General features: G+C 39.6%; 2 protein-coding genes across 3 annotated transcripts; both read left to right on the forward strand.

Moving 5' to 3' along the window:
• The first annotated feature begins 486 nt into the window (after positions 1-486).
• On the forward strand, positions 487-57400 carry LOC130862385 (E3 SUMO-protein ligase RanBP2). 2 transcript variants are annotated; one of them, XM_057751963.1, is made up of 30 exons: positions 487-651; positions 8589-8656; positions 10185-10296; positions 11991-12143; positions 14872-15102; positions 15426-15571; positions 18092-18284; positions 21093-21180; positions 22531-22740; positions 24371-24552; positions 24637-24812; positions 24961-25084; positions 26554-26715; positions 26908-27045; positions 27118-27264; positions 28522-28701; positions 28794-28877; positions 31280-31415; positions 35960-36054; positions 36850-41638; positions 42343-42420; positions 44276-44443; positions 45137-45229; positions 45482-45660; positions 49237-49438; positions 51332-51433; positions 52773-52918; positions 54914-55187; positions 55311-55645; positions 56005-57400. In XM_057751963.1, the coding sequence occupies exons 1-30, from the start codon at positions 580-582 to the stop codon at positions 56308-56310; spliced, it is 9369 nt and encodes a 3122-aa protein (XP_057607946.1). In that variant the 5' UTR covers positions 487-579; the 3' UTR covers positions 56311-57400. The 2 variants fall into 2 exon arrangements, with proteins under 2 accessions (XP_057607946.1, XP_057607945.1); XM_057751962.1 differs by lacking the exon at positions 42343-42420.
• A 1634-nt stretch (positions 57401-59034) lies between these two features.
• Positions 59035-112067, forward strand: Ccdc138 (coiled-coil domain containing 138). The gene is made up of 16 exons (XM_057751150.1): positions 59035-59146; positions 60760-60804; positions 60965-61022; positions 68336-68456; positions 72155-72282; positions 72852-73033; positions 75199-75357; positions 80805-80924; positions 82063-82140; positions 83155-83262; positions 86125-86286; positions 89611-89727; positions 94801-94993; positions 106071-106247; positions 109377-109515; positions 111403-112067. Exons 1-16 carry the CDS (start codon positions 59054-59056, stop codon positions 111566-111568), a joined length of 2046 nt encoding a protein of 681 aa, XP_057607133.1. The 5' UTR covers positions 59035-59053; the 3' UTR covers positions 111569-112067.
• Positions 112068-114495: the final 2428 nt, after the last annotated feature.

Genomic DNA, 114495 nt, shown 5'->3' on the forward strand with positions numbered 1-114495 from the left:
TCAATTACTCCGGGCACCAGCGCATCTCACCCTGTAAGCTAGTTTTTCAACCCTGGTTTATCCAAGCATAAAATCACGGTCCAGCATTAACCATTATTCTATTGAAACCAGAGTCAATGATGAAGCCTGTCTCTTTAAAAGTTTTTTTTTTTTTTAAAGGAAATTAAAAGAAATCAACTTTTAAACCTTGACTAGATAGAGCACCAAAACGGTCGGATTCTTAGGGCACTGTCAACAGCATCGCCACTTTGGGCCCGCTTTGTGACATAACCACTAATGAGATATATAAAGGTTGTTTTTTTTTTTTTTTTTTTTTTTTCCTGGGGAAGGGAGTTATGCACATTCGTTAGGGGGGGGAAAAAAAAGCAAAAAAACGGTAACGTGGTCCGAAGGCGGGAGGCAGCAAACCAGAGCGTCAGGCCGCTGCGCGGCGCACGGTGATGACGCGCCGCGCGCGCCGCCCCCATCCGCTCGCGACGGAGCTGCGTCACCGGTGTTCGGTGCTCACCTCCTGGAGACAGCGGCGGCGGTAGGCCCCGGCGCTGCTTCCCGCTCGCGGGGAGCTCGTTCGGCGGCGCGATGAGGCGCAGCAAGGCCGAGGTGGAGCGGTACATCGCCTCGGTGCAGGGCTCCGCCCCGTCGTCCCGAGAGGTGAGCGGGTCAGGGCTGGCCGGCGTCATGGCTCCCGGCGGCCTCGGCTCCGACTGGAGCGGAGGCGGCCGCGGGCGGCGTTGGCGTGGCGCTGCTGAGCACCGGAGGCGTGGGGACCGCGGCCGCCCGCCTTTCCTCCTCATGGCGGCCCGCCGCGGGCCCACTCGGGCCTCGTCGCCTCGGTCTCGGCGCGATCGGCCGGCTTGGGGCTCTGTGCGGGGCTCGTCTGGCCGTGCAGGCGCCTTGGGTCCCCCGCAATAGCTGGGTCCTGCGACGCGGGCCGTGGCTCCCCGGGAGGCTGACGCCGCTCGGCCGTGGGCTTTTCCCGCTGTGTGGGTGGCTGCGTGGACGTGGAGCGGACAGACAGCCACATTCGCTAGGGCGCGTCAGCACAAATCACACGGGAGGCCCTTAATTGGGAGTCTTCGCTTGCTGTGCCCCACTCCTTACATCCGCTTCCCAAACCTCTTTTGGAAGCTGCTATTCTTGGCTTCTTTTTAGAAGTTTTTTATTTAAAGGCAGAAGGTCGGGAATTTTAAATTTCTTAGTAGTTTCTATGCCTAACTAAATATTGCCAACGTCGTTTTTCCATACCATGTCTTGTGGGTGTTTTTCTAATTTTGATCATTAATGTGTTACAATTATTTTGCCGGTGGAGAGAGATATTCAGAGGCTCCAGAGTCAATTTTTTCTGGGGTTGAACAATCAAGTCCTGCCATTTGTAAACTGAAATTTGGTACAGTATAGACTCCGTCAATAAAAACGTAGTTTTGTTTCATGTTAAACGTTTGGGGCAGAGCTTGAAATACAGCGAGCTTCAATTTATCTCTTGCAAACGCATAGTTCAGTCAGTTATTTTTTTAAATTCTGAAAAATAGAGTTGTCTCTAAGGATTTTTATGATTGTCCATATATACCACAGTTCATGCATGTACAAGTCCCTTATGTAAATAGCAGGGTTTGGGTTTTTTTTGTTGTTGTTGTTGTTACTTTAAATGTTTTCTTAGTTTGAAAGGGTTAAATAATCCTGTCCAATGACTCTAACTCCAAAAAAAAATCAGGGTCCAAAGTGATCTTTAAAATTTTCAAGTTCAAAGCCGGGCGGTGGTGGCGCACGCCTTTAATCCCAGCACTTGGGAGGCAGAGGCAGGCGGATCTCTGGGAGTTCGAGGCCAGCCTGGTCTACAAGAGCTAGTTCCAGGACATGCTCCAAAGCTACAGAGAAACCCTGCCTCGAAAAACCAAAAAAAAAAAAAAAAAAAAAAAAATTTAAGTTCTTTTAGTGCTGGTCTGCCACAAGTGGGAAATTTACAACCAGTTGCCTCTGATGGGTCAAAATCAAAACTCCAAAGCCGGGCGGTGGTGGCGCATGCCTTTAATCCCAGCACTTGGGAGGCAGAGGCAGGCGGATCTCTGTGAGTTCGAGACCAGCCTGGTCTACAAGAGCTAGTTCCAGGAAAGGCTCCAAAACCACAGAGAAACCCTGTCTCGAAAAACCAAAAAAAAAAAAAAAAAAATCAAAACTCCAGGGCACAAAAATTATCAAGTGAAAGTACCTTCAGGTTTCTGTGAATGAGGTTCACATTAAACACATGTATTTATACTTAGACTTGGGTCTTGTCACCAGGATGTCTCATACGTTTGAAAATATTTTTAAAATCTGAGAACAAAAACCCAAACCCAAAGACCCTGAAATCTAAAAATGCCGAAAATTTCAGATAAGTCATGTTCAGCTAATAGTATGTAATACTCTATAAATAGTTGTTAAATTTTGTTAGGAACGGTAACAAGCAAGTAAAGTCTGTATGTATTCAATTCCTATTATTTTTTCATTTGTTTGGCTTTCTAGACAGGGTCTCATTATGTAGCTTCCAATGTCCTGGAACTCACTTTGTAGATCAGGCTGGCCTTGAACTCACAGAGCCCCTCCTGCCTCTGCCTCCTGAGTGCTGGTGTCCACCCCTGAATGCGCCATGCCAAGCTACCAACATATTTTTTAAAAACAGTTTTTGATGTAGGAGTGGTTGGGTTGGTTGGTCACCAACTCGGAGAGCGACAGCCGTGAGAAAGCTTGTCTCTTAGCGAGCTCCTTCATCGGCCACTCCTGTGCTGCTAACTCCAACCGGAATCCTTACTTCCAAACCTTCTTATTTAAAAAGAAATTATGCCAAACAAGTTCTGTAACTACTAAGAAATAATACCGCAGGCCTTTCTTTCCTGTGCTCCTGGTGACCTGTATTTTACTGTTTTCATTTTATAAGTTTGGTTATTATTGATATTTCATGTTTGTAGGATATTATTTTTGTCCTTTTGTGGCCAGTTCATTTCACTTAGTGTAATTTCAAGGTCATCCATATTGTAGCAGGTGTTAGGAGTCACCCCTTTTTAATGGCTGAATAATAGTATGTATGTATCTTAGGTATGCCACGTTTTGCTTATTCATTTACTGTTGATTGACACTTAGGTTATTTATATCTTTTGTCCAATACATACAATGCAGTGAACAATGATATAAAAATATTTTAGGGCTTACTCTTAATTACCTTCGGTTTACACCAAAAAATAATTGGTGTTTTCTGAGGAGCCCCCAAATTCTTCTCTATAGTGACTGTACTTTTTTATATTCCTGTTCCAATTTATTTTTTTTTAACCAGTGCCTTACATTTATTTTTTATCGCATCTTATTTTGTGAGAATGTGTGTGTAAATAAGTGCACTTGTGGAAGTCAGGGGAAAGTTTGCTAGAGTTGGTTCTCTTCTACCACATGGGGCCTAGGGTTGGAATTTAGGTCTTTGGGCTTGATGGCAAGGTGCACTTACTCACTGAAGCCATATTGCCAGCTCTAACTATACTAAATCTTTAAATAATTTTTAAAAAAATATTTTTATTGTTTATTTCTATGTCTTCATGTATCACATGTGTTCCTGTGCTGGAGGAGGCCAGAAGAAGGCATCAGATCCCCTGACACTAGAGTGAGCTGCCATGTGGGCCTGGGACTCAAACCTAGATCCTTTGAAGGAGCAGCTAGAGAACTCTAACTCTTAACCACTGAGCCATCTCTCCAGCTATCTTAAATATTATGTTCATATAGTTTACAAATTTATATTAGCAACATATCTCCCCCAGTTGTTCTAGTGAACTTGCAAAAGCACTACCAGTCCCACATACACACTGGTTGTATGCCGTATGTTTTTGAATAATTAAAGGTAATATGGAATTATAACTTATTTAGTCTGACCTACTCTTTAAGAATTTAAGGGGCTGGGCAGTGGTGGTGCACGCCTTTAGTCCCAGCAGTCGGTAGGCAGAGGCAGGTGGATCTCTGTGAGTTTGAGGCCAGTCTGGTTTACAAGAGCTAGTTCCAGGGCAACTAGGGCAGTTATACAGAGAAACCTTGTTGGAAACACCCCCCTCTTCCCCCAAAAAGAAGAATTTAGGGACTGGAGAGATGACTTAGAGTTTAAGATCACTTACTGCTCTTGCAGAGGACCCAGGTTTAGTTCAGTTATCCATATGGTATACTCATAATTCTAATTGGAGTTGGAGGGGATACAGCACCCTTTTCTGATCTCCAGCATCAGGCATGCATGTGGTATACATAGCCTATATGCAGAGGAAACAACTCCTACATATAAAATGAATAAATAAATTATAAAAAATAATTTGTAAGTAAAATTTAACTTGCTACTGTCTTTTTTAAAAATATTTATTTAGTATACAATATATACCTTCAGGCCAGAAGAGGGCACCCGACCTCATTACAGATGGTCGTGAGCCACCATGTGGTTGCTGGGAATTGAACTCAGGACCTTTGGAATAGCAGGCAATGCTCTTAACCACTGAGCCATCTCTCCAGCCCCACTACTGTCTTGTGCTCAAATTTCAAATATGATTTTGTAAATCTTTGTAAGTTAGGTAGCAGAAAGAGGTATTAAAATTGAGACTGTGGGAGCTGGAGAGATGGCTCAGTGGTTAAGAGCATTGCCTGCTCTTCCAAAGGTCCTGAGTTCAATTCCCGGCAACTGCATGGTGGCTCACAACCATCTGTAAAGAGGTCTGGTGCCCTCTTCCGGCCTGTAGGCATACACACAGACAGACTATTGTATACCTAATAAATAAGTAAAATAAATATTTAAAAAAAAAATTGAGACTGTGATAGGGGGCTGGAGAGATGGGTCAGCAGTTTAAGGCACCCACTGCTGGGTTCAATTCCCAGCAACCACATGGTGGCTCACAGCCTTCTGTAGTGAAATGTCGTGCCCTCTTCTGGCCCATAGGCATGCATGTAGACAGAACATTGTATAATAAGTAAATCTTTAAAACAAAATTAAAAGACTGTAATATATACCCTTTAAGAAATTATTACTTATGTGTGTGGGCGTTTTGCCTGCGTGTATGTCTGTGTAGCATGTACATTTTCAGTGCCTGCAGAATCCAGAAGAAGGCATCAGATCCCCGAGCTACAGTTGTGAGCTGCCATGTGGGTGCTAGGATTCGAACCAGGGACCTATGGGAGAGCAACTGTTGCTCTTTACCTCTGTCTGAGCCGTCTCTTCAGCCCCAGTGGCTTATACCTTTGATCCCAGTACTCTGGGCTGAGCTAGGAGAATCACTGTTCATTTGCAGCCTGGACTACAGGAGCATTTCTGGTGAGTTTCTGCTAGAGTGAGAACATGGCTTAAAAACACATATGTTACACATAGAAATTGGGTTACTTTCCAGATGGGTGGAGAAAAGGATTGGTTGTTTAATAGGTATTGCTTGAAAAGTAATAATTGGTTAATGACTTTTAAAAACAAAGGATCCAGTGTATACTACTTAGAAAAATAAGTATTAGATTTCAAAGTAATTTTAGAGAGACTGAAAGAATATAGGGATGAAAATTTTATGAATCTCAAGTGAGAATGTCCTTTCTTAGCACATAACCACTAGAGTAAACAGCATAGAAAACATTATTTTCGCTAAAAAGTCAGTCTTGTTTCATAAATACACTGAACACTGAAACAAGTAACAACTAGAAACATTTCAAAATAACCATATAGAGCCGGGCGGTGGTGGCGCACGCCTTTAATCCCAGCACTTGGGAGGCAGAGGCAGGCGGATCTCTGTGAGTTCGAGATCAGCCTGGTCTACAAGAGCTAGTTCCAGGACAGACTCCAAAACCACAGAGAAACTCTGTCTCGAAAAACAAAACAAAACAAAAAAAACAAACAAAAAAACCCATATATATCAGTGAGGTTAAGGAGTCCTTAAGGAGTGGATTTTTGGGGTGTAACTCAGTTCTTTTTTTTAATTATTTTATTTATTATGTATACAATATTCTGTTTGTGTGTATGCCTGCAGGCCAGAAGAGGGCACCAGACCCCCATTACAGATGGTTGTGAGTCACCATGTGGTTGCTGGGAATTGAACTCAGGACCTTTGGAAGACCAGACAAAGCTCTTAACCCCTGAGCCATCTCTCCAGCCCTGTAACTCAGTTCTAAAAGTGCTTGTCTAACATCATGAAGGCCTCCTGGCTTAGTTTGCCAAAACCAAGGATTGGGCGTAGTAGCCCACACTTGATCTCAGCGTTCAGGAGGAAGAGGCGAAAGGATCAGAAGGTTTATGCTCCCCCAAATCCTTAAGGATTAGTTAATATCATTTTCCTACTACAAAATTGATGATGAAATTTTGTTGAGAATGTATACTAAGTATTTGATTATGCTTATAAAAGTGATCTTAAGAGGTGATTCCTCTGCATATTAAATTAGAGAGTAAAGAAATGAAAAAAAAACCCAAGCGAGTTCTTAGATATTTTAATAATGAGTAGAACAAATGGTTACAAACTTTATGGAGAAACGTAGGTAAGGAAAAAAGTAATTTAAAAAATTTTGAAATTAATTCCAAGGAAATTAAGACTGGGCAGATTTGTACTTAAATATATATTGAGTACCTACCTACTCGCGGTTCAGTGGTGGTTGAAATCTAGCAACCAGGATTGTACCTGAGTATAATGTACAGTTGAAGGGATAGATAAACACGGACAAAAACAATAAAAACAGGACTTTGATCACTGCTGTTAACACATAAGCAGAATGTTGTAGGAGTGACAATGTCCTTGAGTTAGAAGACATCAGGAAACTCGCTGTCTTCTAGGTATACTTTGACACCTTCAGCTAGAATGCTCTGATACTGCTATTCTAAGTATCAGAATTTATACCATTGAGTTGATTAGCTCAGACACCAGATAGTTCCCAAAGCCCCCTTTCGACAACTTGTCAGTAGCAGAGTTAAGCTAATAAGTCCCACAAATGTCTGAACCAGTTCTGTTAGCAACATTCCATATAGCAAAATTATCCTTCATAGAAAGAGGAAGATTACCTCTCCCTTCATAAACCAAAAGTCTCTGAATACTGGCGTATCCAAAGCCATTGGCAACGATTCTCTTTTATGGGTATGAGTGTTTTGCCTGCATGTATGTATGTATGTGTGTCACTTGTGTGCTTGATGCCCATGGAGGTCAGAAGAGGGTGTTGGATCCCTGGAACTGTAGTTACAGAGGTGGAGAGCTGCTATGTGGGTGCTCCTCTTAGTTACAGAGGTGGAGAACTGCCATGTGGGTGCTCCTCTTCACCGCTCAGCCTTTTCTCTGCCTGCAGATCATATCTTGTGTGAAGCTGTGTTCTGGACTTGGCAGTTTATAGTAGTAAAGATTCAGGGTATGAAATAGGTTTATTTTAAGAATTCAGATTTTATTTCCTTTTCCTTTTTAAAAAGATGTGTTTATCATCTATACAGTGTTCTGCCTGCAATGTATGCCAGCAGGCCAGAAGAGGGCACCAGATTTCATTATATTGTGTGCCCTCATGTGGTTTCTGGGACTTGAACTCAGGACCTCTGGAAGAGTAGTCAGTGCTCTTAACCACTGAGCCATCTCTCCAATCCCAGATATTATTTCAAAGTCAGGTGTGCTATGTGCCTGTAATCCCATCACTTGGGAGGCTGAAGCAGGTGGATCTTTGAGGCTGTCCTGGTTCTACATCTCGTGTATCAGGCCAGTTAAGGCTAATAACCCTGTTTAAAAAAAAGAAACAAAATACCACATTTTATTTCAATCTTTAAAAATTCGTGTGTAAAATACTGGTTTTTAAAGAGAATAGTACATGGACCAGGGAATGTCCAGAACTTTAATGAGTCTGAAATGCTTTCCCAAGGAGGCTTCTTACAGAGGGTAGGGAAGGAGAGATTTCTGGTAATCATCCCTTTCTCCAGAAAAACTGGTTTTCATGTACTTACTTATCTGTGAAGTAATGCAAGGAAAGCAGTAAAAGATTGCTGGGTAACACATGGCTAAGGTGTCCCTAGCTTCTCTGAGTAAACTTTTTTCATTTTGTGTGTGTGTGTGTGGTAATTCAAGCTGGTTTTGAGGTTAGGATGGCCTTGAACTCAGGATCCTCTTGCTTCTATTTCCAGTTCCGGAGTGTTTGGGACTGCAGGTGTGAACTACTTCACCTGCCTTGAATTGTAACTTCTGATGCCCATTTTAACTATTGAATTTATTTTTTATGAAATTTATAAAATTTGGAACCACTCATTAACTCTTAGGATATATATGTGTGTGTGTGTGTGTGTGTGTGTGTGTGTTCAGGTAACATTTTACTTTTTTTCTTCTTCTTTTTTTTTTGTTTGTTTGTTTTCAAGACAAGGTTTTCCTGTAGCTTTGAAGCCTATCTTGGAACTAGTTCTTGTAGACCAGGCTGGCGTTGAACTCACAGACATCCACCTCCCTCTGCCTCCTGAGTGCTGGGATTAAAGGTGTGCATCACCACTGCTCAGCTCATTTTTTTCTTTTCATATGGAAAAGTTAATATTATACTTGTTAGGGCATTTTTGTCCTTTGAAAAAGTTGTGTAATATTTGAAAATATAAACAGTAAAACCACTCAATTCTTTTTTAGAAGTCAATGAAAGGATTCTATTTTGCAAAACTGTACTATGAAGCTAAAGAATATGATCTTGCTAAAAAGTAAGTACCAACCTGGAAAGAGGTTTCAATTTTCCATTCTTGTAATAGGAAGAACTGCTAAAGAATACATTTTTATTTAAGTGTATCCTGGAATAAGGGATTTATTGCTCTCAGACATTTGTTAGATTGAGCTTCTAAGAGTATTTCTTACTGGCTTTTGTTTATATCTAGTACAGAAATTATTTGTCTTAAAACACTCTTTCTAAAATTGCCCTTATGTAGAATGAAAGAGATCATTCCTGTGTGTGAATTTCTTTCTGGTTAGTTAAGAAGCAGGAAACACTGACTTCATAAAATGCTGGCCAGGGAACAGCCAACCTAACAACCTCAGTAGTTGCTTTCTTACCAACCAGACAAGAAACTGGCTGGTTCTAATTTCCTTACTCAGAGTAGCTTAGAAAAGGAAGTTCAAAGGGAGAAAGATTATCAAAAGCAGTGATGGGACCAGGGGACTGCTACTGAGAAAGGCTGCAACCCAGGTTTTCCTAGGACAGTTCTTTAGAGAGTCAGTTATTTTCCTCTGAATTTTATGTATGAGGGCCTCTGGGTATATCCCTGGCAGCCTCTTCCCAAGAAGGAAAGGGAAGCAGTGATAACTGCTGTTGGCCACATCTGAGTCTGTTAACTGTTGTTCTTGTTAATATGAGAGTTTTTCTTCTTAGTTTTCGTGTTTGGTCTTTTTCACATTGTTAATGAACCTAGAAGATAACTTTATTTTTGTTGTTACTTGATTTAATATTGCTTGATACAAGACATAGAAATTAGGGGCTGCTGAGATAGATGTCTTAGTGCGTAAAGGTGCTCGCCCGCCACCAGCGTGATGGACCTGAGCTACACCCCCGGAACCAGCTTCTGCAGATTGTCCTCTGACTTCCATGTATATACTGCGGTAGACACAGTCCCTCCCAAATTCAGGATGGGAAGAGAAGAGAATTAGTTCTGTTTGGGTCAAAACATTTTTCTGCTGTTCAAATTTAGCTGAGTATAGTACTTAGAGATTGTTTTCTTGTTTAAAAGGTAAATATATTCTTTTGTTTTGTGAAACATTTTTAGTATTTAACATTCTCATTTAAAAATTTTTCATTGCAGTTTGTTGATTATAATCATTGCTTATTATGTGAAACTCTTTAGTGGTTTACTTAATACGATCGGGAAATAAAAAAAAATTATGCATTCATTTCTTGTAGGTAGTAGAAGAAGAATCATTTGGCAAGTGTAGCACTTTGTAGTAAAATGAGGGCCTGGAGAGATGACTAGTGATTAAGAGTACTCAGCTGAGGATGAGTAAATAAATACATCTTGAGTAAAACAGTAAAATGAGGAAATGTGTTGTCTCCGTGTGATTGTTAGCTACTTTGCAGTGGATATTTTGGTACTCCATGTTGAATAAATAGCTGGTAACTGACTTAGAGTAGAAGAATTGGTGGGTGCTTGGTTTACGATGCAGTAGAGTCATAAGTGTAATGATCTGAAGTTTAGTTTTGTATTTTAAAACATGTTTAATTGATGACTCTTGTTTTTAAAACAGATACATTTCTACATATATTAATGTGCAAGAGAGGGACCCTAAAGCCCACAGATTTTTGGGTCTTCTTTATGAAGCTGAAGAAAATACAGACAAAGCTGTTGAATGTTATAAGGTAATTATAGAGTTAAAGTACAGCCTCTGTGAGGCCAGAGCGATGGCTCATCAATGAAGAGTTTGGGCTCATCTTCCAGAGGAACTGGGTTTCAACCCAGCACCCGTGTGGTGGCTTACAGCCATTTGTAATTCTACTTCCAAGGAATCTGATGTCTTCTTCTGGCCTCCTTGGGTACAAGTCACACCCATGGTACACAGACATACATGGAGACTAAAAATCTGTACTTTTTTTTTTTTTAAAGTGTAACCTTTGCATAGCCATACAGGTGATGCCTATGGTATGTAATAAATAATTCATATTAATTTTATCAATGTAGTGAAATAAGCATTAATACTTAGCATTAAGCATTAAGTGGCTTAGTTTGGAACATATTTAAAATTTTGATTTTGGGGGGGGTGGAGACAGGGTTTCTTGCTTGCTTTGAAGCCTGTCCCTCTTTTGGCCAGGGAGGCCTTGAACTCACAGAAATCCACCTGTCTTTGCCTCCCTAGTGTTGGGGTTAAAGACTTGTGCAGCCACCATTGGGCTAAAATTTTGAATATTTAAAACACATAAAATGTAGTGTAGCTGGGGGGGATGGCCCAGCTGGTAAAGGTGCCTGAGCCTGACCAGGTGAGTTTGGTTCCTGCAGTCTGCATGGTGGAAGGAGGGAGCTGTCCTATGACTTCAACTGGTTGACCATGGCACAGGAGCACCTACACCCCTGGAAACAAAATAAGTAAAACCTGAAAATGGTCAGAGACAATAACCTCATGCATTTTTTAAAAATTTACCTAAGCAATGCAAAATTTATTTGATTTATAGTCACAACGATTTGTTTCTGTTTTGGTTAGGTTTGTTTTTTGAGGGCATTTTATCTAGTTCTCGGTGTCCTAGAACTTGCTGGCCTCAAGCTCATAGAGATGCTCTAGCCTTTGTCTCCTGAGTGCTGAGATGAAAGGTATCTGAGACCACATCTACTCCACAAAAAAGTATTGGTGATTTTAACCACTTTAAAATAAAATCATTTAGGAATAGGATTTTAAAAAGCTGTACAGGTTAAGAGTGCTCACTAGACTTGTACTGAGTTTGGTTCCCAGCACCAAATGGAACAGCTCACAGTTGCCTGTAAGTCAGTTTCTAGGGAATCTGACAGCCTCTTTTGGCCTTCTTGAGTATCTACATTCATGTTTTGCATATGTGCACACACAGGAACACATGCATATAATTAAAATAATTTTAAAAATCTTTGAAAAGGCCAGGCGGTGGTGGCACACGCCTTTAGCACTTGGGAGGCAGAGGCAGGCGGATCTCTGTGAGTTCGAGACCAGCCTGGTCTACAAGAACTAGTTCCAGGACAGGCTCCAAAACCACAGAGAAACCCTGTCTCAAACTCCCACTCCCCCCAAAAAAAGTCTTTGAAAAATTGGGACATAAAATTTAATATGGTAGCCGGGTGGTGGTGTAGCACGCCTTTAATCCCAGCACTTGGGAGGCAGAGGCAGGCGGATCTCTGGGAGTTCGAGGCCAGCCTGGTCTACAAGAGCTAGTTCCAGGACATGCTCCAAAGCTACAGAGAAACCCTGCCTCGAAAAACCAAAAAAAAAAAAAAAAAAAAATTTAATATGGTAGTAATTTTTTTTAGGTGATTGTATATACTTACACTTATGTTCACTTTATAATTTCTGTTTTTGGTATTTTTCTGATATCAGCGTTCAGTGGAATTAAACCCAACACAGAAAGATCTTGTGTTAAAGATTGCAGAATTGCTTTGTAAAAATGACGTGACTGATGGAAGAGCAAAATACTGGGTTGAAAGAGCAGCCAAACTTTTCCCAGGAAGTCCTGCCATTTATAAGCTGAAGGTAAAGTCGCGACCCAAGCAACATATGGAAGAAAAAACTCAGATACCATCATTTTTAGTGTTTTTAAGCATAAATCCTTGTCAGTAGCAAACTTATAGTACATTCATATTTTCTTTAAAAATCTTTAAATCTTGTAAAACCTTTCTGAGTGTTGGCTTACTAGGCAGTGTAATACTTTACAAATGATACCTCAGTTATTATTCTAGAATAATATTTTAGTGATTTTATAGTTTCATAGTTCCGTACAATGTAGTTGCTATGGTAGATTGTATCATTTTGTGACCAGTGGAGGTAAGGGGTGTGTGTGTGTGTGTGTGAGTGAGTGAGTGTGTGTGTGAGTGAGTGTCTGTGTACATGTACTTGCGTGCATGTAGCTAAGGTGTAAATGGAACTCTGGCATAAAATTTTCTTTGTTAGATAATTATTTATGGGTTGAAAGCTTAAAACAACTAGAAAGAAGTATGTTCAAGCCTGTCATAGTAGTGCATATATTTAATCTAAGCACTTGGGAAGCAGAGGAATGGAGATCTCTATGATTCCAAGCCCAGTCTGGTATAACATAGCAAGTTTCAAGTCAGTCAAGGCTATGTAATGAGACCCTGTCTCAGAGTGATAGAAATAGATGTGTTCTAAAAAGGCTCTCAAACAGAAAATAAAAACAGTTTATTCAGAATAATTACTAAAAAATGCTTAAAAATTCTTAATGTTACTTTGTATGACTTTGGGTTTTCCCATGTTGTCATATCCAGCTTTGACTGTTACATTTGTTTGTTTTTGACTGTCTTGCTTATATCCTAGACTGGCCCCAAACTTATGGTCCTCCTGACTTAGCCTCTAGAGTACTAGGATTAAAGGTGTACTTCTTGTTATTCTTTACTGAGTAAAATACAAGTCACTAAGTAACTCTTTTGGAGAAAATATTTCATATATAGATAAATGCATACATTGTACAATATTAAATGAACTATAAATGTATATTTATTTTTAACTTGTTCCTTCTAATGCTATTATATATATGTGTGTGTGTGTGTATATGTATAATTTCCCTCACCCCCCACCCTCAAGACAGGATTTCTCTCTTTAGCTCTAGCTGTTCCACTCACATTGTAGACCAGGCTTGCCTCAGATCCATTTGCTCCTGCCTCCTGAGTGCTGAATTAAAAGTGTGTTCCACTATGCCTGGCCTATACATGTTTCTTTAGAAGTTTCAGCAATTAACTTATTTTGAAAGAGGTATAATGTTCCTTTTAAAAAATTTCTGATTTTAATTTAGTATTTCATGTATAATCAAAGCCCAGGCTTTCTTTTTGCATATTAAAAGAAGCCAACCATAAGTTTTTGGAGATGATCCAGAAGGAGAGAGATTGATGGAGGAGGTTAGGAAATGTATAGATTGCTACTGGAGGTGTTTGTAAGGCAAAGGTAGAAGATATGTAGGTAAAGTAAAATAGAATTTATACATCAGGATAGCTTCACTTTTCTTAGTGAAAAATAAGTCAAGGCCAAAGGTTGAACATCAGGGTTGGAGGAATATGTGGTCCTTTTAGGGAGTAGAGAATATGCATTTATTAGAAGTAAAATGGTACTTCATTTTAGGTAATACTAGTTTGAGGTATGAGATCATGAAAATCAAATCAGCCTGAATTTGAAATTTCCTAAATTCCAGTATGCCCTATCTCCAGTTGTTCAGCTGTTGATGGCAGCACAGATAGAATGGTATAGGGTCCTCGTAGGAAAGGTAGAGAAAATTAGGTGAAGGGATTTTTGTAAACAAGCAGTAATGTAGAATATTAAGAATTACTGCATTTTAGCTTGATGGAGAAGAAAGTAAACCCATGTGTTGTGGATAATTAAAGCTTGACAATGTAAGTGTGCTGAAAGAGCTTCTCGTAGTGGAGAAGTACAGATGTGGCGCTGAGGTGTTGAGTGAACTGGCGAACACCTGGTCAGAACGCTATGATCAAATAATAGGTTTGGAAGACTTGTATTAATGACAAATGTCTGAACGTTGTATGAGATGATTAAAGAACTGAGTAACTAAGCTACTACCCTACCTATTTGCTAATTATAAAGGTAATTGTTAGAGTAACTAAGCTACTACCCTACCTATTTGCTAATTATAAAGGTAATTGTTAGGGATGAAGAAGTCACTCCCCCTAGAATTACGAAAGGTGTGGGAGAACATGTGATGTGGAGGTAATAGTAGGGAGTGAAGAAACCATGAGTTCCTCCTGTGTATAGACTATGAGAGGGAGCTGTTGTGAAGAGCTGCTGGGGGCTCTCATGACGTGGTAGTACTGTTCATTTAGTTTCAAGAGCGGAAACTGTAGTGGATGAGGAGGGTGGCAGATGAGTGTGAGACACTGGGCTTGAGTCATTGAGTCACACATTCTGTGAGCTGCAGGGTGTGCAGGTGAGGATCCTGCTGGTAAGAGTTGATTGGTTAGGTTGTAACAGGTATACAGGGATGTGAGGCAATAATAGTCTTACTGAAGTCTCTGAGGTGAAGATGGACAATCACGGGTACTGTGGTAGCTAAGTGCTACTTTCACACGAAGTTGTTGACATCTGGAAGTAACTGTGAAGGAGTTAATAGTTTATGTGGAGTGATAACCTATGCCGTGTACTTTTTTAGAGCTAGATATAGTTGAAGGTTGTGCATGAACCTATGGCTTATCTAAAATTGTATCAGTATTACTCAACATTTAATGACTTTTCTCCCAAATAGGAACAGCTTTTAGATTGTAAAGGTGAAGATGGATGGAATAAACTTTTTGACTTGATTCAGTCAGAACTTTATGCAAGACCTGATGATGTTCATGTGAATATCCGACTAGTAGAGCTGTACCGTTCAAATAAAAGACTGAAGGATGCTGTGGCCCACTGCCATGAGGCAGAGAAGAACATAACTCTACGTTCAAGTTTAGAATGGAATTCCTGTGTTGTACAGACTCTTAGGGTAGGTAAAAGCTATTTGTCTCCATTTCTAGATGGATAGGTACCATACATCCCTTCATATTTAAGTGTTCTTCAACATTTAAATTTCTTTCATCAATATAGCACAACTATAAAATGAAATTTTGGATAGATTGGGATAATAAATGTGTGTGTGTGTCTCTGTGTGTATATTTGGTATTTTTATTTATAAGGCCAGTGTAAAAATTGCCATTTTTATAGTTATAATAATAATGGACCAAAGATTTTGTAGGCATACAGTGGTCAGTTTTTAAAAATCTGTTAAAGATTTATTCTTAAAGATTTATTGTTTTTCTAAAACAATAGGAATATTTGGAGTCTCTGCAGTGTTTGGAGTCCGATAAAAGTACTTGGAGAGCAACCAGTAAAGACTTACTTCTAGCCTATGCTAACCTTATGCTTCTTACACTTTCTGCCAGAGATGTGCAGGAGAGCAGAGAGCTACTGGAAAGGTATGTTGCTGTTGAGAGAGTGTGAGTGTGCGCATGAACACACTTAGCCACATGACAGATTTCCTTTTTTTTTTTTTTGTAGTAATTGGTCTAGGTTTGTTTACATCATTAACATTCCTCTAGTTGACCTATGCTCATACAATAATAGACTTGAGAATATACTTTTGTGGAAATGCTATATAATTCTATACAACTTATTTTTAGGGAACTTTTTTTTGTAATTTTAAAATTATGTTCTCTTATATGTGGTGTCATATGCCATAGTGCAAGCGTGGAGGTTGGGGATAATTTATAGGATTTAGTTCTGCCCCTTTCATTTTTGTGGGTTCCAGGGAATGAACTCACCAGGCTTGGCTATAAATGCCTTTGCCCTTTGACCTGTATTGCCCTCCCTAGAAAATTCTTACAGTACCTCTCTGAAAATTAGCCTTCTAGTTTAATATTTTCTTTTGTCATGATTAATAGTTCGACATTAAAATGAATGTTCTGGAGTATCACGTTTGATTTAATTTAATGTATTTATTTATTTTGATTTATTTATTTATTTTTTTGAGACAGGGTTTCTCTGTTTTGCTTTGGAACCTCTCCTGGAACGTTCTCTGTAAACCAGGCTGGCCTTGAACTCACAGAGATATGCTTGCCTCTGCCTCTCAAGTGCTGGGATTAAAGACAGCACCACCACTGCCCAACCACACTTTATTTTATCTATCTATCTATTTATTTATTTGTTTGTTTGTTTGTTTATTTATTTATTTATTTATTTAATGTGTTCTGCCTGCATGTATGCCTGCACGACAGAAGAGGGCACAAGAGCTCACTATAGATGGTTGTGAGCCACCATGTGGATGCTGGGAATTGAACTCAGAACCTCTAGAAGAACAGCCAGTGCTCTTAACCTCTGAGCCATCTCTGCAGCACCCCCACATTTTATTTTTAATGTGCTAATTTTGAGTAAAAACCACGTAACAAAGTTCTTTTTTGTTCATTGACTAGGTTCAGATTTGCTAGTATAAGCATTTAGCATCACTACTATTTCAGAAAACATTTGGCTTAGAAACAAAGTAATTCAAATATAATGAATAAACTTTTTTTGTTTGTTTGTTTGTTTTGTTTTGTTGGAGACAGTTTTTCTTTGTGTTAACAGCCCTGGCAGTCCTGGAACTCACTCTATAGACCAGGCTGACTTTGAAGTCACAGAGATCTGCCTGCCTCTGTCTCCCAAGTGCTGAAAATAAAGGTGTGTGCCACTGCCACCCGATTCTTTTTATTTTTTTATTTTTATTAACCAAATTTCATATTATAAAAGCATCACTTAGATTTGTATATGGATCACTGCTTGCCTTTGAAAGTAGAGGATTGGCTAGGTGGTGGTGGCGCATGCCTTTAGTCCCAGCATTAGGGATGCAGAGTTAGGCAGGTCTCTTAGTTTGAGGCCAGCCAGTACTACAGACTGAGTTCCAGGACAGCCAGGGCTATGCAGAGAAACCCTTATCTCAAAAAGCAAAAAAACAAAAACCCAAAACGTAAAGGATTGTTGGGTTTTTGTGGATTGGGAGGCAGAAGCAGGCGGATCCCTGAGTTTGAGGCCAGCCTGGTCTACAGAGCAAATTTCAGGACAGGTCAACGCAGAGAAACCCTGTCTTTAAAAAAAAAAAAAAAAAATACAAAAACCAAAAGACTCCCAAAACTCTGAAAGTAAAGGGTTGCTGAAAAATACTAATTCATGAAAACAAATAAGCTTATAACAGTAACAGTGTTTATGAAAAGCAAGAGTGTTTTTAATAAAACTTGAGAAAATGAGACATTATTTTACATTTTTGTAGCATCTGTCTCAATTGAACACAAGTAGATTCTCACCTATGTCATTCTGTATGTTGTTTCATCTGAAGTCTATAAAATTCATTTATATATGTGTGAGAAACTGAGTATGAAGGGTGCAAAGCATTCCCTGTTTCTTAGTATTATTACTACAAAAATAGTTTTAAACTCAGGGATTTCCCTTAAGAGGTCTTTGAGAACTCATAGAAATCCTCAGACCTTATTTGTTAGAAAATCTGTTGCTCTGATTTCTTATGATAAGCCGTAATACTTAGGATAAGAGTAATCCTTCACACAGTGGTAGGCTTCTAAAGATTGATTATTAGATTTCGAAATGTTAAATAGAATATAAAATAAAAATAATTTCTGAACTGTGTTGTCATTTACTATTAAATATTCTCACATTTTATCTGTCATTTTAATTTGATTCATATCTTTTTTGTGATTAATAACTATTTTGCAGTAGGATATCATTGTAGAGTGTGTTTAAGATTGAAGTATTGTAATTGCTGGATGAAAATTCCCACTAATGTTTGATCTGTGACTAGCCTCTAGGGTGCTTCATCTATGAAGGGTCATAGTGTGAATGTGCAAGGTGTGCTTTAAAATAGCCTTAGTAATTTTGTTTTGAATTAAATTATGAAACTGATTAATTATAGTGTGGTAGGTATAGAGTACCTGTTTACTCTTTTAATCTTACAGTTTTGATAGTGCTCTTCTGTCTGTGAAATCTTCTGTGGGTGGAAATGATAAGCTGTCAGCTACTTTCCTAGAAACGAAAGGACATTTCTACATGCATGTTGGCTCTCTACTTTTGAAGATGGGTCAGCACAGTGACATCCAGTGGCGAGCTCTCTCTGAGCTGGCTGCATTGTGCTATCTCATAGCTTTTCAGGTAAGCCTTTTTCAGTTTGAGGTGCAGTGTCATTTCAGAAAGACTTTATCGTTTTTCTCATAGCGGTGTGTCCCAGTGAGTAATAAAAATATGTGAGTAAACATTGTGTTAAAGTTAAAAGTCAGTTTGAGTAACTAAAGCAAGGTGAGCATACTGTTTAGACTGGTGAAACAGGTGTGGATACATTCTTGTGGACAGTATTTAGTAGGCTCATTTATTTGGAGATCATTTTGAAGAGTTTGATCTATAAACTTGGCCATATCTGGGAATATTAAAGATAAATTTTATTTATTATTATTATTATTTTATTTCATGTGCATTGGTGTTTTACTTACATATATATCTGTATGAGGGTGTCAGAGTCCTTGGAACTAGAGTTACAACAGCTGAGAGCTGCCATGTGGATGTTGAAAATTGAATCCAGGTCCTTTGGAATGGCAGCCAGTGGTCTTAACTGTTGATTCATCTCTCCAGCCCCTAAAGATGAAATTTTAAATATGGGTCAAGTTGATTCAAAAAGTTATATATAGGACGGATATCCTTCCCTCCTTTCCTCCCTCACACTTCCTCTTTTTTCCCTTTTCTCCTTTTCTACCTCCCTCTTTTTCACCTCCATCTTTCCCCTCCCATATCTTCCTCTTTCTGCCCCCTCTCCTTCACAAGTCCCCTCCCCCTTTTGCTCCTATCTTTGTTCTCTCTTTCCCCCCCTTTGCCCTCTCTCCCCTCCCCTGCCCTTCCACTCTCCATCTCTGTCTCTTTTTTTTGACAGGATCTTTTTTTCTTTTATAGAAAGTATTTTTCATATAATATATTCATATTACTGTTTCCCCCTTCCTACTCCTCCCAGTTCCTCCCTGTCTTTTTTTCCCATCTTGATCCACACACTTTGTCTTTATTAGAAAACAAGCAGGCATCTCAGGAGTAATAATAAGATAAGCAAAAACAAATTGGAATATGATAAAACCAAATGAGCCGGGCGGTGGTGGCGCACGCCTTTAATCCCAGCACTTGGGAGGCAGAGGCAGGTGGATCTCTGTGAGTTCGAGACCAGCCTGGTCTACAAGAGCTAGTTCCAGGACAGGCTCCAAAGCCACAGAGAAACCCTGTCTCGAAAAACCAAAAAAAAAAAAAAAAAAAAAAACCAAATGAAAAAGAGCCAAAGAAAAAGCACAAGAAGTGTGTATAGATGTGGAGACACATGTTTGCACACTTAGGAATCTCAAAAATTCCAAATGCAAAGGACCTGTAAGGCAGAAAAAAGAAACACAAAACTGCCCTGACTTAATATTGTAAGACAAAGAACCTCCAAAAATGTCCTTGAGTTTATTTTGTGCCTACTGCTGAGCACGGGGTCTATCCTTAGGAGTAGTTTGTTTCGCTGGATGATAGTGACAGTGGTGGCACACACCATTAATCCCAGCACTCAGGAGGAAGAGGCTGGCAGATTTCTTTTTTTTAAATATTTATTTATTATGTATACAATATTCTGTCTGTGTGTATGCCTGAAGGCCAGAAGAGGGCACCAGACCTCATTACAGATGGTTGTGAGCCACCATGTGGTTGCTGAGAATTGAACTCAGGACCTTTGGAAGAGCAGGCAATGCTCTTAACCTCTGAGCCCCTGGCAGATTTCTTGAGTTCGAAACCAGCCTGGTCTATAGACTGAGTTCCAGGTCAGCCAGGGCTACACAGAGAAACCCTATCTGGTATTGAGGGGAAAAGTGGTTTGTTTCTCCATTGAGACTCCCTTTGAGGAAATGAATATTTCATTTGCAAGTAAATGTCAGTCAATTGGAGATAGCTTCTGAGTCAGGAATGGGATGTTTGTCCACTCTGAGGTCTAGCAGCCCATGTGGTACAGACCCATACAGCTCCTGCAAGTATCACAGCCTCTTGAGTTCATATGTGCACCAGCTCTGCTGTGTCTAGAAGACTTTGATTCCTTGGTGTCCTCTATCCCCTCTGGCTCTTAAACTCTTTCTGCCCCCTCTTCTACAGTGTTCCCCGAGTCCTGAGGGGAGGGATTTGATGGAGACATCTCTTTTGTTCCCAGGTTTTTCACTCTCTGCATATTGTCTGGCTGTGGGTCTATGTGTTTGTTCTTGTCTGCTACAGGAGAAAGCTGCTCTGATGTTAGTTAAGCCATGCAAGACGTTAGGAGTCATTTTATTGCAACATTCCTTTAGCAGAACAGTAGTAGTATGTGGTTTTCCCATAGGTCACTGGCCTGTTTAATCTCAGGGTTTTGGTTACCCCAGCAGCTGGTCATGGGCTCCATTTCATGGAGTGGGCCTTAAGTCAAGTCAGTTATTGGCTGGTTGCTCCCACAAGCTTTATACCACCACTCTTGCACCAGTGAATCTTGCAGACAAGTCGGCCATAGTAGATGAAAGGGTGTGGTTGGGTTGGTGTTTATCTTTCTCCTTTTAATGTGAAGAGTATCTTCCCAGTATTGTCAATACTAGTCCTTAGTGGTGAAGGGTCTAGTTGGGTACCAGCTCTCCTTCTCCACATTCACTGGGTTGTAGGTGTTTGACAAGATCTTTTATAGCTCTGATTTGCCTGAAAGACCATGCGTAGCCCAGACAGGCCTTGAACTCACAGCAGATTCTTCTGATATATCTGCTACTCCCGAATATAAGCATAAGTAATCTTTGTACTTTTTATAATAGAGTACATGAATTTCTTGTCAGCTGTTGTCCAATTAAGTTTAATTATTAACTGGTCATTTTTAAAAAGTAGTATGGAAAAGAACATCAGACTGTTGGAAATAGGGATATCATTGAATTTTTATTTTAAAATTGTCAGATTCCAAGACCAAAGGTTAAATTAATAAAAGGAGAAGCTGGACAAAATCTACTGGAAACGATGGCCCATGATCGACTTAGCCAGTCAGGTAACAATACAATTTTAACTGATTAAATCCTAAAATGGTAAAAACTTAAAAATGGTTGTATTTGAGTGTGTTGTTTGAGTTGAGTTGTGCATGTACTCCCTCATTGTACATCACTCAGGAGATGATCTCTCTTTACCGTGTGGGTTCTGGGGTTTGAACTCAGGTCCTTGGTGGCAAGTGCCCTTAATAGCTGAGCCATCTTGCTGTGCAAGATCTGAACTTTTATTAGGCTCCTTAACTTAAAGTCTTTTCTAGTATTCAGAGATAATCTTTCATAATTACTTGTTATTTTTGCCATATTAGTTAAAGGTAGTATGGCAGGGATTAGGAAAAAAACTAAATCGCTACATGGGGAGGTGAGTGAGGACTGAACCTGGGACATGGTACTTGATAGGCAAGCACTCTGTCATGGAGCTAAATCCCCATTGCATTTTAAATTAGAACCTACTTAGGCTGGGCAGTAGTGGCATATGCCTGTAATCCCAGCACTTGGGAGGCAGAGGTCAACCTGGTCTACAAGGAAAGTTCCAGGACAGCCAAGATTGTTGTTACACAGAGAAACCCTGTCTTGAAACAACACAACAGCAAAAAAACCAATTAGAACCTACTTAACTTTGCTTCCTAGTGGTGATAACTTGTTTGTGTAGATGCTAGAGCATCCATCTTTAGTGTGTGAAATCATTTCTGTAGCTAGATATTATTTGCTGCCCATTTAACACCATTGTTTGTAAACACTGGACTTTAGGGATAGTCTTTAATTGCCTAAATGGAATGATATAAAATGGGGGGGAGGTTGTGACTATTTTTCCCATAGTATGTTTTTCAAGGTCCACCCATGGTATAGTATAATATATAGTATTAATAGTTCTTAATTCAATTAGTAGCTTGAAACAAATCCTTTTTTAAAAACTTAATGTATTTATTTTATGTGTATCAGTGCTCTATCTGTATATATGCTTGCATGGCAGAAGAGGGCATCAGATCCCATCTGTAATGAACCACCCTGTGGTTGCTGGGAATTGAACTCAGGACTCCTGGAGCTGTTGTCTGAGGGGCACTTAAATCCTATACTTTCCTAAAATGCAAATTCTTTTAGCACTTTTTAAATAGATTTTGTCTCCCCCCTTTTGTTTTACTTTATTATGTAGACACAAATACTGTGAAATCTATATTTTGTTTGCTTTCTATAAAGTACCATTTTTGTTGACCAGCTGTGATTTGGGACTTGAAAGATGAGGTCTGTGATAATTGTGTTATTTCCTTCTTGGTTGTTTCAATGAAATGATTAAGAAATGTGAGCAAATTAAATTGGTGTTTCATCATAAAATGATGTAAAAAATTGTTTTTTAGGGCACATGTTGTTAAATTTAAGTCGTGGCAAGCAAGACTTTTTAAAGGAAGTTGTGGAATCGTTTGCTAATAAAAGTGGCCAGTCTGCTCTCTGTGATGCCCTGTTTTCCAGTCCATCATCCAAGGATAGATCTTTCCTTGGTAATGATGATATTGGAAACCTTAATGGACAAGTACCATACCCTGATGACTTGGCTAGATATGATACTGGTAAGTTGTACATTTCAAAGGAAATGCTCTTCATTGTAATCCATTTGTACCTGGAAGGCTCATAGTTTTAATATTTTTTGAATTCTTCCCAGGCTTATTTTGACAGGAGGTGGAAGTTAAAGAGTCTGTGTATAGATGACACTTTTTCTTTATATTATATATTTCTTGCTGCTTTGTGAATTTTCTATCCTGTATGTATGTATCTCTATCTATCTATCTATCTATCTATCTATCTATCTATCTATCTATCTATCTATCTATCTATCTATCTATCTACATTTGCTATGTACTTTGAACCATTCAGCATTCAATTTGTTTTTTTGTATTATTAAAATAATATAATAATACTGAGAACTTTTTTATTTAAATAGGATCTTTTTGTTTGGTGTCAAGACAGAGTCTCACTATGTAGCCTTGCTTGGTCTGGCCTAGAATTAGCTATGTAGACAGTGATGGCCTCACACTCATAGAGATCCACCTGCCTCTGCTTCCCAAGTGCTGAGATTAAAGTTATTCACTACCATGCCCGGCGTCATTTAATCATGTTTTAATGAAAGTTGTATGTAACATTTTCTTTTCCTGCGTTTTCCCAATTGTTTTCTTCCCTTGTCTTTTTTTACTTGCCGAAATTTGGCTTATGTTCTAGGATTATTTTTGGTAATCTTTGTCAAGCTTTTAGCCCAGTGACAACCACCTTGCTGGAATGAATGTCCATGTGGACAGTTGTGCTATTAGCCTCTTCTTGTACCAGGTCATCATAGATGGCCTATTTCGCTGACCTTTTACTGAAAAGGTTCTACCTCTTTAGTAAACATTAAAGAACCTGAAGTACTTCATCCTTATAGATATGCAGTTATGATCACAAAGGGAAGCATATGAGAGAACTTCATTAGTAGATAGTATATGAGATAGAATATAGTTTAAAATTAATTCCTTGGAGATTCCTAAAACTGAAATTACTGAGATAGATAAGTACTTACTACCTTTGTCTCTTGCAGATTGCTATAATGCTAGCATTTCTGGAAAACTTGGGCTCTCTTTACTTCCAGAAGCCCATAACTTTTTCAGTATTACATTTCTTGTAGATGAAAAAATGCTTTTTGCTATACTCATAAGTTAATATGGTATTTCGTTGTTACTTAATGACTTCTTAATGAAAGGAACATCTTTCCAAAATTTTTATAAAGTAGGAATTATTTGCTTGTTTTGTCAGGTTTCTTTTATTGTTTTTAAAAATGATTTATTGATTGATTGACTGATGACTCTTATTTTCTCAGATGGCATGGAACTTTCTTATTTACCTTTCCTTATTAAAATTTATAAAGTGTAGCTGGGTGTAGTGGCACACTCATTTAATCCCAGCACTCAGGAGGCAGAGGCAAGTGGATCGAGGAGACCACGGAGTAAGTTCCAGGACAGCTAGGGCTATAACAGAAACCCTTGTCTTAAATCCAAAGCAAATCAAACAAAATTTTATAAAGTGTAATGCATTTAATAAGAATGAAATTTTGCTATATCTAGTTCTCAGTTTTGAAACAGCAGTTTGTAGTTAATGTTGGCTTAATTGTTTATTTTGGCAAACTAAAGACCCAAAGAAAATGTACATGGTCAGTTTTCCCCTTTGTTTCAGGTGCCATTCGCGCACATAATGGTAGTCTCCAGCACCTTACCTGGCTTGGCTTACAATGGAATTCACTTCCTATCTTACCAGCAATTCGAAAATGGCTAAAACAGTTATTTCATCATTTGCCTCAGGAAACTTCAAGGCTTGAAACAAATGCACCTGAATCAATATGTATTTTAGATCTTGAAGTAAGCAATGATTATAATCGATTAAATATTTCGAGTGTTTGTAAATTTGTTTTACTAACTCGCCATTTTTTAAAATCAAAACAGGTATTCTTACTTGGAGTTATATATACCAGCCATTTACAGTTAAAGGAGAAGTGTAATTCTCATCACACTTCGTATCATCCATTGTGTCTGCCACTTCCTGTCTGCAGACAGCTTTGTACAGAAAGACAGAAATCCTGGTGGGATGCAGTTTGTACTCTGATTCACAGAAAGGCAATGTGAGTAGTAAAACAATAGTGATCCTTATGACCTGGGTTTTACTAGGAATTTAATTAATTCATGTGAAGGTTTTATTTGTCATATGACAGCATATTTGGTAAGTATTGAGCTGCATTTCTTTAAAGTAGTTCTATTAAACTTTTATAGACCTGGAACGTCAGCAAAATTGCGACTTCTTGTTCAGCGTGAAATAAACACTCTGAGAGGCCAGGATAAACATGGCCTTCAACCTGCTCTACTTGTGCATTGGGCACAGTGTCTTCAGAAAACAGTGAGTGCAATGAAGTGTGTGTCTTCCTTCCTTCCTTCCTTCCTTCCTTCCTTCCTTCCTTCCTTCCTTCCTTCCTTCCTTCCCTCCCTCCCTCCCTCCCTCCCTCCCTCCCTCCCTCCCTCCCTCCCTCCCTCCCTCCCTCCCTTTTTTCCCTTTCTTTCAGAACATGACTTACCTCCAGTGACAGAGGCAGGCAGATCTCTGTGAGTTCAAGGCCATTCTCGTCTACAAATTGAGTTCTAGAATAGCCAGGGCTATTATACAGAGAAACCCTGTCTCAAAAGACCAACCAACCACCCAGCCAATCAACCAACCCAACAGAAAAAAATCATTGCCTCTAAACAAAAGTCTTTTTCCATAATAAAGTTAATGCACTTACACATAAGTGATGAGTAAAATACTGCCTACTACTTAGTATGTGCTATGTACCAGATTAGAAGTAGATGTTTAGCTTTCTGACTGAAGTGTTACTTCCACGGGCAGATTTGGTTATCTAAAAATGGCAGGTTTTGTTTCAGAGAGGATTGAACAGGATCTCACATAGCCTTGACTGGCCTTATGTGGCCAAGGAAGACCTTGAACTACTAATCCAATTACCTCTGCATCCCAAGTACCAAGATTGCAGTTGTGTATCACCATGTTCACCTTAAAAGATGGCAACTCTCAAAAATAGACTGGGCTGACTCATTAGTAAATGTACTAGACTTTTTCTTTTGTGTCACCAACCAGCTCCCAAATCATGACATGGAGACTTATTCTTAGTTTTGAATGCTTGGCCTAGCTTAGCCTCATTTCTGACTAACTCTTTTATCTTAAAATAACTTCCTCCCTCCCTCCCTCCCTCCCTCCCTCCCTCCCTCCCTCCCTCCCTCCCTCCCTCCCTCCCTCCCTCCCTCCCTCCCTCCCTCCCTCCCTCCCTTCTTTCCTTGTCTACCTTCCTTCCTTGTCTACCTTTTTCCTTGGAGCTTTTTACCTTTTCTTTTCTGTATAACTTTGACTACTTGTTGTGTCTAACTGGCTGGCAACTGCCTGGTTGTTTCTGGCCCTGTGTGTATCCTACGTTCTCTTTCTGAGCCTGGATTTCTCCTATTTATACTCTTTGCTGGCCAGTCTCATCCATCTCATTTCTGCCTAGCTGCTGTCAGTTAAGCTCTTTATTAGATCAATCAAGTGCCTTAGATAGTCAAGGTGAAACAAGTGTAACATATCTGTACATAATTAAACAAGTGTAACATATTTTACGTTGTTAACAAAGGCAGCAAAAACAAATGTAACATATTTTCACATAGTTAAAGTAATATTCTGCAACATAAACAAATATAACATCTTTGTCTAGTTAAAATAACATTCCACAACAAGTAGAGTCAGTTAGTAACTTCTGATGTTCCATTTCATTTTGATTTGATTTTTTTTTTTGTCATTTCTCTAAACTATTTGTGAAGTTTTGGAATTCTAACTGTCTCTTTTAGGGCAGCAGTCTTAATTCTTTTTATGATCAACGGGAATACATAGGCAGAAGTGTTCATTATTGGAAGAAAGTTTTACCATTGTTGAAGATGATCAGAAAGAAGAATAGCATTCCTGAACCTATAGATCCTCTGTTTAAACATTTCCATAGTGTGGATATTCAGGTAATAATGAACTCTTAATAAATAAATTTATTGCATATGTAATTTATACACATATAGATAATAACTACTTCAGCAAATTGCCTTGTTATTTAATGATAGTGGTGCTTCCTAAATCATGTAGCTGACAAAAATTTTAATCTGGAAAGCATGTGGGTTAGAAGCAGTATAAGTAACAGTTCTACATGTTCTTAGGCATCTGAAATTGAAGACTATGAAGAAGATGCACATATAACCTTTGCTATATTGGATGCTGTTAATGGAAATATAGAAGACGCCATGACTGCTTTTGAATCTATTAAAAATGTAGTTTCTTATTGGAATCTTGCACTGGTAAGTGATGTGGGAATCGAATTTTGTTTTGTTTGTTTGTTTGCTTTGAAAATCTAATTGTATCTTGTGTAGATTTTTCACAGGAAAGCTGAAGACATTGAAAATGATGCCCTGTCTCCTGAAGAACAAGAAGAATGCAAAAATTATCTGAGAAAGACAAGGGACTACTTGATAAAGATTTTAGATGACAGTGATTCAAATATTTCTGTGGTTCAGAAAGTAAGTTGTTGATTGTTTTCTGTAATTTAGTATTATTGATGACTGCCCAGGTTTTATATTTTGGTAACTCTTAAATCTCTCAGTATCCCTTGCATTAGATGTACCAGGGGCTTGTATGTAGCGTGAATGTGTGTTGATTCTTAACACTTTTTCTTAGGTTTGGTATCTCTTTAAAAAATAACAACAACAAAAACTTGGCGGTTGGGGTTAGGAAGATAGTTGTACAAATGCAAGGGTCCAAGAATGACTACCCAGCACACAAGCAGATCCCAGGTGGCCGTGACCCACCCTGTTTGTAATTCCAGTACTCAGAGGCCATAATAGGTGAGTAAGCTTGCTAGTTAGACCAGCTGAAGCTCCAGATTCAGCGAGAGACCATCCTTTGGTATACAGGTGGAGATGGTAATCAAAGAAAATGTTTGATATTAACCTCTGACTTCCACATGCACATGTGTGCACAGATTTTTGCACATGCATGTGTGAGTATGAACAACACACATGCACACACACAAAAAACAAACATAAAACTTTGGTATCTAGGTATATACTAGTTTCTAAAATAGGCAGTAATTTTGTCATTTTGACATGTAATTAAAATGAATATAATAACTTGAGGACTAGTTCCTTAAGAATTTTGGTGAAGTGAAATGACATGTAATTAAAATGAATATAATAACTTGAGGACTAGTTCCTTAAGAATTTTGGTGAAGTGAAACCAGAGTATTTTTATTTTTTCTTGTTTCCTTGAACTGTTAGCAGTTCACACTCATACTGGTTTCATGTTTAGCCTTCCTTCTGAGTATTTTGTTTATTAACATTATCGCTGCTCTTAGATTAGGGTTTATATTATCTGGTGCATTTCAGCATCTATATTGCACTCTATTCAAAATATCTTAGAAGAATTGGTAACTTTGTCCATATGGAAAAGCATCCTAAGTTCACTTTTCTTTATCAGTTTTGACTTACAGAGATACTAGAAGCAACTTAGACTTTAGATTCTACAATCTGTTTATATGTATAACTTAACATGTATTAAAATGCTTGTTAAGATGTCCTGCGGTGCCCACATTTTTTACAAAATGTTTTTACAAAATGCTGAGGCAGGACTGAGAATTCAAGTGTACCCTGGGCTACAAGGTGAGATCCTGTCTCAAATAAACTGAGAGGAAAGTGCAAACAGTTTAATAAAATAGAATCTTTTATTTCCTAAGTTCTTATTTTGACATATTTTTGCAAACTAAAACCTTTTGTTTTTAGTTGCCTGTTCCTCTTGAGTCTGTAAAAGAGATGCTGAACTCAGTTATGCAGGAACTTGAAGACTATAGTGAAGGAAGTACTCTTTATAGAAATGGTTGCTTGCGAAATGCAGATTCAGAGATAAAACACTCTACCCCGTCTCCTACCAAATATTCTCTGTCACCAAGTAAAAGTTACAAGGCAAGTAGAAAAGAAAGAAATTATTGTATTGTGATGTTCTTTTCTAAATGTCATAAACACTGTTAACGTTGTGTGCATATTTATATGTTTAGTATTCTCCAAAAACACCACCTCGATGGGCAGAAGATCAAAATTCTTTACTAAAAATGATATGCCAGCAAGTAGAGGCCATTAAGGTAACCACTTAATTTGACTAAATGTAACTCTTACGCTATTATTTTTCCTCTCTGATCATTTCCTAACCCTCTCTCCAACCCCCTTCACCTGTAGGTTTCTCTGTGTAGATCTTGCATTCACTCTGTAGCCCAGTCTGGCCTTGGACTCAGAGATCTGCCTGCTCCTGCCTCCCAAGTACTAGGATCAAAGGTGTGTACCACCTTTGATCCTCAGCCCTTCTTGCCCAGTTTTTTGTTTCCGTCCCTTCCCTTTCCTTTCTCCTTCCCCTTCCTTTTTTTCCCCCTTTCTTTTCCCTTAGCTTTTTTTTTTCTTTTTTTGTTTTGGTTTTTCTTGGTTCATTACTTTCTTACAGTTGATCAAAATGCCCTTACTCTACTCTATAGAGATCAATTATATATCCTGTTTTTTGTCACATCTCTTTTCACTCTTAACCATATTTTCTAAATTACTTACATATCTATTTCCATATGAGATGTGGATAAAACCTTTTATCTAAGACACAGTATGATTCCTGTTAATCTCTACGGTTGACTTGAACTCCTGTGCACTGTCAGACCTCTTGATTCTTTTCTCAGTGTGGCTATATTTAAAGTATGTCAGCTTTAGCACAAGGAATTTAAAAATTGTCTGAACTTAATTATTTTCTGTTTAAATGCTTTTATATGAATGGTTTAATAATTAGAGTGTAGCATTTAAGGGGACTTCATTTTAGAATTACAGATTTTTTTTTCCCAATGCTTTTTGGGTAAGAGCTAAATTATTTCTATACCCAATATTATACTAAGGACATTTTGCTATATGGCGATTATTATGGTATGTATAATCAGCACTGTTCACCTTTGAAAACTGGTTAAGTGACAGAATTTTGAGTTTGTACAGTTATTATGTGTTACACGAACCATGGTAACACATTGAGTTTCAATATACAGGTTTCAGTCATTCCGTATTACATGCTGTGGAAATGTAGTGGAGCACTACTTGGTAAGCCTGTAAGACTGGGCACTGTGCAGAACTCGACTCTAGTTGTTAATTATTGAACAATTAGATTTTTTTTAAAGATTTATTTATTTATTACATATAGTGTTTGTAAACCAGAAGAGGGCACCAAATCTCATTATAGATGGTTGCTAGGAATTCACCTCAAGACCTTTGGAAGAGTTGTTTATGTATTTGAAACATATAGTATAGGAAGGTCTCAAACTTGTAGTTTTCCTGCTCGCTTTCCCTCAAGCTGGGATTATATATGTGAGCTACCACTCCACTTAAGCATTTCTAGAATAAGAGAGCAGATAGTACTAGGATTTTTTTTTTTAAATATGATCTCAATTGTTATAAATTGGTTAGATACCTTGGCAGAGAATTTTGATGCTGTTTTCAAAATTGACCTATCATCTGGATGTTATTTCTTATTTCTTGGAAAAAACAAAGCAAAACAGGTGGTGGTTTTTCTTGCATACTTTTTAATCCCAGCATTTGGGAGCAGAGGCAGGTGGGTTTGAGGTCAGCCTGGTGTTCAGAGTGTGTTCGAGGACAGGCACGGCTACACAGAGAAATCTTGTCTCAAAAAACAAAATAACAAAAGAAAAAAAATTCATTGGTTAGAATTGCAAGAGGAAATTTTGTAATTTCTGGGGTTGGGTTGGGTAAGATAGCTGTGTAGAAGGCAGTGGTGTGTCTGCCATCTTGTCTGGTAGGAGAGAGTATGAAAACATTTTGGAGGATCAGATATCAGTTCTATATTTTTCTGCATCTATCTATCTAATCTATGCCTGTCTATTTAAGGTTTGATATCTGTGTCTGTCTAATTTGAAGTGTATGAGTTCTCTTGTTTACTAACGACATGATATGACTAAGAATGTATACATGATAAATTTTGAGCAGATACTGTTTTCAGTTGCTGTAATTTGTCATTACCTTGGAAGTTTGTTTTCACCCCCACGTGGTTAAGTATTGAGAGGTGACCTTCAGTGCTAATTAGTCCAGATGATGAGAAGAACAGAGCTGTACAGGGAGAAGATCTTAGAGGCTGAGTAGGTAGCTCAAGAGCTTGAGGATAATGGGTATCAGAAAAAGAAATTTATTTATCTTAAGTTTTATGAGTATCTAAGTGTTTTAGCGAGACTAGATTTTATGAAGATTAATGTAAGTTAAGTATGGAATGGAAATTAAATAATATTTAGGGAATTAGTTCTTTGGGATAGAGTTAAAGTGAAACATTATAGTAGACAAATTTTAACACATTAAAGAACCATGTTCTTAGTATCTAGATTCCAGTGGAGAGTATATTCTAAAAGATACCACCAAGTATTTAAATTTAAAATATTTGCTAAGTGTTCGCTGAGACTGTTCCTAGTATTATATAATTAAATGTTTAACTTTTCCTTTTATTTTCTTTAAATAGAAAGAAATGCAGGAATTGAAGTTAAATAGTAATAACTCTGCCTCCCCTCATCGCTGGCCTACAGAACATTATGGACAAGACCCAGCTCCTGATGGGTATCAGGGCTCACAAACTTTTCACGGGGCTCCGCTAACAGGTAAGCTGGCAACCGAACAACCCCCAGATCTAATAAAATATTACTCTTCTTTTAAAAATTTTTCCCTATTTTATAGTACTGAGATTTCAACTTGAAGCTGCATGCTTGCTAGATAGATGTTCTATCTCAGCTGTACCCCCAGCTCAGTTCCCCCTGCCCCCCAAGATTTAAATAGGTAACTTGTGAATTTAACTTGTCTGTGGTTTTTTTTTTTTTTTTAAAGATTTATTTATTATGTATGCAACATTCCTTCCACGTATGCTTGTATGCCAGAAGAGGGCACCAGATCTCATTATAGATGGCTGTGAGCCACCATGTGGTTGCTGGGAATTGAACTCAGGACCTCTGGAAGAACAGTCAGTGTTCTTAACCTCTGAGCCATCTCTCCAGCCCATTGTCTGTGGTTTTTTCATTCAAATATGTTTACTTACATGTTTGTTTAAACTCTATATTTAGTATACTGAAATTTTATAAGTCTAGTCAGAAACAAATCTTAACTAACTCCATATATATTAAATCTCAAGGAATGTTTTAGAATCTTTTTATATACCTCGTAGCTACACTGTGAAATGTTTCATAATTTGAAACATGTTGAGCAATATTATTAGGTACTGAGATGGTGCCTAATAAGAACTTAAACCTCTTGAGTTATTTTGATGGTGTTTAGAGAGACAGGAAGGTAATTAATTAATTTTCATTGTGAGCCTAGCTTTTATGGCCGAGTCATTTCTCCAGCCCTTATTTTGAAATGTAATTATTCACCGGGAAACCCGTATTATCTGCTCTCTTGCTATCTATCTATCTATCTATCTATCTATCTATCTATCTATCTATCTATCTATCATCTATCTATCTATCTAGTCAGTCAATCAACTGCTCAATCTATCTATTGAGATAGAGTTTTATTATTCAACTCTGGATGGCCTGGAACCCACTGTAGACCAGGGTGGCCTCAAAAGTCATTTCATTCATTTGAATTCTTTCACCTGCTTCTTCTACCCAAGTGCTAAGATTATAGACATATACCCCCACTGCTGGCTGCGTAATAAGTTTATTTTAAAGTTTTTTTCTTATATTTTAGCTATATAATTTAACTCCTAAAATATGGAGTTGATATTTGTTTCATATAATTACCTTGAGCATTTGTGTTTGTACAGATAGGTATGGCAATGTTTATTGTGGGTTGGTTATGTACAAAAGTACATTTTGTATAATTTTATCACAGTAACTCTGTAAATACTCTTGGTAATTTTAGTTTTATAGATGAGGAAATGATTTTTGAAGGATTAGTTTATCCATTAGTCCTTACTATACAGCTAGTTATTGATAGATTGGTATTTTTATCCCTAACTCGGAAGTACTTGCCAGTATGGTATAGCGCCCCCAGGTGGTCAGCAATAATAAAAATAAATCTCTTACCTGACAGATTACTCAAATGGTATTCCTATTCTGAAATCTAAAATTCTGTAAAACCTGGAACTTAATAGTATGGTAGGTCTTTCTTTGTTTTTTGTTTTTTCGAGACACAAGGTTTCTTGTAAAAGCTCTGGCTGTCCTGGAACTTGCTTTGTAGACCAGACTGGCCTCAAACTCACAGAGATCCGCCTGCTTCTGCCTCCCAAGTGCTGGGATAATAGGCATGAGCCACTGTGCCCAGCTCTTTTTTTTTTCTCTTGTGGTAGCTTTTGAGTGACAAGGTGTCCTAAGTGGAAAAATTCTACACAATACACTCATATGAGAGGATGTTGTCAGAATATAGATTCAGTGAAAATATAGGCAGGGTATGATGGCAAACATGGTTATACTCTCGTACTGAAGATGCTAAAGCAGGAAGATCACAAGTCTAAGGCCAGTCTTGCCTGCTTAGTGAGGCCCTGTCTCAGAAACAAACAAATTGAATTGAATGAATGAATTTATGAAACATGACTAAATTTGGTATTACTTGCTTTCTGTCCTTAAGACATCTTTATGTATATGCAGATATTCTGATACCTTTGTCACCAAAAAATTTGGACAAGAACTAAAAATTAGAACTGTAATGTATATTGATTATTCTGTTTTGTTCATTTTGACAACATCTTACTTTGTAGCCCAGACTGGACTAGAACAAACTGACTTCAAACTTACAGTGATTCTCATGTCTCTGCCTGAGGGGTGGGATTGATGTTTAGTGTAAGATCTAGTTTAAATAAGCACATTGCGTCTGGTTCACGGAGTCACACTTAAAGAGTTCTCTGTTCTCTTCTCATAGTGATTTCTCAGTGTTAGCAGGTTTCATGAAGGTAAACTCAGTGTCATACATTACATAGAAAGTATGTGTTTAGAGCGTAGACCTTGGCCTGCTTAAAACTCTTTTGTAGGGGATTAAATATACTGGCTGACCTCTAGAGTTTATTAGTTCTTGTGTGCAGTAGTTGTTACTTAGGTACCTCTTTGGTTACTATTTCCATTTCTTCTGTGTACAGGCAAAAAGGATCTTTTTTTTTTGGTGTCATATAAGTCTATAAACATTCACATTGTCATATTCTTTTTTTTTTTTTTTTTTTTTTTGGATTCTCAAGACAGGGTTTCTCCTTAGCTTTTGGTTCCTGTCCTGGAACTAGCTCTTGTAGACCAGGCTGCCCTCGAACTCACAGAGATCCGCCTGCCTCTGCCTCCCGAGTGCTGGGATTAGAGGCGTCCGCCACCACCGCCTGACATATTCTTTTAATGATAAAAAATTGTACTGGCTAGTACATTCTTGTTTTATAGTTAAGAAAAACTTCAATTGCTTGTTAGCAAGGTCATAAGTTTATTGGAAGCTTATTTATTCCCCTGTGTTCATAGTAAAGAATACAGAGGTATTCTTGTTGTCTTTTAAAAATGAGATGCCTAGAAGGTAAAGACAAATCAAAGAAGTACTGAACAATTTAACAAAAACTAAAGATTAACCACCCTTTAAAAACATACTCAGCCTTTAAAACTTTTATATTTGTTTTATGCATATAAGTATTTTGTCTGCATGTGTGTCTGCGCACCACATGTGTGCCTAGTGCCTGAAACTGGAGGAAGACTTCAGATCCTCGGGGACTGGAGTTATCGTTATGAGCTGCCGTGTGGGTGCTGGGAATCCAGTCTGACTCTTCTGGATGAGCAGCCAGTGCTCTTAACTGCTGAGCCGTCTTTCCAGCCCCTAAACACGTTTTGGAATATTCTCTGAATTGTCTATTCATATACTGGCTTCTTTTTCTTATTTGTAATTTTTTGTCCCACTGAGTCTACAGGCACTGATAGAGTTACATTCTTTTGCCTGCACGTACATGTACACTCTAGGCATGCAGTGCTATGGTTGACAGTTGTGAGCTGCCATGTGGACTCTCTTCCACAAGAACAGCCATGTCTCTAGCTTCTTACCTGTAGATTTTTTTTTTGTTGTTTAGATTATTGTGTCATGTCTATCAACTTGTAACTTCTGTGCCTGTTTCCTCCTCCTTAGAATAATAGTTCTGTCCCATCAGGCCATTCCATTAGGTTTCCAAATTCAAACTTGGGAGTACTTACTTTACTTCTACAGTTTTTATTACTTTTTCACAGTTACTTGGCTACACTTCCAGGTTTTCACTTCATGTACAGTATGAAAGGTCTTTTGGTTTTTAGTTTTGCCACTTAGTTTAAGTGCCTTTAGTAGTTTCAGTCCTAATAAAGCTCACAGAACAGATGGAGCTTCTAGTTTGTCTTTCAGTGTTACATTTTTATGTATGTGTGTGCACATGCGTACTTTAAGCCACAGAACAAGTTTTGTGTTAATTTGTTGTTTTAAATTTTGATGTATTATATGTGTCTGTCTGTCTGTCTGTGCCATAGCATGTGTTCTGGAAATGAAAATCATATTGCTAGGTTTGTGTGGTAACCACCTTCACCTGCTGAGCCATGTAGTTGGCCACATGCTTATTGTGAGGTCCTTTCCATGATTATATTAGATGATTTTGTGCTTAAATCTCAGTAATATTTTGAGTTCATAGCCCTGCTATTCTGTAGATTTTCAAGGCCTCTTTTAAACTTTAGGCCATCAGATGCATTTTGGTTAGTAAATCTTTTGTAACTACAATATTTCTAATGTTGATCATCCTGTGCTTTTACATCCTGCTGATCTTAGATGGACCATTTGCATTCTTCTTGGTTTTCTTTTGAGAGAGAGAGAGACTCTCACTATGTAGCTTTGACTGAAACTCAGAAGAAATCTGGCTGCCTTTTTCAGTGTGGAGATCAAGTAGCATATGCTACTTATGCCTTAGTCTAGGATGTTAAAGACAACAGCAGTGGTCTTTTTTATTTTTTTTATTTTTATGTCATTTTTATAGGGTTTTTTTTTTTAGTTTTTCGTTTATTGATTACTTTGGGTTACTTTAATGTGTAGAAATGTAAAGATAGAATAATTAAAATTTTCTTTGATTCCTATTTTGTATTTATAACTCTTGTCTAGATAATAGTATTTTGAACTGTAGAATAGACTTTTAACATTGTTTTCTTTTTCTTTTTCTTTTCTTTTGTTTGTTTGTTTTTAGTTGCAACTACTGGCCCTTCAGTATATTATAGTCAGTCACCAGCATATAATTCCCAGTATCTTCTCAGACCAGCAGCTAATGTTACTCCCACAAAGGTAATAAAGGAAAAACTTGTATATCTATAACTACATTTTAAATGTTTAGGTTTCTTTTAAAGAAAATGAAAGGAGTAAGTAGTTCAGTATTGAAATTATGTGATCTTCATAATGCAGGAATTTCTTATTTTTGTATTTTAGAAGTAAGTTGAAACATTTGAAATATGTTAAATATAGGAAGATTGTAAGTTTTAGCCCTTGTGTCTTTCTATTTCAGTTGGACTAGGGCAAGTATATTCTTGTGTTGCTAGTCTGGTGTATTGCCGTCCTGTTGACTCAAACAGTAATTGAAAATGAAGACTTGAAGGACAGAGAGCTGGGGGTGCATTTAGACCCCTATTCTACTTATTGTGACCGTGGGCAAGTTTTTTTAAACTTCTGTACCTCTTAGGGCATACCTATTTTAAAATGAAAATTATACTACAGTTAATACAGTTTTTGAGGATCCTAAAATGAGCTAAAATGCTTAGAATAATGCCCAGTTGGTACAGTGAATTTTAGTCATAATTACCACTGCTAATTAAGATCATTTGGTATGTGTTTAGTGACTGAAGAAGCTATTTGTAAGTGTAGATGTTTAAGACATCTTATTAGTATATGCCAAGTAAATATACAGCTGTCTTTGTAGCACCATTGGTTTCCCTTGTTGTTCTGTGTACATTGGTGCTATTGCTAAATAATACTCATAATTTCAGGTTTATAAGAGTTGATTTATATGTAGCTTTTCATATGGTTATGGTTATTTTTATATAGTCTTATGGTTAATCTATAAAATATTTTAATTTTTTCTTTTAGGGACCAGTTTATGGCATGAATAGGCTTCCACCCCAGCAGCATATTTACGCCTATCCACAGCAGATGCATTCACAACAGATGCATACACCGCCAGTGCAAAATTCATCGGCTTGTATGTTCTCTCAGGAGATGTATGGTCCTCCCTTGCGATTTGAGTCTCCTGCAACAGGAATTCTATCACCCAGGGGTGATGATTACTTTAATTATAATGTTCAACAGACAAGCACAAATCCACCGTTGCCAGAACCAGGGTATTTCACAAAACCTCCACTTGTAGCTCATGCTTCAAGGCCAGCAGAATCCAAGGTTATGGAATTTGGAAAAACCAATTTTGTTCAGCCCGTACCGGGTGAAGTAATAAGGCCACCTCTCACAACACCAGCACACACAACACAGCCAACTCCCTTTAAGTTTAACTCAAACTTTAAGTCAAATGACGGTGACTTCACATTTTCATCACCACAGGTTGTAACACAGCCTCCTTCAACAGCTTATAGTAATAGTGAAAGTCTTTTGGGTCTTCTGACTTCAGATAAACCTTTGCAAGGAGATGGCTATAGTGGACCAAAATCAGTTTCTGGTCAAACTATTGGGTCTCGAAATACATTTAATTTTGGGAGCAAAAATGTGTCTGCAATGACACTTACAGAAAACATAGGCCAAAACCAGCAGAAGAATTCTGGTTTTCGTCGAAGTGATGATATGTTTACTTTTCACGCTCCAGGAAAATCTATATTTGCATCCCCTGCTTCAGAGCTGGCAAATAAGAGTCATGAAACAGATGGAGGAAGCGCTCATGGGGATGAGGATGATGATGGCCCTCACTTTGAGCCTGTGGTTCCTCTTCCTGACAAGATAGAAGTAAAAACCGGTGAGGAAGATGAAGAAGAATTCTTTTGCAATCGTGCAAAATTGTTCCGTTTTGATGGTGAATCCAAAGAATGGAAGGAGCGTGGGATAGGCAATGTAAAAATATTAAGACATAAAACATCTGGTAAAATTCGCCTTCTGATGAGACGAGAGCAAGTATTAAAGATCTGTGCAAATCATTACATTAGTCCGGATATGAAGTTGACACCAAATGCTGGCTCAGATAGATCTTTTGTATGGCATGCCCTAGATTATGCAGACGAGTTACCAAAACCAGAGCAGCTTGCAATTAGATTCAAAACTCCTGAGGAAGCAGCACTATTTAAGTGTAAATTTGAAGAAGCCCAGAATATTTTAAAAGCCTCAGGAACAAATGTGTCTACAGCACCAAACCATACTATCAGAATTGTAAAAGAACCTGCGGCTCATGATAACAAGGATATTTGCAAATCGGATGGTGGAAACTTGAATTTTGAATTCCAGATTGTAAAGAAGGAAGGGTCTTGGTGGCATTGTAACAGCTGCTCATTTAAGAATGCTGCAACTGCTAAGAAATGTGTATCATGCCAAAATATAAACCCAGCCAATAATAAAGAGCTCCTAGGTCCACCATTAGTTGAAAATGGCTTTGCTCCTAAAACTGGCCCAGAAAATGCTCAAGATCGATTTACAGTGATGACTCCAAATAAGGAAGGTCATTGGGATTGCAGTGTTTGTTTAGTAAGAAACGAGCCCACTATATCTAGGTGCATTGCATGTCAGAATACAAAATCGGCTAACAAAAATGGATCTTTTGTTCAGACTTCTTTCAAATTTGGGCAGGGAGACCTTCCTAAGTCTGTTGACAGTGATTTCAGATCTGTTTTTTCTAAAAAGGAAGGAGAGTGGGATTGCGATATATGCCTGGTCCGAAATGAAGGAAGCTCTACAAAATGTGTTGCTTGTCAGAATCCAGGCAAACAGGCTGTGTCTACTGTTTCATCACCTGCCTCTTTTAAGGCCAGTACTTCGGATATAAGTAAACCTCCAAAGGGTGGATTCGAGGATATGTTCGCTAAGAAAGAAGGACAATGGGATTGTAGTTCGTGCTTGGTGAGAAATGAAGCAAATGCTGTAAAGTGTGTTGCTTGCCAGAATCCTGCTAAGACAAGTCCAGCTGCCGCTTCTTTCAAGTTTGGTTCTTCAGAGATGAGTAAGGCTCCCAGGAGTGGATTTGAGGGTATGTTCACCAAGAAGGAAGGACAATGGGATTGCAGCCAGTGTTTAGTCCGAAATGAAGCAAGTGCTGCTCAGTGTATTGCTTGTCAGAATCCAAATAAACAGAATCAGCCTACATCTGTTGTCCCAACTTCTGCCTCTTCAGAGACAAGCAAATCTCCAAAAAGTGGATTTGAAGGATTGTTTACCAAAAAGGAAGGACAGTGGGAGTGCAGTGTTTGTTCTGTACAAAATGAGAGTTCTTCTCTAAAATGTGTGGCTTGTGATGCCTCCAAGCCAACTCATAAGTCTGTTGTAGAGTCTTCTTCAGCTTTCACAGTGGGCTCAAAATCACAGGTAAATGAATCTGCAGGAAGTCAAGTGGGAACAGAATTTAAAAGTAACTTTCCAGAAAAAAATTTCAAATTTGGCATTACAGAGCAGAAATTTAAATTTGGGCATGCGGATCAAGAAAGAACATCTTCCTTTGCCGTTCAGGGTTCTTCTAACACAGAATTTAAGTCAGTCAAGGACGGGTTTAGTTTTTCCATTCCTGTGTCTGCTGATGGGTTTAAATTTGGCATTCAGGAAAAAGGAAATGAAGAGAAGAAGAGTGAAAAACACCTTGAAAGTGATACTGGGTTCCAAGCTCATGATCTTAGTGGTCAGAAGAATGGCAGTGGTGTGATCTTTGGTCAGACAAGCAGCACTTTCACCTTTGCAGATCTTGCAAAGTCAACTTCAAGTGAAGGGTTTCAGTTTGGCAAGAAAGACCCTAATTTCAAGGGATTTTCAGGTGCAGGAGAAAAATTATTCTCATCACAAAGTGGCAAAGTGGCTGAGAAAGCTAACACGTCTTCTGATCTTGAGAAAGATGATGATGCCTACAAGACGGAGGACAGTGATGACATCCATTTTGAGCCAGTGGTGCAGATGCCTGAAAAAGTAGAACTTGTAACAGGAGAAGAAGATGAAAAAGTTTTGTATTCACAGAGGGTGAAATTATTTAGATTTGATGCTGAGATAAGTCAGTGGAAAGAAAGGGGTTTGGGGAACTTAAAAATTCTCAAAAATGAAGTCAATGGTAAACTAAGAATGCTGATGAGACGAGAACAAGTACTAAAAGTCTGTGCCAATCATTGGATAACCACCACCATGAACCTGAAGCCTCTCTCGGGGTCCGATAGAGCGTGGATGTGGCTAGCTAGTGACTTTTCAGATGGTGATGCTAAACTGGAACAGCTGGCTGCAAAGTTTAAAACACCAGAGCTAGCTGAAGAGTTCAAGCAGAAATTTGAGGAGTGTCAGCGGCTTCTCTTAGACATTCCACTTCAGACACCCCATAAGCTTGTGGATACCGGCAGGGCTGCGAAGTTAATACAGAGAGCTGAGGAGATGAAGAGTGGACTGAAAGATTTCAAGACGTTTTTGACAAATGATCAAGTAAAGGTCACCGATGAAGAGAACACAGGTTCGGGTGCCGATGCTTCCAGTGCTTCAGACACAACAGTGAAGCAAAATCCTGAACACACTGGGCCTACCTTAGAATGGGACAACTATGACTTACGGGAAGATGCCTTGGACGACAGCGTCAGCAGCAGCTCAGTTCATGCTTCTCCGTTGGCAAGCAGCCCTGTACGGAAAAACCTCTTCCGTTTCGGTGAGTCAACTACAGGATTTAACTTCAGTTTTAAATCTGCTTTGAGTCCGTCTAAGTCTCCTGCCAAATTGAACCAGAGTGGAGCTTCAGTTGGCACTGATGAAGAATCTGATGTTACTCAAGAAGAAGAGAGAGATGGACAGTACTTTGAGCCTGTTGTACCCTTACCTGATCTAGTTGAAGTATCCAGCGGCGAGGAAAATGAACAGGTTGTTTTTAGTCACAGAGCAAAGCTCTACAGATATGATAAAGATGCCGGTCAGTGGAAAGAAAGAGGCATTGGCGATATAAAGATTCTACAAAATTATGATAATAAGCAAGTTCGCATAGTGATGAGACGGGACCAAGTATTAAAACTTTGTGCCAATCACAGAATAACTCCAGATATGACTTTGCAAAATATGAAAGGGACAGAAAGAGTGTGGGTATGGACTGCATGTGATTTTGCAGATGGAGAAAGAAAAATAGAACATTTAGCTGTTCGTTTTAAACTACAGGATGTTGCAGATTCATTTAAGAAAATTTTTGATGAAGCAAAAACAGCCCAAGAAAAAGACTGTTTGATAACACCTCATGCTTCTCATTTGAGCACGCCTCGAGAGTCGCCGTGTGGCAAAATTGCTGTAGCCATTTTAGAAGAGACCACAAGAGAAAGGACTGATGTAACTCAGGGAGATGAGGTAGTAGACACAACTTCAGAAGCTGGAGAAACATCTAGCACTTCTGAAACAACACCAAAAGCAGTGGTTTCTCCTCCGAAGTTTGTATTTGGCTCAGAGTCTGTTAAAAGCATTTTTAGTAGTGAAAAATCAAAGCCATTTGCATTTGGCAATAGTTCAGCCACTGGATCTTTGTTTGGATTTAGTTTTAATGCACCTTTGAAAAATAGCAGTAGTGAAGTTACTTCAGTAGTTCAGAGTGGATCTGGAGGAAAGGTAGAACCTGACAAGTGTGAGCCACAGACTGACATCAGACAGTCTTCAGATGGCAAGGTCAGAAATGCCGTTGCCTGTCCAAAGGAGGAGTCTTCACCTAGTTACACATTTAAAGCACCAGAAAAGGGTAAGTACGCAGTGTAGAGTTCAGCAGATTTTTTAAAAATATATTTTTTTAATGATTTATTCTTATTTATGTCTGTATGAGAGTGTCAGATACTTTGGTGTTACAGATGGTTGTGAGCTGCCATATGGATGCTGGGAATTGAATCTGGGTCCTCTGGAAGAGTAGACAGTGCTCTTAACCATTGGGCCATCTCTCCAGTCCCCAGCAGATTTTTTTAAAGTGTGTGTCTTTGACTCTTTTTAGAAAACAAATATTTTAGTCGAAGTTGTGTCATAAACACTAGTTAGTGAACATTCTGAAGTATTTTAGTAGACAAGTCTAACCCCTAAGTAAGTTTGCTTGTGAGTATTCAAATTAACATATCATAAGAGATTTGTTTCAGTAACTTGAGAGGCATGTATCATAAAGCAGAGCCAAAGAAGCTAATCTAGTACAAAGACTCATGCACTTGATTCATGAGTATTAGTCTTTTAAATGTTGATTCTTCAGTGTTTTGTTTTAAAATCAACTTGAAGCATGTGTTATTGAGATGTTCCGTGTGTGTTATATGAATTAGTATTGCCACCTCTTATTAAATTAGTAAAGAAAGTCCTTGGGTATGTAAGACAACCAGATTGATATAAATTGAGGGTTCCGACTCTTGTGTATTAAGAGTTAGTTTGTTTCATAAGATGTTAAAAAATGAATATTCTTTATTTTCCTAGGATTTAATTTTAGCCTTTTTAAATCTAATCCCATGGCCTTTTGGACCAGCTTCCCTACCTCACAACCTGAGAGCAAAGGTATAGATCTAGTATTTCCAGTATGAGGTGACTGGCAGCTGGTAATCCTTAGCCAAGTACTTGTGGCTGTATGAACTGAAGTACTTAACACTGCAATGTGCATGCTAAAGAACGCCATTTTACAAAGCATACCTTTTGAGTAGGGCTGTAACAAACAGCTTTCAAAATTACTTTTTAAAATGTACCTGGGTGCTATTTATGTTTTTTTGGTGCTCTCTTGGCTTCATCTTCAACTATGCTTAATGTCTGTCTGTCTGTCTCTCTGTCTCTCTCTTTCTCTCTCTCTCTGCTTCACTGAACTTTTTTCTTTTCAATTCTGTTTAATGAAGAACCTGCTTTTCTAATCTTTGACTTTAGCCACTACTGTTAGGCAGTATTCAGATAGGATGGCAGTAGAATGTATATAAAACATGTCTCTTTAGGGTTTAGAAACTGAAAGTAGACCTTGTTTTTACAGCTACCCTTCTGTAACTTGTGTTCCTTATGAAGTACAGATCATTTATAGATATGAGTCACTTCTTGACTAGAACATTAAGCATATAGAATTTGTAAAAGTTCATTAAGAGCAAATGAGGGAAATAATGTCCAGTATGCATCTTGACCTTGTAGGGGTAGGTACCAGTTCTCTAAAGTAACACCATCCAGTAGAAATAAAATATGATCTCTGTCTAAATTTTTTTGTGAGCAGCATAGAAAATGAAACACTTGAAGAAATTGGTGGCATAAAAAAGTGATCTATTCAATTTAATATATATGTACAAAATATATCATCTTTTAATAACGATTTAAAAGAAAGTGAAGATATTTTATATTCTTTTTTATACCAAGCCATTAGAGTCCAGTGTGCACGTTCATACCTCTAGCACATGTTAGTTTAGTCTAATCACCTTTGAAGTGTTGGGAAGCCACATGTGGGTAGACTACCATATTGGACATGGTGGCTTTGGAGAATGTTTTCTCATAGTAGCTGCTACATGCATATTTCATGACTGGTTTAAGGCACTGGTTTATCAGTTCCTACAAGCTAAAGATTTTTTTTTTTTAAAGATTTATTTATTTATTATGTATTCAGTGTCCTGCCTGCATGTATCCCTGCAGGCCAGAAGAGGGCACCAGACCCCATTACAGATGGTTGTGAGCCACCATGTGGTTGCTAGGAATTGAACTCAGGACCTTTGGAAGAGCAGACAAAGCTCTTAACCACTGAGCAATCTCTCCAGCCCCCCAAGCTAGAGATTCTTAATATCAGAACAGACTTCATCTTCCTTTTTTCCTCTCCAAATTTTTGACCTTTCATCAGGTGGGAATGGAATAGGGGTGTTTTTAGTCACAGAAATTGTCTTGATACATAAAGTATGACTGAAGAATGATTGTTTAATTTTTATCTAATTCCACACTTGGAAATATGCACGGAATGGATACATGCTATCACCTGCCATCCTTTGTAGTTAGAAGTTATTTGCTTTCTTTATAGGAGCTTAGAGAACTAATGCAGGTTGGCTCTGGGGCATACTAATTTTATGTTAGATAATCCTGGAGGTACTTCTTTTCAGTTGTAAATGCATGGATACTTTGCTGAATTACTGTTTAGTGTATACTTTTTGTATTATAGAGATTGTAATTTCCAATGACTAGTAAAAGAATTTTAAAAACTTTCGTATTCTGTAAGAGTTTTTAATAGAACACTAAATCAGACTCCTAATTCTAATTCATGATCTAATTCACTTGATGTGTTCCATAGTATGTGTTCTTATTTTATCACTGTGCTGTTTTAACCTATAGATAGGTTTCGTATTTTATTGATTTTTATTAGTGTGATTACTGTGTCTTATCAGTTGTTTTGACTTGGTTACAGCACAAGAGAAGAATAAACCTGCAGATCCTCCTTCGGATACTGATGTTCTCATTGTGTATGAACTCACTCCCACTCCTGAGCAAAGAGCCCTTGCAGACAAACTTCTGCTTCCTCCAACTTTCTTTTGTTATAAGAACAGGCCAGATTATGTTAGTGAAGAGGAGGATGGTAAGTCTTTCATTAACTGAAGATGACTTCTGGTGACTTTAGGAATTGGGAGTATAGTTTAATTATTTAAAACCTGACTTTTCACCAACATGGCAGTGCCTGCAATCCTAGCACTTGATAGGGTCAGGTTGGATGGCTGAGTTTCTATTCATGGGGAGTTTCAGGCTAGTGTGGGTTATAGAGTGAGACGACCTCTCAATAAAGAAAGAAAATGTAAGCAGAGTTTTAGAACTTAGACTACTATCCTTAGAGGTAGGTATTTACTTCATGATTATAAAATACTTGGTAGAATAATCAGAAGAATGGCATTCATTAAAGAAGCCCTTTAAAAATGGTTATTGGATGCCAGGCATATGTTTTGAGGAAATTGGAAATAGTCATAATCCAGAAGTATTCAAAGTAAAAGAGGGAGACAGCAAACACCCTCAGAGTTCAGTGAGGGTATTAGGGCAGTCATAGAAACGGTACATTGTGGGGCCGGGTGACTGGGGTTGGGAGCTGTACTGCAATGATAGAATGTCCAAAGATGAGGGGCGCATACTGGAAACTCAAACAGGTAGGAGGTGAAGGTCTCTGATTGGCAAAGCTGAGTGCTTTGTGGATATAGAGTGAAAGAAAGTGTGAAGATCATGTCTAGGAAAACCTTGTACCTAGTAAAATTCTCTTTCTCAATATAATGAATTGCATTTGAAGATGAAGATTTTGAAATGGCTGTCAAGAAACTTAATGGAAAACTCTATTTGAGTGACTTAGAAAAATACCGACCATTGGAAGAAAATTTAGCAGGTATGTTTATACAATTTTGATGTCCTATATTTTAAAGGTACCTCTTAGTCTTATAATATTTGTAATTGCCAGTTTTATTTATTATTAAATTAGTGCTCATTTAAAATATTTGAAAAATAATACGTGGCCATGGGCTGGCTTCATGAGCATTCATAGTCATGCTATGGAAGTCTTTAAATTGCTTTGAAAACCTGCAGACTGGCAGTCGGACTGGATTTCTGATTGTGTCTGCTTGTATTGTGTTTTTTCCAGATAATGACAAAGAATGTGTCATAGTTTGGGAAAAGAAGCCAACAGTTGAAGAGAGAGCAAAGGCAGACACTTTGAAGCTCCCACCTACGTTTTTCTGTGGAGTCTGCAGTGATACAGATGAGGACAACGGAAATGGAGAGGATTTTCAGTCAGAGCTTCAAAAGGTTCATGAAGCTCAGGTCAGACTGTCTGCATTGTTCTTTCAGGTCTCTTGCCTCTGTAGATGGAGTACATTTTAAAATCTTAGTATCAAATGGTTATAATTGGCCCTTGGCAAGCATATGTGTTCGATTACATAAACATAGAGCCATGTTACTATTCATGTATGAGAATACTCAAAATCACTAGGGTATCAAACCCAGATTAAACTATAGGCTTAATATTGTATCAGTTAAAACATCACCAAGATTCTTTGTAGATATAAACAAATTCGTTTAAAATTTCTTAGCAGTTAAGTTATAGCTAATATGAGTTTTTTTTCCCCATTTTTCTTTTGCGAAAGTAAATATTTTTTTTCACATAATATATCTTGATTGCCATTTTCCCTTTTTTACCATTCCCACCCCCTACCTCCACTTCTCTACTCTCCTCCTATCTGGACCCACTTGCTTTCTGTCTCTCATTACAAAACAAACAGGCTTTTAAGGGATAGTAATAAAATAAAATGTAATAAGATAAAACAAAAAGTAACACATCAGAATTGGACAAAACAGCCGGGCGGTGGTGGCGCACGCCTTTAATCCCAGCACTTGGGAGGCAGAGGCAGGCGGATCTCTGTGAGTTCGAGGCCAGCCTGGTCTACAGAGCGAGTTCCAGGACAGGCTCCAAAGCTACAGAGAAACCCTTTGAAAAACCAAAAAAAAAAAGAATTGGACAAAACAAACAGAAGGAAAAGAGCTCGAGAGCCGGCACAAGCAATAAAGACCCACTTGTTCACACACTCAGGAATCCCATCAAAGCCCTAAACTGGAAGCCGTAATAGAGCTGTGCAGGCCTTTGCCTGCTGCCTCAATCTCTGAGTTCATGTGTGTGCTGATCGCATTCCTTTAGAGGGCCTTGTTTTCTTGGCGTCCTACACCTCTCTGACTCTTAAACTTTTTCTGCCTCTTCTACAGGGTTCCCTGAACCCTTAGAGAAGGAATTTTATAGAGACATCCTATTTAGGGCTGAGTAGTCCAAAATTTCTGAGTAAGAGTTTTTAACCCTGAGGGAATAATAATGATGTGTCGTCTTCCTTTCTGAAGTGATACAGATATTTTGATCCAGCTTGTAGATGGTTCTGTATTCCTAGGAAAGATTTCACTTGGTTATGGTATAGTACAGTTTTGTATCATTTAGTTTCTATTTGTGTAAATTTTTATTGCTACTTATAAAATGGATGTTCCTCAGTAGTACTGTTGAGTAATTTTCTGGTATTAACTTTAGCTTCCATATAAAAATCAGTATTAGGGCCTGGATAGTTAAAATAGTTAATGTACCCATCCAGGGGGCCCAATACCCTCTTCTGGCCTCTGTGGTTATCTGAACTCACTTGTGCATAATCTCTCTCACACATATAAGTAAAAATTAAAACTTAATACTGGGCTGGTAGTGGTGTCCCACACCTTTAATTCCAGGTAGAAGTAGGTATAGCTCTGAATTCAGGTCAGTCAGGGCAACATAATGAATCCCATCTTAAAAAAAAAGTCAATGGTAGTATAAACAGATTGGAAAATACTTCTTTGCGGCTATTTTCTGAAAGAGATTTTCAAAGTTCTAACTAAAGGAACTGTGTTTTTTGTTTTTGTTTTGTATTTTGTTTTTTTCGAGACAGGGTTTCTCTTTCTCTGTCCTGGAACTAGCTCTTGTAGACCAGGCTGGCCTCGAACTCACAGAGATCTGCCTACTTCTGCCTCCCGAGAGCTGGGATTAAAGGTGTATGCCACCACTGCCCAACTGGAACTGGTTTTTTTTTTTAAGATCTTGAAACCAATTAATTGAAGGTTTATTTGGAATGTCTGTTAGATTATTTGTCTCTTTATTACTGAATGAGTTCTAATTGTGTCTAAATAGTCTAATTCTCAAATTTGTAGATTTGTAGAATAGGCTTTTGTTAATCAATTTTGGTATTGGAGATAGGACCTCACACCGTAGTACAGGCCTGCTTTGACCTTCTTGGGATCTTCTTATCTCATCTTTAGAGTGCTGGGGTCACAGGTGTTTGCTAGCACCACCCAGCTCTTAATACTTGTTGGTTCAGTACTGAAATACCACCTTCTTTGCTGTTTCTTTGTTTTGTTTTCTGTTTTGTTACGTTGCTCTCTCCCCATTCCTGCTCTTTATCTTTTTCTTTTTCTTTTTTTTTTTTTGGTGGTCCTTGGCCCCCCTCTCCAAACAGTGTAAATAGATTTTGGCTTCATTTCTCCCCCTTGTTGAATTTCTTTGATTTCAGCTCTTTATTATTTCTTTCTTGCCTTGGGTTTGGTTTACTCCTTGTCTTTTTCTCAATGTGGGAGGTTGAGAGTACAGATTTAAGAGCCTATTCATTGTTTCTACAGATAATGTTGTACCTTAAGCACTATTTAGCCAAATACGTTTTCATATGTGCTATTGTCATTTCTTTTCAGGTCAGAATGCTTTCTTGCAATTATTTTTTTTGACCCATGCATTACACAGTTTGCCATTTAAAAATGATGACTTTGTATATAGCATTCTATTAGTGATTTGTAACTTAATTTAATTATGATCTATGAGTACATTTATATTGCTCCATGTGTTGTTTTTATTAATTATTTCAAATATCTAATGAATAATCTCCTACAGTAGGAATGATTTAGTTGCTTTAGAAAAACTATGCTGTCAATCACCCCCTTTCCTCTGTCAATGTCCAAATGCTTGACAAACATTCATCTTTTCCATGCTTGTCTGGCTCGTGCAGAACTGAGACTGGGGGAGTTGGGTAAACAGGAAAGGGAATGAGAGGTCAGTGCTATAAAACCATCCTTTCCCCCTTAATTCAGTTCACAGATGAAAAACTACTTGGACTGTTGTGGTTATTTAATTTCCACAGTAGATGAAAAAGTTAATTTGTACATGAAAGAGTTAATTTTGGTTGTCTTTCTTTGTGTTTTTATTGTTTTTACGGAGAAAAATGATTAAGATGGTTCTTACCCTGCCTTTCTAGGAGGGTAAATTGATCTTTCATCTTGATCACACTTCTTTATCACTTGTAATTTTCCTGAATCTGCTTTGTGTGATAAAGATACGACCTTTTTTTTGTGTGTGTGTGTGATATTTACTTTTTTTTAACCTTTTACTTATTGTCTTGCTCCCATCCCTCCAACTTTCCATCCTCTTCCTAAACCCTGAGCATCATTCTTTTAGTGTCCTGTGTGTACTCCTTTTCCATGGTACCAAACCCAGGCTCTACTACCAAGATAAATCCCCAACCTGTAGTGGTTTTTATATTAAAACAACTCTGGTTGAATAATCTTTTTACTAATGTTTATTATACCTTTTGACACTCACTTAATCATTTAATGAGGTGTGATCTAAGTTTATTGTTCATTTTTAGTTTTGCTTGTCTCTTCCAAGTTTTCATTACTGTTAGTTTTACTGCATTTTCAATGGTTACTGTGTATAAAACACATAGCAATTTAAGAAACTACTTACTATTTTTAATTAAGTAAGAAACTACTTATTATTTTTCTATTTTTGTTTTGAGGGGAGGAGGAAATGATTTGATAATATGGTGTTTTATTCTTTCCTCTTTGCAGAAATCCCAGAATGAGAAAGTAACTGATGCATTTGATAAAGAGCATACAGGCGAGACTGAAGTAATAAATCCTTTTGTGTGTAAGTCTGAAGAACCTGAGTCTAACACCAAATCTGGTAGCTCATCCCCTGTTCCTGGGACTGTGGACAAGCCTGTGGATTTGTGTACTAGAAAAGAAACTGACACAGAAGTCCCAAGTCAAGGTAAAAGTTGGTCATGTGTTTATACTGTGCAATTTATAAAATACTGTCTGAATGTTTGAGAAAATTTAAAAGTTTTAAAGATATAGATTAGATTCTAAGAACTTAGCTGAAAATGCTTAAGGTGAATATGGGAGCAGAATGTTTTTGTCACTGTAATCATACAAGTCATATTGCCTTTTCTATAAATAAAACAGTAAATAGCATTTTATCATTTGGTTTATTTATTTAAGTTATTATTTGTTTTTTAAAAATGGAGTCTTTGGCCGGGCGGTGGTGGCGCACGCCTTTAATCCCAGCACTCGGGAGGCAGAGGCAGGTGGATCTCTGTGAGTTCGAGACCAGCCTGGTCTACAAGAGCTAGTTCCATGACAGGCTCCAAAGCCACAGAGAAACCCTGTCTCGAAAAACCAAAAAAAAAAAAAAAAAAAAAAAAATGGAGTCTTTGTATAGCCCTGGATGACCTGGAACTCACTATACAGACCAGGCTGGCCTTAACCTCACAGAGATCCTCCTTTCTTTACCTCTCAAGTGCTAGGATTAAAGGTGTACACTATCATTCCCAGCCTATCATTGATTTTAAGCTGTTAGGGAATACAAAGTATGCCGATTGACCTGTTTGCATAGAAGAGAATGATTTGCTTGTATGTATGGTCATCTTCTTGGTGTTATGTGATGTTTTTACTTGACTATTCTTGAGTTATATTAGTGTTACTTGAATGCTTTAGTTATAAATTATAGTAGGAGCTTAAAATTTTTATGATACTATAATATATACAAGCCTCAAAAGTCCTAAAATGTCAATTGCAGTAATTACTCCTTATATTACTATGTGCCTCAGTTTTTCTAAGTTGGAAGAAATGTCTTTGAGAATTGTATTTCTTTATATATGGACATTATATTACCTGTTTTTGTTTTTTTTCCAGAAGTTGTTCCAACTTAGGAGGTCACCAATAGTAACATTTATGGGCACTTTAGAATCTTAATATACTGGGACAAAAATGTAACTTCATAACCAAAACCTCTACATTTTCAGACAAAATTAAGTAGGCCAAAACAATTTTACAGATCATGAAACTATGCATTGGTGGAATTCAGACAAGACCTCCAAACTTCGGATGAGCAAACATATGAGCATATTTATAGTAAAGACAACACAAAAATTAGTTCAAGTGCCTACTGGTGTTGCAGAGGATTTGAGTTCAGTTCCCAGCACCCATGGTAGGCAGCTCACGTATAACTCCAGCTCAAAGGATCCAATACCTTCATTCTGACTTCTTTGGGGGCTTGCAGTGATGACCATCTACCCACACAGACACATATAAACACATAATTACAAATAATAAATGTTTAAAAAATGTTTGGTACAGATTTCCTCAAAGATCTTGCCTTTGCTTGTTTGAAGGCGGAAGAAACTTGACAAAGCAGAAACTAGTCCCACAACATAGCTTAGTATGGACAGCTCTACAGCTCTGTGGTTTTTGAAGTGAATTTGGTTTAGAATTTGTGTTAGTTGGGACTAGAACCTGTAAACTTAATAATGCTACTAAATAAGCTTGAAATTTAATGTATTTTGTAACATACAATGAGAGGCAGGCAGTTGTCTGTGAGTTCAAGATTAGCCTGTTCTACAGAGCGAGTTCCAGGAAGACTCCACAGCTACAGAGAAACCTTGTCTCAAAATACCAAAAACCAAACCAAACAAACAAAAAAGAAACCAACCCAAAAATTTGCCTTGAATTTAAAGGCATTTTAGAAGAATAAATACTAAGTTTTAGAAATGTAGTTTATAACATCCTCTCCTCTCACCTGGAATAGAGAGAATCCTGTTCCTTCTTGGTCGTGCGTAAGGTTTTGATGTGTGTATTAAATAGGAAATTCTTTTCTTTTTGCCAGGAGAAAGCAAGACTGTTCTGTTTGGATTTGGAAGTGGTACAGGACTGTCATTTGCAGACTTGGCTTCAAGTAATTCTGGGGATTTTGCTTTTGGTCCTAAAGGTAAGATGAAGAAGAAAGATATTAATGATCATGTCAGCCAAGCGTAATTGAAAAAGGAGTCCTTTCCGTGTTGTAATTGTCAGTGGAGTGGTCTTGTCCTTGGTTTGCTTAGTGTTTTAGTTGATGATAATAGCTATAAGGATTTTCTCTAATTTAATTCAATGCAGTTAGCCCTTCCTTTCTTCATATACAGGTATGCTGTTCAGTTTGGGATAACCCCAATTTAGACAGCACTGTTCTTTAAATGTTTGTGTTCTTAAATTTGATTGTTAGTATTTCAGGATTTGTGATTATATATTTTTAAGCCAAATTGGATCTCTGCATTAGGGTTGTGCTAATTTATTGTGCTAGAGTAAGTTATACATTAGTGTTCTTATTTATCACTGGTGTTTATTTTTTAAGATTTATTTGCTGGATGTGATGCTGCACACATTTAATCCCATCACTCTCGAGGCAGAGGCAGGTGGATCTTTTGAATTCCAGGCCTACCTGATCTACAAAGTGAGTTCCAGGGCTGTCAGACAAAGAAACCCTGCCTCAAAAACAAACAAACAATAAAAAAAACCCACAACAAACAAACAACAACAAAACCAAAACAAAAAGAGATTTATTTTGTATGTGTGTGTGTCTTTTGCTTACATGTATGTATTTTCACCACATGTATGCAGTGCCTTGTAGGGCAAATCCTCTTGAATTGGAGTTATGTACAGATAGTTGTGAGCTGCCATATGGGTGCTGTTTCAAGTTTTATTAGCATTATACTTCGTTATATTTACTCATAAGATCTTTAATATTGTGAATATAGCACCATTTAAATTATTGTTTAAGATATTTGGAGAAGAAAATAAATAGTACAATTTAAAAATTAGTTCATGTATTTATATATTTCACAGGTCATGCTACATATAGAAAAACATTTAACTTCTAGAAATGATTGCTATGAATTTACATTAGAATTCATAGTTTTACTTATGCTGAGTTGTTTTTTTTTAAGACCGGGTCTTAGTATGTTTTCTTAGCTAGCTAGAACTCTATGTGACTACGTTGGCCTTGAACTCACATAGACCCACGTGTCTCTGCTTCCTGAGTGTTGAGATCAGGGGTGTGCCATAATGCCTGGCTGCAGTTTTTAAAAATAGTATTTTATCCTGTAAATCTGCTGAAGTCAGTTGTGTTTCATAGGTGTTCAAATTTTCAGAATATTAGTACTTTAAACTTCTCAATTAGGTGTGTTATGACATTGTTGAAAACTAGGTGTACTAATGAAGGAATTGGAAAGTAATCCACAAAACATAAAAAAGTCAAAATTCAAAGTTTAATTACCAAATTTATTTATCAGATAAAAATTTCCAGTGGGCAAATACTGGAGCGGCTGTGTTTGGTACACAGTCAACAAGTAAAGGTGGTGAAGACGAAGACGGCAGTGATGAAGAAGTCGTTCATAATGAGGATATTCATTTTGAACCTATAGTCTCGCTACCAGAGGTAAGTGCCAAGAAGTAAATGTTTTACTAGTAACCTGAGTATAAAAATTTTCCCTGAGTTGATTCTTCCTTTTAGTACTGCTACCTACATTTCCTCCCAGAAGAGTTAAACATTAGATTTTCAGACTTTTAAAACATTATTACTATTATGTATGTGTATGAGTCTTCTGCATGCATGCATATCTGTGTGCCATGTGTGTACCTATTGTTTGCAGAGATCATATCCCCTTGGACTGGAATTACATACAGATGGAGTTACCGATGGTTGGGAGATACCAGAAGGGTGCTGGGAATTGGACCCAGGTCCTTTGGAACAGCATCCAGTGCTATTAACTGCTGAGCTATATCTCCTGCCCAGATTTCCAGCCTTTAAGTAGAAATTGTTTTGAATTTTTCATGTGTAGTTCTGGGGATTTTATGGGGCCTTGCTCATGTTAGCAGTCATGTTCCAGTCAAGTGTATGCTCTATTTTGCCCTGAAGTTTTCTTGTAAATGATGCTTGCTAAATTGTGCAGTTTTAGAAATATTCTTGTTTTTTCTTTTTAGTTTTTTATTGTGTGTGTGTCTCTGTGTGTGTGTGTGTGTGTTTAAAGAGTGGAGTGGGAAAGAAGAGAGGAAGTGCGTGTGCACGTACCACAGTGAGTATGTGAGTACAGGCAGGTATGTCCATTCAGCGGTGCCATTGCAGGGCAGAATAGCTTTCCAGGGTTTGAAGTCAGATTGTCGGGATTATGTGGCAAGCATGTTTACTAACTGGCCATCTTGCTGAGCCATAAGCATTTTTATTATGCCTTTAGGAGATCATGTGTCTTCATAAAATAATTTTAGGGACAAAATAGAGATGAAAGTTATTTTAGGAAAATTACCATGTCCATTTTTTTAAACTTTCATTTTATGTACATTGGTATTTTGCCTGCCTGTATGTCTCTGAGGGTGTCAGATCTTGGAGTTACAGACAGTTGTTAGCTGCCATGTGGATTCTGGAATTGAACCCGGGTCCTCTGGAAGAGCTGTCAGTGCTTTTAACCGCTGAGCCATCTCTCCAGTCCCCATGACCATTTTCAGTCTCAGTAATTACTATCACACACACAGCACTGCTGTGACTGGAGGGATGGATGTTCTTGTTGGGTCCCAGCATCCATGCCATGCATCTCACATCTGCCAGCTGCCTTTGGCCTTTATAGGCACCTACATCCGTGCACACATACCTACATACAGACACGCACAAATAAAGAATTAAAAATAAAAAAAAAAAAACATATTTAAAGAAACAACAAAAGGTTTGGAGAGATGGCTTAGTGGTTAAATCCCAGTACCCACATGGTAGCTAACACCTGCATGTAACTCTGCTTCCAGGGGATCTGATACCCTTTTCTGGCCTCGGGCGATGGATGCATGCAGTGCATAGATACACACACAGAATAAAGAACTATATACATAAAATGAAAAAGTGGCATAAAAAGAGAGAGGGTCAGCACTTTTGGGTGGAGCATTGGTTTTTTGAGACAGCATGTTGTTACATAGCATTACCTGGCCTATAATTCACTGTATAGCCCAGACTGGCCTCAAACCTGTAGTAATCTCCCTGCTTCTCAGGCTCTGGAGTGCTACGATTATTGCACATCCTTGCGAAAAACCACATTCCCTCTGATCTCGTATAACCTAGTCTTGCCTTGAACTCCTGATCCTCTTGCTTCCATATCCCCAGTGTTGGGATTATTGGTGTACACTGCCATGCTTGGCGAGAGCCAGCACTTCTGAAACCTCTTCTGACCTTTAAGGGCATTTTATTTCACAAAGAGAAGTAAAATACTATAAAATAGAAAAATATTTAATGATAAATCACATCTTTACTGCTTAACCAAGTCAGATTATTACTAGTCTGTAGTGTTGTTAGTTACTGTGATACTGTAAAGCCTGTTGACATTGGTTAGTGAAGTTTGTTATAAACAGCTGTTTATATAGTAGCTTATATAATTCTTATCTGTTGTCATAGGTAGAAGTGAAATCTGGAGAAGAAGATGAAGAAATTTTGTTCAAAGAGAGAGCCAAACTTTATAGATGGGATAGAGAAGTCAGTCAGTGGAAGGAGAGAGGTGTTGGAGATATAAAGATTCTTTGGCATACAATGAAGAATTATTATCGGATCCTAATGAGAAGAGACCAGGTTTTTAAAGTGTGTGCAAACCATGTTATTACCAAAGCCATGGAATTGAAACCTTTAAATGTTTCAAATAATGCTTTAGTGTGGACTGCCTCAGACTATGCTGGTGAGTTGCTACCTTCAAATACCTTTTAATTTTATTACTTTTCTGAAATCTATAAAATATACATACTTTGTAAGTTACTTTGATATTAAAGTCTCTTCTCTCCCCCATCCTTCCCCTTAACAGATGGCGAAGCAAAAGTAGAACAACTTGCAGTGAGATTTAAAACAAAGGAAATGACTGAGTGTTTTAAGAAGAAATTTGAAGAATGTCAACAGAATATATTGAAACTCCAAAATGGACAAGTATCCCTTGCAGCAGAATTATCAAAAGAGACCAATCCTGTGGTGTTCTTTGATGTTTGTGCGGATGGTGAACCTCTAGGACGGATAATCATGGAATTATTTTCAGATATCGTTCCTCAAACTGCTGAGAACTTCAGAGCATTATGCACTGGAGAGAAGGGCTTTGGTTTCAAGAACTCTATTTTTCACCGAGTAGTTCCAGACTTTGTTTGCCAGGTAAGTGTCACTGTACAGACATCACGGTTAAATCTGCTAAGACTAGACCACACCAACTTGAGCAGGTTCTTCTTTTTGCCCCCATTCTCATCTTGGGAATTTTTAGTTTTCCCATACCATAGCTGGCTTGCACTTGACACTCCTACTCCTTTTCACACATTCAGATGGAAAGGCTTCAGATTTCTGATGTTTGTTACCTACTAGAAACAGAATGTAGGGAAAGCCTCCCCCCACAAAACAATGTATTTCTTAGTTTTCAAAATGTATTTTTAAGTAGGGCATTTGTCATTCACTCTGTCATGATGATTTCTGTGTATTTTAATGTGTGAGTCAGTATTAACAGATTCTTTTGTTTCCAGGGGGGAGATATCACCAAACATGATGGAACAGGAGGACTGTCCATTTATGGAGATAAATTTGAAGATGAAAATTTTAATGTGAAACACACCTGCCCGGGCTTGTTATCTATGGCCAATCGAGGCCAGGATACCAACAATTCTCAGTTCTTTATAACATTGAAGAAAGCTGAACATTTGGACTTTAAGCATGTAGTGTTCGGGTTTGTTAAGGATGGCATGGATACTGTGAGAAAGATCGAGTCGTTTGGTTCTCCTAAAGGGTCTGTTAGTCGAAGAATTAGTATCACAGAATGTGGACAGCTATAAAATAATTTTCACAGTGCATTTTATCTATAGTAACAGTTGAATTGATGCTTAATTGTTACAGACAATATGGTAATTATGTTCATCTTTTGAAAACAGACATTTCTGATGTATAAATGTACAATTGTAGCTTATAGCTGTTGTCACTTTTTAATGTGTGATAATTGATACTGCATGGTATGAAATAAAAGTTTAAACACTGGTGTATTTCAGGTGTACTTGTGTTTATGTACTCCTGACATATGTATTAGAAATGGCTAATACTAATTTTGTTAAAAGCAATAGAGCTTCCCAGACTATTGAAGGAATATTATATATGCAATCTTATTTTAATTCCTGTTAAGATATTTGGATTTCCTGCATGGTACTTACCATTGAATAAGGGGACCATAACTCAGATAATTTTATTTTAGATTTAAAATATATATATGGTAATCTTAACTATTCGTGTGCTCATTTATGTATGGACTCATTTATGAATGGATAGAGCCACAGAAGATTTGAGTTAACCAAAGTGCTCTTCTGTAATTTTTATGCTCCTGTATAGTTAAAAATTAACTTTTAAGTAGAAATCCGTCTTTTCTTAAGCTATATAGTTCCCTTTTGAAGACATTAATTTTTACATTTTAAGTAAGTTGATCATCCCCTCACCCCCATCCTTCTTCCTTCTTTCCATTCACTTTTCTGTTACCTGTCTCTACTACCTCAGAAACTTCAGCTTGGTCCTGATGATAGAATTGAATTTTTCTCTAGTTCTTGTGATAAAGTATGAATATTTTTAAAAGATCTATACCATGTTGTTTGGTTAAAGATTTGCTTTATATTAGATTGTTGCAGTACCTTTTTCTGGTGACTTTTGTAGCAGAAATAAAGTGATAATTGATAACAGCCATGACATTTAAAACATTGGTTACTTGTGCATCTCAGTGTCTGTTCCTCTTGTGACTTGATGTAAGTGAGATGTTAAAGGCCAGCACTCTGAGCTCACACTTCACATCCAAAGTGATAAACACTGAGTAGCATGTTCTTATGGGCCTGCTTGGTGTAGAACTAAAAGGAATCTAGTTAGACCATAAAACTTTGTATTTTCCAATCTTGAGTATTGAGTCCTTTCTGTTTTCTTGTGTTTTACTATTAGAAGAGGGCAAGGAAGGTTATGGCTTATGTAATGAGTTGTGGGATAGCATCACTGTGGAAAAATACTTACTCCACAGTCAGGTACATGAAGTAAACCTGCCTGAAGTTGTCGTCGTAAAGGGAACCGTGCACATTTAGTGACTTCTTTGGAAAACTGCGTAATATAAACTCATAAAAGTACTGAAACTTTTCAGCTGAGAAGTTGATGCCATCATTTTAGTCTAAGTAGACGGAAATGTCTTTAAAAAAAAAGTCATCTGTAGTCCAGTATTACTTTGAACTTGCTTTGTAACTGAGGCTGGACCTGAACTCTTCTTGATCTCACTACCTCCACCAGGATTCCAGGCATGTTCCCACTATGCATAGTTGCAATTTTTTTTTTAAGGTACTCTATACTTGTTTTGCTTTTTCAAACTATTAGGGTTATTAAAGATCTTTCAAAAACTTGGCAGATTGGTGTGTTAAACTAACTTTCCCAGGACTGGCGTTAATAATAGGTGTTTCCAACCTGTGCAGTTACCATTTTGGGTGCTGGGACTGGAACCCAAGTCCTCTGTAAGAGCAGTCAGTGCTCTTAATGGCTGAGCTATCCAGCGCCAACAAAGAAGTTTAAAAGACGCTTGAGGTATTTTATAAGATACTTGATATATTTCAGAACAACGTGACTTGTTATAATGGTGACCACATTGATAGCCATTTCTTTTCCAACTGGCTAGATTTTCTGTGCGCATTTAAAATCTGGCAAAAGAAAACAAAACAGTTTAGATGGTATTTTATAGCAAAATGTGATCTTCAAGCAGTTTTTTTAGTAGTAAGTTTGCTGTTTACTTGCTGAAGTATCAGCTTTTGCAGCAGTAAGGGAAATTAAAGAATTGAGGGGTGCTGGTCCACACGCGCTCTTACTGGAATTTCTTCGTGTGAATGTGTGCCAGAGAGTAACTGAAACTGAACAAGTACACGCTTGTACGATGAGGTTGAATCCCCGACTGTGTGCGTTGTAGGGCTTTGGAAAGGTTTTTGTTTTAAGCCAAACTACATGTTTACAGGGAGTTTTTCTGACTATGTAGCTGAGACAGCTGTCCCAATTGATTATGACCGTGTAGCCCAGGCTGGCCGGCCTCCTGCCTCCAACCCAAATTTATGCCTATCCCAAATTTATGGAAACAGGCAAAGGAATTGTAAAGGTAAAATGGCTACAGTTCATGTGCCTAGTGTTCAGACATGTCCTGATTTTTCTTTTGATGAAGAGAGTGTGCTTGGGCAAGTTCTATGCACAGTAAACATTTTACCCTGTGTCCCACGTGACCCCAGGCCCCGGGGAACCCGCTGACCCGCAGTGTGCTGAAGACACTCGCCCTCCTGAGGGCCGGTTCTGAGCTCGCGCGAAGACTTCTTTTACTGCGCGGGGCGGGTCGGGGAGGGCGGAGACTTGGAACCGAAGGACAAGAATCTGGAAGGGACAAAAGAACTGGCTAGCAGTGAGTCCTCGCACCCCTCTTCCTGCTGGTTTCCAGCGCCCCCGGGGGCGGGGCCGGGCGTCGTGACGTACTGCCCGCCCCGACGCGCCTGTGAGCGCGGTTCCCCGGGCGACCGTGGTCAGCGACCCACCATGGAGCGCAGGGTGGTCAAGCCACCCGGGCAGGACATGGTAGTGGAGCGTCTCAAAAGCCGCTACGGCCTGGCGGGAAGCTGCACCGTGGAGGTGAGGGGAGTGGAGGCCGCAGTGAGCTCCGCTGGGCGGGCGGGCTGCTACGGGAGGGCCCCGGTCGCCCTCCTTCGAGCGGCTCGCCGGAGAGCGTCCTCCCTCGGGGGAAACGCCGGGATGCACGGGGCGTGGCCTCGGTCCTGCTGGCCTGGACCCGAGTGCAGCAGGCATAGAAGACGACATAGGTCTTTCGGGAAAGCTTACATCGAATAATTGCAAACTTACAAGTTGTGGCAATATGCATTCGTGTAGCCCTCCCTTGACTGCGCCGCTCACCAGGGGAGTCTTGCCATTTTTGCTGCGGGACCCTCCACTCTGGCAATTTGCTAGTATTTTGTGAGAGGTTGGCTGGATCGCATCTCCGATGAAAGCTGGAAGAACTGAAGCGGGAAACCATTTGCAGCCCTGAAGTTTCCGTGCGGCTTATTTTTATTATCACACCTCCTTTGATAACAGAGGTGGGAGTTTACGGTTCAGCTGAGAAGCCTGCTTCACAGCCTAGCAAATTCAAGGTTTTAGAAAGTTCAACAATGGGGGCTGGAGAGATGGCTCAGCGGTTAAGAGTATTGCCTGCTCTTCCAAAGGTCTTTTTTTTTTTTTTTTTTTGTTTTTCGAGACAGGGTTTCTCTGTGGCTTTGGAGCCTGTACTGGAACTAGCTCTGTAGACCAGGCTGGTCTCGTCCAAAGGTCTTGAGTTCAATTCCCAGCAACCACATGGTGGCTCACAACCATCTGTAATGAGGTCTGGTGCCCTCTTCTGGCCTGCAGACAGAATATTGTATACATAATAAATATTAAAAAAAAAAAAAAGAAAGTTCAACAATGTTGTCTTCAGAAAAACATCTGAGTTATGGGAACATCTTTCACCCTGTTCTCCAGAAGTTGAGGAAGCTCGCAGGCATTCCCGAGTTCCTTCCCACGTTTGCATTCCCAAAATCCCTCAACCATCTGTAATGAGGTCTGGTGCCCTCTTCTGGCCTGCAGACAGAATATTGTATACATAATAAATATTAAAAAAAAAAAAAGAAAAAAGAAAGTTCAACAATGTTGTCTTCAGAAAAACATCTGAGTTATGGGAACATCTTTCACCCTGTTCTCCAGAAGTTGAGGAAGCTCGCAGGCATTCCCGAGTTCCTTCCCACGTTTGCATTCCCAAAATCCCTTCTTGAGAAATAGCAGTATATCTCAGTGTTCCCATGCCCATGCCACAAATTCATTCTGTCCTCACATAACCTTAATTCAGTCACAACACATACTTTGGTTTTCCTGCGAAGCACGTTCTCAAAATCTTAAAGCCTCATTGATATTTTCCAGGAAATTTAGTATTGCTACAATAATACAGGATAACGCATAGTTCATACTCAGATTTCACTAATTACCTCAATTACGACCTTTTGTAGAAAGGTTTTCCGGATGCAGATACCACCTGGGTCTGAACATGACATTTAGTTGTCTCTGTTGCCCTTGATCTACAACAGATGCCCACATTTAGTTTCTTAATCATTAATGCTTTGACAAGGCCGAAGTCTGTTTTGTATAGAATGCCTCCCAGGTTGAGTTTGTCTGATGGGTCCTGGTTTGATTTCATTCTGATTTTGTATTTTTGGCAGGACTATGACATGAATGGTGTGTGGACCACTCTGATGAATCAACAGGTATATGATGTTTGCTTGTCTAATTAGGGATGCTAATGTTGCTTAGGGTGCAGCCCTTAGGCTTTTTCATGCTAACCTTTGTAATTAACATGTAATTGATGGAAAAATATCTTAAGGGAATATTTCTTAGTGTTTAAGTGTGTTTTCTTTATCCCTCTAGCATGAGCTTTCCAAGTTTGATCAGACTAAATATAAAAGAAGAATTCTAAGCTCTCCAGGTAAGCCAATAGAATATTTTGAGTCTTTTAACACATTTGAGAGATTTTTGTAAATGCTTAGTTGTAGGGTTAGTGTTGCTTATTTTTTATTTAAAAAAACTTCAATTTGGCAATCACCTAATAATAATTGTGAGTTTAGGGATGAATGTGTGAGATGCCTTTAAAAATTAAATTTAATGAGAGTTTTTGGTGTGTGTTTAATTTATAATATGTGCACCTTCTTTTTCTTTTTATCCCCGGGATGCTGGGAATCAAAAGCAGACCCTTGATCCATGCTGAGCGAGTGCTTGGTCACTAATCAATGTCTCCAGCAGATATGTTTGCTTTCGACGATGTTAGAAATTGAGCATTGGATATTGGGTGAGGAACACTAGTTGGTCTTTTTAGGCAGGAAAGATTACTAGGATAGAAACTAAAGGAAAAATTTATAAAATGAATGGAGTTGGAAAACATAATTATCCTGGGAGTTGTAATTTTTTTTGATAAGCTAAAACTTTTTTTTACAGTAATAAATATTAACCATTAATTTATTAATATTAACCATTTGTTAATTCTTCAGTGCTATATTTATTAGTTAAACATAATAGTCAGTAAATTTTGGTAATTACGGCATCAGTAGTGTCCTTAATTTCATCCATGTGTGGGAGCTGGGTCTGAGGACTAACTAGTGGACTGGAGGGCTATATTGATCTGATTCATGTAAGTCTGCAGGCCCAGATCTGATTTCCACAGTATGTTATATAGTGGTAGGTGATAAACTGCTCTCTGGTGATAAATTAAAAAAAAAAAAACACACTCTCGGTGAAACACCCTTTTGGCAGGGATTCCAGTCCAGGCACTTTCAGAAAAGTACGTGCGAAGTAAGAGGAAGAACGGATAATGTTTCTGGAATATCAAAGTTCAGTCTACGGACAGAATGAGATCATTAATAATGATAATAAAAAACAGTTCAAGTTGATTGCTGAAGTAATAATCAAAAAGGACTGACAATAGATGCCCAGAGCCTTAGGAATGTATTAGAAAAAGGGGGATTATTTCTGCTTGCTAACAGAGCCAGTGTGGAGAGACTGGAAGGCTTTTTAGAAAGATTGACTTGGACTCGAAATGAGGAGGTTGTCTTGTAGTCACTTGTGGTGACCCTAAGCATCCTTTGAGACCATTTGTGATTCCACGGGGTTTATATGACTCCATCTGTGGGCATGGACGGAGGATGCTTCTTTCTCGTCTGGAGTCCACGGCAGACTTTCAGGAGACTAGCAGCTTTCAGCTTCTCTTGCCAGTGTCTGTGTAGCTTTGTGGTCTATGATTTATAAATAGCATTTGAAAACCTTTTTTTTTTTTCTCTTTCTTGAGAATCCTTTTGTAACAGAATTGTCATCTCTCTTCTGCACTCTGTGATGTTTCTGTGCTACGATGCCACCCCCCCCCCCAAATATGCCCCTTTGATATAAACACTATAAGAAGAATCAGGAAAAACTTCATGAGGACGGAGGAGATGGCTCCCTTGGTAAAACGCTGGCTGCAGAAGATAAGGACCCCAGTTTGGATCTCCATCCCGTGTAAAAGCCAGATTTGGAAGTATATTCCTGTAACCCCATTGCTAGGATGGCGGAGACAGGTGGATCCCTGGGGCTTGCTGGCCAGTGCCCTGTCAGTTCTTTAAAAACCTAACCTTGGCCGGGCGGTGGTGGCGCACGCCTTTAATCCCAGCACTTGGGAGGCAGAGGCAGGCGGATCGCTGTGAGTTCGAGACCAGCGTGGTCTACAAGAGCTAGTTCCAGGACAGGCTCCAAAACCACAGAGAAACCCTGTCTCGAAAAACCAAAAAAACAAAACAAAACAAAACAAAAAAACCTAACCTTGGCTGGGCGGTGGAAGCACAGGCCTTTAATCCTGGCGTTCAGGAGGCGGAGGCAGCCCGGTCTTCATAGTGAGTTCCATGACAGCCAGGGCTACATAGAGAGATCCTGTCTTGAAAAACCAAAACCATAAAACAAACAAACAAACAATAATAATAATAACTAATCTATATTGAAGATTCCATGTACACCAGATGTCTAAGCTGTGATTTGAATAGCCTTTCATTGAGGCTTCTCCTGCGTGATGTGTACTGTATGCTTTAATAGGCTTGCTTGCTTTTCTCTTATTACCTTGTCTGTGATCACCAGTGTTTCTCCCAGCTATGCGTTTATAAGGGTTGAAGAGAAATTGTATTTGCTCCCTGATAGATATATTTCTGTAAATTTCTTAGATTAAAATTTTTGGGAAAACTGATTAAAACATGTGCCTTTTATAAAATGGGCAATGGGGCCGTACTGCAGCACGTGTTGCAGGAATCCCATCATCCCCCTGCCTTTAGTCCTTGGGACTCTGCCTCTTGGTGCTGGTCTGTAACAAGTCTTTCTCTGTCCCACCAGCCAGCCACAAAATAATGACACGGAGACATCTTATTAATTATCAAAGCTTGGTCTACACCTTAGTCTTGCTCCTAACTAGCTCTTATAACTTAAATTAGCCCATATTAATCTACATACCTCTATCCCATTCTGTGTCTGGTTGGCTTCTCTGCCTCTCTTCTTCCTAGAGTCCTTTCTGTTGCCTGGAAGTCCTGCCTATACCTCCTGCGTAGCTATTGGCCATTTAGCTCTTTCGGAAATTAATCAGAAGGCACCTTAGCAAAGACACATCTTCACTGTGTACAGAACTATTATTCCACCTTGCTGGTCCAGGGTATTTTTAGATCTCCCATCTGACCCTCAGCCTTCACCCCCTTCTCTGGGGATTCCACCTCTTGGTCTGGACCGAGGGTCCCCTTAGATATTTGCTACTGACCTTTTCAGCCTTCCCTTCTAGCTCATCTCCATTCCTTTTTGTGTCAGCCTCAATCTGCAGAAGCAGTCTCTACTAGCCTAGGACATAGAGTGGACAACAGCTAAAGACTGGAACAGCAGAGACAAAACCATGCAGTTATACCAGAACTACCTCAAATATCAAAACCCTAGATGCCTACATCCTAGCGTAAAAATACAAATAGCCAATATACCATGCCTTCTTCAGAAGCCAGTGTTTCTATTGCTGTAGGCCTTGAGATACATTTTAACAAAGCATGAGAAGAAGACTTCAGAATATCAGTTTAAGTATGTTCAAGAACCTTAAAGAGGATATGAATAAATGCCTCGAATGAAAATGGAAAACAGAACTGAATGAAATCATGTAAACAGGCCAAAACATAAACGCAGAAATAGGATTACTAAAGAAAACCCAAGCTGAAATAAAACTGGAAATGAAAAGTTTAAGAGATCAAAATCCTCAGAGGTAAATCTTCTTAACAGATTAGAAGACGTGGAAGAGAGAGTTTTAGGTCTTGAAGACAAAGTAGAAGAAATGGATAACTCTTATCAAAGAAAATGTTAAATATATATATAAAAAAATTCAAGCACAAAACATCCAGAAAAATTTGGAAGACTATAAAAAGACCAAACTTATAAATAATAGGTATGAAGAAGGAAAATAAATCCAGATCAAAGGCACAGAAAAAAAAAGTGTTTTGAGGGGGTGATTAAGACAGAGTTTCTCTGTGTGGTCTTGGTCATCCTAGAACTTGCTTGTAGACCAGGTTAGTCTCAGTCTCAGAGATTGCCTGCCTCAGCTCTTCAAGTGCTGCGAGTAAAAGCTGACAAAGTATTTTAAATAAAATCATAGAACATTTTCCCATGCTAAAGAAAGATGCTTGTATAAGAAGCATCCAGATAGACAGAACCAGAAAAGAAATTCCCTGTGACATATGATAATCAAAACACTATATGTACAGAACAAAGGATATTAAAAGCCACAAGGGGAAAAGACCACGTCACACATAAAGGCAGGCTCATTAGAATAACACCTCAATGGAGACTCAGAAAGCCAGAGGGGCTTACAAAACTAAGAGATCACAGATGTCAGCCCAGAATACTATACCCAGCAAAATTATCAGTGGCAATTAATGGGGAAAGAAAAACATTACACAATAAAACCAAATTTAAGTAATTTCTACCTACCAAGCCACTTGAAGGAAAACTTGAGTCTGAAGAGATGAGTTCGGGGCAGACTCCGTGCCCAGGAGTTGTTGGCAATCACAAAACAAGCTTTGGTATTTCTGTGGACTTCTTGTTTCATCTTACTTTGGACGTTTTTTGCCTTATTCATCTTTTGATTTTTGTTTTTCATTTTATTTAGTGTGTGTGTGTGTGTTGTGTTTTTTTTTCCCCTTGCTTTGTTTTTATTTCTTAACTTTTTTTTCTTTTGAAAGAGAAAAACCAAGTTTGAGGCCAGCCTGGTCTACAGAGAGGTCAAAGACAGCAAGGGCTACACAGAGAAAACCCTGTCTGGAAAAAAGAAAACCTAAGTAAAATTTAAAATAAAAAATGGCCAGGTGGTGGTGGCACATGCTTTTGATCCCAGCACTTCAGAGGCAGAGGCAGGTGGATCTCAGTCAATTGGTTCTACAAGAGTGAGTTCCAGGACAGGCTCCAAAGCTACAGAGAAATCCTGTCTTGAAAAACCAATAAGTAAACACTGGTACAGCAAACCAAGAATGTATCTTGATGTGGGCAAGGGTTGCCTTTTCTCCTGTCCCTGCCTCCCAGGCACTGCAATTACACGTGTACATCCACTGTATCTGACCTCCAAGTCCAAGACTTGTCATACCCTGTAAGCATTCTACCATTGAACTCTTATCTGCAGGCCTCTAATTTTTTGGACTGAGCTTTTCTTGTACAACACTCCCTTGCAAACTAGGAATGATAATGCAAGTCTATGATCTTAACACTTGGGAGGCTGAGACAGAAGGATCTTGAGTGACAGGCAAGCTTGGGCTACAAAGTGAGACCCTTCTCAAAAAAAGAATAAGATGGCTCAGTGGAAACGCTTACTGCTCAAGATAAACGATTCGAGGGGAGCCTCTGGTAGAAAAGAACCAACTCCCAAAACTACTCTGACCTCCACATAAATGTTCTCATCCATCCCACATCACACAAATTGAATTTAAAACACAAATAGGCTTGCTTTTATGAATTTATTTTACAGTTTGTAGCTCTGGCTGGGAACTAAACCAGGGTGGCCTTGAATCTGCAACAGATGCTCCTATCTCTGCCTCTGCCTCTCTAGTCCTGGGATTTCAGACATGTGCTACCATGCCTGGCTAAATATGTGTATCTTCAAGAAAAAAAAAAAAAAAAAAGAAAGAGAAAAACCCAAGTTCAGCGAGTAGGGAGATGGGGAGGATCTGGGAGGAGTTGGGGGAGGGGGAAGACAATCAAAACATACTGTATTAAACAGTTTATCAATGAAGGAAACAAATGGTGGGCTACAGAGTCGGTTCATGGTTAGAGTGCACACTGGGTGCTAGAGGGATGGTTCAGTGCACTGGCTGCTCTTGCACAGGACACAGGTGTGATTCCTTGCACCCGCATGGCAGCTCCAAACCTTATAACTCCAGATCCGGGGGATCTGATACTCTCTTCTGGCCTTTGCCAGGTACTGTGGTGCGCAGACACATGCAAGGAAAACACTCATCCACATAAAATTTAAAAAAAAAAAGCGCATTGCTTTCCAAAGAACCTAAGTTTTCCCCAGCACCCATGCCAGGTTCACAGTCACCTGTAACTTCAGCCCTAGGGGAAAGAGGATCCTAATACCCTGTGCTGGCCTCTGTGGACACCAGCGCACACGTGGTACACACACAGACAAACACACACACACACACACACAGAGATACACACATAAAATGAAAACTAAATCTACAGAAATGAGTAATGGTAAGTCCTATCTTTTTAAAATTTTTGTTCAGATGTGGGGTTGGTTATGACTAGCACCAAGAATGGAAATTTGTATGACCTGCACTTATCTCGCTTGTCTCTTCAGCTTCTGCACCCCAGCTTCTGAAGGTCTTTACATTAAAACATGAAAAAGTCCATCAGATGGTTTACTAGGTTATTTCATATTTTCCTAGACTTCTTAAATCTTGAAATTTTATCAACATTGAAAGGGGCTTTGTTACACAGCCTAGAGCCCTAATTTACTTTGTGTAGCTGCGATAAAAACAGTTACCAAAAGCAACTTGGGAAGGCGTTGATTTACCTCCCATTACATCAGCTTCTAAGGAAGTCAGGCAGGAGCTCACACAGGATCCTGGAGGCAAGAACTGAAGCAGAGACCTTGGAAGAACGCTGCTCCCTGGCTGTTTGCTAGCTTCTGTTCAGCTAGCTTCTTACTCGCCCAAGATCTCCTGACTAGGGCTTCTCCGTCCACAGGTACCTCAGTTAGCAATGAAGAAGAAGCCCACAGTCCCTTAGATGTGTCTCTCGGATAACCCTGTGCAGTGTCAAATTGATCACTGAAGCCAACAGGGAGACCCAGGCTGTCGTCTAACTTCTTGTTTTAGTCTCCCACGTAGTGTAATTATGGTTTGCACCACAAGGCCCAGCTAGTTTGAATTTTTTGAAATGTAAATAATGTATGGACATTTGCTGTGGTAGGTTATACCAGCTAACTGAGTCAGTAATTGTGGTGGTTCAAATAAAATGGCCATAGGTGGCAGGACCTTGTTGGAGTAGGCATGGCCTTATTGGAGGAAGTGAGATCTCAGAAGCACAAGCCAGGAATAGTGGCTCTTTGTATCTTCCCGCTGCCTGTGGATCTAGACTCTGAGCTACCTCTCCAGCACCCATGTCTACCTGCACACTCATGCCCTGCTATGAAGATAGTGGACTAAACCTCTGAAACCGCAAGCCAGCCCCAATTAAGTGTTTTTTTCTTTCTAAGAGTTGCCAAAGTCATGGTGTCTCTTCACAGCAATAGAAGCCCTCAGTAACTAAGACAGTAATCTATTTTATCTGAAGTGTTTTCCTTTTCATTGGATTTAGACATAGGCTTACAGTTGTTAAGAAACAAATGCTTGAGGACCATGTTAGGAGGTAAGAAGGCTGCATTCTGATTTCCAGGTAACACACCTGGTCCCCATCAGTTCTCTGCTCTCTGGGGTTTTAACTTGTGCGGTAGACTTAAAGATGCCTGTTCTTACTGTACAGAGCCATCACCTGGGTCAATAAGGATGTGAGACGTCGGTAAGGCACAATTTCAGTAGAGTCATTGCCTGGGTCACATAAGGATGGAAAAGCATTGTGTAGTCAGGCCCCATATCAACATGAAATCTAGTGTGTATTCTCATTAGAGAGACCGATAAATCAGTGATTTTGGTGTCTTACTGTTATGAGGCCAGAATGAGATCATTAGTATCTGATGTCATTGTGTAATTTTTTTTTTTTAATTGATAGAAGATCTGGATACCTACTGCTCTGGAGATAAAGTTGGTTCCTCATTAAGATGTTACTCTGATGAAAGGAAGCATCCCACAACACCTTTTTGCAGTTCCTTCAAACACTTAAATGTGAACTGGTAAGGAATTCAGAATAGATACTGTTACTGTCCTGTTAGCAACTCCAGAAAGGCGGTAGAAAAGAGGTGTGTGTGTGTGTGTGTGTGTGTGTGTGTGTGTGTGTGTGTGTTTTCTTGGATGGAAGTGAAAGCACTTTTCATCCTGATGAGTAGTTGAAGAGCCTAATTTAATATTTTATATGTATGTGGACTTTGCCCACATGTATGTCTATGCATCATGTGTGTGCCTGACTCCCCAGGGAGGCCCAGAGACGGTATCTCACCTCCTGAAATGAGTTACAGACATCTTTGAACCACTGTGTGGCCCAGGAACCTCTGGAAGAACAGCCACTTCTCCTGGCCACTAAGCCATTGCCGCATCCCTATTTATTCTTTATTACATTTATTCATTAATTTAGTGAGTGTCTGTGGGTGGGGGATGGTGTGCGCATGTGTCGAGGCCAGAGCACAGTTTATAGGAGTTAGTTCTGTCCTTCTACTGTTTGGGTCCCGGGGATTAAATTAAAGTCAGGTTGTCAGCCTTGGCAGCACGTGCCTTTGTTCACCGAGCCATCCCTCCTGCTCTGAGTTATTAAGAAATTAAAAAATTTTTAAAAAAATTTATTCGTTTCATCTTATGTGAATGACTGTTTTGCCTGAATGTAATATGTGCACCGAATGCATATCTGGTGCCCAGGAGGTCAACATGTTGTGAGTCACCATATAGATCTGGGAGCTGAACCCAGGTCTTCGCAAGAGCACAAGTGTGCTCAAGTTCTCTTGACTGTTGTGCCATCTCTTCAGTCTCTCTCTCTCTTTCTCTCTTTTGACACAGGGTTTCTCTGTAGCTTTGGAGCCTGTCCTGGAACTCACTCTTGTAGACCAGGCTGGCCTCGAACTCACAGAGATCCACCTGTCTCTGCCTCCCGAGTGCTAGGATTAAAGGTGTGCACCACCGTCACCTAGCTCCTTTAATTTTTAAAAAAGATGTATTTATTTTACTCTATGCATGTGACTGTTTTGCGTGCATGAGTGTTTGTGTACTATGTGCGTGCTTGTTGAGTCCCCTGGAGCTGGGGTTATGAAACCATGTGGGTACTGGAAATTAAACTCAAGTCTTCTGCAAGAGCAACAACTGCTCTTAACTGCATAGCCAGTAGTTCTCAACGTGTGGGTCACGACCATTGTGAGGGGGTCACAGGGGTCACCTAAGCCCATCAGAAAACACAGATATTGACAATATGATTCATAACATTAGCAAAATTACAATTATGAAGTAGCAATTAAAATAATTTTATGGTTCAGAGTCGCCACAACGTAAGGAACTGTATTAAAGTGTTGCAAAGTTAGGAAGGTTGAGAACCACTGAACTGTATAGTTGTATATCTCTGCAACACATGTGTGCATTGCCTGAGATTATCAGAAGAGGGCGTCGCATCCCCTGATACTGGAGTTACGAATGGCTGTGAGCTGCCATGTCAGTGCGGGGAGTCGAACGTAGCTGGGTCCTCTGCAAGAGCAGTCAGTGCTCTTAAGCTGTGAGCCATCTCTGCAATCCCTATTTCTTATTTGTGTGTGTGACAGGGTCTCCCAGTGTAGCTCTGGCTGTCCAGGAACTGGCTCTGTAGACTATAGAGATCCTCCGGCTCCTTTAGTTTGCTAGGGCTAAACCACCATGCCCACCTTTTTAGATTTGTTTTGTGTGTGCAAGTGTTTTCCCTGCATTTTATATATGTGCACCACACGTGTGCCTGGTGCCCGTGGAGGTCAGAAGAAGGCGTTAGATTTCCTGGAACTGGGGTTATGGGTGATTGTGAGCCACACCATGCAGGTGCTGGGAACTGAAGTTTGCTCCTGTGCAAGAGTGATGAGCACTCTTAACAACGGAGCCATCTCTCCAGCCCCGAACTGTTCTATTCTTTAATTAACTTAATCAAGTATTAGCTTTCCTTACTTTTTTTCCCCCATGCATCGTTAGTTCTGGTTGACCCTACTACTTTCCCTGTGCCTCTGCCCCTACTCCCCACTCAAACCTCTCTACCTTCTTCTGCTGCCGCTGTTTTTATAAATCTGGGTACAATTCCAAATTACAATCTGAAGGTTTTAGCCTCTGAAGAGTTTTATACCATTGGCCTTTTTTTCTCCAACCCTTAATCATAATCTAGTCCAGAAGTATGCTGTCCTGCCGATAGATATAGGTCACAAATAACTAGTTAGTACTTGAAAAGGGGCTTGTGCCGGGCGGTGGTGGCGCACGCCTTTAATCCCAGCACTCGGGAGGCAGAGGCAGGCGGATCTCTGTGAGTTCGAGACCAGCCTGGTCTACAAGAGCTAGTTCCAGGACAGGAACCAAAACCACAGAGAAACCCTGTCTCGAAAAACCAAAAAAAAAAAAAAAAAAAAAAAAAAAAAAAAAAAAGAAAAGAAAAGGGGCTTGTCTGGAAAGAGATAGGCTATAAATTCATAATATACCCAGAAATTTCAAAGACGTTGGGTGCTCAAGATAATGTAAAATCCTTTTGTGTTAGTTATTTTGACTCCTGGTTTCCGATTCAGTCCATGATTCTAGGACTGTGGTGATACTGTCATGGTGGAAAGTGCGGCAGTTGGGACCCAGGGACAGATGAGCAGGGACCAGGACAAGATGCATCTTTGAAAAACATGTTTCCTAAAAGCTCATTTAGTAAGAAGGAATAATTAGTGGGTTAACCTGTTAATGAAATTGGCAGCCGGGCGGTGGTGGCGCACACCTTTAATCCCAGCACTCGGGAGGCAGAGGCAGGCGGATCTCTGTGAGTTCGAGACCAGCCTGGTCTACAAGAGCTAGTTCCAGGACAGGCTCCAAAACCACAGAGAAACCCTGTCTCGAAAAACCAAAAAAAAAAAAAAAAAAAAAGAAATTGGCATACTTGTAAACCAGTCATTCAGAGATTCTGGGATATCAATACTGGGGCCCGTAGGTACTTTATACACAACCATACAACCTTCGTGTCTTATGTTCATTCTTTGGTGGACATTTTATATGTACCGTGATAACTGAAAATAATGTGAAAGTCTCGCCTCTTCTTAATGTGTTTGAAAGTACTACCAGAAAAAATGATCAAATGTGTTTGTAACTTACATTATGGTCCTTTGTGAGCCATTCTGCCCTGAGGTAATCTCAGAACATGAGGTTCTGATTCTGGTTTCTACATTAACTGTTAATCATCTTAACGAAACTAGATAACAATGCCTAGGGTATCTGCATTGCTGGGTTTCAGAAGAGTTTGGCAGCCACAGAGCATTCTACAGCTTTTAAATTGTTTTAAAGTAGGTTTGTTTAATGTGCAGAGAAGGTTGGAAGACACTTACAGCGGGCTTCAGGGCTTTTGTCTTTTTTTTTTTTTTTTTTTTTTTTTGGTTTTTCGAGACAGGGTTTCTCTGTGGTTTTGGAGCCTGTCCTGGAACTAGCTCTTGTAGACCACGCTGGTCTCGAACTCACAGAGATCCGCCTGCCTCTGCCTCCCAAGTGCTGGGATTAAAGGCGTGCGCCACCACCGCCCGGCTGCTTCAGGGCTTTTGACCTAGTTTTGCATGCATGTGCGTTTCACATGCATCTTTGTTGTATTTAACAATGATACCTACATTTTCCTTGTGTGTGTGACACTGTCTGAAAAGCAGTTCTTCTTTTGTCAGTTGTTGTAGTGAATTCCGGATTTCTGATATATGTATTGTTAAAGCCTAGATGACGAACTGGATTCTTTTCATAATTTAAAGAAATGGGAAACAGAAAAAGAATCATTTGAAGATGATCATAGAGATGGCGCCTCCGAAATAACAAAGCAGTCCTTCAGAGAAATAGAAAAAGGTAAGGGAAATGCTCATAAATAGGAATTTGTCACATAGAGTCGGTCATGCTTACCTCATAGCAGTAACTACACCTCAGGAATCTGTGTATTTCTGTGTTCTGAAATTTTATAAACCGTAAGATGCTTGCTGTGCTTAGTATTAAAGGAGAAGAGAAATACCATTTTCTGGTTGTGTTCTTCTATTTTCAAAACCTATCCAAGTAAGTCTATGATAAACTGAGCTTTTATGATATCTTTAGTTCCTTTTCATGTTTCCTTGTGGAAAGGACTTCCGAGGATTTGAGCAACCCTGATGCTTTCAGCAAGTTCTGTAGATCACCATGGCTGGCTTCCCTGCTGCTCCTTATCTTGGCCTGGGCTACTTAGTGCGTGAGTGTTTCCATGCACATTACAGTTAAGTCCGAAACAATCTCAGATTCACCAGGAATATCACACAAAGTACAAATCCAAATCTGATATTTTATCATTTTGCCATATTATTCTTTCCAGACTTTTAAACAATACTGTAAGCTTTATTTAAAGCAACTCCCTCAGAAGATTTCTCTGAGAAAATTTAAAACTCTTGCAGATGCCCTGCCGACTAACTTAGCCTCATCAAGACTTCAGACTGAACGTTGCAGCGATTCCGTTGACTCTCCTCCGAAACAGGTCATTTATCCAAAATCCAAAGTGTCAAAGAAGCAGAGTTTACTTCCGCATCAAATAAATGAAATATATGATGAATTACTTCATATCCATCTGAAACTGCAGGTAAAAACAGATGCTGAACTGGGAATTCAGAGTTGTTTGTCTTCTAAGACTATTTGCAAAACTTCAGTATAAGGATTTGAGTTATACATACACAGGTCAAGAAGTCAGAAGGGACAGGCTTAATTTATAGGATTGTTGAACGGGAAGCTTAGTGACTGAGAGAAAATTTAAAGCAGCGGTAGTTTACCGGGAGGTATGTCTTTAGATTTTACGTTTCTTGTGTTTGTTTTCAGCCCAGCCCATCCTTAAGATAGAAAACAAAAAGTGCTGATATATAGTGTTTAATTTGAAGACATTATAAATTCATTGCTATAAGTACTTAAGTGTAAGAAGTCTCTTGTCAAAATTCAACTCTAAACGTAGGCAATCATGTTATCTATGGGGCTTCTATCTAAAGGGTGTGTGTGGGTGGGTGTGTTTCTCCCAAATAAATACACACACGGAGAGACCTATTCTTACTAATAAATGACTGTTCTTAGTTTGGCTTCTTTCTTGTCAGTTTTTCTTAAATTATCCCTACTGCCTCTTGCTTCCACTCTTAATCCGTGGCTGGCCGACCAATGCCTGATGTCAACAAAATCTGACACATTAATTTGGGGGCAGAACCAAGTCCCTTTGCCCTGCATTAAGGCTGAGCATGGTATCCACCATAGGGAATGGGCTCCAACAAGCTGGCTCATGCACCAGGGACAGATCCCGGTCCTACTGCCAGGGCCCTCAGACAGTCCAAGCTTCACCACTGTCTCCCACATGCAGAGGACTTAGTTCAGTCCCATGGAGGCTCCACAGCTGTCAGTCTAGAGTTCATGATTTTCCACGAGCTTGGTTCCGAGGTTTCTGCAGATTTCTCCATCATGATCTTAACCTCCCTTGCTCATATATTCCCTCCTCCCTCTCTTCGACTGGATTCCCGGAGCTCAGCCTGGTGCTTGGTTGTGGATCTCTGCACCTGGCTCTATCAGTTTCTGGATGAAGACTCTGGTGATAGCCGGGGCATCCACCAATCTGATTACAGGAGAAGGCCAGTTCAGGCCCCTCTCCGCTATTGCTAGGGGTCTCAGCTGGGGTCATCCTTGTGGATTCCTGGGAGTTTCCCTGGCACCAGGTTTCTCCCTAACCCCATAATGGCTCCTTCTATCAAGATCTCTCATTCGTTGCTCTCCCTCTCCATCCCTCCCCACCTCAACCGTCCCATTCCCCCTCCCCTTTACTGCTCCCCTCAACACCCCCCCCCCCGCTTACCCAGGAGATCTCTTATACTCATGGAGTCGCATTCCATCCCAACCAATTTTAGAATATTTCATCATCCCCCAGAGGCAGCCACTGATCTACTTCCTGTCTCTTTCGGTTTGTACATTCTGGGTATTCTACACATGCTGTCCTGTGGTGTGTAGTATAACTTGTGTCTGGGTCCTTTCACTTAATGTGTTTTTAAAGCTCATTTCTGTTGAATCATAGATCCGCCCATGCTTCTTCTTGCTAAGTATTGCTGTTATATACCACATTTTCTTTCAGTATTCATTAATTGCTGGACATTGGGCTGTGTCCTGGTTTCATTTCTGTGGCTGTGATAAAATACTCCGCCAGAAATCAGCAGAGGGGAGCGAATGGTTTGTTAGCTTGCCACCCCAGGATGCAGTCCATGACAGCAGGAAGTCAAGGCAGCAGGAACTAAGAAGCAACTAGTCACATCATATCCACAGTCGAGAGCAGATAGACACGCGTTACCCGTCTAGCTTTCCATAATGTCTTATACAGCTCAGGACCCCTGCCAAGAGAATGGTACAGTCCCCCATGGGCATGCTCACAGGCCAGTCTGATCTAGGTAATTCTATATTAAGACACCCTTCCAGGTAATTATAGTGGTATCAAGTCAACAGTTCAGACTAACTAATTATAGGTTGTTTACATTTTAGACTATTGTGATGATGTTGCTGTGAGCATTTGTGTTTAAGTTTTGTATGAACATATGCTTTTCTTTCTGTTGGAATGCTGAAGTCAGGTGGTCACTATGTTTAACATTTTTTGAGGAACTACCAGACTGTTCCAGAGTGACCACATTATTTTACATTGGCAAAAACCATTTGATTCAAACAGTGTCAATGGATTAAAGCATAATTGCAGAACTAATTAAGAAAAACTATTTAACTTGTGTGTTTTGGTAGTGTGAAACCGCATCACAGCAGAAATTTGCTGAAGAACTTCAAAACCGAGAACGGTTCTTAGCAGAACGAGAACAGCTGCTCTACAAACATGAAACTGCCTTGAGCAGAATTAAAGGTGTTGAAGAAGAGGTTCTGACAAGATATCAAATTCTAAAGGAGGTAATTACACAGCATTTGATTATAGAGTAATTCTTTTTCTTAGTTTCATTAATTATTAATAGTTTTGTCATATTTACTTATTTCACCTCCTTCCCCCTTTGCACCCACTCATACACACCTTATTTTCTTTTTTATTGAAAATATTTTTCATACAGTATATTTTGATCATAGTTTTCTCTCCCTCATCTCCTCCCAGGTCCTCCCTACCTCCCTACCCATCCAAATTCAAGTCTTTCTTTCTTTCTTTTTTTTTTGTCTCTCTCTCTCTCTCTTTAGGAAACAAACAGGCAAATAAAAATTAAAAAAAAAAAACAGAAAAAGAAAATAGAAAATAAAGAAAAAGCATGAGAAAAACAAATACATGAAGGGACATACAGAGACACATATAAACATAAAAACACAAACCATGAAACCATAAGCAAAAGACCAGTAAGGTAAAACCTTCCCAAACAAAGCATTATGAGACCAAAAAAAAAAAAAAAAAAAAAAAAATCTCTAAAAACATCACTGAATTCATTGTGTTCACCATCTACTGCTGATTGTGGGACCTGCCCTTAAGTGTTGTTTGTATATCCAGTGAGACTGAACCAGTTTTTCTGTTGTGGCTGGTTGACAGTTGATAATAGCTTCTGGGTTAAGGATTGGGGCTCGGGTCCGCTTACCCTCTGGGTGTTAGGACCTGTACATGCTACCACAGACTGTAAGTTCATATGCGTGCCAGTCTTGTGTCTGGAAGGCACCATTTCTTTGGTATCTTCCACCTGTGGAAGGAGCTGCGGGCTGCGTTCCTGCCACCCGGCTCCCGACCGCCTGGCTAGCTTATGCCCCGAAATAATTACACGGAAACTGTATTCTTTTAAACACTACTTGGCCCATTAGTTCTAGCCTCTTAATAGCTAATTCTCACATCTTGCCTAACCCATATTTAGTAATCTGTGTAGCACCAGTCTTATCAGGAAAGATTCAGCATGTCTGACCTGGCGGCTTGCTTTATCACGTCTGCCCTGGAGAGGAGAGGCATGGCATCTGCCTCACTTCCTCTTCCTCCCAGCATTCTGTTCTGTTTACTCCACCCACCTATGTTCTAACCTATCAGGCCAAACAGTTTCTTTATTAACCAATGACCTTCCCCCATCACATCCCCACTGCCCTTACTGTCTTTCTGCTTCCCCTTCCTCATAGGTCCTGAGCCCTGAGGGGAGAGGTTTGATAAAGACATCCCATTTAGGACTGAGTGTCCCAGGGTCTCTCAGTCTCTGCACCTTGTCCAGGTGTGGCTCTCATTAGTTTCCATCTGCAGGAGCAAGCTTCTCTAATGATGGCTGAGCATGTAAGAGTATAGCAGAATGTCATTAGGAGTCATTTTATTGCTACATTCCTTTAGCCAAACAATAATAGTATTTGGTTTTCCTATCTTAGGTTCTTGGCTACCTTGGTAGTGTCAGGCATGAGTTCTATCTTCTTTTTTCTATTAATTTTTTTTCATTTATTTTGCATCCGGATCACAGTTTCCACTCCCTCCTAATCTCCTGTGCCTTTCCCCCACCTCCTCTCTAACACCCTCCCCCATACACTTCATCTCTGTTCAGAAAGGGGCAGGCCTCCTATGGGTGTCAGTAAAACATGGCACATTGTTGAGGCAGGAGGAAGCTACCTAGGTTCCCAAACACCAGCTTAAGGGGTCATCCTTATGGATTCCGGGAGTTTCCTTGGCATCAGGTTTCTCCCTAACCCTAAAATCACCTCCCATCAAGACATCATTTTCATTACTCTTCCCTCTCGGCCTCACCCCCAACCACCCAACCTGATCCATCCTTTTCCCATTTCCCACATCATCTGCCCCTACCCCCAGTTTACCTATGAGATCTCTTCTATTTCCCCTTCCCAGGGAAATCCATGTATTTGTCTGTGGGCTCTCCTTGTTACCTAACCTTTTTGGGGTTGTAGATTGTAGCCTGGTTAACCTTTGATTTACTCCTAATATCTACTTACTAGTGACTACATACCATGTTTGTTTTTCTTGGTCTGGGTTACCCCACTCAGAATGATTTTTTTTTTCTGGTTCCATTCATTTGCCTGCAATTTTCATGATGTCATTATTTCTTATAGCTGAGTAATACTCCATTGTGTAAATGTACCACATTTTCTTTATATTCAGTTGAGGGACATCTAGGTTGTTTCCAGGTTCTGGCTATTGCGAATATACTGATATGAGCAAGTATCCTTGTGGTATAATTGAGCATCCTTTGGGTACATGCCCAGGATTGGTATATCTCGGTCTTGAGGTATATTGATTCCCAGTGTGCACTCCCACCGGCAGTTGAAGAGTGTTCCCCTTACTCCACATCTGCTCTGTTAGTGGTTTTGATCTTAGCCATTCTGACAGATGTGAGATGGTATCTCAGAGTTGTCTTGATTTGCATTTCCTTGATGGCTAAGGACACTGATATACAGTTAAGTATATCTCAACCATTTGAGAATCTATTGGAAATTCTCTATTTAGATTTGTACATTATTTTTGAATTGAATTATTTGGAATTTTTGATGTCTAGTTTCTTGAGTTCTTTGTGTATTTTGGAGATCAGCTCTCTGTCAGGTATGGGGTTGGTGAAGACCTTTTCCCATCCTGTAGGCTACTGTTTTGTCTTATTGACAGTGTCCTTTGCCTTACAGAAGCTTTTCAGTTTCAGGAGGTCCCATTTATTAATTGTCAATCTCTATGTCTGTGCTAGTGGTGTTATATTCAGAAAGTAATCTCCTGTGCCAATACATTCAAGAGTTCCATCTCTTGGGGAGGGCTTAAATCCAGACAGATAGTGGTTAGTTATACCCACAACTTTTGTGCCTTTATTGTGCCAGCGTATCATGTAGACAGGCTACCATTGTGGATTAAAGGGTTGGTAGTTTGGTATTTACCTCTGTCCTCTGGTAGCATGCACAGTGCTTTCTGGTACCATGAACACCGGTCAGTAGGAGTGGAGCTCTAGTTAGGAGCTAGCATGACTTCTGTGCGTTCAGTGAAATTCGTCGTTGTCTTTAGCAGTGGAACCTTTCTGTCTGTTTGCGGAGAGCGATCAATAGCCTCGGCAATACCCTGGGTAGTTTTGGGTTGTAACCCGTTTCTGGCACTGGAGGTTTCACTTGGTGGTGAGAGATGTCTAGTTGGGGCTTTGTTTCCCCCATTGTTTTGTGATCTCATTTATATATGTATATATTTTAAGAAGCTTTTATTGTAGTAGGTTTCGTATGACTCCTTAAATGGCCCTCAGGGTTAGTTGTCCCTCTCTGGATTCCTTCCTTTACCCTTCTCTTACCCTCTCTGTTTATTTCTCCCATTCCAGTCCCCTCCTTCTTCCCTGTCTTTCCATAACTATACGTTCTATTTTCTCTTCCTTGGGACTTCCTTCTCTTCCCCCTAATTCCTTAACTTTTGTGGTTATACAGATTGTAACATGCCCATTGAATGCTTAAAAGTTAACATCCATGTATAAGAGAATACATACCACATTTATCTCTTTGGGTCCGGGTTGCCTTACTCATTCAGAATGATTTTTCCAACTCTATCCATTTACCTGTGAGCTTCATGATTTAATTTTTTTTAACAGCTGAGAAATACTAAGAACTATGTAAATGTATTACATTTTCATTATCTATTCATTTGTTAATGGCCCTTAATGCTGTTATAAATAGAGCAGCAGTGAACATGGTTGAGCTAGCATCTCTGTAGTGGGATGTAGAGCTCTTTGGGTATGTGCCCTTCTTAGAGTTACTTTTGCTGTTATGAAACACCATGACCAAAGCAACTTGAGAAGGAAAGGGTTTGTTTGGCTTATACTTCCACATCAGAGTTCATTATCAAAGGAAGTCATGACAAGAACTCAGTCAGGGCAGGAACCTGTGGGGAGGAGTCTATAGAGAGACTGTGAAGGAATGCTCCTTACTGACTTACTCTCCATGATTTCTCAGCCTGCTTTTTTTATGGACCCAGAACCACTACCCTCGGTAGGCTTGGCCCTCCCCCATTAGTTGCTAATTAAGAAAATGCCCTACAGTTTTTCTTACAGCCTGGTCTTAGAGAGGCATTTTCTTAGATGAGGCGTCCTCCTTTCTGATGACTCTAGATTGTGTCAAATTGACCTAAAACTAGTCAGCACAATGCCCAAGAGTGGTGTGGTGGTTTGAAGAAAATGGCTCCCAAAGGGAGTGGCACTGTTAGGAGGTGTAGTTTTATAGGAGTGGGTGTGGCCTTGTTGGAGTAAGTGTGTCATTGAGATCTCATGTATACTCAAACTTATGTATGGGTCTTCAGTTTGATTACATTAATCAATGAGTTTGTTTTTATGCCAGCACTATGCTTTTATTATTATTATGATGATAGCTCTGTAGTATTACTTGAAGTCAGAGGTGATGATACCTTCAGCAGTTTTCTTATTATACAGGATTGTTTTAGCTATGTGTAGCATGAATTCTAATTGTTGCTAATAATAAAAACTTGGAGTCAGATATTAGGGGGTGAAAACTGAAGGATCAGAGAAGCAGTGCAGCCAGCCACGAGAGTTCTTACCTCTACCAATGCTCAGACCAAAGGAGTGATCCTGTCCTCAGACTGCCTCTTCATTCTGCATCCTCAGACAGCCTGCCTCTTCATCCTCAGACTGACTGCCTAGACTGCATCCTCAGACAGCCTCTTCATCCTCAGACTGACTGCCTAGACTGCATCCTCAGACTGCAGTGAGCTCCTGTTTCCTCCTGCCTTCTATTCCTCTCTCCACCCAGCCATATCACTCCTGTCTCGACCTCCCAAATTCTGGGATTAAAGGTGTGCACCACTGCCTGGCCTCTAGTGGTTTAGCTCTGCACTCTGATCTTCAGGCAAGATTTATTTGTTAAAACACAAACAAAATATCACCACAGCTATGGTGGATATTTGTGTTTCCATATGAAGATGCCTTTTTAAAATATTTCTGTGAAGAATTGGAATTTTGATGAGGATTGCAGATTGCATTTAATCTGTAGATTGCTGTTGCTAGGATGGCCATTTTCATAATATTAAACCTATTAATCCATGAACATTGGAGCTCTTTCCATCCTCTGATATCTTCTTCAATTACTTTCTTCAATGTCTTAAAATATTTATTATACAAGCCTTTTACTTTCTTGGTTAGAGTTAGGCATATATATCTATATATCTATACGTATATGTATATGTAGATATAGATACATAGATACATACATACTCATACTACATACACACACACACTATCTTCCACCTATGCTTAAATACATTGATTAGAGTTTTTATGATAGAAGGATTTCTGTTTTTTTAGTTAACTTATGTTCAGTAGCATTTGATTTATTTTTAAATGATTTTTGTGGGAATTTAACTCAGGGTCTTGGGCATGGTGGGCCTTAAGATGCTATTTAGATCAGATGTCCCCCTCTTTTAGCAACACAGCACAGAAGTCCAACACTTAACAGACGTTCTTAAGGAAAAGAATAAAGAGAACAAGAGAATGAGGTCCTCGTTTGATGCCCTGAGAGAACTGAATGATAACCTAAGAAAACAGGTAAGACCTACTTCATGTGTATTAGATGCTAAGACTTAGGGCTTATGTTTAAGAAATTTAAGTCAGTCTTACATCATTTCAGCTAGAATTTTATTAAATTTCTTAGCTTTATTGTAAGATTCTTGTAAACATAAATAAAATATTTAAATCCTTGCTTCTTTTTCATCTATTTTGACAAATAGCTGATATATTTGGCAGTTTGAAAAATGAAAATAAAAGAGCTTTACTAGATTGACAGCAAGCACGGGGACTGGAGAGATGGCTTAGTGATTATAAGCCCTGACTACTCTTCCAGAGGACTGGGTTCAGCTCCTAGCACCCACAGGGAGGTTCACAACTGTCTGTAACTCTAGTTTTAGGGAATCTGATGCCCTCCAGGCACTGCATGCTTATGGTGCCCAGACATCATACAGGTAGAATACCCATTGCCTTAGGTTTTTATTGCTGTGAAGAGACACCATGATCACAGTAACTCTTGTAAATGAATACAGTTAATTGGGGGTGGCTTACAGTTCAGAGGTTTATTCTATTATTGTCATGGCGGGAAGTATGTGTCATGGAGGCATACACGGTGCTGGAGAGGTAGCTGAGAGTTCTACATCTTGATCAACAGGCAGCAGGAAGAGAATGAGTCGATAGTTAAGTGTAGGCGGGGACTGCTTGTTGGTCTCCCAGTGCATTTTCTTCCAAAGCATATCCCATCAGGGTTTTCAGACCCTAGGCATCATCCTTGTTGCTTTCCTCTTGCTGTGCTGAAATACCCAGCAAAGGCAGGAACTGTGCTACGTCTCAAAGTTCAGGGAGGCACTCCATCGGGGTAGGAAAGTCACGTGGCAGGAGCTGGAGGAGGCAGCTGGTGACCTTGCGTCTGTACTCAAGCTGAGAGCTTTTACATAGTCTACGACTACAGATTGTTGACAGACGTCACCGACCTTCACAGGAGTTTTGCAATTTTTTTTATAAAATGTAAAATTTCCTGGGTACTGTTAATATTCTAGAGTAAAATGGAAATTTTTTTGTCTTTTTTGTTACACTGCTCAGTTAAGTGTTTGGAAAGATTACATAATACATTGAGAAATCCTTCATATCAAAATAGTTTACAATGTCTATTGAAATGTGTAATTTTCTCCTTCCTTAGCTAAATGAAGTAAGTGAAGAAAACAGGAAGATGGAGATTCAGGCCAAAAGGGTTCAAGCTCGTCTAGATAACCTACAGGTAAGTTACTGCTTGTTTTCTGAGTTATTGTTTGTATAATTTTTTTTTTAGAGGGAGTATGTGCCATGTGTGTGTGGCTTCCCCACAGAGACCAGAGAGGGCATTGAGCTTCTGCAGCTAGAATTGCAGGCAGCTGTGAACTGCCTGGCTGATGTCTAGTCTTCTCTTAACTGTGAGACACCTCTCTAGTCCCCGTTATAATTTTTAAATTAGTTAATTATTTTATGTTGTTGTGCCCAAGTTCCTGGTACCCAAATGAATTCATGGAGTTGGATTTCCGGTGCAAATTACATGAGGGTTTTTAATTTAAACTCAAGTTTGGACCAACACCTTTTCAGCATCCCGGCAAGGTGGGTGCAGAAATCATGGCAGGGAGCCCTGGGAAGGTAGAACTTTTAAAGGGGAAACACTGTAATCAGGGGAGTTCATGTCCTGATGTTTTGGGATTGGGTAAGGAAGGCATAGGGTAAGGTACTTTCTGAAACCATTGGTCAGTTTTTGGGCATGAAAACCTAACTAAGAGCCATAAATTACTGACAAGGTATTTTCAAGGACAGGATGCCTCCCAAGAACATCTGGACCTCGTTAAATTTTATAGTCCTGTCTCTAATTAACTATTTTTAGGGTATCTGTTTAAATTTCTGCCATCACTGCACATGTCTGGAGCTGTGATTTCCAACCCCCATCTCATTATATGGCTTAAGATAGAGAGAGCCCCTTCTTTAAAATGGAGTTTGCAAAGTCAGGTCTTCACAGTGTGTGAGTGCTGTCTGCAGGTATGTCAGTGCACTATGTGCACTGTGCCTGTGCCCATGAGAGTCAGAAGGGGCATTGTATCCCCTGGAACTGGAGTTAGAGATGGCTGTGGGCCACCATGTGGTTGCTGGGAATTGCACCCGAGTCCTCTGGAAGAGCAGCTAGTGCTCTTAATCACTGAGCCATCTCTTTAGCCCTGTCTTGAATTTTTCAGTGTTTTGCTTGCTTTTTCTAATTCATGACTCTGTGCATTGGCAGAGGAAGTATGAGTTTATGACAGTACAGAGACTGAAAGGAGAATCCCACGCTGCTCAAGAAGTGAAAAGTTTAAAACAAGAAAAAATACCAGTTTCTAAACCTTTCAAGGTATGATATGATTAAAATTGCTCTAATAGAGAACCAAGAAATTTTCTTTTAACCTTTAATCATTTCACTTTCTATTTTAAGCAAAAATATATATTTTTTGTTTTGAAATAATTCATCTTATTATTTTATAGAGAAACATCTTAATTGGTTTTTTCTTTTTTTTCTTTTTTTCATTCATTCTTTCTTTCTTTTTTGTTAGTTTTTCAAGACAGGGTTTTTTTGTGTTGCTTTGGAACCTGTCCAGGAACTTACTCTATAGACCAGGGTAGCCTCAAACTCACAGAGATCCGCCTGCCTCTGCTTTCCATATGCTGGGATTAAAGGTGTGCACTGCCACCACCTGGCCTTAATAGGTTTTCTGTATTGTGATAATAGGTTTCTCAGCCCACACAATAAGTCAGATCAAGCTGAACTGGAAAGTTAAAAAATAAGTTTATTTGAGCAAAGCAACTCCCGGGTGAGTTCTCCAGTCCCAGAGATTGAGGCAGGAGAAGTCACATGCAGGAACTAAAGCAGGGAGCTTCTGTATCGTGTAGGCAACAGGTGGTGCTGTGTCTGCCATAAGCTGGGTTTGTGCCCAGCTTTGGTCAAGAGCTGGCATGATTAGATGAGGACGTGGCTGCTGCCAACTTCAGGGGAGGAACTGCCACAGCCACCAAGAATGCAGAACTGGGCTGGTTGGCTCCTTTTCTTTGTTGGCGATTCTCTGAGAGAGAGGCGGGGGGGGGGGGGGAGAATTCACATGTGTATATTCTATGAAGGGATATACGGGATGGGGGGGAAGAATTCACATGTGTATATTCTATGAAGGGATATACGGGATGGGGGGGAGAATTCACGTGTATATTCTATGAAGGGATATACGGGATAGAGGGGGGGAGAATTCACGTGTATATTCTATGAAGAGATATACGGGATGGGGGGGAGAATTCACATGTGTATATTCTATGAAGGGATATACGGGATGGGGGGGAGAATTCACGTGTATATTCTATGAAGGGATATACGGGATAGAGGGGGGAGAATTCACGTGTATATTCTATGAAGGGATATACGGGATAGAGGGGGGGATAATTCACGTGTATATTCTATGAAGGGATATACGGGATGGGGGGGAAGAATTCACATGTGTATATTCTATGAAGGGATATAAGGGATGGGGGGAGAATTCACATGTGTATATTCTATGAAGGGATATACGGGATAGAGGGGGGGAGAATTCACGTGTATATTCTATGAAGGGATATACGGGATGGGGGGGAGAATTCACGTGTATATTCTATGAAGGGATATACGGGATGGGGGGGAGAATTCACGTGTATATTCTATGAAGGGATATACGGGATAGAGGGGGGAGAATTCACGTGTATATTCTATGAAGGGATATACGGGATAGAGGGGGGGAGAATTCACGTGTATATTCTATGAAGGGATATACGGGATGGGGGGGAGAATTCACGTGTATATTCTATGAAGGGATATACGGGATAGAGGGGGGGAGAATTCACATGTGTATATTCTATGAAGGGATATACGGGATAGAGGGGGGGAGAATTCACGTGTATATTCTATGAAGGGATATACGGGACAGAGTGGCTTGTAGGCTGTGACCCAAGAAGTCCGACAATTGCTGTCTCCGATGGAAGGCTGAGAAGCTGATAGTTGTTCTGTCTGCGAGGCAGCAATCTTGATCTTGTGCTGGTTCCTAGGAGCTGCTGGTCTTCGGTCTACATCAGAATCTGTGGAAGTGGATCTAATACCAGCGAAGGATTGCCTCAATAACAGGATAGTGAACTTGCCAAGAGAGTGAGGTCAGGCAGGCACAAAGCAAAACTTCCCATCCTATGTCTCTTTATTTTGACTGCCGCCAGGTGTGGCCCAGACTTACAGAGGGTCTTCCAACTTCAAGTGATCCACTCAAGAAAATCCCTCACAAGTGTGCCCCGCTGCTTGGGTTTGAATGTATTTTTATTTTTTTATGGGACGAAGCAAAGGTCACACTCATCTATTCTAGTATCCTACACCTTTGCTGTATTCCAGACCTTAATCTTACTGTTTTGATAGGTTCAGAGAATAGAGTTTCCAGGAAAAGAAAGTTACACCTCATGTTAATATCAGGTTATTATTACAAAAAAACCTAAGTTTTGTAGGAAGAAAATACAAAATCCTACAATAGAAATTCTTTAGTTTTGGGAATCATTAAGTCTGTTTTGTTAGATTTTTTTTAAGAAAGGCTGGTTCATGCTGTAGAATTAAAGCCATTGTTTTTTACATTTTTGTGTTATCAAGCTTAAACAATTTTAATGACAATTATTTTAAAATAGCTGGGTGTGGTGGCACATGACTTTAATCCCAGTACTCAGGAGGCAGAGACAGGCAGATCTGTGAGTTCGAGGCCAGTGTGGTCTACATAGTGAGTTTCAGGACAACCAAGCCACACAGAGAAAACCTATCTCAAAAAAAACACAACAATTTTTTTTTCTTGGTTTCGAGGAAGGGTCTCACTGTGTAAGGCCAGTTTGGCCTTAAACTCAGTATCTGCTTGCATCAACTTGTTTGGTGCTGGGATGGGGTTATAGTCTAGGGCCACTATAATATAGCCACTGGAATTTTTTTTTACTGTAATAATAAAGTATACTTTTATTTTTCTTATTATGATGAGTTTACGAGTCTTAGCAGGCATTTAATGTTTTTAATACAGTTGGCAATATTTGATGTGGAATTTATTTTAGGTAAATACCTAAACACTTGTCTAAAAATAATTTAAGTAAGTTATTCTATAACCACCAAATTTAAGGCTTTCTTTTTAGTTTGTATGGGTTTCGAACTGCAGTCATGTTTGATTCAGTGTTTGATCAACAGACAGCACTCAACGGACAAGTGTATGAACTGTTAATTATTTTCATGGACTGGATATCAGACCACCATCTTAACAAAGTGGAGCTCGAAGAACCTGGTGTGGACGGTGAAAAACCACCATTCAAACCTTCCCAGAGAAGTGACATTCAAGAGAAGTGTGTAAAGGTTGGTGTTTAAGATTCACTTATTTTTATTTTACCCGTGTAAATGTTTTGTGTGTATGCATGTGAGTGCCACATGTGTGCCTGGTGTCTGTGGAGGTCAGAAGAGGGTGTCGGATCCCCTGGAGCCAGTGCTTCGAACATGACCTGGGTGCTTTTAACCGCTGAGTGTTTCTCCAGCCCCCAAGGTTTTGGGTTGTTTTGTTGTTAATTCGAAATACATGAAGATTAAGTAAGAAAAAGCTTTTGGTATTTTTATTAACTTGTTTTATTTTAGTTCTTAAAAACTACATCTGTTTATTTAATTGGGGGAGTACCCACCACTATACAGGTGTGGAGGTCAGAGGACAACTCTGCAGTCAGTTCTCTCCTCCCACTATGTGGACCCCAACAGTGGAGCTCAGGTTCTCAGGCTTGGTGACAAGCCATCTCACTGGCTCTGGTATTTTCATTCTTCAATTAGATTCATGTATTTTATTTTATGTGAGTATTTTGCCTGCATTGTGTATGTGGTGCTTGCAGAGGTCAGAAGAGTGTTTGGAGCCTCTAGAACAGTGCTTCTCAACCTGTGGGTCAAGACCCCTTTGCGTGCGTGAGTGCGTGCATGTGTGTGTGGGGGGGATGCGGGGTCAAATGACCTTTTCACAGGGTTACTTAAGACCATTGGAACACATAGACATTTACATTATGATTCATAACAGTAGCAAAATACAGTTATGAAGTAGCAATGAAAATAATTTTATGGTTGGGGTCACCACAGCATGAGGACACCCTCTTCTGACCTCCACAGACACCAGGCACACATGTGGCACGCACATGCATACACACAAAATTGCCCGTCACAGCATTAGGAATGTTGAGAACACTGCTCTAGAACTTGAGTTACAGATGACTGTAAACCACTCTCTGATGCTAGGAATTGAACCCCAGACCTCTACAAAAGCACAGCACTGAGACAAGACGTGCTCTTAACCACTGAGCCATTTCTCCGACCCCAACTTTCTGACATGCTTCTAAATGAAAAATACTGCAAGTATTTTTGTTTGTGAGGCAGTTCTCAGTAACTTTGGCTGTCCTCAAATTCACTCTGTAGTTGAGGATGGTGCTGAATTTAGGATCCGCTTGTCACTGCTTCCCTGTTTTGGGATTATAAGTATGTGCTTCTATATTTGACTTAGGAGCATTTTTTTTTTTGCTAGAAAATTGTCTGTACCAACAGTTTTTAACTTGATTCATCCCAGACCTCAGTATTAATTCATGCTGAATTGGAAAGGCTTGTTTTATGTGTATGCATGTTTGCCTATATACATGTGTGTGCTGAACGCATACAGTGCTCAAGGATCTAGAACTGGCGTTATAGGCTGTTGTGGGCCACCGTGGGGTTCTGGGAACTACACCCTTGTCCTCTGCAGCAGAAAGTACTCTTCTCCACCGAATCATCTAGCTCGCCGCTGTATGTACATCTTTAATTTTTTAAATTTTGGATGGTGTTGGAGATTAAATTCAGGGTCGACTTAGGTACTGGCATTGTATTTGTAGTTTTATTAATATGTTTTTTTTTTAAAGACATGACCTTAATAAAATGCTTAAAAGTGCCAAAACTGCCATCGATTCAGTGATGTGAATAGTTGTTTTTACATACAGCCATAGATTTGAAACCTATTGGGATAATTCTATTTTGTTAATTCTGTTTGGGACTAAGGGTAAAATCTCTGCTTTTAGGATTCTCATCATCAAAGGAAAGTATTTCCTAATGCTAGTATCAGTGCTCAAGATTTATAACTAGTATGAAATGTCTTTAGAGTTTGATACTTTGTATAAACATTTAGAGAAAAGGACAGGTTTTGTCTGTTATTTTCAGGAATAATTTTATGGTTATTAAGTAGTTCAGGATTTTGAGTAAATTATATTCATCTTTTAAAAAAATCTTTAGCTACAGGGTCCTTCAAAACCTCTTTTGTGCTATGTAGACTAATGGCTGCAAAAATGCTCCCATTCTGACCTCTGGGACCTGTCAGTATGTTCTGGTGCATAATGAAAAGGAGTGAAAATTGCCCGTCAGCTGTCCTTGGAACAGGGAGGTTCCCGGTTTCCAGCGGGTCCAGCACATTGAGTCTTTGACCTGGAAAGGAAGAGTTAGAAGAATAGGTTGAATACTTAGTGCATCATTGCTGGCATTGAAGATGGACCAAGGAGGGAAACGCACACTGGGGAGGAGACAGTTCTGGGGGCTGGATACCGTCCTTTGCGCAGTCAGCGCAGATATGCAGTAGATCTACGCCAGAACTGCAGAGAACTGAGCTCTGCTTGCAGCTTGATTAAGGAGTGAATCTTCCCCTTGGCCTCCAGAAACACGTACAGGGTGGCAGATATCTTAATCTTGAGCAGCTAAGGCCTCCATCAGACCTAAGTGTTGTTTAAACATACTTTGTGATACTTTATTAGACCTATAATAGGACACATTTTATTTAGAATTTTTAACATCTATATAAACTATGTCTCTATAGGAAGTTCAAAGTAAGAAGGGAATTCATGAAACTGTCTCAAATATAATTTTAAAAATGAAATCTGAACTGGGCCTGGTAGCACACGCCTTTAATCCTTGTACCCAGGAGGCAGAGGCAGGTGGATCTGAGTCTGAGTCTAGCCTAGGCTACGTATTAATTTTCACACAAACCAGGGATATATGGTAAGACCTTACATCAAAAAGAAAAAAACGGAAGAGAAAACCAAAAATTTTACACTAATTTAATAATTTACTTATCTCGTGTCTGACTCAGATTCATTTTATCTTTATGAATAGTCTTAGTAGACTTAAAACAGCAAGAGAAAAACACATTGCCACTTGCTAGGGCGCCTCCTGCAGCAGACCCTGATGAGCCAGTGGTGCTGACACAAAGTACTGGACAGTCATAATGGAGAAACAAAGACTCTCAGATAAACAAAAGCTGAGGGGCTAATTAACCACTGTCCTACAGGAGGTACTGACGGAGATCTGTCAAGATGGAATGAATGCTCGCATAAGCCAAATGAAAGAATAAATACGGTAAATAGCAATGTCGTAATTTTGATATAAAACATGTAATATGAAAACTAAATTTTTTTAAAGAAATTCAAAATATCTAAATAATAAGCATACGTATTTTTAAAGATATCAGTTCCCTACTCCAAATTAATCTGCGTATTCAGGGTATTATCCAAATTTCAACTGGCTTCTTTGTAGAATGGATAGACCAGTCCTAAAAATCATTTAGTTCATTTTTAGAAAATCATGGCGTTGGTTTCAGATATCTAAATATGCGGTGCTTTTGTTTTCCACCACCTTCAGCTTTTGCCTCTGATGACAGAGCAACTCCAGTGGATGCCATTTGTGAACGCCAAACTGCATGAGCCTTTTGTCAAGTTTATATATTGGTCTCTAAGGCAGCTGGATGCTGGGACACAGGTACTGACTCTATTTAGTATCGGTTCTCTTGGTTATGTTTCACAGAAAAATAAATAGTGTTCCATGTGTGTGCAACCTGTTGGCTTTCGTTTGAGAGCAATCTTCTCTATAAAATACCATCCTAAGGTTTTGATAGGAACGGTATTCAGCTTGTGTACCACTCTCATGTGCTGAGCCTTTCAGCATAGGAATTGTAACCACCTTTTCACTCATAGCTTTGTGTTCTTTCATTATTGTATAATTTTTTTCACAAAATTTATGTGTGGACTCTTTTCGATTTTTTAACTATTTGAGTTCTTGAATGATTTTTATGTATTGAATTTTTATGAGTATATGTTTATGGTGATAGCATGTGTCTTAGAGTTTCTATTGCTGTGAAGAGACACCATGACCATGGCAGCTCTTACAAAGGACGACATTTAACTGAGCTTGAGGTGGTGGCTTACAATAGAGAGGTTCAGTCCATTATCATGTGTGTGTAGGCAGACATGGTGCTGGAAAAGTAGCTGAGAGTCCTACATCTTGCAGGCAGTAGGAAATAGACTGAGACACTGGGCAGTATCCTAAGCATAGGAGACCTTAAAACTGCCCCCACAGTGACACACTTCCTCTAACAAGGTCATACCCATTCCAACAAAGCCACACCTCCCTATGAGATTATGGGGATCAATTACATTCATGTAGACATATAATCGATTAATAAGGGATCTTGGTCTTTGGTTTTTATGTTTTAAACCTTGTCTGGTAGCCATGTGGTGATAGTATACACCTTTAATCCCAGCACTTGAGAGGCAGAGGCAGGTGGATCTCTGTGAGTTCAAGGCCAACTTGGTCTGTAAGAGCTAGTTCCAGGACAGGCTCCAAAGCTACAGAGAAACCCTGTCTAGCAAAGCAAAGCAAAACAAAACAAAACCAAACAAACCAACACATCAAAATTAAAAAGCCTTGTCTGGTTTTATATCTATTTGATTTATAAAAATTGATATCATCTCATCCTTTATATTTCTTTTTTTTTTTTTTTTTGGTTTTTTTTTTTTTGAGACAGGGTTTCTCTGTGGTTTTGGAGCCTGTCCTGGAACTAGCTCTGTAGACCAGGCTGGTCTCGAACTCACAGAGATCTGCCTGCCTCTGCCTCCTGAGTGCTGGGATTAAAGGCGTGCGCCACCACCGCCCGGCTATCCTTTATATTTCTTAAGAATTTTTTAGGTGGTGTCTTAGTTTGGGTTTCCATTGCTATGAAGAGACACCATGATCATGGTGACTCTTATAAAGAAAAGCATTTATTTGGGGCTGGCTTACAGTTCAGAGGTTTAATCCATTATTGTCATGGTGAGAAGCATGGTGGCATGAAGGCACACATGGTGCTGGAGAAGTAGCTGAGAGTTTTAGTCGTTTGTGCTGTGTGAGGAAATGAACCGCTTTGTCTTGTAGACAGATCTGTACATCTAGTGTGTGGAATGTACGGATGAAATGGAAACAGGCGCAGTGCATTTGTCTGTTTGAGATCAGCTGCTGCAAGGTGACTGCTTGGCCTTCTCTTTGATGTCCCTCAGCGATGTGGAGAATCTGTGGGCTTGTTCTTTCCTTACTTTTGGTTGCCTTTCCTAAGCAATTTTTTATTGATCTTTCAAAGAATCTTTTTTTTTGTTTTACTTACTTTCTTCATTTCATTTTCAGTTTAATTAATTTCTTCTCTCTTTATTCCCTTCTACTACTTTATTTTGTGAGTCGCTTGTTTCTAGGTTACTGAAATGAAATTTTAGATTATTGATTTAAGACTCTTTGTCCTTTTGTGTATGTGCTAATGTTTGGATTGACACAGCGTCTTACTCGTCTTACTGTGTAGCCTAGCCTGGCCTTAGTTTACAGGTCTCCTGCCTCAGCCTCTTGAGTGCTGGGATTACAGTGCATGTCAGCATGCCAGCGTGTATGCATGTGTCTATGTATGGGTTTATACCAGAAAAGGGTGTCAGATCTCCTGGACCTGGAATTAAAAGCAGTTGTGAGGACACTGAGAGAAACAGTTAATAAATGGGACCTCCTGAAAACTGAGAAGCTTCTATAAGCAAAGGGCATGGTCAACAAGACAAAATGACAGCCTATAGAATGGGAAAAGATCTTTACCAAGCCTGCATTGGACAGAGGGCTGATCTCCAAAATATACAAAGAACTTAAGAAATTGGTCATCAAAAGAACAAATAATCCAATATAAAAAAAAATGGAGTACAGACCTAAACAGAGAACTCTCAACAGAGGAATCCAAAATGGCTGAAAGACACTTTAGGAAATACTTGATATCCTTAGCCATCAGGGAAATGCAAACCAAAACAACTCTGAGATTCCATCTTAAACCTGTAAGAATGGCCAAGATCAAAAACACTGATGAAACTTATGCTGGAGAGGATGTAGGGTAAAGGAAACACTCCTGCATTGCTGGTGGGAGTGCAAACTGGTACAGCCACTTTGGATATTATTACGATGATTTTTCAGAAAATTAGGAAACAGTCTACCTCAAGACCCAACAATACTGTAACTTTTGGGTATATATCCAAAGGATGCTCAATCATACCACAAGGACATGTGCTCAACTATGTTCATAGCAGCATTGTTTGTCATAGCCAGAACCTGGAAACAACCTAAATGCCCCTCGACCGAAGAATGGGTAAGGAAAATGTGGTACATTTACACAGTGGAGTAGTAACACAGCAGAAAAAAATAATGACATCTTGAAATTTGGAGGCAAATGGATGGATCTAGAAAACATTATTTTGAGTGAGGTAACCCAGACACAGAAAGACAGTTATCACATGTACTCACTTATAAGTGGCTTTTAAACATAAAGCAAAGAAAAACCAGCCTACAACTCACAATCCCAGAGAAGCTAAACAACAAAGAGGGCCCTAAGAGAGACATACATGGATCTAATCTACATGGGAAGTAGAAAAAGACAAGATCTCCTGAGTAAATTGGGAGCATGGGGAACTAGTAGGGGGAGGGCAAGGAAGGGAGTGGAGAAAAATATATAGCTCAATTAAAAAAAAACAATTAAAAAAAAAAGAGGCAGTTGTGAGCTGCCTGGCCGAGGTGCTGGGATCTGAATGCAGTCCTGCCTGCAGAGCAGCAGGGGCTCACACTGCTGTGCCAGCTTTCCAGGCCCTGTGTTTACATCTCCTTACTAGTGTGCTAATTCCCTTGGAACTTCCCCTCTGCTGTGTGTGTTATTTAGAAGTTGGTTTTAGTTCTTTCTGTTTTTGTTTTGCTAATGTGGCTGTATTGTTGAAGTTGTTCTGTTGTTGACCAGGGTGTTTTATACATGTGAATTGGTGGTATTTATAAGTTCTCTATCATCACTAATACTTAGTCTAGCTCTACTCTCAATAGTTGAGGGTAGTGTGTTGAAGCCTGTACATTTGTGTTTCTCTCTCATCATCTGGTTTTGTCTCACATTGAAGAATTAACCTAAAATTTTTTATGTGTGTGATGTGCATATGCCCTACTTACATGCAGTGCCCATGGAGACCAGAAGAGGGCATCTGACTCCCTGGAGCTGGAGTTAGAGACAGCTGTGAGCTGCCATGTGGTGCTGGAAACCAAACCTGGGTCCTGTACAAGTACAGGCATTGCTCTCGACAGCCAGGCTACCTCTCCAGCCTCTTTCACATTTTATAACTTTTTTAGTTGGGATTATTGTGCCTTCTTGGTATAGGGGTCCTGTTTTCATTATGTAATTTATTTATTTATTTAATTTTTGAGACAGGGTTTCTCTGTATAACAGCTCTGGTTGTCCTGGAACTTGCTTTGAGACCAAACTAGCCTTGAACTCACAGAGATCCACCTGCCTCTGCCTTCTGAGTGCTGAGATTAAAGGATATGCCACCACTGCTCAGCTTTAAAAATTTTTTGAATGATGCAAGTTTTAATTATTTTAGACTTGAAAATAGAAACATTCCACATACTATTAAAAACACCTACTTTTCCTCAGGATTATTAAAATGTTATTTACAATACATTTAAATCTGATTGCATTGTTCATGCCACTCACTGCCCAATCATTTGATGCCCCAAATCTCAGAATGTCTGTTTCTAGTTTTGCATGTACAAATGTGTTATCCATATTGCAGTATCAGTGCTGAGCTTAGAATCAATTTACAAACCCTCATGAAGATGTGGAAAATCATTATGAACGTCAGCGAGAAAAGCTGGAAGAATTAGATCTCAACATAGAGACTTTTAAGTGATTTCTAAGTCTTCCTTAAGCATTCTCCTTTTCAATAGTTTGAAACGGTTTCCTTTCTGTTCGAGTCATGAAAAGTCTGTGGAAGACATCGGAGCCCCTGTAGAAATACCTTACTCTGTACCATTATTTCTGTTTTGTCCATTTTCTAGTCAAAATTTATTCTGTGAGACTTCTTCATGATCCTGACCCAGTATTTTCTTCTTGGGGATAGTTACAGTGAGAGTGAGCTGAAAACATGGAGAAGCCAGTACTTCTGCATCCTTGCCCAGGGGCAGTCTAGGCAGGTCTGGTCTGGGGCGGAGGCAGGGCCTTGGTCTCCAGGCAGCAGTGTGCTCGGTCTGTGCTGCCTGGAGATGCCGTCAGTTCCCTCTGTGCAGCATTGCTTACTCTTGGCCTGGCTCCCACCAGGGAAAGCGGTGAACTCAGAGTCCAGCTCTCTTCTTTTGATATTTCTCTATGCCGGACTTAACCTGATCTTAGTTTCTTAGGAAAACATTTCAAGAAGAGAAGTTCACACTTGTTTTTTAAAAGTTAATGATACAGTTTTAATTCTAACTTTGCATGTTTTCAAATCTATTTTTGTTAATATTTGCTTTAGTGCTTACATTTGATCAAGTATTTTTTTTTTTTTTTTTTTTTTGGTTTTGGTTTTTTGAGACAGGGTTTCTCTGTGGTTTTGGAGCCTGTCCTGGAAATAGCTCTTGTAGACCAGGCTGGTCTCGAACTCACAGAGATCCGCCTGCCTCTGCCTCCCGAGTGCTGGGATTAAAGGCGTGCGCCACCACCGCCCAGCTTGATCAAGTATTTAAAAAGATGATTGTGTATATATTTAACAGCATTCGGCTATGACCTCAACATTGAGAAGACTGGGTGAAGACATATTTAAAGGAGTGGCCATTAAAGGAACCCAGGATAATTCTGCCGAGCATTTTGTGGAGAACAAACCAAAGACAGCAGCATTCTTCAAGAGCTCCAACTTGTCACTGAGGTTTTTATCAACCCTGATTGTCCTTAAAACAGTCACTCAAGGTAAGCTTCTAGAGTGCTCACTGAGCTGTAGTAGGGGCTGTGGGCCTCTTCCCACAGCCCAGCTCATGGTTGCCTGGCTAGCTTATGCTCCAAAATAACGACACACAAACTCTATTCTTTTAAACACTGCTTGGCCCATTTCTGTTCATGTATGTAGCACCCCAGGTGCGCTTACCGGGAAGATTCTAGCCTACGTCCATCCTGGGTTGGAGTTTCATCGCGTCTGCTCTGGAGAGGAGAGCATAGCGTCTGTCTCTGAGAGGAGCTGCCTTGCATCTGAGCTCACTTCCTCTTCCTCCCAGCATTCTATTCTGTCTACTCCACCCACCTAAGGGGTAGCCTATCAAATGGGCCAAGGCAGTTTGTTTATTGACAAATGACCTTCCTGCATCATTTCCCTTTTTTCTGTTTAAACAAAAAAAAAAAAAAAAAAAGGAAGGCTTTAACATTAACATAGCAAAATTACATATAACAAAACAGTTATCAAGTAAAAATTACAATATTTACATCTATTTTATCTTTATCATAACTAAGGAAAACTATAACTATAACTATCTATCTATTATTCAACTCCATCAAAGACTCCAGAAGAATACAATATTACCTAAGCAAACAAAAAGTAAGCAACTTCTAAACTCTAGAAATGACAGAGACATCTCACTGCCTGGACAGTCACCCAAAGTTCCTCTGTACCGTTGGGGCATCCATCTTCGGCCTAAAGGCCCATAGTATCCAGAGACGTTTCCATGAAGCAGGAAATTTAAAGGCAGTTCAGTCACTATCTGCTGTGTCCTGCAGAATGTCTCACAGACTCTTTCATGAATCAGGAACCCCGAAAGATCATCTCACCTTTAGGCAAGTTCAGCAGTCCTCTCTCTGCGGGTTCTTTGTGTCCAGTTTATAAAATAGTCCAGACAAGAGCAGTTTCTTGCCCAAATGGCTATCAAACTCCATAAGGATCCTCTTCGATGCCCATCTTCTTCTTGAAGTAGATTGGTGCTGCCAGGAGCAGAGTGTCTCATTGTCATGAAAAACCCTAAGTTATTAAAACATTTAAAATACCATATTCTCTAGCCTTTGAAAGATATGATGAATGCCTATTTGAAATATATGCATGCACATCTAGAAAATCTAACTAACATGACTACAAACTTGACTATTATTGATAATTACCCATTAACAACCTATAGACATTACATTTTTAAGTGAACTACACAATCACAATACCTTAATCAATATCAGAAATACATATACATATAATAAAATTGACCTTAAATTAATATCAGTAAACCAAGATTCATATCAATGCAAATTATTCACATCTATATCATCTCCCCCTTTAAATGTAAAAGAACATTTATAAACAATATATGGGAACATGGGCGCAGTTTTTTCTCTCCAAACTGCTTCCTGCTGAATGGGGGCGCTGTTAATCAGGTCTTTCATGGTATAACCTGTGTGCTAGGTTCCTCTCAGTCGGCAGTTGAGCAAAGTAATTTTTTGAAGGTGTTCACAGCAACCCTTCAGGAGGACGTGGTCTATCATACCATATTGGGATCGAAGAAGCAATCCAAAGAGTCTCATCCTCTGTGAAAACAAAAGAAGAAACTCTTTTCCAAAGTATCATATCCTTAGATCCAAATTCTGAAGTCAAGGTATTTTGAAAATATCTATCTTGGATTAGTTCAGCAACATTTATAAACAAATATCTTTTAGCAGATGTTGCTCTTTCCTCAGCATTCAAACAATTCAAAGAGAGCATAATAGCATACAGTATCAAGATTTTCTGTGTACTTTCCATCTTTGTGCGGCTTTATTTTAACTCTATTTTGTTTATTTTTACTTTTGTTTTATATTTTCTGTATATCTTTGTCCTGGAATAACTCTTTAGACCAGGCTGTCCTTGAACTCTCAGAGATCTGTCTGTCTCTGCCTCCCAGGCATTGGGATTAAAGGCGTGTGCTACCACACCTTGAAGTCACAGAGGTCAATCTCCCTCTGTCTCCTAAGTGTTGGGATTAAAGGTGTGTACTACCACACCCAACTGCTTTCTTCCTTATTTTTTTTAAGAACTTTTAGCCTGCATATACTTTTAACACACTGTAAACAATTTAGAAATTTTCTTTGTCTTTGAATCTCTCTTTACTGTATCTCTCTCTTTTTCTGACCACACGAGCCTTTAAATTACTGAGCAATATGGGTAGGATTAAAGCCGTGGCTTTGCCAGCTAAATCCAGGCCATTCCTTAGCTTTCCAGCCTCATGGCGGAGGTACCGGCTGTAGCCATGTTTATCACCACAACTCTGTGGCGTTTCAAGGTCCTTGCCAGCACACAAGCTACAACACTCAAATGCTCTCTCTGTAGCTGACCTCCTGCCTCAAAGAGTCAGAGTTTGCCCTGGCAGGATGGCCCACAAAGCCGGCATTTTAAAACAGCACAACTTTTTTCCTGCTACGGCTGAAAACCGAAAAGCATGCCTTCAGCTTTTCACCAACACCGTTTTAAGTATTTCGTGGCAGGACCTTTTAAATGAGCTGCAAGGTTTCACAGCTGAAGCTGAGTCAGGAAGCCTCTCTTAGATGAGAGCGCTTGCTTGCCTTTAGCAAGCAGAGCAGACCCGAGAAATTGCTGCTACCAAGAAAACACGCTTTACTCTATTCTTTCCCAAGCTTTCTCAGGCTTTCTGTAGATGCAGTTATCCACGTGGGCGCCATCTGTAGTAGGGGCTGTGGGCCTCTTCCCACAGCCCAGCTCATGGTTGCCTGGCTAGCTTATGCTCCAAAATAACGACACACAAACTCTATTCTTTTAAACACTGCTTGGCCCATTTCTGTTCATGTATGTAGCACCCCAGGTGCGCTTACCGGGAAGATTCTAGCCTACGTCCATCCTGGGTTGGAGTTTCATCGCGTCTGCTCTGGAGAGGAGAGCATAGCGTCTGTCTCTGAGAGGAGCTGCCTTGCATCTGAGCTCACTTCCTCTTCCTCCCAGCATTCTATTCTGTCTACTCCACCCACCTAAGGGGTAGCCTATCAAATGGGCCAAGGCAGTTTGTTTATTGACAAATGACCTTCCTGCATCACTGAGCAACGTTCATTAAACATTTATGAGAGAATATTATATAATAAAGCAATCCTTTTATAGTCAAGTATGTTCAACCTTTTCAGAATGAGATTTTGAGTTATTTTGTAATAGCGGCACATTTTGAAAACAATTCCTTGTAATTGCCGACTTTAAGACAGTAAACTCTTGAGACTTGCTTTGTTGATCTGTTGTTGTGTAGAGACAGGGTCTCTCTGTGTAGCCCTGGCTGTCCTGGAACTCACTCTGTAGACCGGGCCGGCCTCTGCTTCCTGGGTGTTGGGATTGAAGGCGTGTCCTTCATGCCCTGCTTTTGTTGGTTTTCTTAGATCATGTTTCTATGTGCGCTTTGCGTCTTGGCATCTGTGACGTAAGTTAACATCGTGTCGTTTCCACCAGAGAAAGGAACAGGAAAGGCAGCCTGTAGGAGTATATTTGGCCACTGGATTTGTAGATAAAGTTTCTCCTGTGGCCACACTCGTCTGCTGTGTATCATTACGACTGTTTCTGCCCTGGAACTCGCTCTTGAAAAGGCATTATTAGCCCAGAATCAAATTCACCACAGACCTGATTTAGAAACTTTTCTATTCACACACACACACACACACACACACACACACACACACACACACACACACTGTTTTAGCAGGCAGTCCCTAACCTCACACTAAAAATATGTATATTCATAAGAGGTAAGTAATGTCAAAATTAGGGTCTCAAAGCTACTCTGTTATCAAGGAGAATATTCAAAGTCATATATCAGCATATATCATAGCATCATCTAATGCAGCGGTTCTCACCCTTCATAATGCCACAACCCCGTTAATACAGTTCTTTGTGTTGTGGTGACCTCCAGCCATAAAATTATTTCATTGCAACTTCGTTATTGTAGTTTTGCTACTGTTACAAATCATATTATAAATATCTGATTTGCAGGATATCTGATAAATGACACCCTTGAAAAGGTTGCAACTCACAGGTTGAGAAACACTGAGTGAATTAAATGTAATGTTTATTCTTTTTAAAAATTTGCTTTTGTTGTTTTATTAATAGGGGGTGCAGATATGGTATGTCACACACATGGAGATCAGAAGACAGTCTGTGGAAATTAGTTTTTCCTTCTACCATTCCTAACTTTGTAGGATGGGGCAAAAGTAATGTTCAAAGGCACTGAATGCCTTTAGAACAAAGGGGGGAGGGCAGTGAAGCAAATAAAAAAAATATAAGATTATACTCACCGGAAGTTCTTGAAAATATGAAAAGTAATAGAGAAAAACCAATGAAGACCAAAACTCTTTCCTGGAGAAAACTACTAAGCTGGTACGTCTCTAGTGAGGACCAAAACTCTTTCCTGGAGAAAACACTAAGCTGGTACGTCTCTAGTGAGGACCAAAACTCTTTCCTGGAGAAAACACTAAGCTGATACGTCTCTAGTGAGGCTGAGGAAGAGAAGGAAGAGAAGCACCGATAGCAGAAACAAGGGTGACTTAGCAGGGTTCAGGAGAGCGGAGGAGTGTGCTAGCTAAGTTAAAGCCAGCATGCACGCAACACTTCTGAGGAAGTGGGATATTATTTAAAAGATATAAAATGCCAAGTCTCTTAATCTAAAAGTCCCCATGTTTGCATAGAAGTTGAACTTGTAGTTGCAAAGTTTCCCTCCAGGAAAATTACAGCCACAAATGGTTTTATTTGGGAGTTATACCAAGTATTCAGTTTCTAGAACAACAACAAAAATAATGAAGTGTTTATAAACATGTGAGAGACAAAAGATATCAAATGAGGTAGATTGTACACTGAAACTATAAAACTGTGGAGGAAACGGAAGGTCAAACATGTAGACACTCTAAGCAGACAGACTTTGCTCATGGGTCAGGAAGTTTAGTGGATTTTGTTCTTGTTTTTTGAGACAGGGTTTGTCTGTGTAGCCCTCACTTTCTGGAATGCTTTCTGGACTTGAGCGCAAAGAAATCCACCTGCCTCTGCCTCCCAAGTGTTAGAGTTAAAGGCGCACGCCACCACTGCTCAGGAAGATGTGTCAAGGTGACAGTTCTTTCCAAATGGTGACTGTGGCTTCCTAGTGATCAGAATGATGTTAATTCTTAGTTAGAAACTGATAAGCAGATTTCAAAGTTCACACAGAAAACTTTTGGGTTTAGAGTCTTAAACACAGATTTGCTTTATTCTACGTGACTTCAAGAGAGTATGGTATTGGTGAAAAGCCACTCAGTGGGACAGAGTGGATCATCTAAAACAGACCTGCACATTATGGGCAGCTTATTTTCAGCAAGTCTTCCAAACAGTTCAGTATGGCCAGGGTCATATGGCTAGTCCTTTCTAAAGTTGGCCTAGAGTGAAGTATGTCATATGTGGATGGTGGCCGGGAGGGGTGGGAAACGACCTTCTGCCTTCACATACAAGAAAAACCTCAAAATAGCGCGCAAACTGAAACTGAAAAGCTAGAACTATAAACTTCAGGAAGAAAACAGGAGGTTATGTTGGATTTGGCATAGAAGTTTTTTTTTTTTTCTTCCTATTTGATACAGGGTGTCATATAACCCAGACTAGCTCCAGATTTTCTGTGCAGCCAAGGGTGGCCTTGAACTTACTATGCAATTCAGGGCAATCTCATGATTACGGAAAGCCTCTCGAGTATGGGAATTATAGGTGTGTGCCAACACATCAAGAAAAATTATCTTAAACAGGCCATAATAGTTTTGATTTAGGAAAAGATTATTTGACTTTGTCAAAATTAAAAATTTTGGGGCTGGAGAGATGGCTCAGCCATGAAGAGCACTTGGCTGCTCTGGCAGAAGACCTGGATTTGGTTCCCAGCATGCACATCAGGTGGCTCACAACTGTCTGACTCCAGTGACAAGGAGATCTATAACTTTCTTCTGGCCTCCACAGTGGGCACACACCTACATATACAAAATGAATACATTTTAAAAATTCAAAATTTTGATTTTTAGTTGTATGAGTGTTCATGTATATATATTTGGAGACCAAAGGTCAACAGTGAATGTCTCCCTCAGTCACTTTCCACCTTAGTTTTGGAGATGGGCTTTCCGGTTGAACTGATAACTTGCTGTTTTGGCTGGACTGTCTGGCCCTCAAGCCCTAGGGATCTTCCTGTATATACTGCCTGGAGATGAGACTGTAGTCACGTGGTGCTGTTCCTGGCTTTTTACATGGGTGCTGGGAACCCAATTGCAGGGCCTCAAGCTTGAGCAGCAGGCACTTTACCAACTGAGCCGTCTCCCCCGCCTTAAAGTTTGTGTTTTCAAAACACAGTGTTTGTGGAAATCTGAGTTACAGACTGAAGTCACTTGTGAATTGTATGTCCAAGAAAGGACTGGATGCATAAGAAGACAGCCCAGTTAAAATGGGGAAAGTGTTTAGACAGAACCCTCATTAAAAAAGACCTGAAGAGTGAATATGCACATGTCATCATTCCTGAAGAACTTCCAGCGTCAACCGCTGTGTGATCAATGTGAACAGTAGATGTTCTGTGATTACATGTCCTAACAAAGCAACTTAAGAGGAAAGGCTCATTTCAGCTCACAGCCCAAGTGTGGTCCTAATCCATCCTAATGATGAAGTCAGGACAACTTAAGGGTACCAGGACTCATTTCAGCTCACAGCCCAAGTGTGGTCCAAATCCATCATGATGGTGAAGTCAAGACAACAGGAGCTCAAAGCAGCTGGTCACCTCACACCCACAGCACAGAGCAAAGAGCAGTGAATGAACCCACACCGTGGCTCAGGCCCCTTCACGGACGGACTAAATGACTGGCAGTGGGACTCGCCCTGGAACTCCTGCTGCTGCGTCTAGCAGTGTGGAATCGTGATTCCCCCAGAATAGCCGGGGAGATTACTGAAAATGAAACATGTCTCGCTGTAACACATCAAGTGTAACACGTCTCACCCATTCTACTCTCGTGTGCTTTCCCAAGAGAAAGGAAGCATGTGTGTGCTGCTCCCAGACCTGCATGCCATTTGTCCAGAGCAGCTTCGTTTGTGCTGCCTACCAGCCTGAAACAGTCCGGGTCCATCAGAAGGGAGGGGACAAACGTTCTAACCACAACGGAATACTACTCAGCAATAAGAGGCACAAACTACTGATATAACCATGACACAAATGAGTCTAAAAACAATTATGTCAAGTGAAAGAAGCTAACAATGCAATGAATATGATTACTTAAATACTTAATACAGTATTCAATACTGTAAAAATACAAATAGCTTGTAATGGCGGAAGTATAGCCTGGACAGACAGAAAATGCAGGCAGGGCAGAACATTAGCAGTTTTTAAAACTAAGTATACAATTACATCACTTCCTCCCTTCCTGTCACAGAAACCTTTAATGATTGCCTGGGGTTTGACTTGTTGATCGAAGGAGAAATTAGGAAAGGTTTGAGGAAGCCTTTTAGAGTGACAGGATATAGTAACCGTCAGTCTGGGATAAGTTTAGAGATATGAAAATGTGTAAGGTTTTTTCCCTTAGAAAAGCTCAAAGCATTGTGCACACATTAACGATGATTTCTCTTAGATTGGTGAACCGATGAGTTTACTGGGATCACTTACAGGAGTGTGGGTGAGGGTTAGCCCACCCTAGTGGATGATGACGCTGGGAAGCTTAACTTCTGACGCTCCCTCCCCAGATTGCAGGCAGCCCCACTGGAGAGACTCCTTCATGGTTATTGCCATGTTTTCACTGCACATAGTACTGTTCCATAAAGACACTGTAAACCAATATGTAACGTCCTTTGAGCGTGTCAGACAGTCCTGCTTTTACTGCCATGCTTTATGTACACGTCGGAGTTTATATATCTATCTCAAACCCACAAATAAGAGAAAACATGCTGCCTTTGTCTTTCTGAGACCTGACTGACTTAATTTCGTAATTTCCAGTTGCATACATCTTCCTACAAATGACAGTTTTGTTCTTTTTTTATGACCGAATAAAATTCCATTATGCATATCCACCACCCGTCCTCTGTCCACTCCTGGACACACCCAGGTTGGCTCCATAACTTAGCTTTTGCGAACAGTGTTATAGTGAACCCTTGCTGTGCAAGTGTCCCTGTGATGTGTTTACTTGGCTCCTCTGGGGAAGTTCACAGGAGTGGGGTAGCTGGGCCACAGACTAGATCTACTTTTAATTTTTTTGAGACACCTCCAAACTAATTTTCACAGGGGCTAGCCTGGTTTACATTTCCACAAGCCGTGTACATAGGGGTTCCTCTCTCTCTCTCTCTCTCTCTCTCTCTCTCTGGCTCTTTGAGACAGATTTTCTCCATGTATCCCCTGGCTGGCCTAGAACACATTCTGTAGGCTAGGCTGGCCCTGAACTCAGAGAGCCACCTGCCTCTGCCTCCTGAGTGCTGGGGTTAAAGGTGTGCACCACCACCGCCAAGTTCAACAGTTGTTTTCTCAAGGACTGCCATTCTGGTTAGGGTAGGAGGGAATCTTCTTGTAGTTCTAATTTGCATTTCTCTGACGGCTAGTAAAATTGAATATTTTTTTCATGTTTTTGGCTACTTAGGTTTCATCTTTTTTGAGAACTGACTGTTCTTTTCTTTAGCCCATTTATTGACTGGATTTTTTGATTCCTTGTAGCTTCGTTTTTGAGGTGTCGAGTTCTTTGTAGATGTCCTCTGTGAGGTGTGCGGTTGAAGGTTCTTCCCATTCAATAGGAATCTTTGCGGGCTTACTATGCAGACACCTTTGAAGTAGTGAAATTGTATTTCTCAGCTGTTGGCAGTATTTCCTGAGCAGCTGGCGTCCTTTTCCGAAAGTTGTTGCCCATGCCTACATCTCTCACAGTTTGAGTTTTGGGGCTTGCATTAAGGTCTTTCATTTGGAGTTGATTTTTGTTACAGGATGAGAGAAAAAGATGGAATTTCATTCTTCTATATACGGATATGGAAGAAATAGGCCAGTTTTGGGGGCACATTTGTTGAAGAAACTGTCTTTAGTATGTATGTTGGCATCTTTGCCAACATTGGCGTTGTAGCCCCATGGGCGTATATTTGTGCCATCTATTGATGGTGATGCTAGTAGTCATGAATAAAAGGCGTGTGCTGCTCCAGGAGGCGTGTAGTTAACTGCCTAGTTCATGGCTTTTACAGCTTCCTCTGTTTTTAAACACATCCATATGTTTATACTTTTCTTGAATTTATAAAATTCCTTAAAGCTTTCATACATGTATAGAACGTACCTTGATCATATCCTCCGCTCACCCCCTTTCTCCATTGTCCCACCCTCACCTCTTCTAAACCCTCCCTCCTTTTCAACTTCATGTTCTCTTCGTAAAATAGTTAGAATTCCCTATCATGCTGCCAAGGGCAGGTCCATACAGTGTTGTTTTTGATTTCCCATTGTAAATAAAGGGACATGCACACAATGTCCAGAGTCCGTGATGTTCTGCAGATGAAGGAAGTGGATGTCCTGATTTCTGCCACAGGAACCCAGTTTAGATGGCACCAACCTTGATCTCCAGATGGGGCATCCAAAGGGAAGTGATGGTCTCTGCAGCACAAATCTGAAGAGGCCCTGGGAGAAGTTTGTTGCACCTTGAGCTGTCTTTGCCTGTGGATGCTTTCGTCATCCTATCAGGAGCCCGGGCCAGCAAGACATGCAGATGTGTGCTCCACTACAGGAGCCACTCCAGTTGCTGGTGGCCTTCCTCCTGGGACTTTCACTGGCCAGATCCAAGCAGCCCTTAGGGAGCCTCGTCTTTTGGTGGATAATGATTCTAGGGCTGACTGCCAGCCCCCCATAGAGGCATTTTATGCCAGCCTGCCCCCCATGCTCCGTGTAACACAGATTCTGCTATTAACCAGTGAGCTAACTCTAGCTCTCACTAGTTTTGATGCGGTGGCTAACTGAGATGTTTGAAAGCCTTTGATTTGTCTCTCTAAGGCTAAGGCCGCTCTATGGGTACTCAGTGGTTAAGAGCACATGCTGCTCTAGCAGAGGACCAGTTTGGCTCCCAGCAGCCATGTCGAGTAGCTTACAGCCCTGTGACTCCAGTTCCAGAGGATAGCACACTTTTTGGCCTCTGCAAACACCCACACTCACGCATAATGCCTCAGCTCCCCACGTATTAACAAGGCAAAGCCACTTTAGAAAAAAATAACCAAATGCTGTTTTTCTACTGTGACAGTCAATCCACTTAACCATGTGAGCTGTTGCAAGTAATTTCAAATACAGTAGGGGGCACTGTTGTAAAACCTGTTCCTGTGAAGAGGTCAGGATTTGTCTATTCTATCTGTATTGTTGCTTTGAATGATATATTTGCTCTTTAGTAGGAGACAGAAATCCTTGCTTAAAACTCACTGAGCGGGACTGGAGAGATGGTTCAGTGGTTAAGAGCATTGCCTGCTCTTCCAAAGGTCCTGAGTTCAATTCCCGGCAACCACATGGTGGCTCACAACCATCTGTAATGAGGTCTGGTGCCCTCTTCTGACCTGCAGACATACACACAGACAGAGTATTGTATACATAATAAATAAATATTAAAAAAAAAACTCACTGAGCAAATTTGTATATAGTTACAATTATAAATAGGGAAGCATTTGGAAGTCAGCAATAAGACATACGATCTTAGAAGCTTTTTTAAAGATACAAATATGGTTCTGTATAAGTTTGTGGGAAAATGTAGTAATTACAACCAAATATGGAAATATATGCTACTGTGCTATTTAATATTAATCATCAATTTTCATTCTTAGTATAAAAAACAAAATGGGACTGATTATTTTATTAGTAAAATAATAAATGAATTTACCCCATCATAATTGGACTGCCTTTTCTCTCTCCTTCCCCATTGAGTTCTATCAAAAAAGTGAGGGGCTGAATCTAAATTTAGTTTGTGATTTCTTGTCATTTAATTTTTTTTACATTTTTGGTTTATTAAAGCGGTGGTTCTTTTTGTTTAACCTGTGTTTCTGATGTAATAACTGATACATGGTTGTTTGTGTTATTTTTAGCTGACTACCTAGCTCAAGCATTTGATTCCCTTTGTTTGGACTTGAAGACAGATGAAGGAAAAACCTTATTTTTGGAGTACCAAGCTGTTCCGGTGATACTAAGACACTTGAGGGTATCCAGTAAAGGGCTCTTGTCCAATGTCATCGATAGTCTGCTTCAGATGACGGTAGAATCAAGTGAGTGTTTGTGTTTTACGTACGTAAAGAAATGATGTTTTCATTCCCTCCTAACCACAACACGCTAACTCCACACACCAGACACTGTTTCCGCTTTTAAATGGTGGCTGTTGTCGGAAGTTATTATCTAGGACGGCACACAGAACAAGAGGTTCCGTTGTGGGCTCTTAAAATGTGTGTGTCATACTTTGCTGTGTGCTCCTTCCCGTTGCCCTCCTCTCTGCCCTTCCTCCCGTTAGTACCCTCTTACCACGTGTCTTCTGATGTCCCCCACCCCTTAGGGTCTCCTCTTCCCCTCTTGTGGTTCCTTGTCCAGTCATGTCCTGCAAATACAGATGTAAAGATATAGCTGTGCATATGTGTATGATCTAAACTTTAAGTTCCTTGTATGAGAAACAATGTGATATTTGTATCTGAGTCTGGCGTATTTCACATAACATAATTCCATTTGCATCTATTTTCTGAAAATGTCATGATTTTATTTTTCTTTATGTAAAATTCTCTTGTGTATATCTACGTACCACATTTTCTTTTTTCTTTTTTTAAAAAACAGCCAAATGGCTTAGGCTAGTATTTTTTCTTTTCTTAAAGATTTATTTATTTTACATCCTGATTACAATTTGCCCCCTCTTCTCCTCCCAGTCTCACCCCAACTCCCCTCTGCTCCCACCCCTAGTCCACTCTTCCTCTGTTTCTGTTTAGAAAAAGTTAGTTCTCCCGTAAGTACCAACAAAGCATAACATATCAAGTTGCAGACAGACTGTGCACCTCCCCATGTATGAAGGCTGAGCAAGGCAGCCCAGTGTGAGAAGAGTCCCAGAAGTCAGAGAGTTGGACACAGCCCCTGTTCCCACTGTTAGGAGTCCCACAGGGGACCAAGCTACACAGCCATAACATAGATGCACAGGGCCTAAGTCAGTCCCATGCAGCCTCTCTGCTTATTGGTTCAGGCTCTGTGAGCCCCTATGAGCCCAGATTAGCTGATTCTGTGAGTTTTCTTGTGTCCTTGACCCCTCTGGCTCCTATAATCCTTTATCTCCCTCTTCTGCAGGATTTCCTGAGTTCTACCTAATGTTTGGCTGTGGGTCTTCACCTGTTTCTATCAGTTGCTGGATGAAGCCTCTCTGATGACAATTGGGCTAGGCATCAATTTGTGTGTGTAGCAGAATATCGTTAGACATCATTACATTGACATTTTACCCCCTCCGGTCATGTTTGGTTCAATCCTAGGTCTCTGGGTCATCTAGACTGTTTATTGCATTTTCTTTATGAATTCATTTATGGATGGACATCAGGGCTGCTTCCGTTTCCTGGCTACTGTCATAGGATAGCTCTAAGCATGGATTCACAGATAGCTCTGTGGTGTGCTGGCCTAGTCCCGTAGACAGATGACAGGGTGGTTCAGAGATAGCTCTGTGGTGTGCTGGCCTAGTCCCGTAGACAGATGACAGGGTGGTTCTGTTTTCAGTCTTGGGGGGATTTCCACTGATTTCCACAGTCGCTGCACAAGTTTCTCAGGGTGTTCAAATTCCTGGCATGTTGTTCTCTGAGACTCAGGGACAATAAATCAGTATCTCAGGAATTCTCAGAAATTTCATAATTATGACGACTTTACCCCTTCTACTTTACTCTGTGTTGATTGAATAGCTAAAATTCAATTATTTAAAGAATAATATACACTAAGTTGAGTTGTAGTTACGAAGAACTGCATCCTACAGGAATTCAAACAATAAAAGCACAATTTAAAACTCAGTACAGTCTCAAGATAGTAACACATAAGCCTTTCAAGTTGTTTATGGATTTAAAAACCAAGATGAATCATAGTTTTATATCTTTTATGGGAAATAACTTTACTTGCATTTAGAAAAAAAGCCATTTGCAGAGGCTTTTCACTGGAGAGTGAATTGTTTTTAAGGCCACAATTTGACTTGTGTGATTTTTTTTTGTTTCATTTTCTCCCAACCTCCCTTAACCAGGCAGTACCAGTTACTGCTGCGCTGACAGTATTTTCATATATTATATATTATCCTGTAATGAACACAGCAAGTGAAATACAGCTTCTTTCCTTTGGATTGTTTTTAGAGGCACAGTTTTTTGAGTATTTTATTTTTTTCAATTTCAATTTTTAGTTTTTCAACTTTTTTTTCAAATAAAATCATTTTATATGAATACTTAAATTTTATAAAAATTACTTTATTTTTTGAGATTCTAATTACATTGTGCGCCCATCTCTTTTCTCCTTCCAAACCCTCCTATGTTCCCTTCCTGTTCCCTTTCAAATCCAGTGCCAGTTTTTCATTAATTGTTGATATGTATGTGTGTGTGTATATATATATATATGTATATACATGTAAAAATAAACACACATACACCTAAATGCATGAATACAACCTGCTCAGTCTTATAATGTTACATGTATGCACATGTCCTCAGGGCTGACCATTTGGTAATGATCCAGTTGCTGTGCTCTTCCCTGGAGAAGGCTGTTTCCCCCACTCTCCGCACTCTTAGCTGCTGGAAGTTCTTGTGTATGAAGCCTCATGGCCTCTCCCCCTTCCGCATTAGTACGTCTGTTGTCCGTGTTCAGCCCATGCTGAGGCAGTCCTGTCGCTGAGACTTCAGCTGCTGACAGCCCAGGAACCACGGTCTCACAGCCAACTCATGGTGCTCTGGTCCTTACGGCCTTTCTGCCTGCTTTTCCACGACGATCCCTTAACGTTTTTATCTGTAGGTTTTCAACCCGTCATGAACCTGTCTCTCTTTACCCTTTATGCTCAAAGGGTTCTTTCCTATCTAATACTCAGAATTGTTATTGGGGGTTTTAAAGAAAACAGTTGACTGCTTCAGTGGAACTTCTTACTTGCAGTCACCTAGACTGTGCTTGCAGTCAGAAGCTTATTGAAGGAATGCTGTCCGCTCACTCTTCTTTCAGACGTGCTTTGTGTTAGATAATTCCAAATGATGATTTGCCCTAAAGTTTAAGGATGAAAGAGTGAGAGTCCAAGTTGGCATTGATGCCCTTCTCACAGAGTTCTGGGATTGATGCCCTTCTCACAGAGTTCTGGTTGTGCTTTTGTAAATTTTTCCTTTATGCTTCCTAACAGTACAGCCTGGTGACCTGTTTTACAGAGTCCTTGCAGCCTTTCCTGGAAGCCTGTAGCAACTCTTTATTTTTTCGTACTTGTTCTGTGCTGCTCCGAACCCCTAAACTTGATCTTCACATCCTGGAAAAGCTCAGTATTATCCTACAGAAGCTTTCAAAAATCAAGTAAGAATATCTTTTGTAACGTTTTTAATTGATAATCATATTGCGATCACTATTAGGGCTGCTTTTTCAATCTTGATCTCAAATCAGTTCAACTTGATTATTGCCTTGTTTTAATTTATTATTTCTAGTCTACAGAGGTAGAAATTTAAGAATCATAGTATTAATGATTATCAGTGACGAAATACTAGGGCTGGGCCAGTGCTTACCAGGTAAGAGTAGTTACTGCATAAGCATGAGGACCTGAGTTCAAATCCCCAGTACTCACATAAAAAGCTAGTGTGACTGCGTGCACCTGTGAGCCTGGCAATGTGGGGGGATAGAGGCAGGAGGATCACTGGGACGTGGTGGCCACCAGCAAGACTCCAGGTTCAGTATGTGACCTTGTTTAACATAAATAAATCAGAGAATAATAGATAGGATGCCAGACATCCTCCAGATTCACTCACACATGCCTGTACCAGACAACACATGCACACACACACACGCACGAACACACACAGACACACACACAGATTTAATATAATCTTTGAAAATATAGTTGTTTTTCAGTTGTCTTCATTCATCTAAGAAAACTTTAAATTCCAGGGATAGCATGTGAATCCAAGAATGAGGTATTATTTGAGCTGTCAGGAAGGGGGTTATTTGTGTATCTGGGGTCGATTTTGGTTTTTATGGTTCTGAACCCAGGTGTAACTGCATGGCAGGCAAATGTTCTTCCACTAAGAACAAGTTTATTAATCAAGTGATAGTATCAGAACAAATCACTGCACACTGATATTTTATATATGACGGGTGGAAAAAAACCAAAGTAATAATAAAAGTGCATTTTATAGTTCCTTATTAACACACTGAAGTATGCATTTTATAGTTCCTTATTAACACACTGAAGTATGCATTTTATAGTTCCTTATTAACACACCGAAGTATGCATTTTGGCAAAACAGTCAAAAGAACGTGGTGTGCCGGGCGGTGGTGGCGCATGCATTTAATCCCAGCACTCCGGAGGCAGAGGCAGGCAGATCTCTGTGAGTTCAAGACCAGCCTGGTCTACAAGAGCTAGTTTTAGGACAGGCTCCAAAACCACAGAGAAACCCTGTCTCGAAAAACCAAAAAAAAAAAAAAAAAAAAAGAACGTGGTGTGTACACATGTGGAAGCCCAAGGTTGGTGTTAGGTATTTTCCTCTTCTGTTTTTTTTTGTTTGTTTGTTTGTTTTGTTTTGTTTTGTTTTTTTGAGACAGGGTCTCTCACTGAACCTGGAGCTCGCTGATTGGCTAGGCAGTATGGTCAGTGAGCTCAGGAAAACCCCTTGTCTTCAAGGCTGGACTATCTGATCATTTCTCTTGAGGCAAATATACCCAGATGAGAAAATAAAATATAGGTGGACACCTATCTTACATTGAAGATAGGATTATGATTGACATGAGATTACGGAATGCCTTCTCATCTTCCTCTTATTTTGTGAGATAGGCTTTCTTTATGTAGCCCTGGCTATCCTGGGTAGATCTGCCTGCCTCTGCCTCAGAGTGCAGGGATTAAAGGTGTGCGCCACCACACTGAGCTTGACTGTCAATTAGAGAGAGAGAGTGGTTGGAAAGTGGTATATTGCCACTTTAGCTTCTTAGGAAAACCGGTTCTGTCTAGCTATGGGGAGGGGAGGTTCCTTGTTCTTAGTAGTTATTCTCTATTAGTGAATAGGTTCAGTTTCAGGATATAAACTATTTTCGCCTGGCCTGTAATGTTTTTCTTCTTGGGGCTGCTTTTCTTATCATCTAAGTCCAGTAATCAGCCATTTTCTCCATTGTTTTTAAAAGCAAGTGCTATCTCCTCACATTTGCATAAATTCTCTTGACTATAAATAATTAAGTAATAAAACTGCTCTTTTTCAGGAGTAATAAGAAGCTCTTTGAAGTTTTTACCATTCACCTGATGCTTCAGGAAATCCAAAGGACGACGCATCCCGAGCACGCCTTTCTCTGTATTAACCTAAACTCCACTCTGTTCAATCTGGGTCTGACCAAATGTAACTCCCTGGCCTCCAGTACAAGCCATTAGAAAAGAGAGTGTGTGTGTGGTCTGTGTGTGTATACGTATGTTTCTTGTCGGTAAAAGTGTAAAAATCACCAAAGTGAGATTCTACAGAGTAAAGTTATCAATAGCAGCACTTATCATGAAAGATATTGAGAAAGATTTTTCAGCTATGTAAATGAGACATAGACGGTATGAATGTTTTAGAATTTTTCAGTTTAAGGTAATATTAATGTACAAGGTAACATTTCCGGAATTTAAGGCATTGAGGTGGCTTTTTACAAAAATATTTTAGCAAAAATCTTTCTTGAAATTATGTGATTATTTGGAATATTCTTTTTGTTCTTATGTGGAAATAAACTATGTTATCATCCCCCCCAATATAGTAGAATCACGTGTTTTGGAAGCAGAGTCGGTGCGGGAGAATTGTTCTTCTATTTTTTGATCTAGCTGACCTCAGACTCACAGGTAGTAGCCTCTTGCCTCTGCCTTCCAACTGCTGAAATTAAAGGCATACTCCACCGCATGCAGCCAAATGCTTATCCTTTGATGATTTTTTTATTTGTTTGTTCTGTTTTTCTTTTCCCCACTCATGTTTGTGGTTGTTAGGTGGGTGCTGTACAGCCCAGCTAGAGTGCAGATGGTGTGTGTGTGTGTTTTATGAAATCGGCCACCCGTGTGTTAAGGATCATAATGTCCTCTTGAACAGGACAAAGTGACCGTCTTTACCTTTCACCACTAGTTTTGGTTTGAAGCTGGTTTTCTCGGATATTAGAACACTGGTACTTGCCTGTATCTCTGGTCCATTTATTTAGAACAGCTTTTGGTGTCTGTCGTACATTGCTTTCTATTACTGTGATAAAACTCTGACCAAAAGCAACCTGGGAGGAAAGGGCTTACTTCCCCTCACATGTCACAACCCGAGGACAATCAGGGCTGGGACTGAAGCAGGATCCCAGAGGCAGGAGCTGAGGCAGAGACTATTGGAGGGATGCTGCTGCTTACTGGCTCGTTCTTCTTGCTTTTTATTCAAGGATTCTTTGTCCAAGAGTTGCCCCACCCATAGTGGGCTGGGCCCTCCAACACCATTCGTTAATCAAGACGTCCCACCAACTGGTGTAATCTGTATAAGCTTTAGAAAATTGTTATTTTTTTTCTTTAATGTTCTCTATGCCTTTAGAACTGAATTCCTCTTTTGTGCCTCTTATCCACAGGTTTGGTCTTTTCACGAGTGCCCCATGAGTCTTGGAATTCTCACTGTTATTGTCTTCTAATTTTGTCTTTGTTGTTGTTTGATTATTCCAGTTTCTGAACCTTATCTTCAAGCTCAGATCTTGATCTTCATCTTCTGCTTGGTCCATTCTGTTGTTGACATTTTCCACAGAGCTCTTTATGTGAATTACTTCATTTTTTACTTTCAACTTTTCATTTTTTCTTCAGTATTTCTGTATCTTTTTAAAATTCCTTTTTCTTGTCTTACATCAGCTTCCTTATTTCATTAAGCTGTTTGTTATTTTCTCAATCAGGAGATTATTTTCTCAACAACATCACTGAAGCAATTACCCATATTGTTCTATTATTAAATAAAACTTGGGAGTCAGATATCAGGATAAAAACCTGATTGATCGGAGAAGCAACAGTGACCTCCTCTCTCTCGCCCTCCTCAATCAAAAAGTGCCATGAATCTTTCTAGGCTTCTCCCTACTAATCCCTGTTTATCTCTCTATATGTCCTGGGTCCAACAATACCTCTGTGGCAATTCTGATCAGCTAGTAGCTAACTCCTCCCTCTGATTCAAGGTAAACTTTATTGGCAGTCTCGAGAGTGTCAAAGTACAATCAAAATATCCCACAACAAACCACTAACTTGCAACCCAAATTCAAGAATTCATCAGAAAGATGGTTCACTATGATCAGGCTGGCTTCATTCCAGAGATACAGGAGTGGTTCAACATACAGAAGTAAATATGCAATAAATGTAAAATGTCACATAAATGGACTGAAGAACAAAAACCAGAAGATCATCTCAGTAGGTGCAAAAAGAGCTTTTGACAAAATCCGTTAGACCAACACCTGAAGAAAGTGGGAATAGAAGGAACATACCTCAACATAATAAAGATTATATGTGGCAAACTTATAGCTAACATTATACTAAATGAGTTGAAAAATCAAATATTTCCAGTCACATTAAGAACAAGATATGAGTGTCATATTTCTCCATCCATGTTCAATATCCTATGAGAAGTCTTAACCACATCAGTAAGGCAAAGTAAGGAAATAAAACAAATACAAACAAGAAAAACACTAAAGTATCCTTATTTATAAGTTATGATTTTATACAAAAGAGACCCTAAAGACTCCACCGGAAAAATCTTAGGCTGATTAAATACTTTCAGCAAAGTGGCAGGATGCAAAATCAGCACACAAAAACAGTGGCTGCACTGTATACCAATAACAAACATGCCAAGCAAGAAATCAGGACTAAAATCTCATAATTGCCATTAAAAACATACCTTCTGTCTTAGTTAGGTTTCTATTGCTGTGAAGAGACACCATGACCTCTGCAACTCTTATAAAGAAAAACGTTTAATTGAGGTGTCTTACATTTTCAGAGGTTTAGTTCATTATCATCATGGTGCAACATGATGGCAGGAAGGCAGACATGGTACTGGAAAAGGAGTTGAGCGTCCTACAACTTGACCTGCAGGCAACAGGAAGTAGTCTGTGTCATTGGGCATAGCTTGAGCATAGGAAACCTCAAAGCCCACCCTCACAGTGGCACACTTCCTCCTCCAAGGCCACACCTACTCCAACAAAACCTAATACTGCCACTCCCTATAAGCTTATGGGGGCCATTACAATCAAGCTACCACACCTTCTAACCAAGAAAATGAAAGACCTCTACAATGGAGAAAGAAATTGAGAAAGTCACTGGAAGATGGAAAGACTTCTCTC

The sequence above is a fragment of the Chionomys nivalis genome, chromosome 19, assembly GCF_950005125.1.
Source record: "Chionomys nivalis chromosome 19, mChiNiv1.1, whole genome shotgun sequence".
NCBI lineage: Eukaryota > Metazoa > Chordata > Mammalia > Rodentia > Cricetidae > Chionomys > Chionomys nivalis.

Coding starts and splice junctions, on each gene's coding strand:
- Ccdc138 (XM_057751150.1), top strand. CDS start 59,054: ATGGAGCGCAGGGTGGTCAAGCCACCCGGGCAGGACATGGTAGTGGAG. Junction 61,023..68,335: donor AAGAATTCTAAGCTCTCCAG/GTAAGCCAATAG, acceptor TTTAATTGATAG/AAGATCTGGATACCTACTGC. Junction 109,516..111,402: donor CAGAAGCTTTCAAAAATCAA/GTAAGAATATCT, acceptor GCTCTTTTTCAG/GAGTAATAAGAAGCTCTTTG.
- LOC130862385 (XM_057751963.1), top strand. CDS start 580: ATGAGGCGCAGCAAGGCCGAGGTGGAGCGGTACATCGCCTCGGTGCAG. Junction 28,878..31,279: donor AGCAAGTAGAGGCCATTAAG/GTAACCACTTAA, acceptor TTCTTTAAATAG/AAAGAAATGCAGGAATTGAA. Junction 44,444..45,136: donor TGTTAGTGAAGAGGAGGATG/GTAAGTCTTTCA, acceptor TTGCATTTGAAG/ATGAAGATTTTGAAATGGCT.